The 144,179-nt window shown below is 37.9% G+C and overlaps 1 protein-coding gene across 1 annotated transcript; it reads left to right on the top strand.

Annotated features, from left to right (window-relative positions):
- The first annotated feature begins 1,131 nt into the window (after positions 1–1,131).
- TTC21B (tetratricopeptide repeat domain 21B) lies at positions 1,132–89,906 on the top strand. The gene is made up of 29 exons (XM_081242215.1): positions 1,132–1,215; positions 5,816–5,945; positions 6,034–6,144; positions 8,884–9,050; positions 11,426–11,548; positions 14,798–14,955; positions 25,805–25,889; positions 26,986–27,084; positions 28,698–28,890; positions 29,334–29,431; positions 29,739–29,939; positions 33,857–33,986; positions 38,458–38,615; positions 40,684–40,908; positions 42,740–42,978; positions 44,776–44,848; positions 46,244–46,354; positions 47,094–47,232; positions 52,003–52,109; positions 56,380–56,568; positions 61,291–61,401; positions 62,338–62,419; positions 73,575–73,725; positions 73,923–74,084; positions 76,164–76,359; positions 80,223–80,447; positions 84,142–84,262; positions 88,043–88,110; positions 89,357–89,906. The coding sequence occupies exons 1-29, from the start codon at positions 1,195–1,197 to the stop codon at positions 89,432–89,434; spliced, it is 3,951 nt and encodes a 1,316-aa protein (XP_081098341.1). The 5' UTR covers positions 1,132–1,194; the 3' UTR covers positions 89,435–89,906.
- Positions 89,907–144,179: the final 54,273 nt, after the last annotated feature.

The raw sequence follows: 144,179 nt of genomic DNA on the forward strand, positions 1-144,179 counted from the left end.
ATATGTGCCTCTCTGGGTAGAATGCTCTTTTAAGGGAAACCAGTGAGAAATATTGCCTAGCACTGAAGTCTGTAATCATACCCTTTCCCTCAAGATTGTCATTACCTAACCTACTGGCATGGAAAAAGGTTAATGTTCGTTGACTGCTTAACAAACTTAAAATCTGATTAAGGCAACTATGAATCACATCAACTAAAGTAAGATAATTAGAACTAGGATTGAAATTTGGGATCCATGTAAAAAATTCCACAAAGATTACTTAAACCTCAAATCTTATTTTAAAATTATCTTTAAGCAGAAATAGGAAATCTCTTTGTTCATTCTATTTCAATTCAATTCACTAAATAACTGAAGACATCTACGAGCAACTGAGAGTTGCCTGATCAGTGCAAACATAAACGTTTGCGTAGGGATTAATTTTATTCTCAGTTTAAAATCAGCAGTGTTATATTTTTTTAACTGAAAAAATAGGTTTACTTCATTGGTTCCTCCCATTATAAGGGCTGGTAAAAAAAAAAAAAGACTAATTTAACGTGCTTTCTAACAAAAAACACGGGATTGCAGCACTGCCTGCAAAGATGGGCGCAAGAAGCTCATCCCTTTCTGTTAAGGACTTGTGATTTTTCTGCTCCACCTTGTGGCCATAATGCAACTACTACACGTAAAAGTTAAAGTCTTTTCTCTGAGCTGGTCAGGCCTTCTAAATAGCCGCATTGCGGGAACCCGCCTCTACACAAACGTGTAGAAAATGGTGTCTTGCTTTGTAGCAGGAGATGGGAAACAGACTTGCCCTTTTTCCTACGTCCTCCCCCATTTCCTTCATTCTTTAATTCCTAATCCTCAGGCCCGCCCACTCACGGTGCCCCTAGGGTCGTTGCGCTGTTTGACCTCCGCCTCAACCAGCATCCGGTTGGTCGCGCCCCCTTTCCCGCCCACCGCCCTTCCTCCGGGTCCCCGCCCACCGCCCTTCCTCCGGGTCCCCGCCCGTGCCTCGACCCCCGCAATCCCTGCCGCGAGGGCCCGCCCCCTCCGCCGGCAGCCAATGGCGGCGCGGCCCGCCCCTTCCCGCCCCCTCCCGCCGCGTCCCAAGCTGGTTTGGGCCTGGGCTGCTTGGGCCTGGGCTGTTAGACCCTGAGACGCTTGGCTGTTCTGCTGGGCTTCTGCAAGGAGGCACGCGGCTCGGCCTCGGAAGCCATGGACTCGCAGGAGCTGAAGGTGAGCGGGCAGGAGCTGGCCGTGTGTTGCCGTGGGGGGTGCCGGGGTGGCGAGGGGCCGGGGGGCGTGGGGAGCTCGCGGGCGACCTGGCTAGGCCGTTGTTACCCTGCGGTACCTGCCGCCCCGGCTGGCTAGGTGCTCCCGCCTGGGGTGCGGGCCTGTAACCTACATCACCTGCTCTCCCTCCGCGGGCCCTGCTTTGGAATCTTGAGGTCTGGGCAGCCGTCCCCCGCGCGCTGCTTTCCGAATTGCCGTTAGTGTGCTTTTCCTACCCTGTTGGTCTTGTTTACTTTTACTTTTGTACCCTGTTTGCTCGGAAGGTTTGGTCAACATAGGACACCTAGTGCGTCTCCCGGGTGCAATTTTTAAGAACTTAGAGCAAACTAGTGCCAGCTTCCCCCGTGGGAGGGTAAAAGGAGCACGGAAAGATGATACGATATCAGTTAAAGACATAGGCTTGAAAATGGAGGAGTATTTTAGGGTGATGGTCTTCTCTGTTTATCACGGACGCATCCGTTCAGCAAATATTTAATGACGGTCCATGTAAGAAATAATGATATGAAAACAAAGACATGAGACTTGAAACTAAAAGAAGTTACTTTTTAGGATGATTATCTTCTCCATTCATTAGTTCACTGATTCCCTTGTTCAACACGTATTGATGGAGGGCTCACTGTGTGTCCACTGGAGCTGGAGATAGTGATGAACAGAACGGAACAGTCCCCGCCTTCACAGGGACTGTGAATTTATAATCTAATGTTGGCGAAAACCTTAATTAAATTAATTCAACAAATGTTTATTGAATGCCTCCCATGTGTCTGGCACTATTCTAAGCGTGAAGATAATAAGCCCTGCAGTAATAAAGCTAAGAAAAACCCTCCCAAATCTTTCTACATTTGGGGAGGAGGAGTCAGTCGGTAAACAGGTAAATGCAATGCGTACCATGTTAGCTGGTGGTGAGTGGCTGGAGGACAGTTTGGCAGTGATGGGGGTGCTGGAGTGTCTTTTGCTTTTTTGCCTGAAGTTTTACATTACCTTCCTGTGAATCCTTCCCTCATCCCCTTAAGTATTTTCATCTCCTTAAATTTATCCTTTGTACTGCCACCCAAATGAACTTTTTAATAAAAACACTTTCATGCTAAAAACTGTGATTTAACTCCTCATCACTTAGAGGATCAACTCAATAGGAGGCCCTTCTTGACCCTAACTTTCTTCTAACCTTGTTATCCAGTAATCCCTGTTCTACTTAACGTTCTAGAACAGGAGCCTTAAGTAGAACAGCAAACTCTAAAGGGCCAGGTGGTACATATTCAGGCTTTATGGGCCATAGGGTCTCTGTGGCATCGAATCTGCCATCGTATCATGAAAGCAGCTATAGACAATACTTAAGCATGGCTTTGTTCCAATAAAACTTTACTTGCGGACACTGAAATTTGAATTATTTGAATATAGCTCCCTGTGCTATACGGTAGGAACTTGTTGTTTATCCATTATCTATATAATAGTTTGCATCTGCTAACCCCAAATTCCCAATCCCTCCCTACCCCACCCCCCCTCCCCCTTGGCAACCATCAGTCTCTTCTCTGTGTCTTAGTCTGTTTTTGTGTCATAGATAAGTTCATTTGTGTCATACTTTAGATTCCACGTATAAGTGATATCATACGGTATTTCTCTTTCTTACTTCACTTAGTATGATAATTTCTAGTTGCATCCATATTGATGCAAATGGCATTATTTCGTTCTTTTTTAATGGCCAAATAGTATTCCATTTGTGTGTGTGTGTGTGTGTGTGTGTGTGTGTATGTATACACACACACACACACACCACATCTTCTTTATCCATTCATCTGTGAATAGACATTTAGGTTGTTTACATGTCTTGGCTATTGTAAATAGTGCTGCTGTGAACATTGGGATGCATGTATCTTTTTGAATTTTCTCCGGATATATGCCCGGGAGTGGGATTGCAGGATCATCCGGGATCATACAGGATCATCCAGATATATGCCCAGGAGTGGGATTGCGGGATCATACGGCAACTCTATTTTTAGTTTTTTGAGGAACCTCCATACGGTTTTCCATAATGGCTGCACCAATTTTATTCCCACCGACAGTGTAGGAGGGTTCCCTTTTCTCCACACCCTCTCCAGCATTTGTTATTTGTAGATTTTTTAATGATGGCCATTCTGACCGGTGTGAGGTGATACCTCACTGTAGTTTTGATTTGCGTTTTTCTAATAATTAATGATGTTGAGCATCTTTTCATGTGTCCGTTGGCCCTCTGTATGTCTACTTTGGAGAAGTGTCTATTTAGGTCTTCTGCCCATTTTTTGATTGGGTTTTTGGGCTTTTTTTTTCTTTCTTTCTTTCTTTTTTCCTGAGTTGTTTGAGCTGTTTGTATATTTTGAAAATTAAACCCTTGTCAGTTACATCATTTGCAAATATTTTCTCCCACTCCGTAGGTTTTTTCATTTTGTTTGTGGTTTCCTTTGCTGTACATAAGCTTTTAAGTTTGATTAGGTCCCATTTGTTTATTTTTGCTTTTAATTCTATTACCTTGGGAAACTGATGTAATAAAACATTGGTACGATTTATGTCAGAGAATGTTTTGCCTTATGCTCTCTTCTAGGAGTTTTATGGTGTCATGTCTTAATATTTAAGTCTTTAAGCCATTTTGAGTTTATTTTTGTGTATGGTGTGAGGGTGTGTTCTAACTTCATTGATTTACATGCAGTTGTCCAGCTTTCCCAGCATCACTTGCTGAAGAGACTGTCTTTTCTCTATTATATATTCTACCTCCTTTGTGGAAGATTAATTGACTGTAGGTGTGTGGGTTCAAATAGTCTTTAGATTCTAGTCTCAGTTGAAAATTTTAAGCTTTTCTGGGACAGGAACCATATCTTATTCATCTTCATGTTCACCATACCTAGCCCAGTGCTTGGCACTCGTAGCAGTCAGTAAATGTTTGTTGGATTGAACAACCTAACCTGAACCAAGGCAGTGGAAATAGGTGTGGGGAGTGGGAAGCAGACTAGAACAACAGAAGAAGAACCTACTGACTGGTTAGACTTATGGGGACTGTGCACACAGGAAGAGAGGATTCCTGACACAATGTCTGGCTTGGGTTTTGGGGAAATTGAAATAGGAATCTGGAGCTGCCATGAGAGGTCTTGGCTGGACACGTGTTTTTGTTTTTGTTTTTAATATCAACATTCGGGGTTTGGAGGAACTTTTTTTTTTTTTTTGGAATAGGAGTTTTACAGTATGATATCTCAATTAAAATACAATGACCTATAAATGACTACCAGCATTTTACAAATGAGCAAAACTGAGCGGCTATAAGATGGACTGGAAATTTGAAAACAGGTCTTAAAATCCATGTCCTTTTTATGATACCATGCCACTGCCTTTTAGGAGAGTTATAGGTGCTTAGTGATACTAAACGCTGGACAGAAGTCAAGTAAGATGATATTAAAAGTGTCCTTAGTTGTGGCAAACTAAGAAGTCATTTGCAACCTTAGGGAAAGGGCTCTAAAGGAAAACTGCACTTTCCTGAGGTGTACCGCGGGGGTCTTGGAGTTGGTGTCCAGATCACACTTTGAAGAAACAGTGGCTGAGAAGGGACTGGAGAAGAGTAACCACAGGAGGGAAGCAGAGTAAAAGTTGGAGGATGTTTGCCAGACTGTTCTAGAGAAGCACGTGGACTGTAGCCCTCCAGAAACAATGGACTGTAAAAAAAAAAAAAAAAAAAAAAGCTGTTCAGACACTCATTTTAATCCTGTCAATCAGTGCTTCATCTGTATTTCTTGCTCCTGCTGAACCAGCTGAAGAGTCAGACTAGGGAGGTATGGGATGGCCCGAATTGGTTTGTGGGAGTGAATCAGGTATATCACAGTGATGGTGAATATGGCTTCCCTCTTTGATTAGGTTAGCAACTAAGCCTTAGATGTGATCCTGAGAAAAATGGTGTAAAGCGTAGATCCAATTAATCAGAACTTTGTATCTCCTGATACTAGTTTTCTGCCTCATGTATAAATAATATAATTTTGAAAAAAGCCTAATGATAGTGATTTCCATTAAAAAATAGATCCTTTGTTTTACTGACAGTTATTTGTTGTGGAACTCAGAAAACAAGATAATCTTTGACAATCAATTGCTGAGTTTAATTGGTCATTACTTTGTGATGCTATAAAAACAAAATAGAAGGGTTTTTGTTTTTAAAAGAAATCTGGTCTGGCAGTGGAAGCCTCTTGTCTTTTTTTTTTAATTCCTGCTTTTTGTCTGTTTTCCCATTTTCTAAAACCTTAAGAAAATGTGGGGAAAGGAAAGAGGTGAAAATACCCTGCCTTCAGTATTGTTAGGAAATAGTTTAGGGAAAAAAAGATCGAAATTATTAGAAAACATTGAGTTATTTCAATAATTTTGTGTTCACTGTGTTCTACATTCCTTAAGTGCTAGACTTTAACAGTATTTAAGGAACTTGGAAGAAAAAAATACGTTATCGAAGTTTTAGATTATTCAAGATCTTAGGTTAATATCTGCTTAGAGTATTTCAGAACATCAGAATCTCTTTTAACATTTAGTCTTTATTTCCTCTTAGACTTTGATTAATTACTATTGTCAAGAGAGATATTTCCATCATGTGTTACTTGTTGCCAGTGAGGGAACTAAGAGGTATGGCAGTGATCCCTTCTTCAGGTTTTATTATGCCTATGGTACATTAATGGAAGGTATGTGCTAATTATCCAACATTTCCATAAGTATTAAATTCTTGTTTTGCACAAAGAACAATTTTCACTTTGTAATTTTGATTTTCAGGTAGAACTCAAGAAGCTCTTCGAGAATTTGAGGCTATTAAAAATAAACAAGATGTATCACTTTGTTCTCTAATTGCACTGATATACACTCATAAAATGAGTCCCAGTCCAGGTATAGTATTTAAGTACAATGCTTAGACAGTTTTTTCTACTCAATTCATTTTGATTTTTCTCAATTACCTTAACATTCAGTCTAATCACACTGCATTATGTATTATCTGTAGATACTATTTATGTCATAGTTGTTTTATCTTCCTGACAAGACTAAGTTTATCAAGCATGAGAAATATGGGTCTTCTATCACTTTCATATTCCTTATATCCTATGGCAGAAGTTTCATTAGTATGTAGGGATTGTTTGAATTAATGTAAAGGTGAATAAATATTACTAATGGTTAAACCAAAAAAGGACAGCTCAAAACAGGTATATACATAAATTACTCTGTAGAGGCCAACTTTACAACTTGTTTTGTGCATATATAGCTACGTGCAGTTTCTCTCTTCTATATCTTGAGCTTAAAAACCTTTACATCCCCCAGGGGGACTAGCTCTTTGGAAGATATTCAGTAAATTTTTATCCAGTAGTAGGTTGGGAAATATGATTAGATTATAGAAGGAACTTTATACATAAACCAGCAATTAAAATTGTGTGAACTGTCTTAATACATAGCATATCTTAATGGCTGAGGCAGAACAGTATTGGAATTATAGGTAATAAAAAAGAAATAGTATTGTATTCATCCATATATATCCAGTAACAGCTAATAGCATTGTAAAAATAGATCTTGTTTCAAATAATAAAACAATTACCAAATGCCATAAATTTTTTTAAATATTAGGAAACAGTTTTTTCTTACGCAAAGTATCACTTACATCCTTCACCCACATATACTTGTACAAATAAATAAAAAGTTATTTAAAACACTAATATGTTTAGTTCATAAACAAATCTAACGACTAGATGCTTTCTAAAACTTTTAAGAAAGTGTGGGGAAATGGCATGTACTGTTTATCCATAGGAGTAGGCTGGGAAGACTTTGTGGAAATGGGGACTTGATCTTCTCAGACAGGAGAACTCGATGGGCAGATACGTGAAAATGGTTCAGGATTAGGTTCATCTCTGGATCCCCTTCCTCTATGTTCCAGCAGGAGTGTGTGTAGCTGGAGCAGAGAATTGGTGTAGGAGAGCTGTAGTCAGTAAGCCTTAAAAAAAAAAAAAAAAAGAGAAATTAACAAAATGTTTTCTTCCTAGAATCAAGTTTTTGTTTAATTGGTTACTCCCAAGAGTACTGGTTCTGTTAGAGAATGTGATGTCCAGGATTGTTTAGAGACACCTGAGTAGTCACTCGACTTTCCTCCATAATAATGCTGCTTGCGCTTGAGTTCAGGAGCGGTCCAGATGTCTGTCTGTCTCGCCTAGGAAGAGCCTACATTGTTCTCGTACATTCTTCCTGAATGCTAATGTAAGCCCTGTTTATTAAAGGGCTGTGATGCATTAAGTACTTGAGCTGATATCTGGAAAGAACTAGCTTTATTCAGACTATCACAGCTAGCTGATGCCCCACTAGGGACTTGCCGGAAATCTGGGCAGGAAGGTACAATGCCTGCTCCTGCCCCATAAGTTCTGTTTCTGTATCATGCCTATTTAGTGAGAACTTCTGAAGGTGTTGCAATGGGTGTGCTGTAGGCAGGGCAGAAGGGGTCCCTTGCCAAGCAATCTCTAGCCCTCCAGAGTACAATTTTGTTTCCTCAACTCATAAAGTTGTTCCTTGGTAATTCCACATTTTAATTTAAATTTGTATCGTTAGAGTTAAAAGGAAGAGTACTTACCTTTCCTTGGTAGCCATTTCCAGAAAGGTAGTCTGTTAGAATCTCAGTCCTCAGCTTTGACATTTCTTCTTTCTATTGGCTAGCTGATCCACATTTTGATTCGACCTGGGATTTGGATCTAACTGACATTTGTGTCCCAAGCATTTACATAATAGATTAAATAGAAGTGATTAGAGTTCTAGGCATAGGCCATCTTTTTAAGGGAGCAGTCAAGCAGTCAGTGTTAACTATATAAGTAGTAATTATACCACCTTTCACTGACCTGTGACTTGGCCTGGCTTGGTTATATGTTTTAGAATTGGGTTAGGAAGTAGGGTAATTTGACTCCTAGTTCTGAATTTGCCCCTAATAATTGTCTCATTTTAGAATCATTGCCAACTTTTTCATCTTATTATTAAAAAAATATTTGCATATATAGCCTTTATGTCTTGAGAATGACATGAACTATAGAACTGTAGTGTGGTCACAGTGGTCATTAGCCACAGGTGGCTGTAGAGCACTTGAAATGTATCTCGTTTGAGGACATGAGTTTTAAATTTAATTCTAATTAATTTACTTTAAAATTTAAAACTGATGCTTGACTCAGTTAGAAAAATTATGTTTAGAACAAGTATATGATTCTGCTTTTTCCAAAAGAAATTTTATGAAATCTCACTATAAAGATTTGCTGAAGAAAATTTCACATCTTAATTGAGATGTGCTTTGTGTAAAGAGCATACCAGATTTGAAAGATTTAGTAAGACGAAAAAAAAGAAAAGTATCTCCTTAATAATTTTCAAATCAATTATGTGTTGAAATGATAATTTGGATATATTGGGTTAAATAAAATATATTATTAAAGTGAATTTTACTTGTTTCTACTTCTTTGATGTGGCTACTAGGAAATTTTAAATTACAGTATGTGGCTTGCATTTTATTTTTATTAGTGCTGCTGTAGAGAGAAGAACTATATTCTCTGACCTATTATAAACTCTTAATCTAGAACTTAATTTTCACTTAATGTCTTTTTTTCCTTCTCCCAGATAGAGAAGCTATTCTGGAATCAGATGCCAGAGTGAAGGAGCAGCGTAGAGGAGCTGGACCAAAAGCTTTGTACCATGCAGGCTTATTTTTGTGGCACATTGGTCGTCACGATAAGGCGAGAGAATATGTTGACCGAATGATCAAAATGTCAAATGGTAGTACAGAGGTAGCTGGTTTTCTTATTTTGAAATACTAACATTAAAGGAAGCTTATGTTATTTATATAAAAGCTTTGTTATTACACACTCTATTCTCATTTTATAAATAACAGCCTTATTTTAATATTTTATTATTTTATAAAATTGTGGTTCTCTAAGGTTGTTTTTTTTTAATGTTATTTATTAACTCTTGACAAGAGCCCTCCCTGGTTCCTTCCCTCCCTTCCCTCCTTTTCTTTCTCCTTCCTTCCCTCCCACTCTCCTTATTGAACTGCTCTAGGTACAAGGCACCATTATTTGCACTGTTAACAATAGAAAGATAAAAAATACATAAACTTTACTTTCATGAATGGATCATCTAGCAGTGTTATAGAGCACACACCCAATTAACATTTTGAGAAAATTGACAAATGGAATAAGAGAAGTGTGATTAAAATGTGCAGGAAAATAATAGTTAACATTTATTGCTCATTTACTTTGTGCTAGGCACTATTTTATGTACTCAAGGAGAGATCACATCGATAACTGTTAGGCGAATGAAGAAGAATTTCTTGAAGGAAGTAGCATTTGAGCTAAAACCTGAAAGATAGATACAGTTTCCACAGGCAAAGATTATGGAAAAGGAAAGTAGATACTCCCAAGGTGGGAGATAATAGATAGAAAGGAGAAGAACAAGGAGACGTGTAGGTCTGGGTACAGTGAGAACCTCACACCTGATGGGAATACAGGGTACAGAGAACAAGAGGGTGGAAGAAAAGGTTGGAAAAGTGGGTTGGGACAAATTGAAGGATCTTGATGGCTAGGTACAAATACTTATATCTAATTTGATATGCACTGAGGGTCATTGAAGATTTTTAATCATGTCAGTGATGTTATTAAAGTGCAAATTCAGAAGATGAATTTAGCAAAGGTTTATAGGATGAACTGACTTGGGAAGAAACCAGAATGCAGGCCCCCAAAGATAGTACTTTCTGGCAGAAGGCTTTAAGGGCCTACACTAAAATACTATTCAGTGTATCAAATTCAGGTAGGAATTTGAGAATTATCAAATACCCACAGGAGTTTTCAACCTATTATAAATATTGGGGGGAAAGATATTGAGGTGTCAGGTATCAACGATGTGTCTGAGGTTTTAAGCCTGGACAATTCAGAGACCAGTTAACGTGACTAGAAAATACTTTGGGATGAGAAGGTAATCTTGGAGGGAGGTGATGTGTTTGGTTTTAGACATTCTGTATTTCAGGCTCTGACAGAACAGTGAGATGGAGACAGTAGATGAGCTTCTAGAAAAAGAAGAGAAAAAATTAGAAAAGGTATTGGACTAGAAATAAAGGTTGGGAATCATCCACACAGTTGAAATGATTCAAGAAAGTACAGTGATCTAATGAGTAGAAGTAACATTGTTTAAGTATTCTTACCTGTCTTTTCAGGTGAAATATATGGAAGTAAATATGATCTTAGTTAAAGATTTTTAAGGTTTATTAATTAATCTAGAAATTTTTTGACAGACGAGCAGATTTCATAATTTTTTATTTGGCATTAAAGAGAAAAATAACGTGTGTTCATCTTCCTTCTAATCCTATAAACCTTACAGTCCATTGGCTCACTAACATCTCTGAAGGTAAACATTCATGGCTTCTTCATTTTTTAATTTCTGAGGCCATTTTATCCTTTCATTTGAAGCTCACTGGACTAGTCAAAGAGATTGAGATAGTTGCCAAATTATCTTAATTTTTAATAAATGTGAAGCAAGGCACTTCTTTTTTACCATCTTAGTTCATTTGGTCTGTTTCCCCAAAAAGAGGTAACAAATTCTTATTTATGTATTGAATTACATGTTTAGCAGTTATTAGTAATTTATTAGCAAAGCCCCATGTAAGAATATTGGTTATTTAGTACTAAGGGAATATTTTACAAGCTTCTTAATATTAATATTGACCACAGTAGTAATCTTTTTTTTTTTTTTTGCAGTACACAGGCCTCTCACTGTTGTGGCCTCACCCGTTGCGGAGCACAGGCTCCGGACGCGCAGGCTCAGCGGCCATGGCTCGCGGGCCCAGCCGCTCCGCGGCATGTGGGATCCTCCCGGACCGGGGCACGAACCCATGTCCCCTGCATTGGCAGGCGGACTCCCAACCACTGCACCACCAGGGAAGCCCCACAGTAGTAATCTTAAAGGCTGAAATTCATAATAGTTCCAAAACTGTGGGCTAGAAAGGGTTTGAAAGTGATTTTATTGCAGTTTTATTTTTCATAACATTATTTGATAGACTGATTTTTGTTACTAATTACAAATAAGAATGATGCTTAGTTTAACTTCTTCATCAACATTTCTTTCTTTCATTTCCAAAAAAATGAAAATATTAAAATTATTCATTTTACAGGGACAGGTTTTGAGAGCATGGCTTGATATTACAAGAGGAAAAGAACCTTATACTAAAAAAACACTAAGGTATTTTGAAGAGGGATTACAAGATGGAAATGATATTTTTGCTCTGCTGGGTAAGGTGAGTTGACGTTAGATTAATAAAATGATGTTTTAAAATTTATTTGTAATATATATGAAACCCAACAAAACAAAGTAGCTCAAAAGATAGTTTTTATGTTACTTTTATCAACTCTCAACTTCAGGAGGGACTTGCATTTGTATGGGACGATGAACAGTAAGCTAGAGAAAAGTACTCCCTGCCAAATTCCTGAATCCTGGATCAGTTTTAATTGTTTTTGTTGTTGCTGTTGGTGTTGTGGTGGTTCCTATATTATTATTATTATTATTATTATTTTTTTTTTTTGCGGTACATGGGCCTCTCACTGTTGTGGCCTCTCCTGTTGCGGAGCACAGGCTCCGGACGCGCAGGCTCAGCGGCCATGGCTCACGGGCCCAGCTGCTCCGTGGCATGTGGGATCTTCCCATACTGGGGCACGAACCCGTGTCCCCTGCATCGGCAGGTGGACTCTCAACCACTGCACCACCAGGGAAGCCCTGTTCCTATATTATCTACTCACCAAACATCTATGATGTATCTAATATGTGTGAGGCATCACTCTACATACTAAGGGATACCCTAAGCAAAATAAAACCTCTTGCTTTTACAGAGCTTATGTTCTACTGGTGGAGACAGACAATAAAGAAAGTAAGTGAATTATATGGTATATTAGAAGGTGGTAAGTACAATGGAAAAATAAAGCAAGGAAAGAGGGGGAAGTACAACTGGGGTATGAACTTGCAGTTTTAAATAATGTGGTCAGAGAAAGTGACATTTGAGCAAAGACATTTAGGAGGTGAGGGTTAAAGCCCTGTGGGCACCTGGGGAGAGCATGCATTACAAATAGGGGAGTAGTGAGTTCAAATACCTTAAGCATGTTGAAGGCATTGCTAGGAGGCCTGGAGACTAAAGCAGAATGAGTGAAGGGGAGAAAAGTGAAGGCTAAAGGGAGAGAAGGTGAATGTCAGGGCAGGTGGGCATGGGGGGCAATGAGGAGAGGCTGGCTGATTCTGTAAAGCCTTTGGCTTTTGCTTTGGACCAGATAGATGGGCAGCCAATGAAAAGAGAAATAACATGATCTAACTTACATTGAGAGGGATGACCGAGTGGCAGTGTCATTAGAAATCATTGGTGGGTAGAAATGTTTAATTTGGACTTTTTCTTCAATTCCATGGATGCCGTCTGAATGCCTTAAATTAAAAAAAAGATCATTTTTTATTTCAGCAAAAAGAATTAAATTTATATTAGGAAAACAGTCTATTAAATTAGCAGTAATCTGGTGTGGTGGGATAAAAAAGAAAGAGAGGATTATTGGTGTCTTGGCTATTGCCAATGTCCCTACATTGCTCTTGTCAATTTCCCTGGCTAGTGAGCTTGTTCAGATGTTTGCCACCAGTACAACTAGTATTCATCCTGCTTAGACTCAGGTTTTGCCTAATGGCACTGCTAGAGGTTATGGGAATTTAGCAAATTTTTAAATAAGTTTTTCTTGATCATTTCTGCTCCCCTCTATTACTTAAAGAAAAGCTAGTAGGTAATCTAAGGTAGGGCTATTTCAAGTGTCAATATAAGCAGCTTAGGAAGGATTTACCTTTTTCCTCTAATACTTTAGACTGGTTTAAATTCTTTTTCTGATATAACCCATTCCAATTATGTATTTATTTTTCAGTTCATTCAGCAAGAGGCTTGCATTAGTTGAATTCCAACTAGGAATGATATGAACCAATTATATAGCAAATTTAGTTTCATTTAATATAGTATGTTGCATTCATATGGGAGGTAATGGTCTAAGGAGGTATTAGATGTGGTCTATTTGCATAATTTTGTTATTTTATGTTACCAGCTATTTAAGCAGATTGCAAAGGCATATATATTTTTAAAAATTATCTGCATTAATCTTTTTTGCTATTATTGTCCACTATTGAGAAATTTAAATAATAATTTATTTTGACATAGTGGCACCTTCGGATGGTTCTCATACTTTCCTTTAATTATATGGGAACATAATCTCAAACTGATTTGGGGAATATATTGCAGTTTTACTGTACATCTGTTGAGGCTGGATGTTCATTTTGAACTGAGATATTCTAGGACTAAATTTATTCCTAAAGGAGATTCAGAAACACATTTTAAAAAATCTGACATATGATAAATATGCCTCATCATCTGTTCTTAAAGCACTTACTATATTTATAGATTTATATTTTCTGACTATGAAAGTAATACATGTACATTGTAGAAAAATTTTAGAATACAGTAATATCTGAATTTAAAATAAATATCACCATTGGAGATAACCAGCTAAACTATTATATCGTAAATGACATCTCTTCGTGTCAGTAAATATCGATCTACAAATTAACATAATGAGTTTTAATGGCCACCTAAAATTTTATTAAGTAAATATGCTATCATTTAATCCTAGGTGGCCATTTCCGGTTATTTTAATTTTTTCTATTATAAATAGTTCTGCCATAAATATGCTTCTTTTTGGTCTTATCCATTTATGTCCTTAAGATAATTCATAGAAGTGAAAATATTGAGGTAGTTTTGCACTTTATTTTGCTGATTCTTTAAAATCTTATCTTCTTTAGCCTGAAAGTAATTTTTTTTAAAAGGTACAATATCAAAAAAAAAAAGATACAATATCTATTAGTTTTAAATGCTACTTGCAAATATCCTGGAAATATTTTATTCTAAAAGGTAATTTTTCTGTTATAAGTAGAAACGTTCCTTATGGTGTTTCTAAAAAATTTCAAATTTTTCATCCTGTAGTTATATTTCTCAATTATTTAAAAGTGGATTTTTTTTTTTCTTTTCTTTTGCGGCACGCGGGCCCCTCACTGCTGCAGCCTCTCCCGCTGTGGAGCACAGGCCCCGGATGCACGGGCCCAGCGGCCACGGCCCACGGGCCCAGCCGCTCCGCGGCACGTGGGATCCCCCCGGACCGGGGCACGAACCCGTGTCCCCTGCATCGGCAGGCAGACTCCCAACCACTGCGCCACCAGGGAAGCCCCAAAAGTGGATTTTAAAACAGTCACTTATAATGTAAAATATTTTTATTCTGTGATGTTTTAAAATTTTGTTTGATTAAAACATTTTTTTTTCTGATTATAAAAGTGAAAACTGTTTCTTACAGAAAGGTCAGAAAATACAAATATAAAAAATGTTAAACACTAGAATTCTACCTCTTCCAGGGTAACTGCTGTGAGAAGCTTAGTATATATGATCACAGTTTTGATGTCACTTTTTTCTTTTTTCTCCCTTTAGGCACAGTGCCTTGAGACGTGCCAGAATTATTCAGGTGCTCTGGAGACTGTGAACCAGATAATCATGAACTTTCCAAGTTTCCTTCCTGCTTTTGTAAAGAAAATGAAACTACAACTAGCCTTGCAGGATTGGGACCAGACGGTTGAGACAGCACAGAGGTTAAGTAAAAAAAGATGTCACAAGTATCTTTGGATCTGGTTGTAATTTTGAGAAAAAGGAAAATCTATGTGTATTTTTTTCTATAAGGTTTTTTTAATTTGAATTTTTCAAACAATATAGAATTGAGGAAAACCTTAACGTTGCATTGTTTTTAAAGGCTGAATTTATAGATTTACATAAATATCTGGGTAGCTATTCTAAAGCACTCATATGCAGAAAGACAAATATCCCTGACCTCATGAAGCTTATATAATAAGCAGAACAAGTAAGAAATTATGTAGTATGTTAAAAAGTTATAAGTGCAATGGGGAAAAAATAAAGCCGGAAAGTGAACTAGGGACCTGGGGGAGGGGCTTCAATTTTATGGGTTGGCAGGGAAGGCCTGGGAGAAGATGGCATTTGACAGAGGGAGCCAGCTTGCAGACATCCCAGAGAAGACTGCAGTAAGAAGCAAATGCAAGTGCAGAGACCTTGAGGCAAGAGTACGTGTCATATGGTTAAGGATGGGAAGGAGCAAGATGACTAGGCGGTGACGTCAGAGCACAGGGTCTTGTTGGTCACGGTAAAGATTTTGGGTTTTCTTCTGAAGTGTGAAGGCATTGGAGCGTTCCCTCTCTCCCTTCTTCCCTTCCTGCTTTGTTCCTCTTTCTCCCCAACAACCCCCTCCTCTTTTTGTTCTTGCTAAATAAGTTAAACCAGTATTTTTATCCTACAGGTTTTGAATGATATGAGTTGTATTGATTGTATGCCATATAACTGTGTAGCTTATTGCTTATCCTCAGTATTTCTAATAAATTGGTGATGGATCTAGAGACTTGGTTAGATTCACATTCACTATCTGTTTCTTTGTTTGGCAGTTAATTCATAAGTGCTGATGTGTTCTTCCATCAAAGAGACATAATCTATGCTTGTCTCTCTTTTTTTTGTGGTATTAGCAGCAATTCGAGCTCAATACCTGGGTACTTGGTTTAGGGTTACAGTATGGTTATGTCATTCTTTCTGCATTTCTTAGCTAGAATCCTCCTATAAAGAAAAACTTCCAACCTGCTGATTGGTTATCTAGTGTTATAGATCATGTAAGAAAAGTTGGGGCTTCCCTGGTGGCGCAGTGTTTGAGAGTCTGCCTGCTGATGCAGGGGACACGGGTTTGTGCCGTGGTCTGGGAAGGTCCCACGTGCCACAGAGTGGCTGGGCCCGTGAGCCATGGCCGTTGAGCCTGCACGTCCGGAGCCTGTGCTACGCAACGGGACAGCCCACAACAGTGAGAGGCCCACATACCGCAAAAAAAAAAAAAAAGAAAAAAAAGAAAGAAAAGTTGAATAAATGCTTGAGTCTTTTCCCTTATTTCCAGGTTTCAGAAACAAACAAAAAAGGCCCCTAGCATCCATGCTCCATTGGTGATTGATAGTGGTTTGGGTTTGTTTGTTTATATGACATGGATTAAACTTGAGTGTTTCTAACCCTTTGGGTTATTATAATTGCTCAGATTTAGTTATCTTTGGCCGTTAGTAGCTTCTTCAAGTTAGTTCTTGAGTCTTTTTTGACATGACCCTAGTAGTCTTTGATAGTTTCCTTACTATTTGGTATGGCAAGATATACCAGGGTTATTTTGTGTATTTACTGCCCTGTATAGGTATCAGCCATGGTCCAGGGCAATCTAATTCCTTTTACTGAGAAATAGTATTTGGAGACCACAATTTCGGTATAAGTAACTTTCTGATGTTTATATTTTTCCAGATTTCCTCTCTAGGCACTGCGTGGGGGGGTGTGAGTGGGAGGTATCCACATAATGTATAAATATGTGCATATATCTTGGGGGGCATTTAAAAAATGAAAAATAGACTTGTTATATAGCTTTTAAACTTGATTTTTCTTTAACTTAGTATTTCATGGATATCTTTTTATGTTTATTAACAATGAATAGCATCTATAAAGTGAACATAAATATAGTTTATTTTATCTTTCCCCATTGGTAGGCATGTTTCTAATTTTTTGCTGTTCTAAATATTGCACTGAACACACACACACACACATACACACACACACACACACACACACACACACACCCCTTTATACACATATAGGAGTATTTCTGAAGGATGGTTTCCCAAATGAGGGATTACTAATTTAAAGGGAATTATATTTTTTTAGGGTAAGCTAAGCTCCTATAAAAAGTAGATCCAGGGGGAGCACAGGGAGAAGACCGGGGCTGGCGGCGTGAACACAGCCTGAAGGGGCTAATGCGCCACAGCTAGCCGGGAGGGAGTCCAGGAAAAAGTCTGGATCTGCCGAAGAGGCAAGAGACTTTTTCTTCCCTCTTTGTTTCCTGGTGCCTGAGGAGAGGGGATTAAGAGCACCGCTTAAAGGAGCTCCAGAGACGGGCGCGAGCTGCGGCTGAAAGCGTGGATGCCAGAGAGGGGCGTGGGATGCTGGGGCTGCTGTCACCGCCAAGAGGCCTATGTGCAAGCGCAGGTCACTGTCCACTCCCCCCTTCCGGGGAGCCTGTGCAGCCCGTCACTGCCGGGGTCCCGGGATCCAGGGACGGCTTCCCTGGGAGAATGCACGGCGTGCCTCGGACTGGTGCAACGTCACGCCGGCCTCTGCTGCTGCAGGCTCGCCCCACACTCCGTGCCCCCCCTCTCCCCTGGCCTGAGTGAGCCAGAGTCCCCGAAGTGGCTGCTCCTTTAACCCTGTCCTGTCTGAGCGAAGAACAGACGCCCTCCAGCGACCTACACTGAGGCGGGGCCAAATCCAAAGCTGAGACCCAGGAGCTGTGAGAACAAAGAACAGAAAGGGAAATCTCTCCCAGCAGCCTCAGAAGCAGCGGATTAAAGCTCCACAATCAACTTGATGTACCCTGCATCTGTGGAATACATGAATAGACAACGCATCATCCCAAATTGAGGAGCCAGGAGTCAGTGCTGTGCCTCTGAGGTGGGAGAGCCAACTTCAGGACACTGGTCCACAAGAGACCTCCCAGCTCCACATAATATCAAACGGTGAAAATCTTCCAGAGATCTCCATCTCAACAGCAGCACCCAGCTTCACTCAACGACCAGCAAGCTACAGTGCTGGACACCCTATGCCAAACAACTAGCAAGACAGGAACACAATGCCACCCATTAGCAGAGAGGCTGCCTAAAATCATAAAAAGTCCACAGACACCCCAAAACACACCACCAGACGTGGACCTGCCCACCAGAAAGACAAGATCCAGCCTCATCCACCAGAACACAGGCACTAGTCCCCTCCACCAGGAAGCCTACACAACCCACTGAACCAACCTTAGCCACTGGGGACAGACACCAAACACAACAGGAAGTACGAACCTGCAGCCTACAGAAAGGAGACCCCAAACACAGGAAGATAAGCAAAATGAGAAGACAGAAAAACACACAGCAGGAGAAGGAGCAAGATAAAAACCCACCAGACCTAACAAATGAAGAGGAAATAGGCAATATACCTGAAAAAGAATTCAGAATAATGATAGTAAAGATGATCTAAAATCTTAGAAATAGAATAGACAAAATGCAAGAAACAGTTAACAAGGACCTAGAAGAACTAAAGATGAATCAAGCATCGATTAAAAACACAATAAATGAAATGGAAAATACTCTAGATGGGATCAATAGCAGAATAACTGAGGCAGAAGAACGGTTAAGTGATGTGGAAGATAAAATAGTGGAAATAACTACAGCAGAGCAGAAGAAAGAAAAAAGAATGAAAAGAGCTGTGGAGAGTCTCAGAGACCTCTGGGACAACATTAAACCCACCATCATGCGAATTATAGGGGTTCCAGAAGAAGAAGAGAAAAAGAAAGGGACTGAGAAAATATTTGAAGAGATTATAGTTGAAAAGTTCCCTAATATGGGAAAGGAAATAGTCAGTCAAGTCCAGGAGGCACAGAGAGTCCCATACAGGATAAACCCAAGGAGAAATACGCCAAGACACATATTAATCAAACTGTCAAAAATTAAATACAAAGAAAACATATTAAAAGCAGCAAGGGAAAAACAACAAATAACACACAAGGGAATCCCCATAAGGTTAACAGCTGATCTTTCAGCAGAAATTCTGCAAGCCAGAAGGGACTGGCAGGACATATTTAAATTGATGAAGGAGAAAAATCTGCAACCAAGATTACTCTACCCAGCAAGGATCTCATTCAGATTTGATGGAGAAATTAAAACGTTTACAGATAAGCAAAAGCTGAGAGAGATCAGCACCACCAAACCAGCTTTACAACAAATGCTAAAGGAACTTCGCTAGGCAAGAAACACAACAGAAGGAAAAGACCTACAATAACAAACCCAAAACAATTAAGAAAATAGGAATAGGAACATACATATCGATAATTATCTTAAATGTAAATGGACTAAATGCTCCCACCAAAAGACACAGATTGGCTGAATGGATACAAAAACAAGACCCATATATATGCTGTCTACAAGAGACCCACTTCAGACCTAGAGACACATACAGACTGAAAGTAAGGGGATGGAAAAAGATATTCCATGCAAATGGAAACCAAAAGAAAGCTGGAGTAGCAATTCTCATATCAGACAAAATAGACTTTAAAATAAAGACTACTAGAAGAGACAAAGAAGGACACTACATAATGATCAAGGGATCGATCCAGGAAGAAGATATAACAATTGTAAATATTTATGCACCCAACATAGGAGCACCTCAATACATAAGGCAAATACTAACAGCCATAAAAGGAGAAATCGACAGTAACACAATCATAGTAGGGGACTTTAACACCCCACTTTCACCAATGGACAGATCATCCAAAATGAAAATAAATAAGGAAACACAAGCTTTAAATGATACATTAAACAAGATGGACTTAGTTGATATTTATAGGACATTCCATCCAAAAACAACAGAATACACATTTTTCTCAAGTGCTCATGGAACATTCTCCAGGATAGATCATATCTTGGGTCACAAATCAAGCCTTGGTAAATTTAAGAAAATAGAAATTGTATCAAGTATCTTTTCCGACCACAATGCTATGAGACTAGATATCAATTACAGGAAAGCTGTAAAAAATACAAACACATGGAGGCTATACAATACACTACTTAATAACGAAGTGATCACTGAAGAAATCAAGAGGAAATTAAAAAATACCTAGAAACAAATGACAATGGAAACATGACGACCCAAAACCTATGGGATGCAGCAAAAGCAGTTCTAAGAGGGAAGTTTATAGCAATACAATCCCACCTTAAGAAACAGGAAACATCTCGAATAAACAACCTAACCTTGCACCTAAAGCAATTAGAGAAAGAAGAACAAAAACATCCCAAAGTTAGCAGAAGGAAAGAAATCATAAAAATCAGATCAGAAATAAATGAAAAAGAAATGAAGGAAACGATAGCAAAGATCAACCAAACTAAAAGCTGGTTCTTTGAGAAGATAAACAAAATTGATAAACCATTAGCCAGACTCATCAAGAAAAAAAGGGAGAAGACTCAAATCAATAGAATTAGAAATGAAAAAGGAGAAGTAACAACTGACACTGCAGAAATACAAAAGATCATGAGAGATTACTATAAGCAACTCTATGCCAATAAAATGGACAACCTGGAAGAAATGGACAAATTCTTAGAAATGCACAAGCTGCCAAGACTGAATCAGGAAGAAATAGAAAATATGAACAGACCAATCACAAGCACTGAAATTGAAACTGTGATAAAAAATCTTCCAACAAACAAAAGCCCAGGACCAGATGGCTTCACAGGCGAATTCTATCAAGCATTTAGAGAAGAGCTAACACCTATCCTTCTCAAACTCTTCCAAAATGTAGCAGAGGGAGGAACACTCCCAAACTCATTCTATGAGGCCACCATCACCTTGATACCAAAACCAGACAAGGATGTCACAAAGAAAGAAAACTCCAGGCCAATATCACTGATGAACATGGATGCAAAAATCCTCAACAAAATACTAGGAAACAGAATCCAACAGCACATTAAAAGGATCATACACCATGATCAAGTGGGGTTTATACCAGGAATGCAAGGATTCTTCAATATACACAAATCAATCAACGTGATACACCATATTAACAAATTGAAGGAGAAAAACCATATGATCATCTCAATAGATGCAGAGAAGGCTTTCGACAAAATTCAACACCCATTTATGATAAAAACCCTGCAGAAAGTAGGCATAGAGGGAACTTTCCTCAACATAATAAAGGCCATATATGACAAACCCACAGCCAGCATCGTCCTCAATGGTGAAAAACTGAAACCATTTCCACTAAGATCAGGAACAAGACAAGGTTGCCCACTCTCACCACTCTTATTCAACCTAGTTTTGGAAGTTTTAGCCACAGCAATCAGAGAAGAAAAGGAAATAAAAGGAATCCAAATTGGAAAAGAAGAAGTAAAGCTTTCGCTGTTTGCAGATGACATGATACTATACATAGAGAATCCTAAAGATGCTACCAGAAAACTACTAGAGCTAATCAATGAATTTGGTAAAGTAGCAGGATACAAAATTAATGCACAGAAATCTCTGGCATTCCTATATACTAATGATGAAAAATCTGAAAGTGAAATCAAGAAAACACTCCCATTTACCACTGCAACAAAAAGAATAAAATATCTAGGAATAAACCTACCTAAGGAGACAAAAGACCTGTATGCAGAAAATTATAAGACACTGATGAAAGAAATTAAAGATGATACAAATAGATGGAGAGATATACCACGTTCTTGGATTGGAAGAATCAACATTGTGAAAATGACTCTACTACCCAAAGCAATCTACAGATTCAATGCAATCCCTATCAAACTACCACTGGCATTTTTCACAGAACTAGAACAAAAAATTTCACAGTTTGTATGGAAGCACAAAAGACCCCGAATAGCCAAAGCAATCTTGAGAACGAAAAATGTAGCTGGAGGAATCAGGCTCCCTGACTTCAGACTATACTACAAAGCTACAGTAATCAAGACAGTATGGTACTGGCACAAAAACAGAAAGATAATCAATGGGACAGGATAGAAAGCCCAGAGAAAAACCCATGCACATATGGTCACCTTATCTTTGATAAAGGAGGCAGGAATGTACAGTGGAGAAAGGACAGTCTCTTCAATAAGTGGTGCTGGGAAAACTGGACAGGGACATGTAAAAGTATGAGATTAGATCACTCCCTAACACCATACACAAAAATAAGCTCAAAATGGATTAAAGACCTAAATGTAAGGCCAGACACTATCAAACTCTTAGAGGAAAACATAGGCAGAACACTCTATGACATAAATCACAGCAAGATCCTTTTTGACCCACCTCCTAGAGAAATGGAAATAAAGACAAAAATAAACACATGGGACCTAATGAAACTTAAAAGCTTTTGCACAGCAAAGGAAAACATAACCAAGACCAAAAGACAACCCTCAGATTGGGAGAAAATATTTGCAAATGAAGCAACTGACAAAGGATTAATCTCCAAAATTTATAAGTAGCTCATGCAGCTCAATAACAAAAAAAGAAACAACCCAATCCAAAAATGGGCAGAAGACCTGAATAGACATTTCCCCTAAGAAGATATACAGACTGTCAACAGACACATGAAAGGATGCTCGACATCTTTAATCATTAGAGAAATGCAAATCAAAACTACAATGAGATATCATCTCACACCGGTCAGAATGGCCATCATCAAAAAATCTAGAAACAATAAATGCTGGAGAGGGTGTGGAAAAAAGGGAACACTCTTGCACTGCTGGTGGGAATGTGAATTGGTACAGCCACTATGGAGAACAGTATGGAGGTTCCTTAAAAAACTAAAAATAGAACTACCATATGACCCAGCAATCCCACTACTGGGCATATACCCTGAGAAAACCATAATTCAAAAAGAGTCATGTACCAAAATGTTCATAGCAGCCCTATTTACAATAGCCCGGAGATGGAAACAACCTAAGTGTCCATCATCGGATGAATGGATAAAGAAGATGTGGCACATATATACAATGGAATATTACTCAACCATAAAAAGAAATGAAATTGAGCTATTTGTAATGAGGTGGATGGACCTAGAGTCTGTCATACAGAGTGAAGTAAGTCAGAAAGAGAAAGACAAATACTGTATGCTGACACATATATATGGAATTTAAGAAAAAAAATGTCATGAAGAACCTAGGGTTAAGACAGGAATAGAGACACAGACCTACTGAGCATGGACTTGAGGATATCGGGAGGGGGATGGGTAAGCTGTGACAAAGCGAAAGAGAGGCATGGACATATATACATATATACACTACCAAACGTAAGGTAGATAGCTAGTGGGAAGCAGCCGCATAGCACAGGGAGATCAGCTTGGCGCTTTGTGACTGCCTGGAGGGGTGGGATAGGGAGGGTGGGAGGGAGACGCAAGAGGGTGTGGACATGGAAACATGTATATGTATAACTGATTCATTTTTTTATAAAGCAGAAACTAACACACCATTGTTAAGCAATTATACTCCATTAAAGATGTTAAAAAAAAAAAAGTAGATCCAGGGCTTCCCTGGTGGCGCAGTGATTGAGAGTCCACCTGCTGATGCAGGGGACACGGTTTCGTGCCCCGGTCCAGGAAGATCCCACATGCCATGGAGCAGCTAGGCCCGTGGCTGCTGAGCCTGCGTGTCCAGAGCCTGTGCTCCACAACGGGAGAGGCCACAAGAGTGAGAGTCCCGTGTACAGCAAAAAAAAAAAAAAAAAAATGTTGGAAAAAAAAAGTAGATCCAAACATATGTTTTAACACAGTGAGCTTTTTTTTTTGGTCACATGTAACTGTTTTGAGTGGGTGTAAGATTTGATCAGGCAGCCTTCTCCCACACTGTCTTCAAGGGACCCAAGCTCTCCATTTTGCAACTCTGCCATTTCCCAAAACCTCATGACATCGGTGTCCAGCTGGTAAGAGGGGAAAGAGTGTGAAGCAGTCATTCCACTTTTCTTAAAAGCCCAGGCCCAGAAATGCCATAAACTGCTTCCTCTCACATTGGCCGTGGCTACCTGCGGAGATGGCTGGGAAGTGTTGGCTAGCCCTGGGCCCAAGCAAGTAAGGGGAGAGTGGACTTCAGGAGAGATTGCAGTCTCTGCCTCAGGTATACACATTTGACATTTTGATAAATGTTGCCAAACTGTTCTTGTAAGAAATTATACTAAGATTCTCATTAGTAGTCTATTGCATGCCCAGCCCCCATCCTTACCAATTCTGGCTATTGTCAATGTGGGGTTTTTTATTTGTTTTTTAAACAATCTGGTAGAATAAGAATGGTAACTTATTTTTATTTTCATTTCCTTGACCATGTTGCCATTGAGCATCTTTTTTATGCTAAAAGCTATTTTTTTTTCTGTATATTGACTGGTTCTTCTTTTCTTTTTAACTGGATCTGTTCTTTCCTATATTTCTAATGGATTTTTACATCTTTTAGGGGAAGTTCTCCATCACGTTTCTTTCTTGGTAGCTTTTTTGGCCCTTCTTTTGCAGTTGACTATCAGAATAACTTGTTTAAAAAAATGAAAAACTTTATGATATTGGGTTGAATTGCATTAAGTCTGTAGATTATTTGGGGAGAATTTTTTTAACCCCAAATGAGTATTATCATTAGGCAGCTATTGATCTACAGCAAACGACCACACATCTCAGGGCATGTGATACTGTGCACTCATTTGTACTTTGGTGTGGGTCATCTAGGCTCACTGACCCAGTCCAGATGTGTGGCTGGGACTCTGCTTCAAGTTTCAGATCCAGCTGGGAGGGCGTGGCACCTCACTGCAGTTTGGACTCTGGTCCACTCGAAGGGTGTTCTTCCCTGGGCTCCAGCCAAAGAACACCAGCTACCTAGAGGAAGCCCTTCTTATGGTGATAGCAGAGTTGCAGAGGACAAGCAGAAATATGTGATGCCTCTGAAACAGGTGTGGCACACTGCCATTCCTGTCCACATCCCGTTGGCCAAGAAAAATGTCCAGGTTTGTAGTTGGGGGCAGTGAAGCACAAGCCAGCATTTGTAGGGGGAACTGCTCAGTTACATGGCAGAAAGCATGTAATCAGGGAGAGTGAAAAAGCTGGAGCTAATAATTCAACATAGCATACCGTGCATGGTAAGAAACCTAGTGTGTTACCCCATTTATTCAGTTCCATTTCTGAATACCCTTGATAAAGTTTTATAGGAATTTCTGTAGCTTTTGCTTACTAAACTTGCAAAACTTACTAAGTTTTGTTTTTGTTCCTATTATTAAAAGGATTTTTTAATAATATTTCCTCATTTATTTTTACCACATTGGATTTTTTTTTTTTTTTTTGTGGTACGCGGGCCTCTCACTGTTGTGACCTCTCCTGTTGCGGAGCACAGGCTCCGGATGTGCAGGCTCAGCCATAGCTCACGGGCCCAGCCGCTGCGCGGCATGCAGGATCTTCCCAGACCGGGGCACGAACCCATGTCCCCTGCATCGGCAGGCGGACTCTCAACCACTGCGGCACCAGGGGAGCCCTCACATTGGATCTATCTTAATGTTGTGAATTCCATTAATAGAGTTTTTGATATTCAGCCCATCTTTACATTCCTGGAATTCTTGTAATAAATCTGTGTGGTCAGGGTGAATTATTCTTTTAATATACTGTTGAGTATGGTAGAATATATTCATATCTTTCGTAAACATATCAAAATTAAGATCCAGAGATTCTTTGGGGTTTAAATAATGAGATTGATAATTTTCATAAAGGAGATGTCACTTTACTAATTAAAATTACTTATTTAAACAGTGGAATAATCAGCAAACCAAGTTTTCAAGCCGTCAAATAAAAATACATAACATTAACTGAAATTTTTTTTGCAGGTTAATGCTGCAAGATAATCAAAATGTGGAAGCACTAAGAATGATGGCCCTTTACTATTTGTGTAGGGAGGGGGATATAGAGAAGGTAAGTTGTATGGTACTATTATATTTATGTTTCCTGTACTAAATATGTATTTAGTTACACACACACATGTGCATACAAAAGAGCCTTGAAGTGCTGTTTTAGAATGTATGTCATGGTAGTTTTTAGTTGATTCCTAGAAATACACCTTAACAAAGAGGTGGGTTTGTTAAATCACCTAGTAAAGCAAAAATATCATGTAGTTAAAATTCCTATGAAAACTTCAAAAATTATTAACTACAGCACGTGCTGTTTCTATGTAAAACTCATGTGCAGTAATATATATGATTAATGTAACAAGTGATGCTGGGTATGGAAGAGAACATACACAAAATATAATTCATAGTACTTTTACAATTTTATTGAGTTTGCATAAGTTAAATGGGCTTAGGGTGAAATCCCATTGGACCTTATAAGGCACATGTTTTCTCTGCTAGTGAGCACATTGACTGTATACTAGATTATGGAATGCCAAAATCCAGTCTGAAGTAAATAGTATTATAACAAGTGATAGATTTAGACTGGTATTTAGTCTGGTTAAATTGGATAATGTGATAGTACCTAGTAAATACTTCAGTAAGTACTAGAAGAATCTTAGAGGAGCAACTCTTCAGTAAATTTTCCAGGCATTGAAATTATTTATGTCAAGTATCTGATTTTTCTGTTCTAGAAAACATTTTAAATATAAACCAGGCTATGTAGGTAATCCAAGGACTGATCTCATATTATAGTAATGTTTGTAAATATGTTATCATTCATATCTCGTGTGTTATGAATTAATTATTGGAGAGGGAGCTTGGCATGTATAGTTAATTGAATATTATGGGTATCTTTACCCACCCTTAGGAAACCCAAAGGTTTCCATTCAATAACAATTATTAAGGAAACACATTTTAAAATGCAGTTATTTATTTATAATTATTCAACTTTTTATAAAAGGGCCTTTTATCCTCTTGCAACATATAAGATTTCACTGGAAGAAGGGGACTTTATAAAAGCAAAGATCTTTTTAAATATTAATAATAATATTAGTGTACATGTCATGTATTATGTTCTTTTATTCTTATTTTTAAATAATACTGAATACTTTTTGTTTTAGGCTGCCACCAAGCTGGAAAACTTAGGAAATGCACTAGATGCCATGGAACCACAGAATGCTCAACTTTTTTATAATATCACAATAGCCTTCAGCAGAACTGTAAGAGTGCCAACAGAGCTCTGTTATTTGTAGCTGGAAATATAAAATTAGTCACAAATGTTGAGGCACCAAAAAGCACATGACCTAGAGTGAAAATGTGATGTGTCTATAAATATGTGATACATTCTTAAGGTAGTTCAGAGGAGATAAAGTTTCCAGCTATCAGAAGCCATCATGGAGGTATCATGGAGGAAGTGGCACCCGTGAATCCTTTAAGGATAGGGAAGTGCCTTCCAGACAAAGGAAATGGGAATCAGAGGGTAGGATTTACGACTAGGGATGTTCTTTATGTTTTTTTTTGCGGTACGCAGGCCTCTCACTGTTGTGGCCTCTCCCGTTGCGGAGCACAGGCTCCGGATGCACAGGCTCAGTGGCCATGGCTCACGGGCCCGGCTGCTCCGCGGCATGTGGGATCCTCCCAGACCTGGGCACGAACCTGTGTCCCCTGCATCGGCAGGCGGACTCTCAACCACTGCGCCACCAGGGAAGCCCTGTTTTATGTTTTTAAAACTATTTTTTTAATGTTGTAAAGTGGGTAATAGACTATTTGGGTGGGGGAAGTGGTTGCTATCTTATTTTTTTATAATAATAAAGAAATGATTTTATTACAAGCACCCAGTAAAAAGAAGGTAGTTGGGAGTGGAATAGAAAAATACGGCAGAATTTTAAAATCACTACAAGAAATGAGAGGATTGAAAAATTAACTAAAGTAGAAAAAAATAAATAAGGAAAGGAGACACAGAGTAAGTAAAATAATTATTAAAATAAAGTTGAAAGAAAATAATCAAGGATATTAATTGTTAAATGACATGAATAAACTGAATTCTCTTATTTAAAAACAAAGATTGTCGGATCGTGTGAAATTTAGAGGAACTGTCCCTGCCCCGCCACCCCACTATTATGGAGGTTTGAGTTAATGGGGGGTATTTACCTTTTTAATTTACCTACTGCCAGACACGTGGTTTTTATCACTTTACAACAAATCAAACAATTTAGTAAGTAACAACTCTTCAAACTTGTTATGTTCAAAAAGTATATACTTATTCTGACAGCATTGCCATTTCTTGAAATATTTTTGAAGGCTTTTTTTCAAGAAGATTCTAAGGCGTGGTTCTCACTGGTGGTATACTTGTCTTTAGGGGTAAAGCAGATCCTTGTCCTAGTTTTTGATTCAATAAAAATATATATATTCAATAATATATATATATATATATGTTTCTCTATATTATTCTAGATATACACACACATAAATATATATAAAACCTTAAAGTAATGATTTTCTTTTCTGATTATAGGACAATCATGAGACAGTTTGAAAAAAGAGCTCTGAAAATTTTGCTTGTGCAGCATCATTAGAAGCAGTAAACTTTTCAAGATAGCTGTTTTTTAAAAGCATTACTCATAAGGTTGTTTAAGTTCTGATAGGATATGAACTCTTGCTGCACTGTCTAGATAGTAAATAGAGTAGTTTTATTTTTCTTTATGAAATTATTTTATATTTTTCCTACATTCTGAATCTGTGAAATAAAAATTATTTATTTGTACATTTAGAAAAAATGAATTCTTCTGAGTAGAAGTGTTTTAATCTAACTTAAAATTTTTTTTCTTTTTAGTGTGGACGTAGTCAACTGATTCTTCAAAAAACCCAAACATTACTAGAGAGAGCTTTTAGTTTAACTCCTCAGCAATCAGAATTTGCTACAGAACTTGGATACCAAATGATTTTACAGGGGAAAGTTAAAGAGGCATTGAAGTGGTATAAGACTGCCATGACACTAGATGAAACCAGTGTCTCTGCACTAATTGGTATGACAACCATATCTATGAGTGATCCTCATACAGATGCAAGTAATGATTGCTTTTCATACCTGCCATTAAATAAGAAAAGACATATTTTATGGTTTTCTAAAATTAAACTGTTCTCCACTGTCTACAACAGAAAAAAAATCATGTACCTTTAAGAATAAAATTTTTACTTCTTAAATACTATCTTAAGAGAATAGATTTTTATGAGATAATTCATATAAATTATGAATACCTTAGTAACTGATTTTCTATGGATACAAAGCTACCCATTTTCTTTTCTTTCACTCTTTGTCTTCTTTCTGTCTTTGTTTTTAAATCTAAAACTTTGATGTATTATGGCAAAAAAAAATCTTGTTTAATTAATATTGTTTGTGTTAGCTTGAAGTGTACGTGCGTGAAATGATGTGGATTTTTACCATTTTTGTGTATTTTTTTTTTTTTAGGATTTATCCAATGTCAATTAATAGAAGGGCAACTACAGGACGCAGATCAGCAGTTAGAATTCCTTAGTGAAATTCAGCAGTCTATTGGAAAATCGGCGGTATAGTATTTTATTTTATCAGATGGTAGATCCTAGCTACTATTTATAAAATATGAAATTTTTAATGTCTTAATATTTAGTAATGGTTTTAGAGGACTATTGTACACTAATTTTAATATGTAATTACATTTATTAATTTACCTCTGTGCATAATTAGACTTAGGATTCTAAAAATCTATCCAAGCTAATATTTAAGTTTGAACAAATACTGTACATAAATAGCACTTCATATACTTTTGAAATCTAAGTAGAAATAAATGGCTTTATAACTGCATGGAGTAATTTATGAAAACTACCTATTTTCCAGGAATTAACTTATTTACATGCAGTTCTCGCTATGAAGAAAAATAAACGACAAGAAGAAGTTATTAATTTGTTAAATGATGTCCTAGACACTCATTTTTCACACTTAGAAGATTTACCTCTTGGCATACAGTATTTTGAGAAGTTAAATCCTGATTTCTTGCTAGAAATTATTACAGAATATCTGAATTTCTCTCCATTGCAGGTAAGTAATTCTGGGACTTATTTTCAAGGATGCATTTACATGGTGTTTTATAAAAGATGCTAATAAATTATGTTCTACATGTTAGACTATAATCAGTGTCTTAAAATGGAAGTAGTTGTATCTATATTAGGTGAAATAATTTTTAATGAAACTACTTACAGTAATGACTACTATCAACTAATAAATGTGTTGGTTTACAAACATTCATTTGTAATTCATAAAATCTTAAAATCTTAAATTTAAACAAACTATTAGAAGTCATTTAATTCAGACACCCACCTTGTATTCGAATCTACTCCACAACATCCTCATTAAGTGCCCATCCCATCTCTGGATGCACTCAGAGATGCAGTTCTTATTGTATAACTGTGATTATTAGACTGTATTTCCTATGTTAAGTCAGACTTTGCTTTATATTAAAAAATTCACCTGTTTATCGGTCCTTCTTCTGCTCTGGAGTGACATGGAGCAAGTCCAGTTACTTAGTCTAGGCAAGGACCATTCCTCATTCATAAAACACACCTTCAGATTTTGGAAATTAGTTTTCATGTTCCTCTAAACAATTCCAGGTTTCTAACCATTTCTTTTTTCATGACATAGTTTGAGAATGCTGGTTGTAAGCCTGAGTGTATTTTTCATTTTATCAGTGCCTCATTAAGCTCACTCTTCCAAATATGGATTTGGACTGCAAGACTCAGATTAGATTCTTTGCTCCTTAATTCTGGATGTCCATCTAGCTTCCTTTTTGTGAATCACATTACATTATCGACCCCTATTGAATTAACTGTTAACTAAAGTCCTTAGATTTGTTATTCACTATAACTTTGGACGCAAGTGTAGGACTCGATATTTATCCCTGTGAAATTTTCTCTCTCCAGATTTATCCCATAATTCCAGATTACCTTGTCCTTTTGGATCCTGATTGTCATCTGCCTATCTAGCTCTGAGTAGAACTAAGAATGGAGCCCTCTGTTGTATTGCCAGAGAGTTCATTACAAGTTAACGTGGATCCATTAGTCAACACTCTCATTACAGACAGTAAGCAGATGACTTGACTTTATTATACTCAACTCACAACTCAACACAGGGATATTGTGACGGGCACTAGCAAATATTTCATTCCTAAAAGCATAGTTTTTAGCATTCTCTCTGATTTACAGATTCAGCAACTGTAAATGAACTTCAGTAACTGTTCATGACCTTCCCTTAGGGAACTCATGCTGCCTTTCATTGATCATCATGTCCTTTTCCAGACTGTGATGACCTATTTTTTTCAACTAATCTGCCTGGAATCACACCTGGGATTGATCTCAGTCTCAGTCATGGTCTGTTTCAGTTGCTAATGAGTTGGAAAGCATTTTTCAGTACTCATGCAGTATTTAGATTTCATTCAACAAATGCTTGCCACCAGTGTGTTGCTCAGAGATGGGGAAATAGTTTGTAAAAACAAACTACAACCCTTGCCTTCTTGAAACATGAGTACTAGCAGGAGGAGACATAATAAAGTCAATCATGTAGTGTGTTAGAATATCACAGAAGAAAATAACAGAACAGGGCAGAGGGGGTAGTAATTTTAGATAAGGTGGTCTGGGTAGGCCTCATTCAGATGGGAAAATTTGAACAAAACCTTGAAGGTCTTGGGAATATGGTATAGAATGTTTCAGGCAAAGGGAGCCGTTGTGCAGGTGGCCCAAAGGGACACAGAGATGAGTGTGCCCAGGACAGAGTGAGGAGTTGGGGAGTAGTCACCACGAGGTCTCAGCACAGAGACCAGTATGCTAACTTCTCTGGCTTCAGTTCTGAGTACAGTGGGGAGCCACCAGAAGGCTTCCAGCATGATCCAGTTCAGCATTTTCAAAGGAGTCTTCTGGCAGCTCTGCCGAGAGTAAACTGTACAACGAGCAAGAAATAACGTGTTAAATGGTAGTTGGGTCCCTAGTCCACAGACGTGCTATTTTTCCATAATATAACTTTCACCAGCATGATAGACTCTAATTAGCATTTAAAATGCTGTTTTTATGGGGAAATATCAGAAAGGCAGACTTGTCACTCCAGCTCCATTTCTACTTTGGCCCTTTTATATATATACTTTCTAAAATCAAACATTATCTTAGAGATTGTCCATATAAGTCCTGGTTTTTTCCTATGATTCGCTGTGAAATTACAGTAAAAAACAATGGTTGTTTTCAATGAGTAATTCTTAGCAATTGGCAGAGAACATTATCAGAACTTCACCCTTTTACCTATGCTTTCATTATTTTCAGTTACACTGAAGAAATAAATGTTTTAAGAATATACTCTGTACCCATTACTGTGTGAGTCTGTCATACAGAGTGAAGTAAGTCAGAAAGAGAAAAACAAATACCGTATGCTAACACATATATATGGAATCTAAGAAAAAAAAAAAGGTCATGAAGAACCTAGGGGTAAGACAGGAATAAAGACACAGACCTACTAGAGAATGGACTTGAGGATATGGGGAGGGGGAAGGGTAGGCTGTGACAAAGTGAGAGAGTGACCTGGACATATATACACTACCAAATGTAAAATAGATAGCTAGTGGGAAGCAGCCGCATAGCACAGGAAGATCAGCTCGGTGCTTTGTGACCACCTAGAAGGGTGGGATAGGGAGGGTAGGAGGGAGGGAGACGCAAGAGGGAAGAGATGTGGGGACATATATATATGTATAACTGATTCACTTTGTTATAAAGCAGAAACTAACATACCATTGTAAAGCAACTATACTCCAATAAAGATGTTAAAAAAATAAAATGGATCAAATGTTAAAAAAAAGAGTCTGATCTTTGAGACACATAAAGACCCTTAGCCCTATAAAAGAGGCAAAACTAAATATGAAACTACTATAGAACTGTATAAGACAAAGAATGCTGAATTATTACATAGATTGTAAGTGCTATAGAAATTTCAAGAAGTTGAAGTATTCTAGGCACCAATCGTTTTATACTCTGAAAATCTTTTTGAGCACACATTTTTTTGGTGCCTCAACATAATGAGAAGATACCACACTTTCTTGTTAGTAACCATGGCTCTTCATAGGAGTGACCGTCAGTAAGAGGTGGTGCTCCAGTTAAGAATCTGTGTATGTGGGGTGTAAGATTGGGGGGATGGGAGGATCATCCTTCAGATAAAGGAAGGAACATTAGTAAGGCAAAGCAGGGAGAATGAACATTTGATATTTAAACTCTAATATCACATTTCTAAATTGTGAGTGAATAACCACTGGATAAAGATGGGTTGAATAGACAGCCATTAAAAGAATAAAAAAGTGGTCTAGTACTGCTTTAGTTATTGTATTCACTGTTAATAAAAAGAGAAGAAAAATTTGAGGGCCTACAACATGCCAGGTGGAATAGTGGGGAATATGAAGGTATGAGACATTTGGTGTAGTATACGTGAGTGTTCAACCTTTGGATTTTTACTAGAATGATGAAATCTGAATTCTCTAAAAACTGACCTTATAGTATTCTTGGGGGTGGTGCAAGTTACTCAACTGAGTAAATCACAAGGCAGGTTTAGAGTTAGAACTCACATTGCCTTGACTCTCAATTCCAGCAAGAAACTCTACCTCTCGTTATCATTCCTTTGAACAGATATATTTTCTTGACAGATTTTTTAAACAGATATGCTCATTTCATATGTTATCAAATTAGTAACTATATAATAATTTCACAGTTATTTTGCTGAGCAAAAGCCATCATTTATATAGTCTGTTCATAGGTCCCAGGGAGATAAATTAGTATTAGTCCAGTCATAGTAAAAATATTGAGCAATAAATAGAATAAGACAGATTTTAGAAAAATACGTGATTTTTGCTCTTCACATTACAATTAATATGTGTTTATTTTTAGCTAAATACTATTATAAACCTATAAAAAATGATCTGCTGATTTGTTTAGCCTGCAAGTCCTGGGCAACCTCTTTCTCCACTTCTCAGACGTTGTACCTCAATCCTGGAGACTATAGTAAGAACTGTTCCTGGTCTTCTGCAAGCTGTCTTCCTAATAGCAAAAGTGAAATATTTGTCAGGTAAGATATACATTAAAATCTTAAAATAACCTTTATATTCTGATGTTGGTGAGAACTAGTATAAACAAACTAAGCACTCCTCGTATGAATAGTCACATAAAATAGTCACATAGAATAGTCACATAAAATGCACATTTTACATGTGCACAGATAAGTAATTTTTAACCAAAATAAAACTGCATAAGTTTCTTTACTATTTAATTCTTTAAAAAATTACTATAAACTTCTGTGGTTCAAGTGAATTTCTGGGAAAATACAGTTCTACCACTTAAAAAAAGTTCATCAGATGGTACTAGGTCCTGGCAGTATAATTTATAGTCTTTAATCTCTCATTTGAACAGATTATAATGGTTGACTCATTGGCATGACCAAATGTGCTGTTCACCAGGTTTCAGGCCCTTAAGAAATTCATTGATTAATTCCTATTTAGTTTCTGTGATTGGTTATACATAGCTTTAAAAAAATATCCTCAGTTATAGCCTTAGATTTTTAGGATACAAACATATATATGACAACATATATAAAAATAGACCATAGGGCTTCCCTGGTGGTGCAGTGGTTGGGAATCCGCCTGCCGATGCAGGGGACATGGGTTCGTGCCCCGGTCTGGGAGGATCCCACATGCCGCAGAGCGGCTGGGCCCGTGAGCCATGGCCGCTGAGCCTGCGCGTCCGGAGCCTGTGCTCCGCAACGGGAGAGGCCACAACAGTGAGAAGCCCGCATACCGCAAAAAAAAAAAAAAAATAGACCATCATGTGGTACTTATGTATGTATCTTTGCTGGCTGAATGCTATGCAAAGTAAAGTTAAGTTTGTAAAGTCCTATAGGACAGAAACCAACTTCAAGGTGTTCATTATCGTTAACAGTTACTTCTTGCACATAATGGAACGAGTTAAGAGTTTGACCTTACTAAGTTTTTGGATTTCAGTTTTAACTGTTTTGGGGTTTTTTTAAAAATAAATTTATTTATTTATTTATTTTTGGCTGCGTTGGGTGTTCGCTGCTGTGCACGGGTTTTCTCTAGTTGCAGTGAGCGGGGGCTACTCTTCGTTGTGGTGCACGGGCTTCTCATTGCGGTGGCTTCTCCTGTTGCGGAGCACAGGCTCTAGGCCCGCGGGCTTCAGTAGTTGTGGCACACGTGCTTGGTTGCTCCACGGCATGTGGGATCTTTCCGCACCAGGACTCGAACGCGTGTCCCCTGCATTGGCAGGCAGATTCTTAACCACTGTGCCACCAGGAAAGTCCCTTTAACTGTTTTAAAAAGAGAACCAAATGATCACAAAAGCTTGTTTCACCTATAAAATACCCTAGTTGTAAGAACTGACTCTCTATTACCTTCTTCTGATTGAGTTCTATTGAGCCACATCATATTTCTACTTTCTTCCCAGTTAGAACCGGTATTACCTACTAGGTGATCAAACTGGGACTTTGAGTTCTGTGATTAATTTGTAAACACTCATTATTTATTTTGAATTTTGATATAAATCAATTTCAATATAGTAATAGTTAATTGCCAAAGTCTTAGGAAGGAAACTCTTGTATATTAACCCCATTTTTAAAAAGAACAGCCTGAAATAATGTGAAACAGTGGTGGCACGTGTTTAAATAGCAGTATTCTTGCTAAATTGCCAGAAGTCAACTGCAGTGACTTCTGGCACCAACTACAGTGACTTCTGGCACCAACTACCTGGAGTTGGACTAAACTTCACAGGTTAAGGGCACAATTCTCCATCATACTGCCCTCATTTTAGATAGCAGCCACAAGTTCAGGGGTTCCCAGGGCCTCCTGCACTTCTGACTAACTTGCTACTAATTTAAGGGTTCTTATGATTCCCTTCAGGTTCAATAATTCATTAGAAAGACTCACAGAACTCAGGAAAGAACTATATCTAGGATTAGAGTGTTATGATAGCAAACTGAAATTTGAAAGTCATCTAAACCAGCAAAAGGAAGAGATGCAGAGGGTGAGGTCTGGGAGGGTCCCAGATGTGAAGCTTCCATTGTCCTCTCCCTGTGGAGTCAGGACACATCAACTTTCCGACACATCAATGTATGACGACACCTGTGGAACATTAGCAACCAAGAGAACTCACCCAAGGTTCGGTATCCAGAGTTTTATTAGGGTTTTTTGTGTTTTTTTTTTGTTGTTGTTGTTTTTCTGTTTTTTTGCGGTACACAGGCCTCTCACTGTTCTGGCCTCTCCCGTTGCGGAGCACAGGCTCTGGACGCGCAGGCTCAGCGGCCATGGCTCATGGGCCCAGCTGCTCTGCGGCATGTGAGATCTTCGCGGACCAGGGCACGAACCCGTTTCCCCTGCATCGGCAGGCGGACTCTCAACCACTGCGCCACCAGGGAAGCCCTATTAGGGTTTTATTACATAGACATGGACCGAATCTTTGGCCATGTGATTGAAGTCAGTCTCCAACTCCCCTCTCCCTAGGTTAGGCTGGTTATAGGTGGCTCAAAGCCCTACCCTTCTGTTCACAGGGTTGGTCTTTCTGGCATGGCCAGCCACCATCCTGAGTCACAGCATTAGCATAAGCTCTCAGGGCCCACCGTGAATAACAAAGATTCTCCTATTGCTTGGGAAATTCCAAGACTTAGAGACTGTCTCCTGGGAACTGTCTCCCTGTCTCCCTGGGATAAAGGCCAGCCAAATTCTTTTTTTTTTTTTTTTTTTTTTTGCAGTAGGCGGGCCTCTCACTGTTGTGGCCTCTCCCCTTGCGGAGCACAGGCTCCGGACGCGCAGGCTCAGCCGCCATGGCTCACGGGCCCAGCCGCTCTGCGGCATGTGGGATCTTCCCAGACTGGGGCACGAACCCGTGTCCCCTGCATCGGCAGGCGGACTCTCAACCACTGTGCCACCAGGGAAGCCCAGCCAAATTCTTTATTACATAGGACCTGCCAAAGGCAGAACTGCGGCACAGAAATTTCTTCCATTTTTCTCTCAAGAGAAATTGGGCTGCTCTTAGATAAGAATGTGATATTGATGTGATCTTTGTTTTTATGGCCTGTTTTTTCCCAACAGGGATGACCCGTTTCTCCATTTTGAAATACTTAGTGGCCTCCTGAAGCTAACCGGACATATTCTTCCTCCTTATCTTTAGAAGAAACAAAAAAGATTATGATTTCAGTTATTCATACAGTCCTTATTGTTTTTTCCAGTCTCTTATTTGCAAACCCTAATTCTTTTCTATGTACTCTCTCCACTTAGTAATAAGCTCTTTTTTCAAGTTATCTCCTTAATCCTCCTCCTTCCTAAAAGAATATGGGGGTGGTAATTTGCATGAAAATTTATTATGCTTAATCTTCCCTTCTTTTTTTGTCTGCACAGTTCTGAGTGTTGGATTATATCACAGTGAAAAAGAAGCTAATGTTTATTATGCTTGTTGGTTAACTGACAAATTTAGACACTGTATTTAATAAGTTATTGTGCTACCCCAGCTAAATTATTGTTCATTAATCCTCTGTCTCTAAGAAAGCGTTTTCTGTTTAAATGGATTTCTGTTATAAGAAAGTTGAGCGTTTGGGAACTGAAGGCCTGACTGTTACCCTTACTTTGTCTGTTAAGGTGTTAGGTAAGGTTACAGAGAGTAATTGAACGGATACCTTAGCAGAGTTACATGGGGAGCTGGCCTAGCTACACCTACTTAAGGCCAGTTTATGAGATGGCTAAATGCAAATCAGTGTGGGTGACATCACGAAACTTCTAGCGCCTAGAGTCTGTGCTGTTGTTTCTCTGAAGAGCCTCTTCTACCTTATCTCTCAGCCCAAGGTAGATTCCAATATTCTGTTCACTTTTCATCTTGATCATTTCCTTCTATTTTAAGATTCCCAGATGTACTTACTAACCTATAATGGAATATAATCTGCAAAAATGCTGAATCGTTATGCTGTATACCTGAAACTAACACAGTATTGTAAACCAACTACAATAAAAGAAAAAGTCTTCCAGATGTACAATACCTGTGGTTCCAAAACATTTGATATTTCAGTTAGTATTTAAAGGCATTTTAAATCTGTAACTCACATTTCCAAACTTCTGGAATATAGCCTCATGCCTTTTTTGGTTATTTTTTGTACAGTAGTAAAATTTCTAGCCTAGATATGGCACTGTAACATTCTGTTTAAATTTCTATGTCTTACATAACTTATTTTAATGAAATTGTAAATTAAAAAAATTTTTTTGACAAGGAAAATACAGGTACACTTAAAGGGCTTCAGATTTTTTCACATACTTTTCCTGATTTGCTCCTTATGATCAAGGGATGGCCTGGCTTTAGGTATATTCTTTCATTCATATTAAAAAGAAACTGACTAGTGCAGGTAGAGGTTAAGCTAAGGCCTTACAAACAGAGAACTTTTAAGTTCAAACACCAGAACTATCCATAGACTAAATACTTTTCTCCCTGTTCTCTCAGGTTTTCTCTTGATCATTTTGTATTACAATAGTGCTTTGTTTCCTCATTAGGTGATATTGAAGCAGCTTATAATAATCTGCAGCATTGCCTAGAACACAGTCCTTCCTATGCAGATGCTCATCTCCTGATGGCTCAGGTTTATTTGTCTCAGGAAAAATTCAAATTGTGTTCTCAGTCTCTTGAACTTTGTCTGAGCTATAATTTTAAGGTAAGTGTTCTAGACTCAAGTGGATAAGACATATTGCTCTCCTTGAACCTTTAGCAAATGTTTACATATTCAACTATTTTGTTTCTTAGCCTGTAATATTTTGCTAGCAAATGCATTTTTAATGGAAAATATTTTGAACTCATTAGCAGTAGGAGAAAAAAATGGAGGCAACTGTGGTGTAGTTAAACAACTATATGGACTTGGCAATAAAAGACCTGGAGATAGTGTCTGGTCTTTTCATCTGTCTCTCTCTGAACCTCAGTTTTCTTTTCTAGAACACTTACATAATAATACCCTACAATTATAGGGAACATTAAATGCAATATGAATATGTAGAGATAATTGTAGACTGTAGAGCATTGTGCCAAATATTTTTATGTATAAGGATTTTATTTTATTGCCTGTTTCTTTCTTGGACCTTGGTTTTTAATAACTTCTTTTTAGATACATCATCAGAGAACAGCTAGTCATTTTGAAAGTTGGTACATAGTTTGAGGATATAAACACACTAGATTTCTGTCCAAGATATTCAGTGTGAACATCTCATATCCCTGAGCATTACGGAAAATCCTAGGTTCAGGGGCTTCCTGAGCAACCTGGAGTCAAGGAGGAGCTCCTCAGACTTTTGCTTTGGTTGGCAGTGTCTTGAGCCCTTCGCTGTGAGAACCCTTTAGTGCACTGGAGAATTCAAGTTCCAGGCAAGGTTTGCAGAAGATAACGCCTGCTTCTTAGGACGGTAGTTCTCAAGACTGGTATTGCATTATGACCCCAGTGCCAGTGCTGTATCTCTGAGAGAATAGCGTAAGCATGATTGTTTACACAAGGCCCACAGGTAAACACGATGCCTAGCTATGGCTCAGAACCCAGCATTAGGAGGACTGTAGACATCCTGGAGGTTAGATGGCTGCCACATCATCTCATTCTGGACCATCTTCTTCCCTTTGACTCCTTCCTCATCTTTTGTCATTCTCTTTATTTTTTCTGTATATGCTGTTGATAGCCAAAATAAAGATAGGAGATTCATTACTACGTGTTTCGGAGTAGTATCAAAGGGTAAAACCAATGTTTGATTAACGTTTCCTGAAATTTTTTATCTTAAATTATTTATTTATTTGCTTATTTATTTAGTTAATTTATTTACTTTTGGTTGCGTTGGGTCTTTTTTTTGTTTGTTTTGTTTTGCGGTACGCGGGCCTCTCACTGCTGTGGCATCTCCCGCTGCGGAGCACAGGCTCCGGACGCGCAGGCCCAGCGGCCATGGCCCACGGGCCCAGCTGCTCCGCGGCATGCGGGATCCTCCCGGACCGGGGCACGAACCCGCGTCCCCTGCATTAGCAGGCGGACTCCCAACCACTGCACCACCAGGGAAGCCCGAGCGTTGGGTCTTTGTTGCCGGGCGTGGACTTTCTCTAGTTGCAGCAAGGGGGCTACTCTTTGTTGCGGTGCGCAGGCTTCTCCTTGCAGTGGCTTCTCTTGTTGCAGAGCGCGGCCTTCAGTAGTTGTGGCTCGCGGGCTCTAGAGCGCAGGCTCAGTAGTTGTGGCGCATGGGCTTAGTTGCTCCGCGGCATGTGGGATCTTCCCGGACCAGGGCTCAAACTCGTGTCCCCTGCGTTGGCAGGTGGATTCTTAACCACTGTGCCACCAGGGAAGCCCTGAAATTCTTAATCTTAAAATTAGAAAATTAAGGAAAGACAAGAAACTGTGTAGAAATCTGATAACTTTATTTCAGTACGAGAAGTCTGAGGTAAAGAAATTCATTTCCTGAAAACTAAAATAATTTCTTAGAATATATTTGCTAGCCTTATAAACTTTGTGTGCAATTTCTTTCCTCTCATGGTAGAAGCACTTAACTTGTTTGTTAACCAACGGAACACTAGGTTACCTGAATTCTGGTTTAATATAATAAATGATCAGAACATGAGTAAGAGGACAGAAATAGACCTCAAGCATACAATCACAGAGTAGACTGTCCTCAAAGATCCTATTATTATAACATTTGATGGATTGTAAACTATGTATTGATGTTGTAAACACTCCAGTGAAGTAGTTCTGAATATTATTTTTTCAGGTGAGAGAATATCCTTTGTATCATTTGATAAAAGCTCAGTCACAAAAGAAAATGGGAGAAATAGCAGAAGCAATTAAAACCCTGCATATAGCAATGAGTTTACCAGGAATGAGGAGAACTGGAACTTCCTCAAAGTCAAAATACAGAAAAACTGAAGTCGATGCAAGCCATCGTTTATCAGTCTTTCTTGAGTTGGTAGAGGTTCACCGCTTAAATGGAGAACAGGTAGGTCAAGTGTAATTCAGTGGCTCAGATCTGAATTTTGTTATTCAAGTATATAGAGTCATAGGAAATGAAAAAGCTAAAATTATTCGCTTGACCAAGTGGTAAAGTTTAGAAAATTTATTTCTCATCACTTGGCACCAGATCATGTTACTTTCTTTAGCCCCTGAATTTAGGCATAGTTTGTACTGGGATGACTTTGTGTATCAGTGTACTTACATTGGCTACCATGAGATGTAATACTACATATACACTGTATGTGTAATATAAGTAATAATATAATGTAATATGATGTACTGTAGTATGTATTAATATAATGTGTATAATAATATAATGTATGATTACTTGGGCTATCATGAAATGTAATAGTATAATATAGTTATAATTCTGTGAATTCCTAAAGGGGCTCACACACATACACACACATACACACACACACACACAGATGTACTACTGGAATAAAATCAAAGTACCAATCTGAAATTCTAAAAGTTGAGAAAATAAAAGAACCACTGAAATAATACAGCTTTGGTAAACTAATAGGAAAATCATAAAATCAAATACTTCAAAAAATACAGATAGATCATAAAATCAAATACTTAGGGGGACTTAAAGAATAATATAGATAGGTAGATGGATAGATAGGTAGAAAGAAGGCAAACAAAAATGTAATTCTGAGAAAAGAATTAGAACCTTGTAGAAAATGAGGAACTTAACATCATTTATATTTGTTTTTTAAGTTGCAGCTGTTGCTAATCAGTTATTTCATGTTTCATATTTTAGTGGAAATTAAGAAGGCTGTGTCCAGATACTTGCCAAATCTCAAAGAATTTCCAGTTCACTAATAAATTAATATAAAATGCACTTAATAAGAAGAACCAATTCTACTATAGATAGTTGATTCTGAAATGCACTATTTTTTCCACATTTTAACGTTTCTTAAATCAGAATGTTTTAAAATCTCTAAAGTTAAGATGAATTAAAATCAATGACATTTTAGATTCATTGAGGTACAGATTTGGAAATTAGGAAATATATTCACCTGGGGTATAACAAAAATGACATCCTAGTGTAGGGAATAACGTAATCTGCTATGTAATGTAGAGCCATCGGGTACAGAGGGTGACTGTGGACTGGATCCCATCGAAGATGCAGTGATGAACATGGCTAAGAATTTAGGCTTTGGAGTCACTCTGGTTCTATCATTTGTTAACTTCTTAACTGTCTGAATCTCATTTTACTTACTGCAAAGTGGGGGGTAATTATAGTAACTACCTTAGAGGATTTTTGCGAGAATTAAATGGGTTAATATTTACAATGCTGGGTGCAAAGTAAATGTTTATTAAATTATAGTAGCAACAAGTCTTATGTAGCAACTGCTGTTGTCCTAGTTATGAGAACACTTTTCAGCTAACAAATTTTTTTTTTTTTTTTTTTTGCGGTATGTGGGCCTCTCACTGTTGTGGCCTCTCCCGTTGCGGAGCACAGGCTCCGGACGCACAGGCCCAGCGGCCATGGCTCATGGGCCCAGCCGCTCCGCGGCATGTGGGATCTTCCTAGACCGGGGCACGAACCCGTTTCCCCTGCATCGGCAGGCGGACTCTCAACCACTGCGCCACCAGGGAAGCCCTAGCTAACAAATATTTATAATGTCATCTTAATTTGGTCTCTGAGTTTGGTTTTAAATTTTTGTATTTTTCAAAAAAATCTATCATTATTTCACAAATATCCTAACTGTACTAACATTTATTGTTCATTCTGTATTAGTAGAAAACCTTAGTTTTTAGTGTAATTTGTTGAAATTTTGAATGTTACTTTAATTTCACCTTTACAGCATGAGGCGGCCAAAGTTTTACAAGATGCCATCCATGAATTTTCCGGGACATCTGAAGAGTTGCGTGTCACTATTGCTAACGCAGACCTAGCTCTGGCCCAGGGAGATGTGGAGCGGGCTTTAAGCATGCTTCAGAATGTTACATCTGAGCAGCCTTATTTCATAGAGACCAAAGAAAAAATGGCAGATATATATCTGAAGCACAGAAAAGAGAAGATGTTATATATCACTTGTTACAGGTAAATGATTCTTTCAACCCATTATATTTTGACATTTATCTCCTAAAATTAATCCCCAAATTTCTTTCTTTTAACTGCTTTTCAGATACTTTATAGATCCCTTCCTTAATGTGTTCTTGCTTCCTTCTACTACCACCAAACACAGTAACTCTAAGCAAGTTACTCTCCCTCAAATGTAAATCATGGTAATTATGGTTTATTTCAACCTGTGGCTTACTTCAGTTTCTCAGCCCTCCTCTCTCATCAGATGTTATTTTTGGACTTTGAAAGAGCTACAATTACATGTATTCTAATAGCTTAAAAACATTATGTAATGTAACAATTCAGGGGCTATATAGTCATATTTAACACTCAGTATCATAGTTATAGCAAAAGAAAATTATGGCTTAGTATATACCACACTAAGGTATGGATTACAGAAATGGCAGGGGTTTAAAAAGTGTCATACACTGATGCCCTTAGGAGTTACTGGGATACACAAAACACGCACACACACACACACACACACTCTCACACAAAACATGGGTGCACACATGCACACACAGGTTGCTCTTACACTTCTCCCCAAACAAAAAGATAAAGATACAAGCACACAGTCTATGTGAGAGAAAATTAATGTTTTATCCTTGAGAATAGTAAAATGTTGATGAATTAAGTCATTGGTTCATCTATATTTTGTAAATATCAAAGCCCAGAAAGCTGCTCAGATTCTTTATAGGTACTGAGTGATTCAAAGAAACTGAGCAGCACCCCCTGTATAGATGGATGGACTGGAGTTTCCTAGATTATATTTTCTATGATGTTTCTAAAATACCGGCACTATCATCTCTAATGATATGAAAATTTTTTTTCACTCTTCACACCTTTTATTCTATTATTATTTTTTTAACATCTTTATTGGAGTATAATTGCTTTACATTGTTGTGTTAGTTTCTGCTGTATAACAAAGTAAATCAGCTATATGTATACATATATCCCCATATCTCCTCCCTCTTGCGTCTCCCTCCCACCCTCCCTATCCCACACCTCTAGGTGGTCACAAAGCACCGAGCTGATATCCCTGTGCTATGCAGCTGCTTCCCACTAGCTATCTATTTTACATTTGGTAGTGCATATATTTATGTATATATAAAATAGGGTTGATGTGTTTGGATGCACTATAGTATAGTAGCTAAAATCATAGGTTTTTTTTTCAAGTAGATCTGACACATTAGCTCTAGTAAACTCAGCATTATCTATATAATTGTAATAATTTTCTCAAGAGTTTTTGGGCCAATTAAGTGAGATATTGTACATTAAAGACTTAGCATCACATTATTTGAGCAACCTTGGTATTTTGACCTTTAGCAGTTTACATTTTGAAGGTAGAAAATAAGCACCAAATGTTGAAGTAGAATATTTTATATTTTTTAAGGTAACTCGTTGTATATGACTTATGCCATGAATATCAGAGCTCAAGATGCATAGGAAGATGATAAGTGTTTGTCATATTTTGCAACTTCATTCCCACATCATGTATTTCTGGATAATGAGAGCTTATATGTTTACTATCTATCTGTATACTTTTACCTGCATTTCAGGAAATAGAAAAACTTAATGAAAAAAATTGTTGACTTAGCATAAACAATCTGAGTGTGGGTATGGCTGGGGTTTTTAAACAATATTACACTGTTGGATATGAAAAAGGCACTCTGAAGGCTATTAGTTCATTGAAAAAATAAGCTTATCTTTTATTTAATTGGTTTAGAAGAAGAAATTTGTATTCAATATACTAAGTAGAGTTTGTCTGATTTCCAGAGAAATTGCTGAAGGGATTCCCAGCCCTCGTTCTTTTATTCTCCTTGGTGATGCATACATGAATATTCAAGAGGTAAAGTTTCTGATACCACTGAACTTAGATTTAAAAACAAAACAAAACCCAAAAATTCTTCTTTGTGATTAGTATAACATTCTACTGAAAGGAATTTGAGTTTTTTTCTTCCAGTTTTATTGAGATACAGTTGACATGCAACACTGTGTAAGTTTAAGGTATAGCATAATGATTTAACTTAAATACATCATGCTATGATTATCACAGTAGTTCAGTGAATATCCATCATCTTATATAGCTCAAAATTAAAGAAATAGAAAAAAATATTTTTCCCTTGTAATGAGAACTCTCAGGATTTACTTTCAACAGCTTTCACGTATAATGTACAGCAGTGTCAATTTTCATGTTGTACATTACATCCCTAATACTTACTTATCTTGTAACTGGAAGCTTGTACCTTTTTTTTTTTGCGGTATGCGGGCCACTGTTGCGGCCTCTCCCGCTGCGGAGCACAGGCTCCGGACGCACAGGCTCAGCAGCCATGGCTCACGGGCCCAGGCACCCCGCGGCATGTGGGATCTTTCCAGACCAGGGCACGAACCCGTGTCCCCTGCATCAGCAGGCAGACTCTCAACCACTGCGCCACCAGGGAAGCCCGGAAGCTTGTACCTTTTAACCACCTTCATCCAAATCCCCTCCCCTCATTTTAATTACGTTTACTTAATAGTCAAAGATCAAGTCATCACAATAAAAAGGGAGACAGCCATTACAATTAAAAAGATATAGTTATTTTTCAGGGCTTCTCTGGTGGTGCAGTGGTTGAGAGTCCGCCTGCCAATGCAGGGGACATGGGTTCATGTCCCGGTCCGGGAAGATCCCACATGCCGTGGAGCGGCTGGGCCTGTGAGCCATGGCCGCTGGGCCTCCGCATCTGGAGCCTGTGCTCTGCAATGGGAGGGGCTGCAACAGTGGGAGGCCCGCGTAAAAAAATGTTACAGTTATTTTTCAAATTGAGATCCAGTTATTCAGCACTATCATTTGAAATAGAGATGATACCAGAAGTAAGGTGAGTCACCTTTAAACAAAAGGATGAAAAGAGCACTGGCTAAGGTGGTGTTTTCTTCAAAGGGAAGCAATCCTCTGACCTCTGGTTCTGGCTTTTATAATGATGCCAGGTGAAAAGCTGTCAGGAAGCTGTCTCTTAGTTCTCATATGACTATTTATGAGGACATGGACCTAAGTAACATGGGTGGGATTATACTAGTGAGTTACACCTGCACTAGTGATTGATTATCAGCTCTCTGAAATTATTAAGGTTTCTGGACTTAGTATGTGCTTTTTTATTAGTCTTAGTAAGTATTCCAAATGTAGACCTTAATTATAGAAGTGTTGCCATTTAATGGGAGCCACCTAAGCTGTTATTTTATTGCTTCATTTTTTATCTGCCAACATTAGCCTGAAGAAGCCATAGTAGCATATGAGCAAGCATTAAATCAGAACCCAAAGGATGGAACATTGGCAAGCAAAATTGGGAAAGCTCTTGTCAAAACTCACAACTACTCAAAGGTAAATACTTTATATTTTGCAATGTATCAGTTTTAACAAATCTGCAAACCCTGCTCAGTGAAAGATCTTCAGCAAGCACTGTTTGTACCTTAATGGTTGGAAACTCCAAATTTGTCTTTACAAACTGGAATTTGTGTTAAAGACTTTCTCAGTGTCTCAGATTCTTCTCTGCTGCATTTTGCAAAGACTTTTTGGACCCTAAAGTTTTCTTCAGGTTTCACCTTACAGCAAAATTCTGCCATGAAATAAATTATGATAAACTTGCTGTTGTTACATCTCTTTTATCATATGACAAAGCATAATAGATGTCCTTTCCATTGAACCAGTTTTGGTAAGCCATGTGCTTTGAGGGTTTTTTTTGTTTTTTTGTTTTCATTTTTGTTTGTTTTGTAGTAAGGATAATAGATTTTCCTTTAGTTATATTCTTACCCTATTCCTGGTAACTGTTGAACATATATACAACAGCTAGCAAAGTATTTGCATTCACTAACTTTTGGAATAAAACTGGAAAAAATTTTAACAAAGTACTTTGCTTTAGTTACTTGTAAGAAATGCTAGTTGTCTTGTGTAATATTGGATTCTGTAAGAAAAATGTCACACTTAATCAATAGTGCAAGTCCATGCATAAGCTGCTTTTAGGTTACTTCCAATTGCTTTAAGTCGTAATGTGTGTAGGATCTATGCTTGAATGCCATTCTCATTGCCTTTTTTTCCCCTAACTGAAATGGATTTTGTTTAGGCAATCACTTATTATGAAGCTGCTCTGAAAAATGGACAACAAAATTATCTTTTCTATGACTTGGCTGAGCTGTTATTAAAACTGAAATGGTATGACAAAGCAGAAAAAGTTCTTCAACATGCACTAGCTCATGAACCTGGTATGAAAATCTTTCTTATTTGGAAAAGTATACCTAATATATCTGATTCTTTTATTTTTATATTAGTATGTATTTGTATTGTTAGTGTATGTGAGCTTGGTTCTTTCATTTGTCAGAATGTCATTCTACTAAAATAAGATATTTTAAAAATCTTAAAACAGATTTGTGAAACAGTTTGTGTTATAGAAAACTACTTTCCAAAGTGACATAAAGGAAGTTTCCTTTAGTTTTTTTTTTTTAATTTTTATTTTGTGTTATAGTTGATAATTTACAATGTTATATTAGTTTCAGGTGTACAGCAAAGTGATTCAGTTTTACATATATATATGTATACATTCTTTTCCCATATAGGTTATTACAGATTACTGAGTGGTGTTCCCTGTGCTATACAATAGGTCCTTGTTGATTATGTATTTTATATATAGTAGTGTGTATTTGTTGATCCCAAACTCCTAATTTATCCCTCCCTCCCACCTTTCCCCTTTCATAACCATAAGTTTTTTTTCAAACTCTGAGTCTGTTTCTGTTTTGTAAATAAATTCATTTGTATCATTTTTTTAGATTCCATATATAAGTAATATCATGATATTTGTCTGTCTCTGATTTACTTCACTTTATATGATAATCTCTAGGTCCATTCATGTTGCTGCAAATGGCATTATTTCATTCTTTTCAATGGCTGAGTAATATTCCATTGTATATACGTACCACATCTTTATCCACTCCTCTGTTGATGAACACTTAGGCTGCTTCCATGTCCTGGCTATTGTAAATAGTGCTGCAGTGAACATTGGGGTAGATGTATCTTTTTGAATTATGGTTTCCTCTGGATATATGCTCAGGAGTGGGATTGCTGGATCATATGGTAGCTCTATTTTTAGTTTTTTAAGGGACCTCCATACTGTTCTCCATAGTGACTGTACCAATTCACATTACCACCACCAGTGTAGGAGGGTTCCCTTTTCTCCATGCCCTCTCCAGCATTTATTGTTTGTAGATTTTTAAATGATGGCCATTCTGACCAGTGTGAGGTGATACCTCATTGTAGTTTTGATTTGCATTTCTCTGATTATTAGCGTTGTTGAGCATCTTTTCATGTGCTTTTTTTGGCCATCTGTATGTCTTCTTTGGAGAAATGTCTGTTTAGATCTTCTGCCCATGTTTTGATTGGGTTGTTTATGTTTTTGATATTGAGGTTCATGAGCTATTTGTATATTTTGGTGATGAATCCCTTTTCAGTCACTTCATTTGCAAATATTTTCTCCCATTCTGAAGTGGGTTGTCTTTTCATTTTGTTCATGGTTTCCTTTGCTGTGCAAAAGCTTTTAAGTTTAATTAGGTCCCATTTGTTTATTTTTGTTTTTATTTTCATTACTCTAGGAGGTGGATTGAAAAAATCCAGCAATGGATGTTGCTGCAATTTATGTCATAGAGTGTTCTGCCTATGTTTTCCTCTAAGAGTTTTATAGTATCCGGTCTTAGGTTTAGGTCTTTAATCCATTTTGAGTTTGTTTTTGTATATGGTGTTAGAGAATGTTCTAATTTCATTCTTTTTTATGTAGCTGTCTAGTTTTCCCAGCACCACTTTTTGAAGAGACTGTCTTTTCTCCATTGTATATCCTTGCCTCCTTTGTCATAGATTAATTGACCAGAGGTCCATGGGTTTGTTTCTGGGCTTTCTATCCTGTTCCATTGATCTATATTTCTTTTTTTGTGCCAGTACCATTGTGTTTTGATTACTGTAGCTTTGTTGGAAGTTTCCTATAAATTGCAGCTACAACCTGTGTTTAAACAAGTAAACATTTTTATAATTCTTTTTAAAAGTTGTTTTTTAAAAAAAATCAGCATTATTAAAGAGTATAATGTACAAGTCTCCAGTTTCTCCTGTTAATTCTACTTGCCGTATTCTCAGACCTCCCTAGAGGTAACCATTTTTGTGTTTTGGTGTATATTTTATATATATTTATGTAAATATCTAAGTGTAATATGCATATTGTTCTTTTCAAACTGCATCATTCTTCCTATTCAGCAATTTTTTTTTCACATACAATATGTTGCAGATATAGTTTGATGTCAGTACATCCATATTATTCTATCTAATGGACTCACAATATTTTATAACTCCGTAAGCTATTTAATTTTCCCCCAATTAGTTTGTCTTCCAGTCTTTTGATGTTATAAAGAATATCCTTGTATCTCATTCTTTGGCATACACTTGCTTATATTTCTTAAGAGCAAGACGCTATGTTAAAGGGTATGTGTACTTAAAATTTAATTGGATACTATCAAATTGCCTTCTTACAAGTTCATACAAATTTACTTTTTAAAGATCTGTACTTTTTAATAAAATCTAGTGCTTGTTCATTGAAAAAATTTGAGGATTACAGAAGTGAATGAAAGTTGTGTCCCTCTCCCACTCCAGAGAAAACCACGTCCTGATCAATCTCCCTGCCCCTATCTCTCACGCACTATTACATAACACTTTTTTCTACCAAAAAGGAGTCATATTATACTATCGGTCTGCAGTATGCATTTTTCATTTAATAGCCTCTCTTCATTTTGGCAAATATAGCACTTTTAAATTTTTTAACATAGGTAACGTATTTTACTGTATGTCAATATCATAATTTATTTGATGAGTTCCCTATCAATAGACATTTAGATAGAAGAAAACATTACTGAGATAGAATCCTTGTTTATATAGCACTATGTACTTCCTAGAATTGAATCTTGCTCCATTGTTTTTTCTTAAGGGTAAAAATGTCCCAACATTCTGTAGTATTTATAGAGAAAACAAACTTTTAATTTACATTTCTTTGATGATTGATAAGGTTAAGTATTATAACTATAGATCGTATTTTCACTATTTCATTCATATCCTTTTTCTTAATCCTTTACCTATTATTCATTAATCTCTTACCTATTATATTCATGTTGCAGATATTTTCTCCCAGGCTGTCCTTTCTTTATCAAATTACTTTATCATTTCATTGGTCAAGTAGAATATTTAATTATCATATATAATACCTACCAGTCTTTTCTCTTTTTGACTTTTTAATTTCTTGTCATGCTCAGAAAAAGCTTCCCTAATCCTAACATTAAAAAAAGTTTTCTTATATTTTTCTGGGGTTTTTGTAATTTTAATTTGTATAATGGAGAATTTTAATTTTTATAATGGAGAACTTTAATTCACATACAACTTTTACTATAGATTTTCCCAAATGGATAGCCAATTATATCTCACTGTCATTTATTGAAATGCCACCTTTATCATATTATAAACTTTTTTTTATACATTTCACTCTGATTCTGGGAATTTTTGTTTGGAGTTCCTTCCTTCTCCTCCCCTCCCCATTTTTATTTTTGCCAATACCATGTTTTCTGTGGTTTTAAAATATGTTTGGATACATAGATAAGGCAAGCCAACTCTAAATTTTCTAATATGTCTAAAATGGTCATTTAATTTAGCTTTGAAGTTGATGCTTAAATTCTCCTAATTTGAATGCATTTATTAATTCCGTAAAAATAATTGCATGAGTCTTGTCAGACCTTGCTTGAAACACAACAGATGGCCTAAATGTGGATATGCGTTTTTTAAAAGGTTGTAGAGGAGGAGAGATTCAAGTAGTATGTTTTACTTATATGGGCATAAGTATATTACATTTATGCAGTATAAATACTTTCATTTAATAATTTGCTGAGCACATCCAATGGTGTACTTAGATGCCTTCATGTGCATTTCATTATATGTTATTAATTTTCATATTAGTTTATGAGGCAAATAAAATTATGTACATTTTAAAATTAGCATCTAATACTCAATTTTCTTGAGTTATCCAGGTTCACCTAGCTGATATAGTAGCATCAGGGTTCTAAGAAACATCTTAAACTTAGCATGTTTGAAAGTGAATTCCTTATCTGCCTCCCCCATCTGTGATAAAGCCTAGATTTGAAACCAGACAGGTTGGCATCAAAGTCAGTGTTTATTATGTATATATGTATGTATATATATATGTATACTTTATTAAGTTCTGTTATTTAAAAATAAATAGCAGTTATCTTCTTAATTGCATGTACCAACTACCCTATCTTGTTTTTAAATGACTTCAATAAGCAGAAGTGCTTATACACTTAAGAATGGAAATTGAGGACTTTCCTAGTGGTGCAGTGGTTAAGAATCCACCTGCCAATGCCAGGTACACAGGTTCGATCTCTGATCTGGGAAGATCCCACATGCTGAGGAGCAACTAAGCCCATGCGTCACAACTACTGAGCCCGTGTACCCTACAGCTCGTGCGCTGCAACTACTGAGGCCTGTGCGCTCTAGAGCCCACATGCCTAGAGCCTGTGCTCCTCAACAAGAGAAGCCACTTCAATGAGGAGCCCATGCACCGCAACAAAGAGTAGCCCCTGCTCACCACAACTAGAGAAAGCCCATGCGCAGCAACAAAGACAGATAAACAAACAAAATAATTAATTAATTAAATCTTTAAAAAATAAAAGAATGGAAATTGAAACTCTTCTCTGTGTTGTTATATTGTTATCTCTTGTATGTCTAAGAAAAGCCTCCAGTTCTTTAACTTTTATTCCAGCCAGTTTTTATCCTAAATCTTTTTTTTTCCAATTTGGCCATTCTTCAGTTAATTTACTGGACCTTTTTAAACTTTATTCACTATTTTTCAAAATCAAATATAAAAACTTGTAGAGAAATGTAAAGATTTATTTTAAATGAATTATTATTTTTTCCCATTATATTTTATTCTTTCATAGTAAATGAACTGTCAGCTCTCATGGATGATGGACGTTCTCAAGTTCTCCTAGCAAAAGTTTATAGTAAAGTGGACAGACCTGGTGATGCAGTTACTTCATTACAGCAGGTAAACAAATGCCTTTGTTTGTTAGGGGTTAAGGGTGGGTGATGGTCTCAGAAGGAAATATGCCACACGTAAAAGGAAGACAGTCTTTTGGCCCAGCTGTCATAGAAAATAAGTCAAATAGAAATAATGATTGAATGCCAGTGGATTGTACTGTTTAAATGTATTGTTGCTAATTATTATAACAATTAGGGAAGGTTGATATTTTTAATCCTGTTTTATAGCTGAGGGAGCTTGGTTTAACAACTTGTGTGAAGTCACATGACTAGTGTCATAGGCAGGAGTTGAACTCATTTTTTTCTTCCACTTATTTATATCTACTTTAATTTCCTTTAATGTTTTGTGGTTTTCAATGTAGAGGTTTTGTACACATTTCCTTAGATGTATTCCTAAGTTGTTGATGTGTTTGATGATTTTTCAATTTCTAGTTTGCTAACAATTTTGTCTAATGCACTCTCTGCATCTATCAAAATGGTCATGTGACTTTTCTCCAGTTTTTTTTTTCTGTTTATTAAATTGATCGATTTTTGAATGTTAAACCATCCTTATAGTACTGAAATAAGTGTCAGTGTTGTGATTTTTCAAAAGACATTGCTGGAATTTAAAGATAGTTCCTAATATTTTGTTCAAGGTTTGTGCATATATGTTCATTAGAAAGGTTGGTCTCTAAGACATGCTATTTCTTTAATGTTTGGAACAATTCAGTATTAGCACCTTTGAGACCTTGAAGTTTCTTTGACAGAAGATTTTTATTAATAGATTCAATAGCTCTAGATTTCAACACACAAAAGTGTGTGTGTGTGTTTTTCAGGCAATGTCCAATAATATTTTTTTGTTCAAGTTGTGAGTGAATGGAGCTCACACTGTTAGATTTCTGTGACCCCCATGTAAGCTTATGATTTCATTAAGAAATGTAATCTTCAACAATGTAATACCTTACCCTTAATTATTGGTATGTGTTATCCCTGTTTTCTGAATTATATGATAAAGGAATGGCACCTAACCTGAGGTTAGCTACCATTAGCTAAAAGGAAAGTGTAATTTTCATAAATTTAGACTTTCAAAACATTTTAGAAGTGAATTTGGCATATTTCATTCCATTATGAATATCATTAGTCTCAGTGACTCTGGTTGCATGAGCTTCTGTGTTCTATGAGCAGACACATTGAATAACACTAAAAAAAGGACAAACTGTGGTTAGACAATGCCAACAAACCAAACTCAAATTCATTTTAAGTTTATATGTTATAGCACAGGGATTTTTCACCTTTCATAAAATTTGAAGAGCTATAATGTTCTTTCCAACTATAATATTCTTTGCATTCTGATCTCTGAAAAAGTAAATCTTTTTGAAGTACAATACAAACAATTTGAATTTGAATGCAGAATTACAATACAATTCAAATAGTGTAATCAAAGTGTTTGATATTTTAAATTCATTTATTCAGCAACCATTTATTGAGCTTAATTCTCCACATTATGGAACTTGGGAGTTCCATCATAATATTTTTACATAGTTGCTAAACATGAAATATGAAATATGTTTCGGACTTCCAAAATAACTCCACATTTCTTCATCCCTATCTGTCATCTTTTAGCCTTATCTATGATTATCTTTTAGACCAGACTCCTCCTAACTGATCCCCATCCTCTTATTGAACAATAGAGGTGAAAATCATGGGATCCATCTTCAAATATGTTCACCATGATAGGAGCCCGAAATTTTTGTTGAATGGCTGAAAGGAAATCATAGATTATTTTAATTGTTTAATTGCAGAAACAGTTAAAGGAAAAATCACTTTTAGTATATGCATTATCTTTTCTGTGAAAATAAAATCTAAACTAGAAATAAAAAACCTATGTGCCATAAAACACTAACAATTTTAGGACTATATAACTTTATATAGTTTTAATTAATATGTACAGATTATACTTGTGTTTGCTTCCTTCACTTAACATTCATTGGTATGGATTTTTCCAGTATAGCTCCATCTTCATCATATAAAAAGTAATGTGGGCCTCCCTGGTGGCGCAGTGGTTGAGAGTCCGCCTGCCGATGCAGGGGATACGGGTTCGTGCCCCGGTCTGGGAGGATCCCATATGCCGCGGAGCGGCTGGGCCCGTGAGCCATGGCCGCTGGGCCTGCGCATCCGGAGCCTGTGCTCCGCAACGGGAGAGGCCACAACAGTGAGAGGCCCGCATACCGCAAAAAGAAAAAAAAAAAAAAAAAAAAAAAAAAAGTAATGTGATATTCTGATTTTATTGGCGTATTTTGCTTTGATGTGGTCTTCGGTAAGATATACAATAAGGCTATTGAAATAAAAAGGGAAAATTAAGAATTCTTTGAAATAAGATGTTTATATATATACTTTCTTCTACCCAAGAGTTTAATGGAATTTAGAAGAATATTATAATAAAGGAAGGGGGAGGGAAAAGTAATGGTGTTGACAGATCAGGGTTAATATGCTTATCATAAAAGACCATTAAATTTATTTCTGATAAAACCAAGGAAAAGTATAGGGAATGGTATCCATTCTTCAAGAAAATTTTACTCTATGTGAAAATGTTTTTTAATGATTATTATATATACTTAGAGAAATTGAGCATTGTTTTATGATATCTTTAATAAAAAATGAAAAAAACTTTTGCTCAAGATTCCCCCCCCCAATTATTTACCTTTAAGAAAATTGCAAGGTATCACAAAACCTAACTTATAAAGGTTTTTCTCTAGGAAGTTAAGCTCATGAGGTCCACCTATTTGACATTTAGAGATTTAGTTGATGCAGAGATAAAACTCACACTGTCTAGAGAAAGAAGTGCATATCTTTTAACCTAGTGCAACTGTATAATTTATCATTCAAGCCAGAATACTTTTGAGAAAGAAAGAAGAATTAATAATTAAGCTGGCACAACAGGTATAAAAGGGTACTGCCCCTATTTAGACCAGTTGTTTCAGAGTTCTTTTGTGAGTGTGTGTGTGTGCACATATGCAAAACCGTGCACACTGGTACATGTATAATATAAAACATCAAATACACAAACATGCACATACCTCTACTTATAAACACACATTAATATAACCAAAATTAAAATTTCATGAAACAATGTTAACCTTTACCACATGCTATATATACAGTATTTTTTAATCCTTTCTCTTTCATTTCCAAAAGAATGCTTATCATGATACCCTAAAATATTATGACCGTGGTTCCCCAAAATAATCAGCTTTAGACCATCTTCATCAAATACCAGTTGTCAACCAACGTTTTGACAGGAGTCCCTAGAAGGGCTTGCTGTGTGTAGTGTAATGTATGGCAGATGGTGGGCATTTATTGTTCATTAAATGAATGCATGAATGCATGAGTGAATGATTAGCTCAAAGTTAAAGTTTATTGTAAAGGCCTAACGCCTATGAGTTCTCTGTCACGTGTTAAAGGAAGGTCTCGATGTTTCAGTAACCAGACTTGTGGGTGGGAAGGCTGATACTCTTCCAATTTAGCAAATTACTCTACATTCTTAGTCTGAGGAAGGCCCCTACCTCCTTAGGAGTGTCTATGCATAGTGTGGGACTAGGTATATACACCATCAATTAGTTAGGCATTTCCTTATCATCAGACATTTGGGTTGCTTCCAGATTTGTTTTTGTTTTGTTGTTGTTTTGTTTTTACAACAGGCCATTTTTTTTAATAACAAATAACATGTTTCCTTTTTTCCTTCTAAGTGATGTCCTTAGTACCTTCCCAAGAATGAAACAGCTAAGTTCAATAGCGTGTTAATTTTAGGGAGTTAGTATGTTTTACAAGGGTGCTCCCCAGAAAGACTGGACTGATTTATATGCCATTGACAATATGTGGATGTACTTACTCCCTGAAACATGCCAGTATTTGATTCAATAGCTTTTAGATACTATTTTATTAATTTAATAAACATTTACAATTTTCATTTTTTTAATTACAACATGTAGACATCTTTTCTAAATATTTGTTTCATGGTTGCATTTCCTCTTTAGTGAGTTTCCTGTGCATATTCTTATAACAGTGGGAAAAGATTCAGTACTTTTATAGCATTTTAGTTGCAAAGGTAAGTGCATACTGGCTTATTTGCAAACAAGTACATTTTTAAAACCTCAGTTAAGACATTTTCTTTGGATCAGGCTTTGTTAGATTGAGGGCCATGAATGCTTAAATAAATCTGTAAAATTATGCTACATGTGAATTACTGAGAATTGTTTAATTTCTTTTTAAAATTCCTTCTTATCCTTATATTTTTCTAGGCTCGAGAATTACAAGCTCGGGTACTAAAACGTGTTCAGATGGAACAGCCAGATGCAGTTCCTGCACAGAAACATTTAGCAGCTGAAATTTGTGCAGAGATTGCAAAACATTCTGTTGCTCAGCGAGACTATGAAAAAGCAATTAAATTTTATAGAGAGGCTCTTGTTCATTGTGAAACAGATAATAAGGTCAGTACTTTTATCAAATTTTAAGCACCTTATATTCCAGATGTCATCTAATTTCCCCAAATGTAAACTTCTTAACAGCTTATTTATAAAGATTTGAAAAGAAATGTAATAAAAATGCAAGTTAAAATATTAATATTGGTTTCAGAAATACTTCAAAATACATGATACCTTAAATTAATAATGTTAGTCTAAAATTATTATGAAGTGATATAAAGTAAATCTGTAAGCTCTTTTTACATTCATCTGTGTTTTAATAATTACTTTAAAACAATTCTCAAATTCAAATAAATATCTGAATCTAGAGAATTTGATTCAGTTTACTAAACAGCTATTGTATTTTAATTGCTGTTTGGTGCTGGATATACAAAAGCAACTAGATTGAATCTCTTAACTTCATGGCACAGTGTGAGAATAAATGTAAAGATAATATTAGTGTAGAAAACTTATATACGTGGCCAGTTTAATTTTTTTGAAAATTTTATTTTAATTACACTGGAGCATATAGTTGATTTACAATGTTGTATTAGTTTCAGGTATACAGCAAAGTGATTCAGTTATACATATACATATATTCATTCTTTATCAGATTCTTTTCTCATATAGGTTATCACAGAATGTTGAGTAGAGTTCCATGTGCTATGCAGTAGGTCCTTGTTGGTTACCTGTCTTGTGTATAGTAGTGTGTGTACGTTAATCCCAAACTCCTGATTTATCTGCCCCCCCACACATTTCCCCTTTGGTAACCATAAGTTTGTTTTCAATATCTGTGAGTCTATTTCTGTTTTGTAAATAAGTTCATTTGTTTCATTTAAAAAAAATTAGAGTCCACATGTGAGTGATATCATATGATATTTGTTTTTCTCTTTCTCACTTACTTCACTTAGTATGATAATCTCTAGGTCCATCCATGCTGCTGCAAATGGGATTATTTCATTATTTTAATAGCTGAGTAGTACTCCATTGTGTGTATGTACCACATCTTTATCCATTCCTCCGTCGATGGACATTTAGGTTGCTTCCATGTCTTGGCTATTGTAAACAGTGCTGCAGTGAGCAGTGAGGTGCATGTATCATTTCGAATTACGGTTTTCTCTGGATATACGCCCAGGAATGCGATTGCTGGATCATACAATAGTTCTATTTTTAGATTTTTCTAAGGAAACTCCAAACTGTTCTCCATAGTGGTTGTACCAATTTACATTCCCACAAACAGTGTAGGAGGGTTCCCTTTTCTCCACACCTTTTCCAGCATTTGTTTCTGTTTGTAGACTTTTTGATGATGGCCATTCTGACCAGTTTGAGGTGATAACTCATTGTGGTTTTGATTTGCGTTTCTCTAATGATTAGTGACGTTGAGCATCTTCTCATGTGCTTTTTGGCCATCTGTATGTCTTCTTTGGAGAAATATCTATTTAGTTCTTCTGCCCATTTTTTGGTTCGGTTGTTTGCTTTTTTAACGTTGAGCTGCATGAGCTATTTGTAAATTTTGGAGGTTAATCCCTTGTCATTCGCATTGTTTGCAAATATTTTCTCCCATTCTGTGGGTTGTCTTTTTGTTTATGGTTTCCTTTGCTGTGCAGATGCTTTTAAGTTTAATTCAGTCCCATCTGTTTTGTTTTTGTTTTTTCCATTACTCTAGGAGGTGTATCCAAAAAGATATTGCTGCACTCTATGTCAGAGAATGTTCTGCCTATGTTTTCCTTTTCCTCTAAGAGTTTTATAGTGTCTGGACTTACATATAGGTCTTTGATCCATTTTGAGTTTATTTTTGTGTATGGTGTTAGAGAATGTTGTATTTTCAATCATTTACATGTAGCTGTCCAGTTTTCCCAGCACAATTTATTGAAGAGACTGTCTTTTCTCCATTGCATAGTCTTGACTCCTTTGTTGTAGATTAATTGACCATAGCAGCGTGGGTTTATTTCTGGGCATTCTGTCCTGTTCCATGGATCTATATTTCTGTTTTTGGGCCAGTAACATACTGTTTTGATGACTGTAGCTTTATAGAGTAGTCTGAAGTCAGGGAGCCTGATTCCTCCAGCTCCATTTTTCTTTCTGAAGATTTCTTTGGCTCTTTGGGGTCTTTTGTGTCTCTGTACAAATTTAAAATTTTTTGTTCTAGGTCTGTGAAAAATGCCATTGGTAATCTGCTAGGGATTGCAGTGAGTCTGTCAATTGCCTTGGGGAGTATAGTCATTGTGACAATATTGATTCTTCCAATCCAAGAACATGTTATATCTTTCCATCTGTTTGTGTCATCATTGATTTCTTTCATTGGTGTCTTATAGTTTTCAGAATTACAGGTCTTTTGCCTCCTTATGTAGGTTTATTTCTAGGTATTTTATTCTTTTTTTTTTTTTCTTTTTTTTTTGTGGTACGCGGGCCTCTCACTGCTGTGGCCTCTCCCGTTGCAGAGCACAGGCTCCGGACGCGCAGACTCAGCGGCCATGGCTTACGAGCCCAGCTGCTGCACGGCATGTGGGATCCTCCCAGACTGGGGCACGAACCCGTGTCCCCTGCATCGGCAGGCGGACTCCCAACCACTGCGCCACCAGGGAAGCCCTGGTATTTTATTCTTTTTGATCTGATGGTAAATGAGATTGTTTCCTTAATTCTCTTTCTGATCTTTCATTGTTAGTGTGTAGGAATGAAAGAGATTTCTGTGTATTAAATTTTGTATCCTGCAACTTTACTGATTTCATTGATGGGCTCTAGTAGTTTTCTGGTAGCATCTTAAGGATTTTCTATGTATAGTATCATCATGTCATCTGGAAACAGTGACAGTTTTACTCCTTCTTTGCCAATTTGGATTCCTTTTATTTCTTTTTCTTCTCTGATTTCCATGGCTAGGACTTCCAAAACTATGTTGAATAAGAGTGGCAAGAGGGGACATCCTTGTCTTGTTCCTGATCTTAGATGAAATACTTTCAGCTTTTTACCATTGAGTATGATGTTAGCTGTAGGTTTGTCATATATGGCCTATATTATGTTGAGGTGTGTTCCCTCTATTCCTACTTTCTGTAGAGTTTTTATCATGAATTGGTGTTGAATTTTGTCAAAAGCTTTTTCTGCATCTATTGGGATGATGATATGGTTTTTATTCAGTTTGTTGATATGGTATATCACACGGATTGATTTGCAGATACTGAAGAATCCTTGCATCCCTGGGATATATCCCACTTAATCATGGTGTATGATCCTTTTAATGTATTGTTGGATTTGGTTTGCTAGTATTTTGTTGAGTGTTTTTGCGTCTGTGTTCATCAGTAATATTGGCCTGTAGTTTTCTTTTCTTCTGGTATCTCTGTCTGGTTTTGGTATCAGGATGATGGTGGCCTCATAATATGAGTTTGGGAGTGTTCCTTCCTCTGCAGTATTTTGGAATACTTTCAGAAGGATAGGTATTAACTTTTCTCTAAATGTTTGGGAGGATTTACCTGTGAAGTCACCTGGTGTTGCAGTTTTGTTTGTTGGAAGTTTTTAAATCACAATTTCAGTACTTGTGATTGGTCTGTTCATATTTGCAATTTCTTCCTGATTCAGTATTGGGAGATTGTATCTTTCTAAGAATTTGTCATTTCTTCCAGGTTGTCCATTTTGTTGGCATATAGTTGCTTGTAGTGTCTCTTATGATCCTTTGTATTTCTGTGGTGTCTGTTGTGACTTCTCCTTTTTCATTTCTAATTTATTGATTTTTGCCCTCTCCCTTTTTTTCTTGAAGAGTCTGGCTAAAGGTTTATCAATTTTGTTTATGTTTTCAGAGAACTAGCTTTTAGTTTCATTGATCTTTTCTATTGTTTTTGTAGTCTCTATTTCATTTATTTCTGCTCTGATCTTTATGACTTCTTTCCGTCTACTAACTTTGGGTTTTCTTTGTTTTTATTTCTCTAGTTGCTTTAGGTGTAAGGTTAGGTTGTTGATTTGAGAGTTGTCTTGTTTCCTGAGGTAGGATTGTATTTCTGTAAACTTCTCTTAGAACTGCTTTATCCGCATCCCATATGTTTTGGATCATGATGTTTTCATTGTCATTTGTCTCTAGGTAATTTTTGATTTCCTCTTTGATTTCTTCAGTGATCCACTGGTTGTCATGGCCAGTTTTATAAACTAAAATGTTATTACTCTCAGATCTTAATAGATGATCAACATTTTAAAACAATACTCTAGTAAATGGCTAAATATTTAAATAAGTGAGGTAGAACACAAGACAACCATGTTCTAGAATTTAAAGTTTAAGATTGGACGTTTTGAAATAATACAACTCTTTCAGATGTAAGGCAAAGATAATCTTTATTAAGTCATAACCAAATATGTACCTTGTTCAGTGGTGACGAAAGTAACTGGAATCATAGTTGTAAATCTGGAGCATATCTGCTTCAAGCTTTTTATTTTACAAATGAGGAAACAGGTTTAGAGAGGTAAAGGGCCTCATCATGGAGAAGCTTGGACTAGAATCGTAGCTCCTAATTTAAGACCAGTGTTCTTTTCACAATGCTTTGTGTCTCTCTACTTTTCAAGTGAGGCACAGCCTGTTTTTCCTTTTTTTTTTTTCCAGTCTAAGAGAAATTAGAGATGAGCAAACCTATAGTTTTCCTGCTTATCGTGCTTGGCCTTTTTATTGCAATAACTTTCAGTCAAATAAAGTTTCATCTCTGCCTACACATTTTCCTGTTTCACTTTTTATTCCAAACATTTTCTGACTAATCTTGCCCTTCTTCTCTGTAGATAATGCTGGAGCTGGCACGATTATACCTGGCACAAGATGACCCTGACGCCTGCCTGCGGCACTGTGCTCTGCTTCTCCAGAGCGACCAGGACAATGAAGCTGCCACCATGGTTAGTCCAGGAGACTTCACTGCTGTAAAGGCAGTTGTGTTTTATATTTATCCCATGAGGCAGTTTCAAATTTTAACTGATAAAACTAATAGTAGATGAGATGCCTGGCTCATGTTGGCTTTTGGAAGAAAAAACACTTTTAACATTATTAGTATATTTTACCAATAAACACCAATACTCTCTTTATTTTATAAGAATGGTAAACTTAGGTCAGGCTTTTGCTTGCCCTTTTGGGCCTAGTTAATTCTTCTTTATGCTTGGTCAGGAGGAGTTCATGTGGTAAAGCTCTAATTTGCTAAAGACTAACTGTTATCAGTTTCAGTGGCACTTTCTGAATTACAGAAAAAATTCTTCATGTATCATTTTAAGGTGTGTGTTTATTAAATAGAGTTTTGCTTTTCCTTCTCATTTTTACCTGGGTTGAGGATTTTGGTAGCTTTTCAAACAGCTACATAGATGAAGTTTGTGAGGTTCATTTAATAATTTTACAAATGAGTCACTATAACTGAAAAGAAATATAAGACCTCTCCCTTTTAAAACACTTGTTCATTTTAAATTCCTTTGAAATACTTAAGGTTTCAGAATGTTCTAGGTTTTCTTTTAAAACCTTCTCGTTATTTTAGCCAAGTGAGACACAGAGAGTGTGCAGTTCCCTTCAAGTTTCTGTTTTTAGAATAACTACTTGAAACATATTTTATGCTAAAAATACAGTTTTTGCAAACAGAGAAATGTTTCACATCCTTGATTATCTTCTGTTATACTGATCTCAGTGCTAATCTGCTTAAGGTGTACTTGAATTTTAAATGGCTCCGTTTTATAAAACTTTGCCCTCCTCATGTTTCTCATATGTGTTTTCATAGCAATCAATCCTGATAGGAATACTATGCTTTGTAAAATATATGGCAATATTTTTAGAACCAACGTTTACCTTTATAGATGATGGCAGATCTCATGTTCAGAAAACAGGACTACGAACAAGCCGTGTTTCATTTACAACAGCTTTTAGAACGAAAACCAGGTAAATATCCACTGATTATCCCTTCTAATGCAATCAACTCCCTTTCTCTTCTTTTTGGCTGTTATACTGCTTATTCCACACCTGCCCTTGAGCAGCTGAAATGGTTATAAGAAAAATGACTAGTCATTAAAGTGACTGGTCTCACTTTAAATCATGACCAGAGACCCCAGATGGGCCCTCAGATTCTGCCTGGCAATCCTACTATACTTCTCTAATGAGTTCACTCACTCCATCCCCCTTTTATACTTTCTCCTCTCCTCAAACCTCTGACACCCTTTCCCCTTTTCTTGTCCTCAGCTAGAAACCTTGCCTCCTACCTCACTGAGAAAACGTGAGCACCTGGAAGAGAATGTCTCCCTCTTCCTGTCCCCAGGTTGGCCTGCTCCCCAGCCATTGTCCTCCCCAGGTCTGCCACCCCACCTGCAACAGCTGCTCCCTGTGGGCACTGGACGCCTCCCCTCCCCTCCTGAAGGGCTTTACTTCTGCTGTTCTGTCTTTCCTGTACCATCATTTTCTTCCCAGTCAGCACATAAATATGCTGTGACACCTGCCCGCTTTGAAGACATTAGTAAACAAAACCCAGCTCTTAAGTCTCCATTTACTCTCCCCTTCCAATTACAGCTCCATTTTCCACTGTAGAAAATTTCCTCTGAAGGATTTCTGTCTGCTGTCTTCACTGTCTCCTCCACTCCTACACCCCAGGGAGGCTGCTTCTGCAGGGTGGCCAGTGCCCTCCGTGCTGCCAGACCCAGGTCTGATCCTCAGTTCTCTGCTTTCTGGGCCTGACAATGTACTTAGCACATCTTACCCCCTCCTTCATGAAAGACGTTTTTGACTTGTCTTCCAGGATGCTGGGCTTACCTGGTGTTTTCCCAGCTGACCGTTCTGTTTCACCCTCCTTTGTTAGATCTGTCTTCTCTTTATGACCTTTAAATGTCAGAATGTTCTAGACACCGTTTCTCAAACGTTCTCCCCTTTAATACCTTCACCGCTCTAGGTGACTTCATCCAGGCCCCCGGCTTTACATCCTGTGTCCAGTCCCGACTCATCTACACCACTGCCTATTTGCATTCCCACTCAGCTGCCTAGGAGACTCTCCAGCTTAACCTGTCCAAAACACAACACTGGGTCTTTTCCTTCCCTCCAGATCTACTCCTCCTCTTTTTCTCATTTCAGTAAATGGCATTACCATTTATCCATTTACTCCAGTCCCAAACCTTCTAGTGACCTTTGTCTCATCTTTTTTCTCATATACCACATCCAGTCTGTCAGCAAATCCCTGTTAGCTCTACCTTCAAAATATATCTAGAATCCCATCACTTTTACCACCTCTACTGCTGCCACCCTGGTCATTTCTCACACAGATTACTGCAGTATTCTCACAACTCACCTCTGTTTCTACGCCTTGCCTCCAAATAGTTTAGAAATGCTTTCAGCTGAAAGTGGCGGATACCCTCCCCCCCATACTCTAGTGGCCTAAATAATTATGGTTTTTATTTTTCTCTTATGTTAAAGATATTTAAAAGTAGATTGTGCCGGGAATGGCCCAGAGGTTCCACAGTATCATCAGGAAGTCTGAGTCCTTCTGTCTTTTTCTTCTACCATCATTAGCCAAACTTCCATTTTAAGTATCACGCCCAAGATGACCGCTGCAGCTCTAGGCATTGATGTTCCTGGATGGGGAAGGTGGAGGTGGGCCAAAGGGCATACCTCCTCAGTGAGTCATCTTTTCTTTCTTTTTTTTTTTATTAGTTTCTTCTTTATAACAAAGTGAATACATACCTCCTCAGTGAGTCATCTAAAAAAAAACTTTATAGAAGCACCTCTGTAGCTGCAAAACAGAGTGGGAAATGTCATCTTCTAGCTGAACACAGTGCCACATAGAATAAAATCAGAACTCTGATAGTGAAGAAGGAAGGGATAGTAGATATTAGGTAAGCAACAGCCCAGGCAGGTTAGTTCTTTGAGACTCTCCAGTTGCTGTTCCCTCTTCCTGGAGTATATTCTGCTTTATTCCACTCAGAACTTTGCTCTCATGCTGCCTCTTCCTGAGGGTGCCCTTCCCCAGCCATCGTATGTCAATAACACTTCATTGCCCTCCATCCTCTTATCCTGTTGTTGGTTCTTCGTTTTATATTGCATTTGTAAAACAAAGCAAAACAAACATTGTAAATAATAGATCATAAGCATCACGTGGCCAGGAACTGTGTCTTCACTGCTATGAAGATTTAGAACAGTATCTGGCTGAGTATAAATATTGGATGAATAGAAGAGTGGGAGGAGAAAAGGAAAGAAGGGAGGTGGGGGAAAGGGGGAAGGGAAGGGAATGTATGTTATGTGTCAAAGTACTGGCTGAGAAGAGTTTGCGATCTCAGAGGAAGTCCTCGAGCTATCGTTCAGTTCTTCCAACCCCTATGCCTTGTCTCAGGATGATGCCATGGGCAGTCAGAGCCGCCTGGGTGGGGTGGCATGCACACAGAGGTGGGCATGCCTCAAGGAGGGCAGCTCAGAGAACCAGATACACTCGACTTGTTCCATTTACTAATGCTGTCACTCGCTGAAGTTTTGAATTTATAGAACAATCCCATCTGCTTACAAATAAAACATTCCTAATTCCTAGTTAGGGCTAAGATTAGAAGGGAAAAATCTTGTTCTTATGGCGATGTCAACACTTTTAATTTTTATTATTTTTTTCATCTTTTAAGATTGTCTCCCACCTTTGGACTTCCTCAGGTCATGTCCCTCAGGTCATGTCGTTTCTCACACTGTCTGTCTGACACTGTCTGTCTCACAATGTCTCCAGCTCATATTCAGATGTTATTTGAAAGAGTGCTCTTAATTACTTTAACTTCTTACCTTTTCTGCTTACTCCAAGTCTAAAATATGGGCCATCCTCCCACTTCATTTGCCCAAACCTTACTCATACTTTCTTAAGGCCTACGTTGTCTTCCTGCCATGGCTTCTCTCTTGGCTTCTATACTCTGTTTTGTCTTTTTTTCCTTCTCTGAACTACTGTTTAAGGTAATGCACGTAATATTTTCATTCTGACTATCTCAAGCTGTTCCCATATTGCAGCATTTCCCTCTGAGTCAGTGATCCAACCTGGTTTCTTTAAAAAACAGACCTATTTCCTTGTGAATATGTTTAAGCCATTGGTGACAACAGTGCCCTCACATGTAAGATTTGAAGAAGCCCCTCATCTGTCACGTGAATTTTGTATCACCCAGGTTACTTGGCCCCGGCACTTTTTCCAAATACATAATAGTGGTGCTTTGGACTGTCTACTTAAAAACAAATATAAAGTGAATTATTTATCTATAAATTCAGTAGAATGACCTAGTACTCCAGAAATACCAAACAACATACAACCACCAGCATCAGGTATATTTCCAGGCACATAGATGGTGCAAAGTAATTGTTTACTGGTTGAATGGTTCAATGGATGACTGTGAAATACCAAGTTGTTTAAAAATATAGAGTTTTAAGTAAATTTTTATTGTCTATGTGATATTTTGGTTTTAATCTTGCATTCTATGCTTTATTCCTAGTAGGATTTTGTAAACTTATCCACTAGTCAATTTTTTCAGAATTATTCTAAAATCTGTACATCTATACTTACTTTGTCATGTGTTATAGGCATCCTCAGTAGCACATCTTATACTTTAAGGCTGTGTTTGAGCTTACTTCAGAAATGTACTGTCTAATTTGACTTAACCTAGCTAGTAGAAAATTCTCCATATAGATCTAATTACTGCTCTCTTGACAGATTACAAACCTTTTCTCTCTCAGAATCTCCAAATCATCCTGAGTTCTCCCCTTCCCTCACACTAATTGGTTAGCAAGTCCTATCAGTTCTCTCTGCTGAATAGCTAACTATCACATCCTGTCCATCTTCTCCTAGCCCACCACTCTAATGAAGAACTTTATTACCTCTCACCTGGACTAGTGCAGTTTCCCAGCTGATCTCCAGCCTCTAGTCTCTTGCTGTTCCAGGCCATTGTAGGAACTATCATATTAATTCTAAAAAATCGAAAACTAGCCCTCTGCTTAAAATTTAGGATGACTTTCCAGGGTGAAGTCTAAAATGCAGCATTATTTTGATAATAATACACCCCAGGATTACCTTCTATCCGTATTTCTTATCCCTCTTCCTCTACTTCAGCATCCAGCACTCTCCATGCCCTTCTCAGCCCTGTCTTTGCACATGCCACCTGCCCTTGAAATGCCTTTGTCTGCCTAACAAGACTCAAAAGTCTGATCCTCTGTGAAACCTCTTCTGCCTCCCCCAGGCAAAGTTAGGAATTCTGTGCATTGTAATTCCATAGCACTTCATGCCTAATCACATCACATTATGGTTTTTCTTGATATTTTCTCACTGTTCATTAATAAACATGAACTAACTTTTCAGAATATAATACATTTCAGCTTTCGACAGATTTCTTAAGTGCAGAAATTTGCCTTCTGTCAGATTTCATGGTTAACCAAAAGACAAGTTAATGTAATCTAACCTATCAGTGGTAATTATAACTTCAACTAATAGTGAATGCATTTCAGTAATATTGTAAGGTGATAATTATTCAAGAAACTGGCCTCCCAAGGTTGACTTTAGATAATATCAGTAATATTATATATCACACACATTAGCAAAATCATACAAACAATTGGGGCCAGAAATTTCAACCTTTACTTCCTGTCTAATCCAATTTAGCTTCTAGATTCTGTGGCTTCATTATAGGGTGGTCATCCTAGTTCTTAACAAAATATTTGACATTATAGATATTACTATTGACGTTTATAGTTTTAAAGCTCTTTCATGCTTTTATTTGGTTTCCATGGCACTCTGAAGGTCAATGTTATAATCCTGTTTTAAGAAAGTAAGTGGTTCTAAACTCAGAGAATTTGAATAATGTGCTGGAATTCGCATAAAGGATAAGAGTAATATTCGAATCCTCTTTCTGAAACCATATTCTGATCACACTCCTCTTTTTAGTGATACCAGAAGGCAGAGAGAACAAAATTTTGAAACCCAAGATTATGGGTCAAGAAAGGCAAATGGTGGGGGGGAGCGATTAAGATGGTGGAGTAGTAGGATGTGAAGCTCATCTCATCCCACGAATACATCAAAAATACCTCTATGTGTGGAATGATTCTCACTGAATATCTGCTGCATGCTAGCAGAAGACCTCAGACCTCTGAAAGGGCAAGAAAATCTCCACATAACCGGGTAGGACAAAATTAAAAAGGAGGAAAAAAAAAGAGGAATTGGGGATGGGACCTGCTCCCCTGGGAGGGAGCTATGAAAGAGGAAAGGTTCCTGCACCCAGGGAACTCACCTGATGGGGAGATCAGCTGGGACAGAGGGGGCGCTTCTGAGCCTCAGAGCAGAATGCAGCAACCGGTTTGCAGCAGCTAGAATGGAGAGAGACCTTCACACATGGTCAGTGCCACCACTCTGCACCCCCCAGCCTGAAACACACATCTGCCAGTGCTGGTGGGGGCTGGGTGTGGAACCTCAGGCTTCGGAGATCAGACCCGGGGAGAGGACTGGGGTGGGCTGCATGGAAACACCCTGAAGAGGCTGGAGTCTGGTGCAGCTGCACCCGCGGGTGTATGCACAGGAAGCCTGGGCTGCCTTAGAGGCCAGGTGCCGTTGTGTGGGTGGTGTGCAAGGGGAGGGGTGGGGCCCGCCATTACAGCTTTTCTTCCTGCGTGAGCTCTCAGGTGGCAAGACAAAGCCTTCCTGAGCTCCAAAAGCTCAAGTTGGTCCCCTAGGCTTCAGGACCAACTGTGAGCCACCACCGCCCCTGTACTTTAGGAGTGGTTTCAAGCACCAACTCCACCCTGCTGGACTCCAGGAGCAGTCGTGAGCCACCTCTGCTCCCATTGTGTGCTCCAGGGGTGCCCGTGAGCTGCCACCACTGCTGAAAACCCCACAGGCCAGGCACCAGCTGCTGCATCTGTGCACCCCCTTCAAGGGGATAGCGACCAGCACATATTGAGGAAAGCGGCGACAGGCGTCCATACTAAAAACAGCCCTTGCACCAAAAATATTAAACCCACATGAGCTACACAGGGATGCTCCCACATATAAATAGCCCTCCAAGACCACAATAGACAACTGTTTCTCCTAAACTCACAGAATAAGAGAAATATAAATAAAATGAAGAAGCAGAGGAACCACTCCCAGTTAAAAAACCAAGAGAATTCCCCTGAAAGAACAAACAACGAGACAGATCTCTTCAGTCTAATCGACACCAATTTCAAGAAGGAGATAATGAAAATACTGAAGGAATTAAGAAAGGCTGTCGAAAGAAATGCAGAGTACTGTAAAAAGGAGCTAGAAACTATAAAGAGGAACCAAGAAAAATTAGAAAACTCATTTGTCAAGACAAAGACTGATCTAAAGGCAGTGAATAGCAGAAGAAATAATGCAGAAGAATGAATAAGTGACCTGGAAGATAGTATAATGGAAATCACCCAATCAGGACAGAAGACAGAAAGCCAAATTAAAAAAAATGAAAACAATATAAGAGACCTATGGGATAGTATAAACCACGCAAATTTATGCATAATAGGGATTCCAGGAGGGGAAGAAAGAGAATAGGGGATGGAAAATGCACTTGAAGAAATTATGGCAGAAAACTTACCAAACCTAAAGAAGGAAACAGATACCCCAGTACAGGAAGCACAGAGGTAGAAAATCATCCACACACAAATAAGACATCAAAATCAGCGATCATGAGAAGAGGAGAGTACAAATACAGGATACTGAAAATGCATTTAAAATTAAAAGACTAGCAACTTAAAACAATCTTATTTATACATAGACTGCTATATCAAAACCTCATGATAGGGACTTCCCTGGCGGTACAGTGATTAAGACTTTACCTTCCAATGCAGGAGGTGCAGGTTCGATCCCTGGTTGGGGAGCTGAGATCCCAGATGCCTTGGGGCCAAAATATAAAACAGAAGCAATGTTGTAACAAAATTCAATAAAGACTTTAAAATCGGTCCACATCAAAAAATCTTTAAAGGAAAAAAAAACACTTCATGGTAACCACATACTGAAAATCTACAATAGATACACAGAAAAGAAAAAGGAATCCAAACACAGCACTAAAGTTAGTCATCAAATCACAAGAGAAGAGAACAAAAGAGGAAGGGAAGAAAAACCTACAAAAACAAATCCAAAGCAGTTAACAAAATGGTAACAAGACATATATATCGATAATTACCTTAGATGTAAATGGGTTAAATAGTCCAACCAAATGACATAGACTGGCTGAATGTGTACAAAAACAAGACCTGTATATATATATGCTGTCTACAAGAGACCCACTTCAGATCTAGAGACACATACAGACTGAAAGTGAGGGGATGGAAGAAGGTATTCCATGCAAATGGAAATTTTAAGAAAGCTGGAGTAGCAATACTCATATCAGACAAAATAGACTTTAAAATAAAGACTGTTACAAGAGACAGAGAAGGACATTACATAATGATCAAGGGATCAATCCAAGAAAAAGATGCAACGATTTTAAGTATATATGCACCCAACATGGAAGCACTGCAATATATAAGGCAAATAGTAACAGCCATAAAAGGAGAAATCCACAGTAACACAATAATAGTGGAGGACTTTAACACCCAACTTTCATCAATGGACAGATCATCCAGACAAAAAAATCAATAAGGAAACACAGGCCTTAAATGACACATTAGACCAGGTGAACTTAAATGATATTTATAGAGCATTACATCCAAAAGCAGCAGAATACACATTCTTCTCAAGTGCACATGGAGCACTCTCCAGGACTGATCACATGCTGGGCCTCAAAGCAAGCTGTGGTTAATTTAAGAAAATGGAAATCATATCAAGCATCTTTTCAACCACAATGCTATGAGATTAGAAATCAACTACAAGAAAAAACTGTAAAAAACAAAAACACATGGAGCTTAAACAATATGCTGTTAAAGAAGCAGTGGATCACTGGAGAAATCAAAGAGGAAATCAAGAAATACCTAGAGACAAATGTCGACAAAAGCACAATGATCCAAAACCTATGGGACACAGAAAAAGCAGTTCTAAGAGGGAAGTTATAGCAATGCAAGCTTACCTCAGGAAACAAGAAGAAGCTCAAATAAACAACCTAACCTTACATCTAAAGCAACTAGAGAAAGAAGAGCAAACAAAACCTAAAGTTAGTAGAAGGAAAGAAATTATAAAGATCAGAGCAGAAATAAATGAAGTAGAGTTGAAGAAAACAATAGAAAAGATCAATGAAACTAAAAGATGGTTCTCTGAAAAGATAAACAAAATTGATAAACCTTTAGCCAGACTCATTAAGAAAAAAGGGAGAGGGCGCAAATCAATAAAATTAGAAATGAAAAAGGAGAAATTACAACAGACACCACAGAAATACAAAGGATCTTTAGAGACACTACAAGCAACTGTATGCCAACAAAATGGACAACCTGGAAGAAATGATAAACTCTTAGAAAGATACAATCCCCCAATACTGAATCAGGAAGAAATTGCAAATATGAATAGACCAATCACAAGTACTGAAATTGAAATTGTAATCAAGAAACTTCCAACAAACAAAAGTGCAGGACCAGATGGCTTCACAGGTGAATTCTATCAAACATTTGGAGAAGACTTAACACCTATCCTTCTGAAAGTATTCCAAAATACTGCAGAGGGAGGAACCCTCCCAAACTCATTTTCTGAGGCCAGCATCATCCTGATACCAAAACCAGACAAAGATACCAGAAAAAAAAGAAAACTGCAGGCCAGTATTACTGATGAACACAGATGCAACAACACTCAACAAAATACTAGCAAACCAAATCCAACAGTACATTAAAAGGATCATACACGGGCTTCCCTGGTGGCGCGGTGGTTGAGAGTCCGCCTGCCAATGCAGGGGACACGGGTTCGTGCCCCAGTCCGGGAGGATCTCACATGCCACGGAGCAGCTGGGCCCGGGAGCTGTGGCCGCTGAGCCTGCGCGTCCAGAGCCTGTGCTCCACAACGGGAGAGGCCACCGCAGTGAGAGGCCTGCGTACCGCAAAAAAAAAAAAAAAAGGGTCATACACTATGATCAAGTGGGATTTCTCGCAGGGATGCAAGGATTTTTCAATGTCCACAAATCAGTCAGTGTGATACACCATGTCAACAAACAAGAATAAAAAACCATGTCATCATCTCAATAAATGCAGAAAAAGCTTTTGACAAAATTCAACACCAATTTATGATAAAAACTCTCCAGAAAGTGGGAATAGAGGGAACCTACCTCAACATAATAAAGGCCATATATGACAGACCTACAGCTAACATCATACTCAACGGTGAAATGCTGAAAGCATTTCCTCTAAGATCAGGAACAAGATAAGGATGTCCTCTCTTGCCACTTTTATTCAACATAGTTTTGGAAGTCCTAGCCGTGGCAATCAGAGAAGCAAATTGGAAAAGAAGTAAAACTGTCACTGTTTCCAGATGACATGATGCTCTACATAGAAAATTCTAAAGATGCCACCAGAAAACTACTTTCTGCCTCTATGAATTTGATTCCTCTAGATACCTTATACAAGTGGAATCATACAGTATTGTCCTTTTTTGTCTGGCTTATTTCATTTAATATAATGTCTTCAAGGGTTATCCATGTTGTAGCATGTCAGAATTTCCTTTTCAAGTTGAATAATATGCCATTATATGTATATATCATGTTTTGTTTATCCATGCAGCCATTGGTGGACATTTGGGTTATTTCCACCTTTGGCTGCTGTGAGTAATGCTGCTGTGAACACTGGTATACAAATATCTGATTAGGTGCCTGCTTTCAGTTCTTGGGGGTATATACCCAGAAGTGGAAGTGCTGGATTATATGGTATCTTCTCTTTTCTTGGAAAATAGAATCAGGATAAATTTCTTTTAAAAGTTTTTGTTTGTGTGTATGTTTTAATTCTAGGAATTCACCCTATCAAAGTGAATTGAATAGCTTATATAAATAAAGATTTTTATAAGTTCCCTACTATGAGTCCTGTGCTAATTGAAACTTGTGAGCCCAAATATTAATACATAAAAAACACCACTATAGAGAAATAAAATGTGAGCTGTCAATATAATAGAATATTGTGCAGTCACTAAAGTGTTTTTGAAGTCCACTTAATGACAATTGGGAAATGTTTACTATATATAATGTTGAATCAAAATCAGAACCCCAAGTGTGACTCCAACTTTGTATATATGTAAGCAACATATTTCACTGTTTACATTTAAATATTTATAGATTGATTTTTACTCATAAATATATGACAGAAAAAGTACCAAAATGTGGTAATCTCTAGTTGGTGGGAATATGAGTGATTTTTTTTCTCCTTTATACTTTTCTGTACTTTTCCAAATTTTCTAAAGTGTCCATACGTTATTTTCACTATCTTAAAGTGTATTAACATGATTCTCAAAATTTAGTATCTTAGTGATGAGAAAGAACTGAATAGAATTAGAGGAAGCCATCCTAGAAACCTGCCAGGAAATTATACCTGGGACTAAATAACTAGTTCTTTTTCCTTAGAAGATAAAATAGGATTAAAATACTGGGACTAGTATGTTTAAGGTTATAATATGGTAAGCTGGTATCGAGTGTGTTAGGTACATGTACACCTTAAGGCAAGTCTGGAGTAAAATTATTGCCCACCCTAAACAGTATCATCAACGTGTACTGTTCTCACCCGCTTCCTAGCTGCAGTAAGTAGGAAAGCAGGTCTCAGAGGTAGACTTCTTCTGTGCAATCAAATTGATCCTCCGGCATTTTACATTTAAGAGTTTAGATTATACAGAGGCTATTTCTAGAAGGTTTTGGTCCCAGGAATGACTATTGAAAAGTAAGGCACAACAAATGTACACTTTTATAGATTTGCCTATATTCAACATTCTCTCACTGTGACCAGACCAACCCATCCCTTATCATTTGATAAATCATCCATTGTCTGTACAGACTCTTTAGGGACTTATAACCCCTAAGGCACTAAATTTAAATTTATATTTAAATTGCACTTCATTTGAAGCAAAGTATACTTTAATGAAGTAGGATTTTAACCATCAAAGCAAAAGCTATAAAATGTCCATAACTGAAATGTTCTTTGTTTCTAGATAATTATATGACATTATCTCGTTTAATTGATCTGCTAAGAAGATGTGGAAAACTTGAGGATGTTCCAAGATTTTTCTTAATGGCTGAGAAACGTAACTCCAGAGCAAAACTGGAGCCAGGATTTCAGTACTGTAAAGGATTATATCTTTGGTAAATTTATTGACAAATGAATTCTACGTAATAGGTTGTTTTCCTCATTGTGACTAAAGTAGAATACACTTTGAATTTTAAAAATTCTATATTTTAAAATATAATAGTTTTATTAACAAAATAAAATAAATTATAAACGACTTAAAGTTTGTAGTTAGTGATTGCAGTAAGTAATTTTTTTTTAAACATCTAACAAGGTATTCTGGAGAACCAAATGATGCCCTTCGACATTTTAATAAGGCTCGGAAAGACAGTGACTGGGGCCAAAATGCCCTTTATAATATGATAGAAATCTGTTTGAATCCAGATAATGAAACTGTTGGAGGTGAAGTATTTGAAAATCTGGATGGAGACCTGGGGTGAGTAGTATTTGACAAGTTACGCTTTTTTCCAGAAACACTTGTTGGGGATAATCAAGGATATCTTATAAAAGAGAACTAAATTCCAGGATAGCACTAATGGCGGTTTAGCGAATAAATCATAGCTGGAATAACTGTTCTCTGAAACAAGCATGACATACTTTTAGAAGGTTTTCTAAATCAGAACAGACATACTATTGAAGACACTCCCCTAATTGCTCTGTGGAAAATAGAATGAATCGTAGTGTGTGATTACCTTGGCAAAAATTGTCTGCATAATATTAATAGTAACTTCTTAACAGATGGCTCTCTGCCAGATCTTGGCTGTATACTTTATATGCATTGCCTTATTTATTCCCTTTAACAATGTGTGAAAAAGCTCCAAGTTAACCTAACGTGATGGAGTTAGAAAATGATGGAGGCAATATTTAGACTGAGTCCTCCCTGGCCTCAGAGCGCCAGCTGTTGGCCACTGTGGTGCACTGTGGGTAAGTGGTTATGCTTCTGTCAGCCTGCACTTGTTGCTCGCCCTCTCCTCAGGGTCAGGGAAGGCAGGGTGGGGAGTGTATAAGGGTGTAAGGGGAGTAGGATAGGTCATTTCTGCCCCCAGGAGCATGCATGTAGTTTACCTGGTTGGCAAGACAGTGTCTGAAGCCATTCAATCCGCAACAAAACAGAAGTGAGTTAAATTGATATAAAGTGTTGCAGGAATTCATAGAAATCATAGTGCAGAGCAGTCAGGGGAAGCTGCATAGAGAAGTGGGAGAAATGCGAACCTGACTGCTGAGAGGTTTCAGTGGCACTCCTGAAGGCTTGGATTACAGAGACCATTGAAAGATTTAGAGCAGGGAAGAGGTATTTTTATTTTTGTTTGTTTTAGAAAGGTTAAGGAAACATTCTGTTTTGCAACTATAGGCTGTCCCCATGGAAATCTTCAGCAATAGGTTGAAAACACCAAATTTGGAATATAGAACTCAGAAGGGAGGTCACAGCTTGGGATACAGATTTGGGGGATAGGTGCTCAGAGTGGGTAGTTGGAACCCCATGAATGGCCTCTTTTCGAGTAGAATGTAGTGACGGAAGTCTGAGAACTAAATTTGGGGTGTGCTAACATTTAAGGAGATTGGAGGAAGGGAGGTAAGGAAAGGGCAATGACTGGTGGAAAGAGAAGGAAAACTGTAACCTTACAGAAGAGACAAAAGGAGGGGAGCTTGAAAGAAGATTACCAACAGTGTAAAATGTTTTAGAGAAGGTAAAAGCCTGAGAAAAAGATCAATAGATTTAGTGATTAGGCTTTAAGAATTTAATTTCCTTTCATTAATTGATTTATTTATACATTATATCTGGGTGTGGGTATGTATATAAGAAAATTGCTATTACACATTCAAATTATTGCACTTAAAATTTATAACCTCTTGACAAGTAAAGAATTTCTTTTCTGAGAGCCTAATAGGCAACTGGGTGAGGAACATTAAGTATACTTTATATGTCTGGCAAACTTAGATTCAAATCTATTAGCTATGTGACCTTTGGCAAATTACTTTATCTGTTGGAGCCTTGGTTTTCTCATATATAAAATGGATTCAACATACACTGAATGAAGTAACACAGTGCTTGGCACATAGGAAGTGCTTTAACAAAGTTAGTTACTTTCTGCTCCCTCCTTTTTTTTAATTAATTATTTTTTAATTGAAGTATATAGTTGATTTACAGTATTTTATAGTCTCCCTTCTTTCTTTCATTTTCTGAGTAGGTATGCTACTTGATAATTGTATGATTCTACTTACCCTGAATTCTAGTTTTATATTAGCTAAAATGAACACATTTACCACAGGTGGACAGTATCCAATTTTTGTTTTCAGTCTAAAGTGAATAAATGTTTAATGGTGTTTTGTTGAAGCTATGTTAGTTTTGTTTTTAAAACTAACTGGGCTTTACTTTGTATTAGAAGAGAATGAGTGACATTCTTCAGTAGGATTACTTTTAAATTGGTGAGAAAAATAGAAACCAATGTACCCTAATCTCAATGAATTTTACTTCATGAGTGATAGACATAAATTTCTTTTTTATTGTCTACAGTAATTCAACTGAGAAGCAAGAGTCTGTGCAGTTAGCAGTGAGAACAGCAGAAAAGCTCCTTAAGGAGCTAAAACCTCAGACTGTTCAGGGTCACGTGCAGCTTCGCATAATGGAAAACTGTTGCCTAATGGCTACCAAACAGAAATCTAATGTCGAGCAGGCATTGAATACCTTCACTGAAATAGCAACGTCGGAGGTTAGTAGATTTTCTTTTTCAACTTCATGTTAGCTTTCCTTGGTGGTGTTGAAATATGTACTTTAATTAGTTATTTGTTTTCTGAAGACTGACTTCATTATTTACTATTATTAAAAATTAGATATATAGTTTGGTATGATTTTACATCATGTACCTTTGTTTGCAGAGGAGGCATTGTTACATGTTGATGTGTTATGTTTATCTCTATTAGAACAGTGAGTTCTAGAGAAAGGAAATTCTGCAAGAGGGCATAAATTAATTCTCAAGGGAATGGCTTTATCCTCTGTTGTTAAGTGTAGCCTAGGTTAACTTACTAAGTGAAAACAAACACCTGGCTGCCTTGATATCTCACCTTTTCACTTATGTGAACTTGAAATTTTTCCAACTCTAGAGCCAAGTGAGATCAGTACTGACAACTTATAATTCAGTCATGCAGATAATGATGTTGTTCTTTCGTGACACTGAAATCACCCCCTGTGATAATAATAATAAATATTAAATATTAAGTAATAATAAATTATTTTGTTACTATTAGATCAAAGGCTTTCTCCTCTTTTCAGCCCATTCAGATCCACTGCCCTTCTCACCCTCTGGGCCTTTTATTTTTCCTTCCCTCACACAGTGCTGTATTTCTCCAATTACTTGTCATTAAGGAAGGAATTCTAGGTACCCATCCCATCAACAGTTGCTAGTAGCTAGTTCTAAGCATGCACTTGGGATTTCATGTTCTTCTACTCACTGGTGTTGTAAGCCGTGGGAGACTCATCATGTGGCGCCTCTCACAGGATGTACAGAATTTTGCTGTGTTTTCTTGTGGTTCAGAGGTCACAGCAGCAGCAGTAAATGACCAAAACCTCCTACAGTGACCCCTCCCCCCTGCCTCCCTGGACCCTGGAGGGCTTTGGAAAACCTGCAACTCCTGTTGGTGTTTGGGTACAAGTATCCATGGTGGCACTTGACCACCACTGTAAGCTGCCCTGGGGACAGAACAGCAAGGCAGCAGCCTTGCTTCCATCCTCAAGCAGAGCCCCTCTGCTGACATTGAAGTAGTGCTCAGGGTGCTCAGTTGAGTTGACTGCAGCAGCAGATGGATGACAGCAGCTGACAGAACCAGAAATAGGACCGTCCTGTAAGTCTAAGAAAATCTGTAAAACATGATAAAGCACCATTGCAAGTAAGGTGTCATAGCTCCCTAATGTTGGGAAGTAACATTCTATCATGTAAGGAGAGTTTAAACTGTGAGGTTTGAGAGAGAACACTAAAAGCAGTAAGTGACATCGTAGCTGTTTCCTAGAGAGACTGTGCGAGTTCTTTGTTTTGCTGAGACTACATTATTTTTTTTTATCATTCTTACATATGTGATTAGTAATGTACGGTCCTCAAATCTGTTTACTGGCCATACTGTCCAAAGACTGATGTACGAATTGAAGTTTAGTAAGTGAATTTTATCTTGCATTTTTCCCTTTTAACTCATAGGCTGCATATATTAAATATAATGAATATTCATTAAGTAACCAGTGGGTGCTGAGCATAGTTGGAATCACAAAGATAAACCACATATAGACCCTTTCTTCAAGTTTCTCATAGTCTAGGGAAGATGAGACACGATACTGAGTGTAATGCAAAGCAAAATCTGTTACATTCTGTCCTAAAGTTGCAAATAACAGTGCTGTAGGACTGGGGCTCCCAAGCCCCAGGCTGGGGACCGTCCCGGGCCTGTTAGGAACCGGACCAGCCAGCAGGAGGGGAGCAGCGGGCGAGTGAGCGAAGCTTCATCTGCCGCTCCCCATGGCTCGCGTTACTGCCTGAACCATCCCCCCCGCCTGCCCCCCGCCCGTGGAAAAATTGACTTCCAGGAAACTGGTCCCTGGTGCCAAAAAGGTTGGGGACCACTGCTGTAGGAGATAGTATAAGGAGAGCTGAGAGACCCTTTCCATGGAAGAAGGTATGATTTAAGAAGAACCAGGGTAAATTGCATTTTCACAGGCAGAGTTGGAGGAAGTGCATTCTAAGTTAAGGGAAAAATGTGACAAAGGCAGGGAGGCATCGAAGCATAGGGTAGATTCACAGCACTATGTGGCCTTCAGATTGATTGAGACATGACAGGAAGACATGGGAGGAACCAGTGGAAGAAGCATTAAACCCAAGCTAAAATGTTTCCACTTCCTTTCTTCCCCTCACCTTGAACCATAAAGGTACACTGTTTATAATAGAGCTGTATTGTCTTTTGTGATGTAAAGTTGTTGCAGTTCAGAGTGACAGAGAGAGAAAAGCTGGCTGAACATCTTAGGATGTCTGCACCAGAAAAGGCATCATGGGCCTAGTGCAGGGGTTAGAATGCAAGTCTGCAGTCTTAGAAACCATTCTTCAGTTCACTCAGGAGTGATGTCAAGCTGTGAGGAATTGATTCATTCTAATCAAACTCAAAGTGTGTGATTTTTAAATCAGGGAGTTTATTTTTTAAATGTATAGTGTGAGATATTTTTAGTATGTGAATAGGTCTGGACATTTTTCCAGGACCCTTCTCTTCTTGGGCTGTCCTAGGATCTGGCTGACAAATGCATAGTAGGCCTGTATTTTGTTTCCTCTCTAGCCCTCCTGGGATGGGGGATACCGTTCAATAATTAATAATATCCCACACGTCTTCAAAATCTACTACCAAATTGGTTGTATTTGGCATTCAAATAAAAAACTGTCCGCCATTCCTTAATCAGGAGAACAAATTACATATTAGGAGTTTATTGATAGACATAAAATTAGACCCAAGGAAGTTTTATATTCCTACAAACCGTGTTCATCAAACTCTAGTGAATTGCCCTTCTCTATTCCAGGGTTGTTTCTGACTTCCAACCATGATCAGTGTTGGACATTGAACTTTTTAGCACTCTACTCTCCTTTTGTTCCTTATTAGTTACTGAAACTTGCTATCTTACAGTGCACCTTTATTATAGTCATGATATTATAATTTCTACATCACAGTTTCTCATCTTTTATTTATATTTTAAATGGAAGTCTTTCTCTTTATAAAAGCATCACAGTCCCTCTGCTGAAATTTGAGAAGCACTTTATCTTTTTCAGATACATACACATAACTGCTTAGGTATGTTAGTTTTCTGGATAGATCGCTAATGGTCTCCATTTTATACCAATTCTTAATAGCTTGTTAGTTCCACAGAGTGACATTTTTTGACTCTGAGCTCTGTCTAAAAGAATATCATCTTTTATAGTTACAATCAAGGAGCTGCAGACTCCAAATCTAAAAGCATATTTTAAGGCATGAGTTTATTTCATATAGTTTCCAAATGATTAATTAATTGCATGCCTTATTTATAACATTTCATTGACCAAACTTTATTGGGAGAAGAGGCTTTTGAATAAAATGAAAAGGGAGGAGGAAAGCAATAGAAGTCAGTATAGGTAAGGAATATCATTTGCAGGTAAATCATTCTGTTATTCCTGTTTTATAGGTGAAAGAACTAAGGAGCCAGAATGCTGAATCTGAAACATAAATGTTCAGTTAGGACTACAATGAGATAGAATTTTATGTTTTCTGTTTCTGTACAAAACCAAAACAACCAGTCAGTCTCATTAAAGAACAAGTTTTCCTAATTGTCTGGAATTGCGTGGTTACCGCACCTGCATTCTTACTGAACTACCTGGACCAGATGGTTCCTCCTGGTAGCCTGAGGTTACTGGATGTGTTACATAATGACCATATCACAGTACTTAAGTGAAGCCAGCAATTGAATCCACAGGCCAGTCCTTATATTATGTAGCACTTGCTACTTTCCATGTGTTTTTCTTTTAAACATGGCACATTTATGTTTGTGTATCTGGGGGTCTCAACTCTTGTTTCCTCATAGAAGGATCATATTCCAGCACTTTTGGGAATGGCAACAGCTTATATGATCTTGAAACAAACTCCACGAGCCCGGAACCAGCTGAAAAGGATTGCAAAAATGAACTGGAATCCTATTGATGCTGAGGACTTTGAGAGGAGTTGGCTGCTGCTTGCTGATATTTATATTCAATCAGCAAAGTACGACATGGCAGAAGAGCTGTTAAAAAGGTGCCTGCGTCATAATAGGGTAGGTGACTGAGGAGTGAAAAATAATTGGTAGCCTTTGTTGCATAAGCTTTCTATATAGGTTTTTATAGAGTGTTGGTCCATTTCTAGGGGTTTGTGTGTTTTTAGAGAATTAAATGTTTGTTTTTACCACAATCAGGAAATAAACATAAGTAATAAAAAAGAAGCCATTTGCCCTTGAAAATAAAGAAAGAGAGATTGCAGTTTCAAGTTTCAGCTGTGGTTTGCCCTACTTACAGAAAGTGTTTTGGAATGTCAAGCATTTGCCTGTGATTATCCATCTCATCCCAGAACTAATGAAAGTTGCAGAAGAGCATTAATTGCGGACGCCTGTCCCTCCTGTTAAATACTCCTGATGAACTGACTGCAGCTGCATGTTGTTTTCACATTATTAGAATCCACTCTGCATAATATATTTTGTAGGAAAGAGTGTTTTAAGCATTTAATTTGATTTGTTTAATGAAAAGTCCGTATCTTAGGTATAAAACTGAAAATCTTCAAGGCCTTAGAATTTAAGGCTCTTTACTAACAGTGCATTTTGGTATTTAATTGCCCAGAAAAGCATGTCTTTTTATAACATGTTTTAAGTTAAGAATTTGTTACTATTTATTGAGAAATATTGTGCTCAACTTAGAAACTTGAGGATATTTATCTTTATAGAGTCTTATCAGTTACTTCAAAATCTTAATCACAGCAAATCTATGTTTTATTCCCTTTGAGCCAGTTAGATTACAAAATAGATCATTTGTTTTTCAAAGAGGAGTCATGATCGTCTAATACTATTAAGTTATTTTCTTGGGGACTTTAAAAACCTAAAATATCAAGCCATTTATCAGTTTATGTAATTATACATGTAATTTAAGTTACATTGGCCTTAAAAAACAGAATACTTATTAATAGGCTCTGAAAAATCTAAACTGCCAAATAACTAACCCTTACATGCCTAATCTAGGATTAAGCAAGATTTCATGGGAATTAAGGTTTCAGTGCAGATAGAATTTCAATTTGCCAGAATGCAGACAGCAGTACATTGCATGGTTGAACATGACGGCTGCTTTAGAGGCATCAGCCCTACTGCTTAGGCATGACAATATTGGAAGCATGAATTCAGGAACCAGAGCTTAGAAACTTTGAATTATATAATTAAAAAATGGAGATCATCCAGATCTGAGGCAGGAAATGTGCAAGATGACACTAGACCATCTTGTCATACCAGATGGCAAGGAAGCTATCGGTGATAATTGGAGTCATGTCAGGGACTCAAGAGCCAACTTAAGGACACTCCCACTAGCCAAAGTTGAGACACTTTAGATATCAGTAATAACTGCATTGAGTTGGAACACACCAAATATGTCTAAGTCCATGAGTTTACAAAGATCAAAAAAAAAAAAACCCTAATTGGTCACCACTGAAATATGCTAGTAAACTGACTTATTTCTAAAGCTGGCAAATAAAGGGAAAGAATTAAGCATCTATCCTGCCTTTTCTGTATGAACAATACTGCTGGGAAACAAAATAGTGGAGAAGGAGATGTTTCTCATTATTGATGTTTTCCAGCTAATAAATGAAGAAAGAATGATAGAATGTCACTATTTTCCAACCATGATGAATTAATGAATGGGTATAACATCGCAAGACATTACGTGCCACGTGATGGAAGAACACACCATCTATGAGAGGGTCAGAGTGGGGTGACACAGGTGAAACACTCCAGGTCCGAAATTTAAAGGAGCACTTAAAATCTCAGTAATTATCGGGACTTCCCTGGTGGTCCAATGGCTAAAGCTCCATGCTCCCAGTGCAGGGGGCCTGGGTTCGATCCCTGGTCAGGGAACTAGATCCCACATGCTGCTACTAAGAGTTCGCATGCTGCAACTAAAAAAAAAAGGATCCTGCATGCCACAACTAAAAAGATCCCACATGCCGCAATGAAGATCCCGCACCAGCAACAAAGATCCCACATGCTGCAACTAAGACCCGGTGCAGCCAAATAAATAAATAAATAAATAAATAAATAAATAAATAAAATTTTAAATCTCAGTGATTATCTTAGTTAACTGATGCTGCTATAACAAAGTACCATAGATTGGGTGGCTTATAAACACCAGAAATTTATCAGTATTTCTCACAGTTCTAGACGCTGGAAGTCTAAGATTAGGGTGCCAGCATGGTTGGGTTGTAGTGATAACCCTCTTCCTGGTTGCAGACTAATGAGTTCTCACTGTGTTCTCACATGGCAGAAAAAGAGGGCAAGGGAGTTCTCTGGGGTCCCTTTTATAAGGTCACTAATCCCATTCAGGAGGGCTCCACCCAAATGACCTGTTCACCTCCCCAAAGTGTCACCTCCTAATACCATCACATTGGATGCTAGGATTTCAACATATGAATTTGAGGGAACATAAACACTCAGTCCAATGTAGTAATCAGGATGAATGACATTTAATGCAATATTTTTTTAACAAAGTATCAAAAGGTAAAACAGGTAGGACCTTACAGTGCTGTGCTGAGCTATATTGAAGCCTGAAGCAAAAAGGGAAAATGTGTGCCCTGATCCATGTTTGTGTGTATTTTTTAATGGTTAATAGTTTTCGTGAAAATATTAGTGATGTATCTTCTTGCATTAAAGTAAGGAAAGTAAAGTTATGATAAACAGAAAAAAAATTCAAACTTAAAATAATGCAGTGAATTTTAATATACCTACTTTTCTATTTTTTAAATTAATACTCTGGGAAAAAATAGCAATTAAAAAATACCTAAAAACATGTATACAGCATTGTGCATTTTTGCTTTTTCATAAGGAGCAGTGTGACTCGGTTGAGCACTGATCTATGAAGTGAGTAGTTTCACCTCTTTCCCCTCAAGTCAAAATCGGATACAAACCTCTAGATCTAATACAATTTCCAGGAAATATTAATGACATAGGAATATATTGTATAACTACTATAAGGATGCACTCACCTAAATCTGGGCTGTGAGAAACTCTAGGATGAACATTCTTGTTTCTTCTACATTTAATTGCAAGGAAAGAGACAGAGAGGAGACTTCTAGATCAAAAGGAAGTTTAGGGACATTTCAACCAGTCACAGTGTGTGGCCCTTATTTGAATCCTCATCCTAACATGCAAACAAAAAAGTATGTTAAGACTATTTGAAATTTGAATAGTGACTGGATATTTGGTGATATCAAGGAGTTGTTACATTTTAGGTGTGATAATTTGTGGTTATGTTGAAAGAAAGTCCTTATTTTTAAAGAGGCATACTAAAATATTTATGGATGAAATGATGTAGTATCTGAGAGTTTTTTATCTGGTAATACAGAAGGACAAGTATATGGAGTAGTGAAACAGTATCAGTCAGGAGTTCATTGTTGAAGACATGGGTTCAGGGAGTCCATCATACTGTAATTTCTATATGTGTTAGAATTATTTGTAATAAAACATGTACATGTATATGTATAAAACATCTCCTTCCCTCTCACCCAAAAATCCTGATTCTGTAGGTTTGAGATAGGGGCTTGGCATCAGAATCCTTTTTTAAGTCCCATAGATGTTTGGATTGCATAGCCAAGGTTGAAAACCACTGTTTTATGTGCCATTTAAATGAGTTAATATGGTTGACCTCTATAGTCCTAAGCACTCCATAAAATCTTAGTGATATCAAGTGTAATCTGTTGATACATCTTGCATTTTTCTTCAGTCTTGCTGCAAAGCTTATGAATATATGGGATACATTATGGAAAAAGAGCAAGCATATACAGACGCTGCCTTAAACTATGAGATGGCATGGAAACATGGCAATCAGACAAATCCAGCAGTAGGTGAGTTTAAAATTTAGACACCAGGTTTTCACAGGAAACGTGGGTTTTATATGTAAATCTTCATTTAAACTCATTTGTTTTTTCTCTTTAAGGACAAAATACACATTAAGAGCCAACATCCTTTGTCGGACCTTCTGAAAAATAAATTTTATATTTATAATAGATTATTAGCTACTAAGTTATTAGGTGTAGTTTCCTGAGATTCAAACTCCACCTCAGTCGCCTTAAAGGACATCGATCTAATTCTGTCCCTTCTTTCCCTTCACCCTCTAATTCCAGAAGGGTGATGCTGTGGGGGGAAGGTGTTCCATTGTGAAGGAAGTGGGAAGACATTGCATCAAATCAAGTCCTCCTGGTTTCTTTACTGCAGAACTTCTCAAAGCCTCTAAACCCTAATATATACTGTGATGGCTATCACAGAGGGGACATGTTTCCCACAGTAATTTGACTATGGAACTTTTTTTTTCCCTTGAGCATCTCTAAACGTCATCTGGTTCCAGTGGTAGCCCATTGATTTGAGGAAGGCTAGTCTCCAGGATCCCTAACAGATGGGCAGCATCTAGAATATACTTAGTGACTCCTGTCTCCCACAGTGTGAGGGAGCTCCTCCCCAGGCCTCTCTTTCTTTGTGTTGCGCTGAAATAGGCTTCATCGACACTGCCCTGTCTGTTCTCTGGAGCAACCCACAGAGTCCTTCCGCCCTTATACATAATGGCCTTCTAATTGCAAACTCCGTCATGTCTCTCCTCAGTTTCTCTCCGAAGCATCCTCAGGTGCTTGTCCATTCTTGCTTCCAAGTCTTTCGCCCTCCTTGCTGTCTCCTGGAAACTCTCAAATAGTATTTCCCAAACTTTGCTTTGGAATACTGGGTGAGATATTAATAGTTATTTCTTTAAAAACAGAGAGTTGAGCGTGAGGAGATTAGGTTCCATGGCCAAATAGGTTTCGAAAAGGCAATTTTATTTGTCCATGTCCCTCTTGACCTGTTGTGCCAGAAATGAACAAGTTCTTAAGTATGATTTAAGAACGAATTGTATGTATAATGAAGCTATGTTTTTAAATTAGGCATTTAGTAGTTGGTAGTTCAACCTAAGATGGCATCTGTCTTTTTTAGCAGCCGTGGCACAGTGATGACTCAGATTTAATCTGCAGTCAGATTGGTCATCTTTAGACTTACTGCTGTCAGTCCAGGACTTCCCCTACCTTGTATTTTTCTGAGGTCTGTTATTTTACTAGACTTGTATAGAGCACAGGAACTAACGCTTCCTTCTCAGGTATTGTGCGTCTTACAGAATAAAATCAGCTTGTAAAATGAACATTCCTTAAAATCCTTAAAATATATTTAATTTTGGTGCTTTATTCCCCAGAATGAATACAGTTAGAAGCTCAGTTATTTGAATACTCTGTTCCTTGGAAGACCAGCAAATGAAGAGATTTCAAGTCAGTAGTTCCTTCACTGTGTTATCTTTGTGTTTTATAGGTGATTTTTTCAGCTCCTCTGACTTCTCCTTAGTAGGCATTTCTCTGAGGCTCTAAATTAATTCTCACAGTTTCTTCCTTAAGATTATCATTGCATCCAGTACCCCCAGCCTGCCTGGCCAAGTTAATGATGCACTTATTTCACTTTTTCATTTGTCAGGAAATCCTTAAAATCATGGTTGTTCTTTTCATAGGATTCAGGCATGAGTACTGTAACTGTGAAAGGCACCAGGAACTGAGATCCACTGAGAGGAGAACACAGTCACGTTTCTCCCTTCACCGTCATTCCCAGGTTACGTGACAGTCACTAGGCTGTTCACATTGTTCGTGTTCACGAGCGCACTCTCTCTTTCTCCCCCGTTGTTTTTCCTGATTACAAAGAGTTGAATTCTTAGAAGCCTGACAGGTGTCATGCAGCTGCAGTACACGTATTCTTTGCCATTTCTAGCTCTTCATTTCCTCTCTAAAGTTTTTTGAAGGAAATGATTCTATCAGGTTTCTTTCAATATGAAAACTTCGTGCTTCTAATTTAGTGTTTACACAGAAAAAAAATGCTAATATTTGTATGGTACTCAAATTTTTAAAAGCATTTCACAACAAGTATTTCATTTGATCTTTAAACTTACACCAAGAGCGGAGTTATCCTTCCATTTTTGGATGAGGAAACTTGAAATTGACAGCTTAGATGACTTGTCTAAGGTCTCAAAGCCAGTCAGGAAGGCAGAAACCAAAAGTTAAGTCTAGGTTTTTTTGGCTCTAGTTTCCATGTTTGGCATGACATCTTAAGTTGTTTTCCTTTTTAAATGTCCTTTTAAATGTTCCTTTTTTTTTTTTCAGTGCTTAACAGTGGCTTTATTAGGTGAATGCTTGAAAGTATTCAACATTAAATTCAGTTTACTTCATATGTTTGCAAACACATCATTAGCAATTCTTAACTATTCAAATCAACTAATTTGAAGTACAGAAGGCTTGTTTTCAAATAACTCTTCTGAGGTGACACTAAGACTGAAAGAAACCTATGACTTGAGTCCAGGTCTCTAATAAACTCTATTTATTAATCTGTTTTATAATTATTTTCTAATGATATCAAGTTTACCTCTCTGACACTTATTGTTTTCATCTTGGACATTTCTCATTTGTGTGTGTGTGTGTGTGTGTGTGTGTGTGTGTGTCGAATACAATGAATTTTAGATAATTCCTTTTCCTTTTTGCTACCATATGATTGCATTAGCCAGCAGTTCTTTTAAAACATTGTTTTGAAATTCTAAAAACTTGCTTTGGTACTTTGATTAAAGCCTAAGAGCAGCATTCAGATTTCCCTTTTTCATATTTCTAAATGGTAAAGCAAGATATTTAATTTATTAGTTACATATCTTATTTATTGAGTCCACTTTTTTTGTCTTTTCCTTAGTTTGCTTACTATTATGGCATTGTTACAGAACAACAGTCAGTTAAGAATGTCTTAAAACTTTCTTCTAAATTGTCAGTATTGAAATGTGACATTTCAGTATCAGTAACTGTGGTACTTGTTACTCATCGCTGATGTGGCTTATCTAATGACTCACCCAGTGTCTTCTGAGCCGCTCTCTCCCCTGCTCTGTGCTCCACTCGTGCACTCCAGGTCCATTTGGTTGCTATGTCTCCCTCTACCACTGGCCTTTCCGTGTGCAGTTTTTGCCTAGCAGTGTTCTTGCTTCCCACTCCCTTGGCCTACATTATGCCTCTTCCTTCAGATTTCAGACCTTGCCTGACTCCCACCCCCTCCCCAACCAGGTTTCTTATTACAGTGCTCTTGGCCTGTACCTTTATTTCATAGCATTTATCTCAGTTTTGAAATTATTCATGTACTTACATAATTACTTAAATAAGGTACTTTCTTTCCTAATGGAATGTAAACCTCATGACTGAAGGAACCAGTTTGCCTGACATGTTAAGTAAATCTGTACTGTATAAATGAATAGCTGTGTTATCATTTACTCCCCTATGGTGAGTTTTTACCATAATCTGAAACAAATGGAACTTTTCTAGTAAGTTGCAAAACCACATTTGTGGGATGGCCGGCCATCTTTTAAGCCAACTGTGGTTCTTTGTTACAACTCCATTTTCTTTCCTACTTGTTCTCCATTTATGTCACTCCACCTTCTATTATCTTATCATTTCTACCATAGTACAGTCACCAGCCTCCACTAAGAGTTCTCTAATATTAGAGTAAGCAAACAAAGGAGGAGGCCAAGAAAGGTAATAGTAACAGTATGCTCTATAAATAGTACTATATCATTGTTGGTTTTTTTGTCTTTACAGGATACAAACTGGCATTTAATTACTTAAAAGCAAAAAGATATGTGGATGCAATTGACGTATGTCACCAGGTAAAACTTAAATTTAGATTTCTTAAAATTTTTCAGATGCACTATTTCCTACTTTTAATATCAAGATGTACATGAATAGAGATAGAAGACATCATATTTTGGTTAAATGACTCATCAAATACATCTGGGAGATACTACCACTTTTCAAAGTTTAGAAAATAAAGTTTACTTAAATTGAAAAAACATACGTTTTTAATTGGGCTCAAATAATAAAATGTTTACGTCAATTTAAAGAAAGAGGCTAGAGAAGCATGTTAAATAAAACTTAATCCTTAAGTCAGAAGATATCTCAGGATTATTATAGATTCTCCACGTCACTGTTCTGAATAGAAGTTCTTATGTGTGTGTCTAAGTCTTTGGTTATTAGAGGATTCAGATTTATAAATTAAAGAGGTATTTTTGTCATTTAGAAGTCATTCAATTACTCTTCTGGAATTGATTCCTGACTAAATGATCCCTTGTTAAAATGACAAATATTTAAGTTGCAGTTTTAGAAATTGCAGTTTCTTTATATACATTGCCACATTGATATTCCATGTAAGGTATTTTACTAAACATTGTTGGGAGCTCCAAGCAAAGCTCCTTAGCAGAGAATTATGTAACGTGCTTTATCCCGGATAGCTGTGTGAGCATCATTATAGTAAATACTTGGCCCCAGCGATTGCTATTGATTACCGAGTCTCTGTGTAAGGCAGCATTTCACATTAAGGTTAAGGTTGTACATTAATGTAAGGTTATACGTTAGAATCATTTGTGGAGGGTTTTTTTTTTTTTTTTTTTTAATGAATTTCCCCTACTCCTAGACTCAGTAGACCTGGAAATTTGTATGTTTCAGAATCATTCCAGGTAAATCTGATGTGTGCTCCTGGGTAAAAATAACTAAGGGTTTATTAAATATCATGCATAAATAGCTAATTTTTTAAAGTATCTTAAATCATTGATACATAATTGTTTTCTGTAACTGATCTATTAAGGAAATAATTATATTTGTTGTATTTTCCACGTGTAGTATTATATTCTACCTTTTTCATTTAATTGTTGTTAATAGAAATGAGTCATCATGTCACACGCATCTCAGATATCACCTTTAAAAAGTGTTGTTAAATTTGTAGTATTAATATAATGAAATCTCAACTGTAATGCTGTTTCTAATAAGTTTTGTGACTCCCCAGTTCTTGATAATGAATTACAAGTTCTTATGCTTTTGTTTTATTTTGTTTTCTTGTTTGTGGGTGTGTTTTTGCAGGTTCTCGAAGCACATCCAACTTACCCCAAAATCAGAAAGGATATACTTGATAAGGCTCGTACATCTTTAAGACCTTGAAAATTATTTTAGCTTTTTTAAGAAAGAAATGAAAAGAATCTGAGTTCTTCCAGTTCAAAATAGGTTTAAGCTAATACTTTGTAATAGAAAGCATACTTTTCTTTCTCCAGCAGAGGCTGCTATTGTATATAAAGAGAAACACTATGTTAAATGGATGTCTTCTGACGGAGAAGGTGAATGAGAGCTGGTTTATTTAATTGACTCTCTTGATTAGGTGCAGATTTGGTGACTCTGTGGTAAAGATTATAACCCATTTCTATAAAAAATATTTTGTTAAAATCTTGGTAGTTAAGTATCCTATATCTTTTCTAAGGAACATTAGTTGTTTCTTTCAGGAAATACATTTACAATATTGTTGTTCTCTGGTAAACATTTTTGTGATAGTCTCTGTTATTTCAAAGGTTTGAGTAGATTTCCCTGTAAATATTTATGAAAAAGAAAATATATTTTTAATAAAGATTTTATAAATTTATGATTTGTATTCCTCTTGGAACTCAAAAGACATGGTGAGTTTTGCAAAACCAGGGTAGGCTCCCCATGTTAATGCATGGTATTACAGAAAATGTGGCTTTCCTAGAAAAATCTTTTTGGAAAAGTATAAAGAGTGTGTGTGTTTTCCCTTCTCTGTTGAACTGATTCTTCCTGCTCCCAATGTCTATGTGATCCTTTTAAGAAATAACCAGTACCTGAAATTAGTTTAAATAGGTAAACCTTTAGAGCAATATTTAACCTTAGCCCAAAGACAAGGTCTTTTGGTGTAACTTTAGACACTGTAACATCTGGTGGAGAATATTTCTGGTCAGTAGGGACTCCCAAAGCACACCGTGTGAAAGCAGCTGCAGACCCCGCTCTCCCTAGAATCTCTGCCACCACCCTGGGAGAGCACTCACTCTTTACACTGAATTTAACCTAATCTTCATAAACTCAATTCTTAACATCATTTTTAGTATGTTATCTATACCTTTTTCAGTTGCCTTTAAAAATACAATAAACACAGTCTTCAATTTTAATTGCATTTTCAATAAACAGTGTTTTTCAAAGTCCCTTGCTTTTCCTTAAGTACCTCATGTTTATTTCTTTTGAGCTACATTCTAGTTTCTGATCACTTCTCCAATTTTCCAAAGTCCTTTTAATTCCAATTATATGTTATAAAATTCTAGTCATTCTTTTATGTATGGCATTCCATGAAAATGTTTAATAAGTGGAGCATTTATGAAACATTTCATGCCTGTTAAAACGCTTTCACATGTCTTATTACATTTATCCCCCAGTCCCATAATATAGACATTATTATCCCTGTTTTACAGTTCTGGCACTGTGACAGATTATCTTTCGCTATAACCTTTCAGCCTGAATGGACGTTGTTAAAGACGTGATATAACAGAATACCCTTAGCAGTTCCAGTGAGCCCGCATCATGGAATGCTAGAATCATGGAAATTGGATAGAAAAAGTAGAACATCTCTTCTCCCAGCAAGACGTTTCCAAATCAGCTTTCCTGTCTGTAAAATGAGGAGGTTTTTTTTGTTTCTTAAGCAGCCACTTATTCTGCCATTTGTTAGATACTATTCTAGAAACTTTCTTTAAATTAGGTCTTTTATTTCTCAGCTCTCCAGAGAAATAGTATTTTTTCAGATGATGAGATGAGGCTCCAACTAAGTGATTTGCCCAATGTCAGAGAAAAATTTTCAGAACCTGGATTCCATACCAGCCTTTCCTATATTAAGATGCCTTCCATAACTAAGAGAGACGGTGTCTATAAGAAAAACTCTTTTATCTGCATGTGGCTAGCAGATGAAATTGAGTGTCCTGTCACAGAGGTGGCTAGGTAACAAGGGACAAGAAGAACTGAGTGGAATGAACGTTCTTACAAATGTGGCAGCTGCCACCGAGAAGTGTAAGCGAGACGTGGTGTAGTGTAGCAGTGAAGAACATGGCTCTGAAGTCAGAGCGGCTTAGGTTTAAAGTCTGGCTTTACTACTTTCTCAAGTTACATAGGCTCTCTGAGCCTCGTTTTGCTTTTCTTATCCATAAAGTAATGTATCAGGATAATAACCTTCCTCGGGTTGTTGTAAGAATTAAGTGAAAGAACGTACATAAAACCTAATGAATCTAACTCACTTGGGCTCTTAATAAATAGTAGCTCTACTTACTTATTATAAACCGAACAGGGTCAAGTAGTAGTTGCAGTTGAGAAGAACCTTCACAGAAGAAAAAATACAATGCAGGCAAAGATGAGATGGAGAGGACTAGTCAGTTCCCCTAGAAGCACAGCCGTACAGGAGTCAAGATTCTCATTCATTGTCTCCCTCCCTCCTTCCCTCTCTTGCTCCCCTCCCCCACCAGAAATTATGTTGCACTCTTTACATGCACAAATCTCACTTCATCCATCTCGAACAGACTTTTGACCTTCTCTCTGCTGGAATTCTCTCCCTAATCCCTGCTTACTGTCTCCAAGCTTCCCTCTCTAGGCTTATTCTTTCTTTCATTCAGGTACCAGTTTATTATCACCTCCTCAGAGGCCCTGTCTATGTCCAGGCCAACACTCTAAAGTAGCCATCATGTCAGTCTGTACCCTGTCACCCTTGTTAAACTCTCTATTTAGCACTAACTAATCTCTGACATTTTTCTTGTTCACATGCCCAAGATCGCACATCCCGGAAAGCTGGAACTCAAACTGAACTGCTGCTGAAGGAATCAGTGCCCATGGCATGTTCAGTGATAGTTTGGGGCCCACACGGAGGACGGGGAGGGAGGGACACAACATGAATGAATTTTCTGTGCATTTGGGGTTGAATACCACCACCCTCGTAGTAAGGAAGCATTTTTAAGTTCAATGCCCTTTGACCTTAGGCCAGCTAGTATGATGAACTGGGTCCCCAAAGGAAACAGCTCTCTTTCCCATTAGTCAAGAAGCTAGAGCAATTCTGGAAGGATTTTATGTATGGACAGCTGAGGAAGCTAGATTAACTTTGCACTAGGATAGATAATAGAATCACTATGGAAACCAAAAGACCAGTTAAGACTGACAGGAACTCTCCTAGTTTGGGTCTGGAGATAAGTGAAGAGCCTTATAACAGGATCATATTAACAGTGCTAGTGCTGATAAAGTAGCAAATGCTTTTATGTTTTATTTTGCTTTTTGTTTTTAATGAAACATTGGCAACAGTGCAAGAAAACCACCACATTCATCCTTTCCAAAGGGAATTTGGAAGTATGGATTTAAGATTCTGTTCTTTGACCAAGTAATCCCACTTAGAGAAATTTATCATAAGGGACATTCAGAAATTTCCTCAAAGTTTTTTGGTTTAAAACACCATAGAAGCAAAAAGCTTGGGTTTTTTGGTTATTGCCAAAACATTCAGCATAAATGAAGTGGTCAAATATATTAGTTTACCCAATAATGGAGTACTATGTAGTCATCAAAAACTGTTTCCAAAGGTTTTTTCTTTTTTTACTATTTTTTAAAGAATTTTTAAAGATTTTTAACTGCTAAGATTCTCACAAAATAAGTGAAAATGCAAGAAACATAACTTCGTATAACGTTAATTTGCAAAAGAATATAAATAGATGTATATGTAAGATACACACACACACACACACACAACTAAATGAAACTAACCCAATTTTTAGCAGTAGTTATATCTGAGTGATGAAAAATTTGCTATTTTTCAAGTTAACTGCAAAGAACACACACTAAAAGATTTTCCCGTTTTTTTTTTTTTAAAAATAGCTTTCTGAAAGATGAATAGAAAAACTCTTAACACCCACACTTTAATGGTTTGTACAAAATGTAATCTGGTGTATTTCAATTGTCAGAGAAAAAGATTCAGGAAGTAGAAGATTGAAAAAGACTGCCAGAAAATGGCAATAGGAGAGTGGCGATAGCAACAGTAATAGGAGAGCACAGGAGTTACTGAGGGAGAGAGGAGTACCTCTTGTCAAGATGAGTGAAGAATACAGTCCTGTAACTGCAGAAAAAAAACCAGTTCTCTGCACTTTGCATGATTCTAGTAACAGAGTTTTAATGATGATCCTACCAAATGTAACTAATAAGAAGCCGGAGGAAATAACCGAAATCACACAGGGCCACAATGTGTAGTTGTGTCGTGTGAGCCCTGGACAGATTGACCCACCCGAGGGGGTAGCAGAGGAGCAGAAGCTAGCACTCTGGGTCTCACAACTGCACCTGCACCCCCTTGGAGGAAGAGGATCCCTTACTAATTGGAACAAAGTTTGAAAGGTGAGGAACTAGAGACAGAAGAGAAAAATGTTTGGCTATAGGGCTGAGGGTAAGGGAGCAATAGAGTGATGGCTACGGAGGTTTATGAAAGGGGTTTTGTTTTCTGTTTTTCAAGACAGGAGCTACTTGAGCATCTTGGAATATTTATGGGGAAAAGTCAGTAGATATTGAAGCTATAAGAAAGAGAAAAGGGGCTTCCCTGGTGGCGCAGTGGTTGGGAGTCCGCCTGCCGATGCAGGGGACGCGGGTTTGTGCCCCGGTCTGGGAGGATCCCACATGCTGCGGAGCAGCTGGGCCCGTGAGCCGTGGCCGCTGGGCCTGCGCTTCCGGAGCCTGTGCTCCGCGATGGGAGAGGCCATAGCAGTGAGACGTCCGCGTACCGAAAAAAAAAAAAAAAAAAGAGAAAAGGGGGAAGCCTGAGGAGGAAAAGGGATCCAGCAGATGGTTTAGAAGAATTAGAGTTCAGAGGGATGTGTGATATTTGTAAAGGGAATAAAGGAACAAAATAACTGTAGAAAGAGGTATTACATATAAAGGTGGGCTTAGGAGCCCTTATGCTAATTTGCTCCATCAGTTTTATAATGAAGTGGACTTTGACCTAAAGGCAGTACCACTCCTTCATACGCATGGAATTTGGGGGCCTCTGTTTTCCTTAAGCTCTGAAGTATTTTTACTTACTTCCTGGTTCCTGGTTGTGGTTGCTGGAAGTCTGCCTGCCAGATTAGAGGGGGGTTACTGTAACATCATAAATCATAGTTACAAGCAAAAAAGTGTTACCCACCTTTTAATACTCTTCTTAAGAACCAGATGTTTTCTAGAGAAATGCCTGACTCTACAATTTGCCTTACAGTGCACGTAAATGAATCTGGCACGCTGCCCATAAAACAATTTGATCCCATAAATGAGGAAAGCTGAGTAATGAGCAGGTTCTAAATGTCTTCCTTCCGAGTGGTATAACCTTAGAATCTATGGCAACCTTTAAACGAGGCTGTTTTCAAATAGTGTGTATGTTATTTTTATCTTTCTTCAAACAAATTCTTTTGGCAATGTAACAGAAACTCTGTTTTAAAAAAACAAGTGTATTTTAAGAAAGTAATTACTATTTCAGTTTCCGCCAGAGGCAGGCTAGTTTTATTTTTAATGGGTAAATGATGTAAGAACCTTAAAAAAAACAAAACAAAAAACTTGAAACACTAAGAACAGGGCTGTGAAGTATTCAGTAGTATTCTCACTTATAATGAGTAATAGATCCTGTTTCACAGGTAGAGATTAAACTTTTTTTGGAAAACACACTAAGCTTAAAGAACACTGGAGGAAAAAGTGTGCTAAAATGCTAAGCAGTTACATAAATGCTCTTTTCAAACAGTTTAAGTTAAATACTTGAAGTTGCTCTAGTCAATGAATGAAAACTCCCTGACATATACTTTCTTGACAAGTTTCCAGCCAATTTTTCACATTAAGTCACAAATTGCAGAGGATAATTTGAGGGGGATACGGGGATTGGGGAAAGTTTAGGATATTGAGAACACCCAAGAACAAAGTTAAAATGATGGAGCACAGACCACACAGATTTCAGGGGAAGAAATGTGACCAATGAGATGTGTCTGGGTCCTGATGTCAGTTCTCTGTGCTGAACAAGTAACTCTACTGTCTTTTATGAAGTGTAATATCTTTTTTGTGTGAGTTAGCTTACTGCTGTTTCCACAGATTTCTTAAAGTGTAAATATTCATTACTTTAGTTCCAATAAAAATTGGGGTTTTTTCCACACACACAAAATTTTTGGTTGATTTTTCATTTGGAAATCATTTCAAACTTAAAGAAGTTTCGTGAATAAGAAAAGTACAAAGAGCACCCACATGCCATTTACCCAGATACATACTAAAATATTATTAGTATTTTAGCTCATTTGCATCTTCTCTGTGTATATACAAATTTTATATATACATTTATACACACACACATATACACACCTATACATAAAATGTTTTTTCTGAACCTTTTGAGAGTAAGTTGCATACATCATACATGCCTCAGTACTCCAAAGTACTTCATTGTGTATTTCATGAGAATAGGGATGTTCTCCAGTTTAATGACAGTACAGTTATGAATGTCAGTTAATTCAACATAGATACAAAACTTTTAATCTGCCACTATTTACCACCAACTGATCCAATAATATCCTCTACAGCATCTTTTCCCTCCAGTTGGTTCCATTCTAGGATTGGGTATTGCATTTACTTGTCATGTCTTTAGTCTTGTTTAACCCGGAGCATTTCCACAGCCTTCCTCTGTCTTTTATAAAATTTTATAAAATAGCTATTTTGAAAATACAGTCCTCTGCCCCCCCCTTTTTTAATTTGAGTGTTCCTTTGTTTTGGGTTTGCCTGATATTTCCTTAAGATTCAATCTGAGTTGGGTGTTTCTGGCCATGATACTATATAAGTGATGTGGTGTCCTCATAGTATCACGTCTGGAAACACACAATGTCCACCTGCCCTCACTGGAGACAGTAATTTTGATTACACATGTCAAACTTTTCTACCATATAATTGTTATTTTTTTCCCTTGCAACTAATAACCAATCTGTGAGGAGACACTTTAAGATCTTACAAATATTCTCCTTCAAAAATTTCCCCTAGATTAGCCTGATTCCTGCCTGATCTAATATTCACCATGATGATTATAAATGATGATATTCTAACGTCACCACTTTCTCCACATGTTCCAACCAGTCAGCCCTTAGCATTTTGCTATAAGCAAGAGCCCCTCCTTTGCTTATTTATTATTATTTTTACTTTTTTACATATTTATTATTTAATATCATATGTGTTCATGAATTCCTATTTTTTCGTTGGTTCATAATTCATTAATGCCTTTAATTATTTTGGTGCTCAAATGGTTTCAGATTTGGCCAGCAGGACCACTTCAAGTCGGCTCCTTTGGTGTCCTTGTGACTACCCCTATCTTTTTCTTTCTTTCTTTTCCTTTTTTTTTTTTTTTTTTTTTTTTAGCATGTTCCTACTTTCTAGCATAGCAAAATATCCCAGGTTCAACTTCTAATTACCCTGTCCCAGCCCTGGAATCAGCCATTTCTCTGAGGAGCCCTGGTTCCCTTTAGTGGGGCAATGGTATTAGAGATCAAGAACTTAGTGTAAAGTGTGCTCACTGCCACTAGGGTGAATTGTTTCTAAACCCTTTCAGCAAATACAAAACATATGCATGTATATATGCACTCACATGCATACATACACATATATATGTGCACACATATACATGCATACACAGGTGTAAATACACACATACTGAAACATGTTTCAGAAATCACAAAATTACACCAATTCCTCCAAATCCAGTTTATCACTATAGGGTTCTTTCTTGTGTTCCCCCAGTTTTCATTTGTATGTCCCTTCTTCCACAATGAGACCCTGAGTCCCAACAACTTCATCATATTTGTTCATTTCTTCAGTCTTATAATCCATCTAAAATAGTTTCAAAATTGCTTCACCCAAATGCTCACAACAAAAAAAAACCTACCAAAAAGAACTCAGGATTTGTCTCCCACTTTTCCCAGTACCACCAATTTTGATTGATTTTGATGTTTACAAATTTAACAGCATATTTTAAAGTGTTACCATAACCCTTTCCCAGTGGTATGAGATATTTTAAAAATCAAACTAAATAATTTATTGTTGACAGGAGGGTGTGTCTGCTCCATAGACCAGCTTTGCAGTTTCCTTCCAAATATTCATCTACTTGCAAAATAAATACCATCCCTTCCCACACCAACCAGTATCATATTAACGATGCAGTAGCAAGAAAAATAGTAGGAGACTCTGGAGCTTAAGGGAAACATCATGTGCTGAGGATTGAGAGTTAAGATTTTTTTAAAAATATGTAGTAGATATATATGATCATAAATGGATTTATTTTTGTTTGCCCTTACGTATTTTCAGACCCTTTGCTGTGATAGTTTACATGGCAGTTATAAACATCTCTAAAAACATAGGGAAATTTTCTTCTTAGATTATTCAAAATACTTGTTTCTGGTTTATAGCAACTAACACCATTTTACCCTCAACCTGCTTTTTCAAACTGCTGCCTTTTTTCATTGAGTGAATCCTGGTCGTTGAAAAATTCAGATTTATTTCCCCTATTCTTTATTTTTGTACTTACATCTTATATCTATTTTCTTGAGTCCTATGGCCTCACAAAATGCTTTTGAATAGCAGAGCTGCAAAGATGATGGGGAGGTCAGCTATGTTAATTTCAAAGTGCCCGAGTCTTCAGTGTGAGGTTGCTTAGCAACCCATCACTCAGGCCTCCTTTGTGGATGCGAGAAGAGGAAGCAATTCTCCCATACACTCTCAAGCCGAGATGGTTTTATAAAGTGAAAAACCTTTTGCAAAGGCTTCAGCACAACCCCTGTCTCTCCGTTTCTGCCCACTTTGTGCACTTCACACATGATGAGAGAAATGGTCCACCTTATGAAGCCTTAGATCTGATACAGATATAAAATGGAGCTATACACGCTACGGTCAAACAGTGGAAGTGACCTGTATCCCTATGTTAAGCTGAAACACATTAATTAAATCTCTCGTCATCCCTTTTCTTACATGAAAGCATACTTTCCCCTCAAGTTCTAAAAGCCAGTTATGTTAAATGAAACTGCAACTGCCTGCTGCGCATCAGTTACCATAGCGACGTGAGGCAGGAGTATTTTTCTCCTTAGGCACAGGATGGCTGAAGTGTGTTCAATCAGGGACTCAAGCAGCATGCTGACTAGAAATCAGGCATCTGGGAAGAATCTGCTCTATTCCCTTTTCTCCACACTAACTTGAAAAAATAAATAACACCTCTGCTATTCCCCCAAAGCTATTAGCTTTTTAGAAGTGAACTTCAGTGGGTGGCAGAAGTGCCCTACCTTAGGGCATATAGGAAAAGGGAGAAAAATGACACATGCTAGTAAAGTCCGTGTGAACAGCTGAGCCACGTAGAGATGAGTGCTATAGAAGATAAGCTGCCCTTTCAGACATTCTGAAAATACACAGCAAAAATAACAGCTAGAAATCCATGTATTTCCACATTGTAAAAACACTGATGTACAATTTTTGAACCGTCTATGATCCCCTGAACTTATTTGCTAGGCAGGAGCACATTATGATTCAGATTCATATTGGTCTGTGAAGAGTCTATAATTGATAGTTAAATCAGGTATAAGGCAAAACGCTTTGTGCCATTCTCACTTGCCTCCAAATATGGTTGAGAAGAGAGAGGCAGTATAGCATAGTGAGCTTTGGAGTCAGACAAGCTGGCTTAGCATTCTCTGCCACTTATCAGCAGTGTGATTTGGGGAAAGTTCCTTTCATTCTCTAAGTCCCGATTTCCTTACATTTAAAATGGGAATAAAAAGAGGATTGTTGACAGTGTGAAATAGGAAAATACATGTATAAAAAGATATGTAAAACAGTTGGCATTAATAAGGATTCAAACACTGATGACAGCTGGTGTTATGAACTTGGCTTATCAATCACAGTGTTCAGTCATTACTGAACACCTGGGCCACACCCAGCATTGTGCTTTACGTGTGAGGGATATTGAGGTCCCATCAAAAAGAGGGCAGCCAAGTTTGGGGATGCCTGCTGCTGGTTTTTCACCCTGTGGACACTTCAATTCGGTACATCATTCCCACCAATATTCTGTCCATACTGACGTGGCACACTCCTCATAGTTTTCCTCCAGGGCCAATTCACAGGGAAAAGTCTCACTGCTACTTTACAGCTAAATGTTGCTATTTTACCCAAACTGGTGTTACCAGCACCCTTAGTCACCATAGACTGGTGATCACCTTCCAAGGGCAGAGTTAAAATAACAGGCAACCACCAGAGAATGCACTTCCCAAAGATCTGCCAAACTGTTTTCAGCTATGAAACAACATGGAAAGTATGTGAACTCCCAAAGTGCCTATCTTGGACTCTCTTTTCTGGCAACAGTATATCTTCTGGTGATTTACTAACAAATCATTGACATAATTCCTAAAAGTATAACCTCTTAATTCAGATCATTAGTCAAACCCCTTTATTTTAGACATAAGGAATGGAGCTCAGGGACATTGATTGATTTATCCAGTTCATATGGATATATGTGTATATATACATATACATACACACCTGACACTACACAGACGTGCATACACACTCATAAATATACACTCATATATATAAAGACAGAATAAGTTCTATAGATTTTTTTTCATGTTTATCTCAAAGTCAATTCCAAGCTCCTCATTTTTTTTTTTTTTTTTTTTCCGGTACGCGGGCCTCTCACTGTTGTGGCCCCTCCCGTTGCGGAGCACAGGCTCTGGACGCGCAGGCTCAACGGCCATGGCTCACGGGCCCAGCCGCTCTGCAACATGTGGGATCCTCCCGGACGGGGGCACGAACCCGTGTCCCCTGCATCGGCAGGCAGACTCTCAACCACTGCGCCACCAGGGAAGCCCCAAGCTCCTCATTATTGATAGTGACTACAATTTGCAAGTAACAGAAACCAACATAAGATGGCCTGAGTTATGTGTAAAATGTAAAAACCCAAGGATCATGGAGGCTTACTAAGGTCTGCATGGAAGCTAAGAGGCAGGAAGCAACTGGAACCAGGGACTGGTATGTCTGCTGCTTTGGGCATTTCTGTATTCATCTGTTCGCCCATTTACTAAGTCAGTTCATTCAACAAATACTCACTGAAGACCGATTCTGTGCTGGACGTTGAACCCTCACTGAGCAGACATGTTCTTCAGCTCTCACAGATATTTCACTGCTCCCATCTGTGTTACAAATTTAGCCATATGCAGTGACTCAAGTATACAGTCCCTTAGCCCGGACCCCACCTCACTCTGGTGAGGAGGGTGGGCACCCAGTGAAACAAGTCGCTCAGATCTACCTCTATGGATCAGAAGGTTGCTGGGCAGACAATCCCACAGGCTCCTCTACAAGCATGTCATCTGATCCCTTTACACCTCTCCCTCCAAAGTACTTAAGCCAGTATTTAAAAAAAAAAAAAAAAGTACCCAGGCACTAGCATAGCTGACCAACTACACAAAAAAAGCACAAATTTCAGTTAAAAAATGGAGAAAATAAATTTCATTAATGAAATAATTTTCAATGTGGTAAATTATTCATTCAAACTCATTCTTCCACCTGTTTTCTTTCTACCAGATGTCTAAAAAACCCAAACCCGGACGTGTAAAGGGCTGTACTACTTCAGTTTAACCAGGAGATTAGTGTAGTCTGTATTGTCGAGAGTCTCAACAACTTGGTAACTCCTTAGGCCAGTACTTTTCCAAATCAGGGAGAAAGCCTCCATAAAGACCCGTGCTTCTCCAAATTGATTAGTAAGCTATTTCAAAAAGTATGTTGATAATATAATAAGACTTTTGACCTTTATATTCCTTCCTCTGTGCAAGTTGACTCTTAAATCTACACATTATTATCAGGTAAAAGGAAGCCATTAACCATTATCCCAGCTCATTGAAAGAGAGGGAGATGCTGGGAGGGGAATAAATCAGGCTAGATCCATAAAGTGCTGAAGGATTCCTTGTTATGCCACCCCATTAAGTGTCTAGGACTCCCCCTTCTCTCCCCCTACCTGCCTTCTTTCTCTTTCTTTTTTTTTTTTAAGAATGTCCAACTTGGGTAGTACTAACTGTATACTATTCTAAGAGATTTACATGTATTAACTACTTTAATCCTCAAAACAACCCTGTGAGGAAGGTGCTATGATCTCTATTTTGAAGTTGAGGAAACTGAGTCAGGAGAGGGCAAGTAACTCAGCCAAGGCCACAGAGATAGGAATGGATGGAACTGGGGTTAAGACCAAGGCAGCCTGGCTCCATAGCCTGTGCTCTTAACCCCAACTCCAAATCACCTCCCTTGCATACAGTTTATCCAAAACAAACATATAGCTGCAGCCAACTCAAAATGTGCCATGCCACTGGTAGACAGGGAAAGCCCAGACACATTTCTAACAAGAACAATCCAAAGACTTCATCATTACCTGCCTTCCTTTTCTTGAGCTTACATGTGTCCTGGGGCATTGTGAGGTGAGGGTAAGTTAGAAACCAAGCAAAATTTAAGGAAATGGATAGGAATCATTTTTTCGGGGAGGACCCAAACAAGATGTTAGCTGATGGAGTGAAATCTTCAGGAGAAGCAGAAGGCAAGTACAGCTAACTGAGACCCAGGAGCAGGGGATGCTCTTTTGGATAAAACTTAAGGCTTGTCTGCTCAGTGAGCAGAGACAGTGATATCTCTGCTCCTATGAGTAGGACCATATCTTGCCAGCACACACTTGGGCAAGAATATTGCAAGGTTGCCCAAGGTCCCATCTGCATAGTTATAGCCACCACCCATTGCCCCTTCTCCCTCACCCCCCTACTCATTTATACATGATGTTTTCCTCTCTCTTCTTCTTGTCTGTCCCCATCCTAGAACCCCTTCCTTGCCTGGAGCAAAGCCCTGTGTTTTTTTCTGTTTCTGTTCAAGATATTTTCTTGATGCCCCAAATTCTCTTGTTCTGGCTTCTAGCCAAAGTATTTTGTCCTCTTTTATATAACTAATCTAAAAAAGAAAATCTCTTCAATATTCAGATTTTTTAATAATAAACCTTGATGGCACGTCAGACCCCAAATCTAATCAATGATGTGGACAACAACAAAATGTCTACTTTTGCTCAAGTAGCAGGAGGAGCTTAAAATCCCAACTCACTGAGTGAAGTTAGGAAAGAAGAACAGAACAGTTGGTTCTGAATTAAAATTGTAACAGGAATGGAATATCTACAATTCAAAAGATATTACTAAAGAGTCAGAAAAGTAAAAAGTGTGCTTTGAAGAGTTCCTGGGTCATGTTGGCCTTACATCAATCATTTCCCTCCTTCTTTCATGTAGATAGATGCATGTTGCCTGTCCTGGACTTCTTTCTGTCATCAGCAGAACAGGACCATCTGGAGTCAGAACAGATCATCAATCCTTCCACACATCCAAGTTACTTCTTTTTAATTTAAAAAATATAATACAACTGAGAAGACATTGTCAAATTCCTCTGGTGGTTCTGTCTGATTTCTGTTAGGGATCCATGACAACTCAGAGTGATGTGAGTGATGCCATGATGTCAGGGCAAAAGCCCTGCCTTAGCAGTCTGTATTAGTTTCCTATTGCTGTAGTAACAAATCATCACAAACTGAGTGGCTTGAAACAACACAAATTTATTTTCTTAGACTTCTGGCTTCCAGAAGTCCAAAATGGGTCTTATATAAGGGGAGAAAATCAAGGTGGCAGTAGAGCAGTGCTTCTTCTGGAGGCTCTAGGGGAGAATTTGTTCCTCGATGCTCCCAGCTTCTAGAGGCTGTATGCATTCTTTGGCCCATGGTCACATGACTGACCTCTGCTTCCATCATCACATCTCCTCTGACTTTCCTGTCTCCCTCTTTCCCTAATAAGGACCCTTATGATTATATTGGGTCCACCTGGAAATGCAATATAATCTCTGCATCTCAAGGTCCTTAATTTGATCATGTCTGCAAAGTCCCTTCTACCATGTAAGTTAACACATTCATAGGTTCTGAGGATTAGGATACTGATATCTTGGCAGGGTGGGGGTTGGATTTCTCTGTCAGCTACATGGTCTGACATAATCGGAGGCTTTACCTCCTGGAAATCAGAAAGACTGATTTCTAGTCCATGATTAGGAATTTCAGTCAGAGGAGTGCATGGGGATTGTTGGTGTCTGGGTTTGACCTTGGCTTACTTGACTATAGTCCCAAATCCTGGCCCTGGACTATAGGGTTTTACAATGAGGAGCACTGGCTTTCAGTTAGACTAACCTGGGTTTTCATCTCCGCCACCTAGGAATTCTGAGAACTTGGGCAAACCCCTTGGCCTCTCTGAGCTTCAATTGTCACCTCTCTTTTATGGGATGTTTTAGGAGAAACAGACTCAGACAGAGACCTGCCCATATGTGTGCTCTTGGGAGTAACACTGGTAAGGGAGTGAGGGAAGCAGGATTGGACTGGGATGAAGTCATAAGACAGGCTCCAGCTGGTCCCACAGGAACTCTGTTGCTGGGATGACCCTTCAGCATTGTCTCCCTGTAGGGCAAACGAGCCAGGCATTGTTACCACCTTCCATGGCTGGGACAAGGGTGAGGAGAGGGAGGCACTCACCTCAAGGACAAAATTTAGGGGTGCGAAAAACTCAGTAACCAAGATAAATGATATTTTATTGCACTATTTTTAAAAATCTAAGTTAATGCAAAATTCCACAATGAACAAAATACTGAACATATTGAGTAAAGACAGAATAAGTAAGAGTGCTGTGTAGGGTCACAAATGATCCTCAAGCAAAAGGATGAATCGGTCATTACTGATACTGTTTTTATTTTAAATTGTGATATTTTGAGCATTATGGACTGTTTGCATTTTTGATTTTTAAAAATAGTGCATTAAAATATTATTTATCTTGGGCTTCCCTGGTGGCGCAGTGGTTGAGAGTCCGCCTGCCGATGCAGGGGACACGGGTTCGTGCCCCGGTCTGGGAAGATCCCACATGCCGCAGAGCGGCTAGGCCCGTGAGCCATGGCCGCTGAGCCTGTGCGTCCGGAGCCTGTGCTCCGCAAGGGGAGAGGCCACAACAGTGAGAGGCCCGCCTACCGCAAAAAAAAAAAAAAAAAAAAAAAAATATTATTTATCTTGATTTGAGTTTTTTGACACTCCCTTAAATCTAGCACTGAGGCCTATTCCTCACTTGCCTCACTCTCCTACTGGCCATGTGTTGTGTGCAGGCTGCCCCTCCCCTCCCTCCAGGAGGGGAGACGATCTTAGGCCAAGGATCATTCCTGGGGCTTAGCTGTAAGCCATCTGCAGCCAATACTACTGGCACCTGGGGAAAGTAATACCTTGATCCTGAATAGGGAGATGGGACCTACCACAGCATCCACTGGCAGGATGATGATGCCTACCTATAAGGAGGTTGCTTTGTCATATAGTTTTTCCCTCATTGGGATAGAAAGATAGCCATGCAGCACTTGTGTGGCTACTAAAGCTAACTGTTTCAGATGCTAGTGAATGTGGTCACAGCCAAACCTTTGCCTGACCTCTTCCTTCCACCTTCCTGACAGCCAAACATGTGAGTGAAAGGTCCAGATTATTTGCTTGGACCTGAGTCTGCCATTAATACTACTGTCAACACATGGCTTTGATTTCTGGTTTATTAGCTTTGGTTAGAATTGCTGAGCAAATATACTAAAGTGAAACTTTTCTATCCTATGACCTGACTAGACCCTTATTCCCAGACAGCTTCCTAATGCTAGTGATCACAACCAAGTGGTGGATAGGCATAACTACTTCACTGCTACAAGAAAATAATATATAGATATCGATGATATAGATATAGGTATCAGTCAAAGTGCAAGCCCTACCAAATGTGGGATTATGAATGCCCTTGGTGAATCTAGCCTATACACACCATGTTCTAGAAGCTTGTTAGCCTGGCATGAAATAAAAATATAAATTCTTTTTCTTTGTTCAAAGATTACTGATTTTCAAAATGGGAAGGGGTTTATAACCCCTGGGGGTTGTGTCAGAATCCCCTGAGGAATGTGTTAAACTCCACCATCCCTTCTCAACTTCCCAATGAACTAACAGCCATAAAAGGAGAAATCAACAGCAACACAATAATAGTGAGGGGCTGTAAGACCCCACTTTCATCAATGGACAGATCATCCAGGCAGAAAATAGATAGAGAAACACAGGCCTTAAATGACACATTAGACCAGATGGACTTAACTGATATTTATAGAGCATTCCACCCAAAAGCAGCAGAATACACATTCTTTTCAAGTGCAAATGGAACATTCTCAAGGATTGATCACATGCTAGGCCACAAAGCGAGCCTTGGTAAATTTAAGAAAATGGAAATCATATCAAGGATCTTTTCCAACCACAGCACTATGAGATTAGAAATTAACTACAAGAAAAAAAACTGTAAAAAACACAAATATGTGGAGGCTAAGCAATATGCTACTAAACAACCAATGGGTCACTAAAGAAATCAAAGAGGAGGTCAAAAATACCTAGAGACAAATGAAAACTAATGCACAATGATCCAAAACCTATGGGACATAGCAAAAGCAGTTCTAAGAGGGAAGTGTATAGCAATATATTCTTACCACAGGAAACAAGAAAAAGCTCAAATAAACAACTTAACCTACACCTAAAGCAACTAGAGAAGGAAGAACAAACAAAACCTAAAGTTAGTAGAAGGAAAGAAATCATAAAGATCAGAGCAGAAATAAATGAAATAGAGTTGAAGAAAACAATACAAAAGATTAATGAAACTAAAAGATGCTTCCCTGAAAAGATAAACAAAATTGAAAAACCTTTAGCCAGACTCATCAAGAAAAAAAAAGAGAGGGCTCAAATCAACAAAATTAGAAATAAAAAAGGAGAAGTTACAACAAACACCACAGAAATAAAAGGATCATATGGAACTACTACAAGCAACTATATACCAATAAAATGGACAACCTAGAAGAAATGAACAAATTCTTAGAAAGATACAATCTCCCAATACTGAAATAGGGAGAAATAGAAAATATGAAAAGACCAATCACAAGTATTGAAATACAAACTGTGATTTTAAAACTCCCAACAAACAAAAGTCCAGGACCAGATGGCTTCACAGGCAAATTCTATCAAACGTTTAGAGAAGACTTAACACCTATCCTTCTGAAACTATTCCCAAAAATTGCAGAGGAAGGAACATTCTTAAACTCATTCTAAGGGCCACCATCACCATGACACCAAAACCAGACAAAGATACCACCAAAAAAAGGAAATTACAGACCAGTATCACTGATGAACATCAGTGCAAAAATACTCAACAAAACACTGCAAAGCTATATCCAACAATACATTAAAAGGATCATACACCAAAATCAAGTGGGATTTATCCCAAGGATGCAAGGATTCTTCAATATCTGCAAATCAATCAGCATGGTGCACAAAAAATTGAAGAATAAAAACCACTTGATCATCTCAATAGATGCAGAAAAAGCTTTTGACAAAATTCAACACCTATTTATGATAAAAACTCTCCAGAAAGTGGGCATAGAGGGAAGCTACCTCAACATAGTATAGGCCATATATGACAAACCTACAGCTAACATCATACTCAATGGTGAAAAGCTGAAAGCATTTCCTCTAAGATCAGGAGCAAGACAAGGATGTCCACTCTCACCACTTTTATTCAACATAGTTTTGGAATCCTAGCCACAGCAATTAGAGAAGAAAAAGAAATAAAAGGAATCTAAATTGGAAAAGAAGAAGTAAACCCGTTACTCTTTGCTGATGACATTATAGTATACATAGAAAATCCTTAAGATGCTACCAGAAAACTACTAGAGATCATCAATGAAGTTGGTAAAGTTGCAGGAGACAAAATTAATGCACAGAAATCTCTTGCATTTCTATACACTAACAATGAAAGATCAGAAAGAGAAATTAAAGAAACAATCCCATTTACTATCACATCAAAAATAATAAAATACCTAGGAATAAACCTACCTAAGGAGGCAAAAATCCTGTAACTCTGAAAATTATAAGATGCTGATGAAAGAAATTGAAGATGACCCAAACAGGTGGAAAGATATACCATGTTCTTGAATTGGTATAATCAATATTGTCACAATGACTATCTGCACAAGGCAATCTACAGATTCAATGCAATCCCTATTGAATTACCAATGACATTTTTCACAGAACTAGAACAAACTATTTAAAAATTTTTATGGACACAGAAAATACACCGAATAGCCAAAGCAATCTTCAGAAAGAAAAATGGAGCTGGAGGAATCAGGCTCCCTGACTTCAGACAATACAACAAAGCTACAGTCATCAAAACAGTATGGTACTGGCACAAAAACAGAGATATAGATCAATGGAACAGGATAGAAAGCCCAGAACTACAACCATGCCCCTATGGTCAATTAATCTATGACAAAGGAGACAAGACTATACAGTGGAGAAAAGACAGTCTCTTCAGTAAATGGTGCTGGAAAAACTGTACAGCTATCTGTAAAAGAATGAAATTAGAACATTCTCTAACACCATATACAAAAATAAACTCAAATGGATTAAATATCTAAGTGTAAGACTGGACACTGTAAAACTCTTAGAGGAAAACATAGGCAGAATACTATGACATAATTCACAGCAATATCTTTTTGGATCCATGTCCTAGAGTAATGGAAATAAAAACAAAAATAAACAAAAGGGACCTAATTAAACTCAAAAGCTTTTGCACAATAAAGGAAACCATAAACAAAACAAAAAGACAGCCCACAAAATGGGAGAAAATATTTGCAAACGATGCTACTGACAAGGGGTTACTCTCCAAAATCTACAAACAGCTCATGCAGCTCAGTATCAGAAAAACAAATAATTCAATCAAAAAATGGGCAGAAGACCTAAATAGATATTTCTCCAAAGAAGACATACAGATGGCCAAGAGGCACATGAAAAGGTGCTCAACATTGCTAATTATTGGAGAAATGCAAATCAAAACTACAATGAGATATCATCTCACACCAGTCAGAATGGCTGTCATCAAAAAGTCTACAAACAGTAAATGCTGGAGAGGGTGTGAAGAAAAGGGAACCCTCTTGCACTGTTGGTGGGAATGTAAATTGATACAGCTACTATAGAACAGTATGGAGGTTCCTTAAAAAATTAAAAATAGAGTTACCATATGATCCAGCAATACCATTCCTGGGCATATATCTAGAGAAAACCATGGTTCACAAGGATACATGCATCCCAATGTTCATTGCAGTGCTGTTTACAATAGCCAAGACATGGAAGCACCTAAATGTCCATCAACAGAAGAATGGATAAAGAAGATGTGGTACATATATAATATACAATGGAATATTACTCAGCCATTAAAAAGAACAAAACAATGCCATTTGCAGCAACATGAATGGACCTAGAAATTATCATACTAAGTGAAGTAAGTCAGACAGAGAGAGTCAAATATCATTCATCTGTGGAATTTAATTTTGAAAAGTGATACAAATGAACTTATTTACAAAATAGAAACAGACCTACAGATATTGAAAACAAACTTATGGTTACCAAACGGGAAACGTGGGGGGAGGGATAAATCAGGTGTTTAGGATTAACATACACACACTAATATATATAAGATAGGTAACCAACAAGGACCTACTGTATAGCACAGGGAACTCTACTCAATATTCTGTGGTAACCTATATGAGAAAAGAATCTGAAAAAGAATGAATATATGTATATGTATAACTGAATCACTTTGCTGTATAGCTGAAACTAACACAACATTGTTAATCAACTATACTGAAATATAAAATAAAAATTTTTTTTAAAAAACTTCCCACTGGAGAGAGATTCTAACACTTAACATTGTCTCCTACAAAAGATTTCATGATTGCTTAATGAGTCACTGTCACTGATGGGAAAATAATATTTACATCAGGTGTACTGAAGCATAAAAGTAAAGAACCAGTGTTACAAACTGCTGACACAAGTGCACATGAAACAAAACAGTGGCAAAACATTGCATAATTAACTTACATGCATAGAGGCATATGAAAAATATAACTGCAGCTTTTTCACGAGCCAAATTTCAACAACAACTATTGAATGGTATTGAGAAAGCACATCATTTGTAGAAACAACCTGTTTTTCAAGCATACTGAGGTTTTTAATTTTTGTATATTAGCTGAAGGATAAAATGGTACTTTATTATATTTTAACAATTCCCCATCACATTGGGAAATGAACATTGTTAACACTGCCTTTTGCTTCTTGACTTGGTACTAGTTCTGTAGCTTTTTTTTTTTTTTTTGCCTTCTCCTTCTTTAAATAACTTTGCATCCTTACTAATGCAAACCTCACATTGATTGTGATGAAAGCAGCAACAGAATTTCTGGACTCTGTGTCCTCTTCAGATAATGTACCTCTACAGTGAATCAGTTTTTCTAATTTTGTGGATCATTTAGCAAAGTGTACATCCTAAAATGTACCCTGTAAATGATTTTTCATCTGTGAGCTTATTTTATTTCCTTTGGACAGTTTTCTTTGTGGTTTTAACATCTTCTGGGGTAGGGTGGTGATTCTTTATATTTAGTTTAAAAAATTCTCCCTGATTGCCTTTTAAATAGAGCAGTCACTTCTCTTTCCTCATGATAATCATTTCTTTTTTTTTTTTAAAGGGCTCTTTATTTTTTTTAGTAATTTATTTATTTATTTTTGCTGTGTTGGGTCTTCGTTTCTGTGCGAGGGCTTTCTCTAGTTGTGGCAAGCGGGGGCCACTCTTCATCGCGGTGCGCGGGCCTTTCACTATCGCGGCCTCTCTTGTTGCGGAGCACAGGCTCCAGACGCGCAGGCTCAGTAGCTGTGGCTCACGGGCCTAGTTGCTCCGTGGCATGTGGGATCCTCCCAGACCAGGGCTCGAACCCGTGTCCCCTGCATTAGCAGGCAGACTCTCAACCACTGCGCCACCAGGGAAGCCCAGATAATCATTTCTTTTATGAGCTGAAAGCACTTTTTTTTTTTTGGTGGTGGTGTTTTGCTGTATTCCTAGTTGATTATACAGTATCTTCACTGTTGCTCAGTGCATAAGTCTTTGAGGTTTCAACTATAGTGTCCAAATCATGAACTTCCGTCACTGCCATTGATGAAAACTCCAGCTTTTCAGCTGGTCTTTGGAAAAACATTATTTACTGCCTTTATTATAATGTTGTCAGACAGTTGTGTATCTAGATGATCTGATGGAGGTTACACTTCAGAATCATCCCTGGAATTCCAAAGATTTATTTTCCTCTTGTTCATTAGAAAGGAAAAAAGAAAATACACCATGAACTAAAGAGTCTGCATGATAGTTATCTTTTTGTATTTTTCCCTCCGTACCCTTCTAATTTAAACTAAGAGAGTGTATAACTAAATGCCCACTCACATTTCACATGTTTTTTTTTTTAAAGCAACTCCTTCTATACATCAAGGGGGAGAAAATATCAATATTTTCAGAAACCTGGGAATAAGTTTGAGACCTAAAATATTAAAGGGAAGTTTCAGACAAGTTAATCTTGAAAGTATTAAATAGAACTAAATTACAAAATAAATTATGGTAACATAGATGAGTTGTTGACCTTTAATGTGGAAAATGTAAGGATGATGTTTTGAATTTAATGGACTGTAGATATTTTCATTACTGTCATATTATGCTTTAATAGTGGCTTTCTACTGGACATTCTTAAATCAAGTTTTTAAATTTACATTACATTTTTAATTGCCATTATAGTCCTTCTAATTTCTATGTATATGTATACCAGAAGAAAAAAAATAGATATACATTTATTTTTGCATGTACCATTATTGAAAAGTTTTTATGGTACTACGAAATGAATCAAGTATGGATTACTTAATTTCTGTCACAAATAGTAAACTGATTCGATTATGTTTGATAATTTTCTTCCTTGAAAGTTATCACCTATCACTTGGTAATCTTATCTGAATGTACCTCAGAAATATGCCTAAATGCTTTGTCACTTTTAAAGGAATGGGGCTCTTTTGGGGGTGGGGGGAACTATGTATTACATGTAAATTTGTGATACAATATTTGTGGCTTGTGAGTATAATGAATATGTTAGATTTACACAAAAATATTGTCTTAGTATGACATCAGAGTTGACTGTACATTATTATTTAATAACATTAAAGAAATGAAGGTAGGAATTAGAAGATAATCTTGCAGCATTTTTCATTCCTTTCAGAAAAATAACCTGTGACCCCTTGAAAAAGGATCTTCCATTAATACTGGTTTAGGACATTACTGGATTAGAAGAGAGTGATTGTAGCAGCCCAGCATATTGCGGTTTATGTTTTTTAGACTTTGTGTCACTCTCCTGTTTCCCCTCTGACTGTGCTTACACATGAGAACCACTTGCAGAGGCATTCAGTGGTCCTCGTGCTGTTCAGATCGTCATTTGAACGGGCAGCGCATGATGTGGTGCAGAGCCCAGACCAGTCAACCCTTCCTCAACTCTAATAGTTGCACTTCTGCAAAGAGGGATGGTGTCTGATGCTTAAGGGAGACTAAGTTGGGAGCATTCAGACCAATGCAGAAATGGTTTCACCACTGAGCTTCTGTAACCAGCCTGGGTATTCAGTTCTATCTTCTTTCATAGTGACTAACTGAGGCCAAATGGTAATTACTATTATTTTTCTTTCATTCTTAAAAATGAGATTAAAATGTTTACTAGTTAAGGCTTTTTGGGGGAGATTAAGGGAAGGGATATTGTGCTCTACAATTTATAGAATATCTACCAGGAAGAGGGCACTGTATTTGGTATATGAAAAGCTTCTGTTTGCAGGTTGACTTCGAGATACTGTCAGCCATGCTAATAGTGCAACTTCAGAGGACCTCCAAAGAAAGTCGGTCACTGTAATTTTAATACAATTCTGCTGAGTCTGTGGACATAGTCTCATTCATGACACTTACTCTATATCTGGAGAGTAGCATTCTAATGAGAAAAATGCCTGGGAAGTTCTACTGTTATCTCTTCAGATTAAGCAATGTTTGTAATTTCCAATGCTAAATTTGGCTGCTGTAACTAGGAGCAAATAAAATTCAGATTTTTTTAGTCTCTGAAAATTTTGGTAGTAGCAGAAGAGAGAAAAGAAAATATTTACTTTGAACTCATTAGTAAAATACAGGAACTGAACAATAAAATAGGTACTACTAAAATTCTATCCAGTGCTTTTGGTTGATCACCTTGTAGAATGAAATGAACTACGAACTCCAAATAGGATATATATATATATATATATATATATATATATATATATATATATATATATATATATATATATATATATATATATTAGTAGATAGAAAAATCCTAATAAAAATCATGACAGTTTGATTTAAATAATTTTGAACAGAAAGGATACCACTAAGCTATTAGAGTTTCCCTTGGGTATGTGGGTATGTGCACACAAACACACAGACACACCCCCATACCTGGAAGTAAGGAGAAAATAACTTCTCTCCATGGTTGTCATGAAACCCATGGATTTTTTTCCCATAGGAGAGGATGTGTCTTCAGCAGGCATGGGGATGGCCAAGGAAGGGTGGAACAGCTAAAAAAAAATCATAGCAGAAAGAAGTAACAGAAGGCAGAGAGAGAAGATACCAATAAAAGGCGCATTGGGTTTATAAACATGTAGAAGTTTAGGGCTATCATCATTTCCTAAAGGAATAGATAAATGAAGTAATTTCTTATTCACTTCATTTTTTCTTTTTCCTCCATCTATCTGCTACTTATCAAAAGAGGCAAAAAATATTCTGAGCCAAATGATAACATTTATTGTGGGGCATACTTCCTCAAATTGTAGCCAAGTGTGATAATTATATTTAAGGCAAGGACACGTATCCTATTTTTTCTGTTTTGTTTGTTTGGTTTGCTTTCATTTGTTTATTCATTCATTTATCATTTCCAATTCATGTAGAAATTCATTTATAATTTCAGTCTAGTGTTTCTAAAACACTAGACTGAAATCATAGTCTGAGCCTGATGTCTAAATAATGTCAAATGTGTATGATTGTTTGGAAAGAAATATATCAACAATTCGTAGTAATTTATTCCTTGCGGAATCAGACTGACCAGTATAAAACAAAACAAAACAATTCCATCGGTTTGCCCTGACTTGTTGAGCTGGGTATCCACACAGACCTGAGTACACAGTCCCATAGCCTTTGGTTGGAGAATATGAGTGGGATGCACCATAAAATCCAGGTTGAAGGGCTCTTTTGGCTGTTTATACAGAGTAATGATCTACCACAAGATTGCTCTGCTCAAATGGAAATTTTTTGTCAAACAGATTCCCTTCCATTAAGACAAGACTAATGCACAAGTTCTAATACCTTGCCAAACATTAGTCATTGTGTTTTCTCCAAATACAAATCTAAGAAATTACCCTTTTTTTTTTTTTTTTTTTTTCTTTTTGCGGTATGCGGGCCTCTCACTGTTGTGGCCTCTCCCGTTGCGGAGCACAGGCTCCGGATGCGCAGGCCCAGCGGCCATGGCTCACGGGCCCAGCCGCTCCGCGGCATATGGGATCCTCCCAGACCGGGGCACGAACCCGTATCCCCTGCATCGGCAGGCGGACTCTCAACCACTGCGCCACCAGGGAGGCCCACCCATTTTGTTTTTAGAAACAATTTAGCTCCAGTCCCCTCAGCTTTTGAGAGTGCATTATCCTGATGTGGCTCCTCTCCCAATAAAAAGTTGGGTACCCTTATTTATTAATTGAAGTATCTCAGGTCAGCATAAGGTCTTTAGCCAATAATAATAGAGCTTCATTCCACAACAATTTTAGTTGTCTTTTGGGGGACCTCAAGGGCTGAGAGGTGAGTTAAACATACCCTTTAGTTCATAATGAACAATCATCAGTCTGGTCGAGGCCCCTTGCTTGTTTTCCTTTACATGTTTTTTCAGTTCGTTCCTGATTACCCACCCCCTACCTCCCCTCATCCATTTTTCCCCTCCCTACAGATGGCCATTTTAATGAGTTTGATATATGTTATTAAATATGTAAATATCTTTGAAAAATACATAAACTTGTTATGTGTATGCATGTTTTAATCTACATAAGTGGTACTGTAACAACAGACCTCATTCTCTGCCAATTTATTCACTCAATGCTGTTTTTTTATTCACTCAATGCTATGTATTTTAAGATGGTGCTATATGTACCAATTCATTGCTTCCAATCACTGCGTATTATTCCACAGTATGTACCCAACACATTTTATTACCCATTCCCCTAACAATAGATCTAGATTGACACCTAGCTCCCAGCTCTTACAGACTATGTAGTAGAATCTGGTGCTGGGTCTTGGGTATACAAGTGCTAAATTTCTCCAAATATTGCAGACTGATCTCATCAATTCGAAACAGTTACTGACCTTATATAAAGTTTCCCACTTCTACCTAGCACTTGGTATTTTTTTTTTTATTTTTATTATTTTTTTATTTTTTATTTTTTGCTTTATAACAAAAGCAAAAGTATTTTTGAAGGTTCTAATTTTTACAAATTGGATGAGTATAAAGGGATATCTCATTTTGAGATAGTGAGGATGACCATTCTACTGCATACTTATTAACCATTTGGAGTTCTCATTTGTGAATTGCCTTTTCACATCTTTTCCCAATATTTAAATTTGTTTTACACCATAGCATATTCAGTGTTTTTGCTAATACAAAATGATAGGAGTGAATCTGGATAGTTTCCTGTATATCCTTGGGCTTAAAATATTGCATGAAAGTTGGAAATCAGATTGTTTGGGAGAATTTCCAGGTAGTGCAAACTGTTAAATATGGGTCTGAATCACAATTTCACGACTTAATTGCTAGCTGACTTGGAGAACGTTACTGTATTTCTGTATGTCTCTGGTTTCAAGTGTACGGGGGTGTGTGTGTGTGTCTGTGTATGTGTGTGTGTGTAAAATAGGAGAAATAATACTTGTGGCCTATTATGAAAGGCTTATTGTTCTTAATTTAAGATTTATATAAAGTTTTTGGTACTGTACATGGACTATTGTAGGTGCTCCATAAAGTCAGTTTCTTCCTATTCTGTCTGACATATATGAGGAACTCAGTAAATGGAAGCTCACTTATTGAGTTTATTATTGAGAATATTATTTATTTCATTCATTTTTTTATTTATTGAGAAAATTTCTCATATATTTCATTATAAATTCTCATTTATTGAGAATTTTATTGACATAGTATTCATGTCATCACCATCATCATTGTATATTGGGAGAGTTTAGGAAAAGCCTTATCTAAAGATAAATATAGATCACCTGTCTTTTTTTTAAACATCTTTATTGGAGTATAATTGCTTTACAATATTGTGTTAGTTTCTGCTGTATAACAAAGTGAATCAGCTATATGTATACATATATCCCCATATACCCTCCCTCTTGCCTCTCCCTCCCACCCTCCTTATCCCTCCCCTCCAGGTGGTCACAAAGCTCAGAGCTGATCTCCCTGTGCTATACAGCTGCTTCCCACTAGCTATCTATTTTACATTTGGTAGTGTATATATGTCAATGCCACTCTCTCACTTCGTCCCAGCTTACCCTTCCCCCCTCCCTGTGTCCTCAAGTCCATTTTCTACTTCTGCATCTTTATTCCTGTTCCTAGGTTCTTCAGAACCAATTTTTTTTTTTAGATTCCATATATATGTGTTAGCATACAGTATTTGTTTTTCTCTTTCTGACTAGATCACCTGTCTTCTTAAGCTCTTTTCCAGTCCTATGTGTTTATAGAATTCACACATATAAATTTGCTTAAACCTTAGTGACAATGAGTTGTCAGATTTCTTACATTCCCTCTCAGGTCAGATAAATGTTTGATGTTTGCTATTTAAAAAAAAATCTACAAGATGATTTCTTCGGATGTTTTCTACACAGATTTTAAAATCACCAAATTAAGTCAAAAAATAAAATCCAGAAGCTTTAACTAAGACTCTATTCCTTCCCTCCCTCCTCCCACCCTCCCAGTGGGGGATTAATTATTTTTATAGCTTCTTTATAACCTGACAAACATATTATATTAGTTATTTCTTGCTGTGTCATGAATCATCATAAACTTAGTGTCTTAATAAAACAGCACACATTTATTATCTCACAGCTTCTGTGAGTCCGGAGTCTGGGCGTGGCTTAGTTGGGTCCTTTGCTTAGGGTCTCACAAGCCTGCAAGCAAGGTGTCAGCTGGGCTGAATTCTTAGCTGGAAGCTAAACTAGGAAAGAATCTGCTAAGTTCATTCAAGTTGTTGGCAGAATCCATTTCCTTGCAGTTGTAGGACTGAGGGCCCTGGCTCCTTGTTGAGTGTCGGCTGGGGGTTGCCCTCAACTCCTAGCAGCCACCCCTATTCCTAGAGGCCACCTGCAACTCCTTGTCATATGGGCTTGCCCTTGGCTTATTTCAATAAGCCAGCAAATTAGGAAACTATTTTTTTCTTTACATTTATTTTTACCTCTAACTCTTATTCCTAAACATACTTTTTATAAATTCCATTTTTTCATCCCAATTTCTACGTGAGTTCCTCTGTCTGTTTCTGCTTCCTTTCTTCTTTCATTCTGCAGATGTTTATTTAGCCCTCTTTATAGTTCCAAACACTATTTTAAATACTGGGGATACAATGATGTAAAGAAATACCCAATAAGTCATCTTCACAGAGCTTACAGATTATAGGGAACCAAAATTATAAATGACAAATATAATATAGTGTCACATATGTTATCAGCCAGAAAGCCCAAGGTGATGGGCAGGCATGTAGGAGGAATACCCAAACTATTCTGGAGGGGAAAGGAAAAACTTCTTAGAGGAAGTGACCACATTTTAGTTAAAAACCTGGAATAGTAGTAAAATAGCAGAATGTAAAACTCTATACTAAGGACCAAACATTTTTTGTGACTTAAACAGCAAGCAGAATTGCCTGTATTTTCACCTGTCTGCTTGAAATTATAGCTTAAACCTCAATCAATTAAGTACATAAGAAAAAACTAAAAATAGAACTACCATATGATTCAGCAATCCCATTCCTGGGCATATATCAGGAGAAAACCATAATTCAAAAAGATACATGCACCCCAATGTTCATTGCAGCACTATTTACATTAGCCAAGACATGGAAGCAACCTAAATATTCCTCGACAGAGGAATGATAAAGAAGATGTAGTACATGTATACAGTGGAATATTATTCAGCCCTAAAAAAGAACAAAATAATGCCATTTGCAACAACATGGATGGGCCTAGAGATTATCATACTAAGTAAGGCAGAAAGAGAAAGACAAATATCATATGATATCACTCCTATGTGGAATCTAATTTTTAAAAAATGATACAAAGGAACTTATTTACAAAACAGAAACAGACTCACAGATATCAAAAACAAACTCATGGTTACCAAAAAGGAAATGTGGGGTGGGGAGGGATAAATCAAGAGCTTGGGATTAACATACACACACTACAATATATAAGGTAGATAACCAACAAGGACCTTCTCTATAGTACAGGGAAATCTACTTAATATTCTGTGATAACCTATATGAGCAAAGAAGCTGAAAAAGAAAAAAAAATATATATATATATAAAACTGAATCACTTTGTGGTACACATGAAACTAACACAACATTGTAAATCAACTATACTCCAATAAAATTTTGTGTGTGTGTGTGTTACGCGGGCCTCTCACTGTGTGGCCTCTCTTGTTGTGGAGCACAGGCTCTGGATGCGCAGGCTCAGCAGCCATGGTTCTTGGGCCCAGCCGCTCCGCGGCATGTGGGATCTTCCCGGACCGGGGCACGAACCCGTGTCCCCTGAATCGGCAGGCAGACTCTCAACCACTGTGCCACCAGGGAAGCCCCAATAAAATTTTTTAAAAATTAAGTACCTAAGTTTTAGCAATGCATCAGTAAAAATGAGTTTATGAACAAACTCATAAAAGGTTATAATGTTGTTGAATAAAAATTATTATTAGCTATCTAAACTTAGAACTCTTTACTTCTCTATGGCTCATTTCTCTCATTTATAAAATGAGTTGGAGTTTATCATTTCTAAGATATTTAACTGTTTCTAAATTCCATGATTCTATGATTGAGAATGGCATTACATAAACAGAAATGATGGTGCTGTAGGACACTTTAGCTGAGATCCAAGCCCAGGTCAGCCAGCCAATCGAGGTAAGACCTCCACTAGCAAAATCTCTGTGTGAATTATTAAAAGGCTCCCCCTTCTGGTGGATGCTTTATAGAAAGGTGTCGTTTCTTCAAGGCACAAGTGCTTTTCAAGAGCAGTGAGGGTTGGATTCAGGGCCTCAGATGCCCTTGGACAGAGAGGAAAAAGTATACGAGGGTACTGAGTCTGGTGTTATTTCTGATCCAGTTAGGACCATTCAAAGCTTCAGCTTCACAAGATATCAGAAATGTGGTGGAAGAGGATTAGGCGGTGATTTGTTTGCTGTCACAACCCAATTCAGATCCATGTAAATTCCTGAACGCTCCAGTATAGGAAGTAAGGTGCTCTTGGATTTATTTTATTTTAATTTACCTGGGCACCTAACATTTTTGAAAGTAGGATTATATATTTGTATATTTTAAAATATTTCTATTTCATTTTTTCCCTTACCTAGTCTTTTTTCAAGATCTGGTATAATTACACTTAAAACATTTGGGGACTGGCAAAATTATCAGATTTACAAGGAGAAACCTACCATCTATTGAAGTAAATTTATCATTTTCCTCTTCTGATTGATAGCTCCTGTCACAGCCCTTCCTCTGCCCCAGAGCCCTCCATCAGCAGTCAATCCCCTTCTTGAAAGCCCAGATACCCCTGTGATTTATCTCCCCAGGTCAGGCTGTGTCACTGGTTGCCTGGTAGCTATCCAGGAGTAATTTGGCTCATTGAAATCCCCACTGGTCTCAAAGGCCCAGTGAGCCCCACCCAGCAGGCGTCCCTCCTTCCTACAAGCATTCAAGTTCCCAAATGCCCTAGAAGCTAAATGCCTTCTTTGCTGCCTCACCAGCTGGCAGATGGATGGACTGTGGTTTTTGTTCAGTTTTGGCACTGAACTGGGTAGTCACGGCTGGGCCGATCCTGACAAACCTTCCAGAACATGACGCCCACTTCCTCCATAAAACGGAGCCCAGATGGGGTCTTTAAAATGAAAGTATAAGATGAAGAATATTATATATAGTGAGTAATATTTTATAGTAATATTATATATAGTGAGTAATATATATATATATAAAACATATATATATATATATAAAACCACTTTTCTGGCAATAGCAATTTATTGAGACTGAGGTCCAAAAGATGGTCAACTTTAATTATATTATTATCAATTCTTAACAGCTAATATTTATATCTATTGATCACTCACTGTGTGCCAGACTTATTGCTAAGCACTTTCCTGAATTATCTAATGAAATCCTCACAATGCCAAGAAGTTGCTTCTACTATTATTTTAATGACAATCTCCTTTGTTTTACAAATAATTTTACAATAATTAATTAGTAAAAATGTTTAAATGACTTCCTAGAAGGTGTTTAAAAATGAGATAGATGGATATGTATTGCCATGGAAAGATGTTCAAGAGATATGTTAAATTGGGGCTTCCCTGGTGGCGCAGTGGTTGAGAGTCCGCCTGCCGATGCAGGGGACACGGGTTCGTGCCCCGGTCCGGGAAGATCCCACATGCCGCAGAGCAGCTGGGCCCGTGAGCCATGGCCGCTGAGCCTGAGCGTCCGGAGCCTGTGCTCCGCAACGGGAGAGGCCACAGCAGTGAGAGGCCCGCATACAGCAAAAAAAAAAAAAAAAAAAAAGAGTCATGTACCACAATGTTCATTGCAGCACTAGTTACAATAGCCAGTACATGAAAGCACCTAAGTGTCTATCGACAGATGAATGGATAAAGAAGATGTGGCACATATATACAATGGAATATTAGCCATAAAAAGAAACGAAATTGAATTTTTTGTAGTGAGGTGGATGGACCTAGAGTCAGTTATACAGAGTGAATTAAGTCAGAAAGAGTAAAATAAATACCATATGCTAATGCATATATATAAAGAATCTAAAAAAAAAAAGGTTCTGATGAACCTAGGGACAGGACAGGAATAAAGACGTAGAGAATGGACTTGAGGACACAGGGAGGGGGAAGGGTAAGCTGGGACGAAGTGAGAGAGTAGCATTGACATATAGACACTACCAAATGTAAAATAGATAGCTAGTGGGAAGCACCTGCATGGCATGGGGAGACCAGCTCAGTGCTTTGTGACCACCTAGAGGGGTGGGATAGGGAGTGTGGGAGGGAGAGGCAAGAGGTAGGGCATATAGGGATATATGTATACATATAGCTGATTCACTTTGTTATACAGCAGAAACCAACACAACACTGTAAAGCAATTATACTCCAATAAACATGTTTAAAAAATTCCCAAAATATAATCTCATTAATCTTGTCTCCGGTTTTTGCTGGCATTTACTTATTTATTCATTTACTGAGCACCTGTGATGCACCAGGCACAACACAGTTCTTGCTATCATGGAGCTTGCTGTCTTTCTTCTCATTAGATACAATAGACAAATGCATACAAATCATTTCCTCAATTTTGTCAAAATGGCGGGGCTGTTCAATATGCTTAAAGCTAAACATGACCTAAGCACACCCCTGAAAATTTACATCTTTGAGAACCAGCAGTCAAATTAGGTGGAAGAGCCAGACTGGTCAGTCCAAGTCATTCCTGGCAGGAAACTTGTATCAACAGGTTTTCCCATTCTTCAGTGATTTAGATCCCTCAATGACTAATGCTTGTGGAACTATATGGTGATTTTTGCCAAATGTCTTTATCAAAAGAGGAGAGTAAGGCTTTAATTCTCCATGAACTTGTTTTTCTTTCTCACCAGCAAAAACACTAAGGGGGATCTCTAGGGCTTGACTCTAAGAAGGCTAGGCTGAGCCACCTGATTTTACTGTTGTAACATCATTTCTCAAAACACCTCCAATAGGCCCTGAGTGGTGGGGAGCTCCAGGGAGAAACAAATCATCTCACTCTATGAATTGGTGAGGCATTTTGCTAGACACTATCATATGACACTTTTTATCCCTTATAAACTGAACTAGACAGTACTTGGTTCAAGTTTCTGACCTAGTGATTTTGGATGTATTATCTCACATGTGACAATCAGGTTCTTGGTGGAAGGTATCTACAACTCTTTGTGAAATGAAGTCGGTTTTGTTTTGTTGTGATGCCCATTTGAAACCTGAGGAACTTGAAGCTCAGGAAGTAAATGGTTCCCTAACCTCCCCACTCAAAGCTTTTTACTACAAGCATGTGGGAACCACGGTGACCCATGGCCCTGATCATTTCTTCTAAAGGTCTAAGGACCCAGGAATTCCCTAGTCATTGCACAATGAAACTTCTATAACTTCATCAGGAAATTCAGCTGGGAGGAGGGACAGGGACTTCTAAAAACATTAGGAGGAAACAAAAACCAAATCCCATCTCTGTTTCGATTTTCCAATTTCTTGGTGTCAGGCATTGGATTGTCAGAGTTAGTCTCCCACTCACTTTCTGAGCTAACATGCAACAAAAGGACATGGAAGTGCTGTGCCACCTCCAAGTTCATCGGTAAATATTTGTTGAAATAATTAATGAATTATGTTGAATAAAGGAATGAATGAGCCCAGATTTTTCTCATCCTGGAGACCAAATGAAGTTCTGTCTTCAAAGATTAATTTAATTTCAGGCCAATCCCAGAAAGAATAACCAGCTGGTGCTAAGAAGTTTTCACATATTTGGTTTCATTCTAAAGCCCTTAATAGGTTTCATTCCTTTTACCATTCCTCCATAGCAGATCATTTTATCCCAAGACTAGGAGAAAACAAAATATCTTTAGTGCTCCTGGATTTTCCAACTTCTTTTGATTAGGAAGTAAGAGAGAAAACCAAGTGTAGGGAGAATGACTGGCCTACTCTTAGCTAGCTCTCTTCAGGTTGGAAAGGAAGATGTTTCTTTTCATTTAGAGCAGCTCCTTGGGCTCTGTGCAGGTAAAGCAAAATATAGAGGCATTTTTCTTGGCATTCTAAGTGGAATTGGCCCCTGAAGCTGCTGAATCTCAAGTGGCATACTCGAGGGCTTCAACCACTCAACTGAATGTGGTTGTGCTATGGGAAGTGACTCAGCTTAAGACCCTTCATCAATAGTGGGAGTTCTCCTGCTATGTCATGAAGCCACCCCACTCCATTTCCCAGCACTCCAGGCCCTTTGCCTTGACAGATAGTAATATCTTACCTAGTGAGACAGATAACTGTCCCCATGGATGCTTGATATTTTTAGTGGCAAATTTATAACACACACATACATATGTGTAGGTAGATACATAGATAAAGGTTAAGATTCATACATTTCTATTTTCTCATTTACAATAATCCACACTCATTAACAATTTTTCCACAAAACTTGAACCACAGGTAGAGTCATTAACTACAAATAAAGTGGGAGGCCTTTGGCAAGAGAGGATTGATTTCCTTTCAATCAAACTACTCTCAACCTCAACATCCTGCCAACCTATCCCTATCTCCCTTCTCTGCTTTAAAAGGGAGAAAAACACAAAAGCTCTCCTAAGGATACTTGTCAATGATTAAAATTCCACCACTGGAAGCATATATTCCCTTGATATAATGTGTTACCACTTAATGATACATAGATTACTCTGGAGAGAAGGTGTAGGTTTGGGGCTTCCCTGGTGGCACAGTGGTTGAGAGTCCGCCTGCCGATGCAGGGGACACGGGTTCGTGTCCTGGTCCGGGAAGATCCCACATGCCGCAGAGCGGGTGGGCCTGTGAGCCATGGCCGCTGAGCCTGCGAGTCCGGAGCCTGTGCTCAGCAACGGGAGAGGCCACAACAGTGAGAGGCCCACGTACCGCAAAAAAAGTTGCGGGTTTGACGTCATCATCTTTACCTTTTAATATTGATAGTGGAAGGATTTGGCTCCAAAAACCAGCCCTGAAATTGGCCAAGGTAGCAGAGTAGGGAGAACCTGAGCTCACTTCTTCTCACGAGCACACCAAAATCACAACTATTTGCAGAAGAACCATCGATGAAAAAGACCAGAACCTACCAGAAGAGATCTTCTACGACTAACGACATAAAGAAGAAGCTACAATGAGATGGGGAGGAAGGGCAGACTGGCAATATAGTCAAGCCCCATACCCCTAGGTGGGTGATTCATAAACTGGAGAATAATTATATTGCAGAGGCTCTCTCAAAGGAGTGAGAGTTCTGAGCCCCACGTTGGGCTCCCCAGCCCAAGGGTCTTGCACAGCGAAGATGAGCCCCCAGAGTATTTGACTTTGAAGGCCAGTGGGGTTTAATTTCAGGAGTCCCACGGTACTGGGGGAAATTGAGATTTCACTCTTAAAAGGCCCACACAAAATCCCACATGCTTTTGGACCCAAGGCAAAAGCAATAATTTGACAGAAGCTTGGGCCAGTCCTGCTTGCTGGTCTTGGAGAGCCCCCTGGAGATGTGGGGTCAGCTGTGGCTCACACTGGGGACGTAGACACTGGCAGCAGCCATTCTCGGGAGCTCATCCTAGTGTGGACGCTGGAGCTGTGGATGCTGGGGCTGGTGGATGCCATTTTGAAATCTTCCCTCTATTGTTAACACCTGGCCCCACCCAACAGCCTGTAGGCACCAGTGCTGGGACACCTCAGGTCAAGCAATTAATAGGGCAGGGATACAGCTCCTCCCATCAACAGACAGGCTGCCTAAAGACCTCCTGAACCCACAGCCATTTCTGGACATGGCCCTACCCCCAGAGTGCCCAGGACCCAGCTCTACCCACCAGTGGGCCGGCACCAGCCACAGAATCCCCTGGGCCCTAACCCTGTCCTCAAGAAGGCTGTTCTAGCCACTGGATCAGCCTCACCCACCAAAGGGCAGACACCAGATATAAGAAAACCACAAGCCAGACCCTGCCCACTAGCAGGACAACATGAGCTTCAGGACACTTCAGACCCTGATCCACTATGTCAGGAACTGCCCCTTCCCACCCCTCAACCAGCCATCTGACACCAGCTCTGGGATCCATGGACTCTGCATCCAGAATCCAGGACCCAGCTCCCCCTGCCACTAGTCTGGCACTAACACCAGAATTTGGCTTCACCCACCAGTAAGTGGGCAACAACCCTGGAGCCTTCTGGACCCTGAGTCTGCCCACCAGTGAGTCAGCACTAGCCCCAGGGAGCCACTGGGGTCCTGCAGCAAGCCGCCTCTGGATGCAGTCCCACCAACCAGTAGCTGGAAGCCTCTGCACAAGGCAGGGCTTGGCAACCAACAGACTGGGGGCCAACCAAGCCTACTAGACCCCCCACATAGTCAGCCTGCCACAACACATGGACCCACACAGCTTTCATAGAGAGAACCTAAGAGAGCTCTCACAGGGGGAAGCTATATGAGTATATAGTTCAGGTGACAAGGGGGAGTGCACTGCTGGGATGCATAGGATGTCTCCTACAGGAGGGCACTTCTCCAAAGTTGGGAAATGGAACCTACCTGGTACATAAAAATACAAACAGCAACTTAGGCAAAATGAGGTGGCAGAGGCATATGTTCCAGATGAAGGAACAAGATAAAATCCCATAAGAAGAACTAAGTGGAGAAGGGTAATCTCCCCCTGAGAAAGAGTTCAGAGTGGTGATCTTAAAGATGATCAAAGCACTATGGAGAAGAATGGATACACAGGGAGAGAAGTTAGAAGTTTTTAACAAAGAGTTATATTGATAGAGAAGAATGCAAAGACCATGAAGATTCTAAATAAATGTTCACAGTGGTATTGGTGGTAGATAAGTCTATAATAGGCAGTTTGGAGTATCAAAGAAAACCTGTGGCTAACGAACATTGTGGGCAGTGTTGGTACTAAGATTATTTTTTACCTCTTGCATGTGGCGAGTGAGGAATGTAAAAGTGTCATATAATAATGAAAAGCACTTACAATAACATCTGTAACTATCAAACTTTGTTGAATTTTTTATTGATTTATGTGAACTAAACTCTAATTGTTAAAACATTCATTACCAGAATGTATTTCACAGTAAGGTTTTGGAGTCAGAAACACCAGGGCTCTTATACCAGGTTAGCCATTTGTTAGCTGTATAAATTTCACTCTCTGAGCCTTATTTTCAGTTAAGATGAATTTAAGTATACCTATCTTACAGTGTTTCCTAATAAGTAATATAATACATGTTAATTATTTAGTGCAATGCAGATTCATTTAAATAATATAGTGATGATGACAACTAGAACAATGGTGATAATATTTGCTATTTGAGGAGCACTAGTCAAGATTTTGCCCTTTCCAGTTACTCTATTTGTATTAAAAGAAAACTCCTTAGAACCTTCAGTAAAGATATCTATGATAACATATTCATGACATTTTTGAACTTTAATTTCTTCTGATAAGTTCAAATCTACATATATTCCCAAGGCCCAACCTGGATCTAGTATTACTGATGGCATTCATATATGCTTTGAGCTCCTTTCAATATAAGGAAGTCAAAGGTTATATATTGTCTTATCTATTTCCTCAGCAATCTGGGAGCCCCTTGAGTTCCACCCTGGGTACTTGCCTAGTCTGTGCTTTCCTCTTGACATTGATTATTTCCATAGAATCAACTAAAACTGGGTCTATATACTCAACCAACTACTGATTTTCTCTGTCTGAATGCCCCTCTCCACTGCACCTCCTCTGAGCCTTTATAATTCAGTTCAGTATCAGCCCTTATTGGAACTCTCCCTTTCACATCTGGTTTAAGAGCTACTCTTCTGAGCACTTACCCTGGTAAATCATATACTTTGTGTAATGTGACTATTTGGTGCCTCATACAACTCAGATATATTTAGTGTGTGGTGTATAGCTAATGTCACTTTGTCCTTCCATTCCTTTCTATCTATATTCAATGCACATGCTCTACTTACCCTATTTGTATTTAACATATCTCACAGGTTACTATTTACTTAATCTATGCTTAATCATCTTCTGAGTTTTATCCATCCCATTTGTCTTCTTGTCTTCTATAGCCTAATTAAGTATTCTGAAACAAGGTAATAAGCACACGTTATAGATTATGTATTTCTTCATTCAGTACCACCAATTTGAAATATTCTCTCTTCTCAAAAGAGACCTATGATCTTATATTCTTGACAGTTCACCCTTTGAACCTAGACCAGGTATTAAGAATATTTAATTTAGAGGATAAACAATCTATTCCTATTCCTTTTACTTCCAAGGTAATTTACAGAAGCCAAGTTAAATGGCACCTCAGTCAAGCAATTTGCCCTCTCCAGGTTTGTTTCCTCTATAATACAATTAAGGTATTATACAAGATAAATGTGAATTCTGCCCTTTAAGCCTCATGGTGGCATAGAAGCATGTTCAAATTTTGATGGTTTCACAGATCATACAAGAATGAGATCGGTGGCAATCTAAGTTGAAACTCAAAAAACTACCCTAGTAACAAAGCAATACTTGCTACCATGGAGTGTTCTCAAATTTTCAGTGTGGTAGGCCTAGCCATGTCTTTTCCTAACCACTTAGTTACTTGTAGTTCACCTGATGTGTAGGGCAGCCAATTATCCTAGTTTGCTGGGGATTCTCCTGGTATTAGAAGTGAAAGTCACAACTCGGGAAACCTCTCAGTCCTAGGCACACCAGGATGGTTGTTCATCCTACCTCTTAGCCTCTTTAAGCATCAGTATCCTCATATGTAGGGGTTGGTGGGGCAGGATAGACACATGCATCAGAATAGTGCTATAAGGTCTAAAGAAGGTAACATAAGTAGAGTGCTTAACAATGGTGCCTTCACTATGAAGGTGATTATAGCATGTTTCTAGGCCACCAATCTTGTTTTTGGTTTTATTATCTCCACTGAGCTTGTATTCACTTTCATTTTATTTGACTTTGTCTTATTTTTTGTGGGAACACATGTAAACTATCAGAGATTGTAAGTGGTTCCTCCTGAAATAGCAGGTTTTGCTCTTTGTGTGTGTGTATTTGATAACACACAAACACAAAATTTAAATGATGATGATTTTGATTGCTCTGTTTCAGTGGTTCTCAGAGTGTGGTCCCTGGACTGGCAGCATCAACATCACATGGGAACTTGTTTGAAGTGTAAATTCTCAAGCTCCGCTCCAGACTCACTGAATTGAAAGCTGTGGAAATGAGGCTCAGAAATCTGTGGCTCATCCAGCCATCCAGGTAATTCTAATGCATGTTCAAGTTTGAAACCATGGTCTACAACGGCTAGACCACAACCCATGGCCCAGGCCCACTTCACAACAAGGTGATCTATTAAAACAGTGGCTGAATTATTTTGGGGGCAGTGTAAGATTTTGAAAGGTATAAATCTTTTCTTTGAATATAAAGCACTTAAAGAATAGATTTTCATCCTCTGCGTGTTCTTACACACAGTACTTAACTGCTGAGGGTTAAAGTTTATCCAGTGAATGGTGATGACAGTATTTTTCAGTAAATATCTTCTGGGCAACTTACAATAGATCCCCATAGTCCACTGTAATTGATAAAATTTTCCCTGCTAACCTAATATGATATTTATCTTAAACTCAGAGTTTTGAAACATTTCAAATAAACACAGAGTAAAATTTTCAATAAGTATAGCTGAATTTGACAGTTACATTCTGAATGGCTGATTTCATGGTTTACAGCTGTTTAAATTTAAGCGTTTCAATTTGGATACTTAGTTACCTTCTTCCCTCTGAGATCTCCTTGACTACTCTGATTTAACTCATCCTTGTAGCAATGGCTTCTTTAGGGGAAGCCTAATCTCATTCTCAGTGTGGGAATAAAATGAGCAGTGAAATGTAAACAATGTCTATTGACTTGAAAGAAATATGTTTTAGACAAAAGGTCTCTGTCAAGATGTTCGAAGTCCAAACATAGCATAATAGTTGCACCATGGTTTAAACAAATACACTCTTAGCAATTATGTTGCACATCGCTTAGTGCTGAATTATCTGAATCTAATAGTCAAGCCTTATTTTTGTGGGCATCTCTTTTCAAAGGATTGTTTTACCTTCTGAGAGGATTTCTCTGGCATTCTCATTTCACTTTCCTTTCCCTTAATTTTAAGTACTGTTTTGAGTTTGCAAAGAAATCTCTTTCCTGAAATCCTGTTTCTGGCACAAGAATGAATTTAGATGAATTTAGATGAGTGAGAGAACCGATGAGATGAAAAGAGAAAAAGAGTGCTGTTAATCTAGGTAAAAATTACACTGTTTGCTGTAGGTGGTTTGTTATTATGCATTATCTCAATACTTAGAAAACAAGTAATTACTATGCCTTAGAGGGGCATCTCCCCTTATACCCCCCAGTCATGATCCTATGACTATTTTGAACTGAATAGAGAGATAAACAGTTTTAATGTCTAGAGGTCAAACAAGGATGTTGTCTAGTAGACTTTCAAAGAATAGAGATTAGGAAGCTGTTTCTGAACAACTAATAGAAATTTACAAGTCACAGGATTGGATACAAGGTGGGGCCTTTACTTATTCCAGAGCCTATTCTCCTATATATTATTTCTAGATTGTATAACTTAAGTTATGCATAGGTTATTGCATAAGTTAGTGGCATAAGTCAACAGCACTCATTTATTATTTTTATGACTTCTCATCATTTTGGAGGTTGACTGGACCCAGCAAGGTGCTTGTCACTTGGGGTGTCTCATGTGGCTGCATGTGGTGATCCTGATGGTTGGCACTCCTAGGGCATCTCTCTCTATCATTATGTGGTCTCTCTAGCACAACAGCTTCAGGGAATCAGATTTCCAACATGGCAATTCAGGGGCCCAAAGGCACACACAAAGAGTTTCCAATCAGCTTTTAAGTTCCTCATTCTTAAATAGGAACACACAGCTAAGGATTACCAGGTATTAGAGGAAAGTGTGTAATGCAAAAGATAAAGACTAAAACAAAACAGAAAAAAAAAAAAAGATGGGGGACTCAGAAGTGAATATAATAATATAGTATATAGGCTCACTGTTTTCTAGGTACTATTCTAAGTGCTTAGTACATATTAATCTCCTTTGTACCTCCCCAAAACTCTATGCATTGAGTACTCTTATTACTTTTATTTTTACTGATAAAACTGATAAACAGGGGTCAGGTAACTTGCCTAAGGTCACTGGTCATACATAGTCAGTGGCAGTACTGGCATTTGAATTGGTTGCAGACTCTAAGCTCATAACCATTACATCATATACTAGAAACCATTCATGGAGCAGCAGGAAAAGTCTCTATACATAGTATCTTCAGAGACAAAAGTAGGTTTTGCACTTATGAAACAAGAAAAGAATGTTATGTATAAGGAACATTAAGAGTTTTTTTTTAATTAAAAAGAATGTAATGGTACAAATAAAAACAGAGGGCTTATAACACAAATTTTGAGAAAATCTTTCAGAAACTCGAATAAAAAGCAAAGAGATGGAAAAATAAGATAGAAGAGACAAGAAAATGAGAGGCTGCATAGCCAATTAATAGGACTTCTACAGAGAAGAGATAAAACACAGGTGACAACATTATCAAAGAAGTAAAAGAATAAAAATGTTTGGAGCTGAAGGACACATTTTCAGATTAAAGGGACCTATCGAGGGTCTAGCACAATGAATGAAAAAAGATCTATATCAAGGCTCACTGTCAAAAAGCCAGAGATAAAGAAAAGACTTTAATAGTTTTCCAGAGAGAGAAATAAGCTCTCATGACAAGGATTTAGAATGAGGATCAGATTCCACTGAACTTGTCAACAGCAACATGGGCCATGTTCCAGTTGGAGCACTGCCTTCAACATTTTGAGGGAAAATGACTTCCAACATTGAATGCTGTGCCAAACCACAACCAGACCTGAGGACACAATAAAGGTACTTTCTGACATGCAATCCCTCGACACATTTAGCTCTCAAGTCCCCATTCTCAACAGACCGCTTTGCTTCTTCAAAATGAGGGAGTAAATAAAAAAGAGGAAGACATGAAATCCGAACTCTGAGGGGTAGACTGCAAATGAGAATGGATGGGAATGCTCAGGGTAAGAACAGAGGAAATTTCCAGGACTGCAGCAGTGCCGCAGGCCTGCAGCACAGAAGGACAGACAGCGCCAGAAAGACTATTTCCATGAAAAAAGTAGTACTGATAAGTCACCCAATGCGTCTGATTTTACTAGGAGTTTAACAGCAGTGTCAGAAAATTTGAGGATGTGTGGATAATAGGTTCATAGGAGACTAAGGAAACAAAATAGTGCAGGGCTCTGTTAAAGTCCAGGGAAAACAAAAATTAATACAAGAAAAGAAATGTAAGTTGCAAAAATGATGTAGTTCAGCTATTAGTGATATGTGCAATTAGCAATATAAATAGTAAACACTGAATTTCCCTGAAAGTGTGCTATAAATACAGTGGGAAGACGGAAAGAGTGACCTGTGTTTGTGGTGTGTGGTAGGAGAGATGAGTCAGACCCCTTGATCATCATTCTAAATGCAGGGAAATCAATCAGTAATGGTATCTCAAATTGAAAAGTCAATACTGTGAACAGTAGTTGAAAAATTGGGGGATACCCATTATTGTGGACAAAGAATGTCACCTGCCATTTCAGTAAACAGAGAATGTTGCCTGCCATCAAGCCTTCTGCCATTGCAGTCACCCCCTGCGCTCTGAAGGGGAACTCAGGATTGAGAAAAAAAGGATACTGGCCCTAGATAGTTAAGATGCGTATCTAAGGAATAATTTCAATGAGCGCAGACGCTTGCATCTTCCCATACCTCTCTACCAGCAGCTATAATTGTGAATAGAAACCAGGAGCTGTTGTCTCACGTGGCAACACTTTGATGTTTACTTGAAAACATCCTGTTGCAGGAAGCCTGAATTCCCTTTTATGTAATGGATTTTCTTTCCATCGAGGTATGAAGGGTCACTTTTAAATTGCTCTTGTTATCTGGGGTAGTAACAGGGCTGAACTATAATCAGTCGTTAATTGTGAAAGGGGTTCATCAGATAAGTGAGCACCATTTAGGAGTGCCCTGAGGAAACAAAGTTAAAAACTGAAGCATTCAGTAGGTGTAAAGACAGGTAAATATGATCCCCACCTGAACGTCCTGTCTTGAAGGGACCAAGCTGGACTGGGGGAGGAGAGGTCTGCAGGGGCAAAGTAGTGTCATTTAGTGAGTTTGGCCATCTGAAAAAGAGTAGGAAGATTGTAAAACAGTATCCAGGAGGATACAACTTTCTATTTCATGGATTTGCTGAGAGCTTGTTTTGCAAAACCAGTAACCTCTGTAGGTTTATCCATTTAAGAAACACATCTGGATTTAAACATTTGTAGAAGTGTAAGAAGTATCTTAATTCACTTTGGAAAATTTTCAAAATAAGAAATTCTATTTCTAGATGTATCTTCTCCTGGAGGACATTTGTTAATTAGATCTAACCCAGAACCTTCTGGTCCAAACTGAAGATGTGTGAGGGAAAAAGAAGACAATGCATTTTTAAAGTGTAATAGGAAAATGAAGGCTTGTTTTTATGGCTCACTGAAAAATTGGGAATGTTATATTTGAAAATAGATTTAGGCAAGATCTCTTGTTATCTTTTCCAATCACAGAGCAAAACAGTAACATTCCAGCTCATTCAAGCTAAACTATTGGGGTTTCTCGCCTTTGAGTAGCTTGTTGGCACATAAGAGCGTTCTCTCAGCAACTTCTTTGAATTTGGTGCCTGACTTCATGTAACACATACATTTTTCATTACTTTAAAAAAAAATCTCCAAACTATATTCATTTTTCTATCTTCTCACAGACAATTTTTCTTCTTTAAGAAATATATCTAGTATTGTCTTCATCTCTTAGTGCTGTTTCCCTCCTCACCGCCTGTCACCCAAAGGCTCCTTCCGGATAACTTTCCTATGAAGTAGAAACTACCCTTTAAGGATATTAAAGCCACACTATGGGTTTTAACATATTTGGAGGGTAAGCTGAGAATACATTTCAAACATTTTAAACTTTCATAGTCAAAAATCTTCTGGAATAAAATCTAAAGAGATATCAAACACACATGGATATTTGCGTATTCAAAATTGAACTGAAATTACTTAAATATTCGTTAATACTGGATTGGTGAAATAAGTACAATAGTACTGTGAAGAATTATAAATAGTGAGGTGGAGATGGTCTATCTATCTATATACCTATCTAATCATCTACCTTTATATATTTTAAATAGCTCAGGATATATTGTAATCGAAAGTGTATGGTATGATCTCATCTTTGTCTTTAAAAATGTGTGTGTGTGTGTGTGTGTGTGTGTATCTAATGTCTATCCATATAAATGTCTGGATGGATGTACATGAAAACGTTCATAGGGGCTTCCCTGGTGGCACAGTGGTTGGGAGTCCGCCTGCCGATGCGGGGGACGCGGGTTCATTTCCCGGTCCGGGAGGATCCCGCATGCCGTGGAGTGGCTGGGCCCGTGAGCCATGGCCGCTGAGCATGCACGTCTGGAGCCTGTGCTCCGCAACGGGAAAGGACACAACAGTGAGAGGCCCGCGTACCGAAAAAAAAAACAAAAAACAAAAAACAACGTTCATAGTGGTTTTCTTTGGGTGCTTAGGAATATTTCTTTTTTTCTTCTTACATTTTAATGAAGTGTCTGTTTTGTTTTACAACAGATAGGTATTACTTTTTAATTACAGAAAGAATAAATCATTTTCATTTAAAAATACATACTGTGGGAAATCATGATTTAAGTTCTTTACAAATCCTCTTGGTAAGAGTTTATTCCATTCTTAATATATCCAAATTAACTATTGAGGAAAACAGATAAACAACTTTCAAATCATAAAACAACAGTCCTGGAAGCAGGACTAAGAAATTGTCCCTATCTTTGAGCAAGATAACACTTTTATCTATTTTATTGGGAAGATATTTAGGGGCAATGTTGGGAGTATAATTAAAAGGCCAGCCATGAATCTTGCCTGGGGACAGCTATACCTTTTGGACAGAAGCAGTAACTGCTTTCATAAACTGAAGGTCACTGATAAAATTATTTATTATATGTGCATAATGGAAGTCAGAACCTCACTGCTCCATTAATGAATTGGGAAATAAAGCATACCGACTTGTCAGGAACCCTGGAAATGCAATTGTGAGTTTTACGAGTTTCCAGAGTAAAACAGAGGTCTGTACAAAAGTTCTGAGGATACCACACAAATATTCTCTGCTCATCAGCATAAGGCAGAATAACCTAATTAGGGTAATTGACCACAAGGAAACTGGAGCCTCTAGAACAGAAAGAAAGGTTCTGTTGACCTGCAAGCCTCAAACCCATTAAAATGAAAATGAATACATCTTCTCAGAACTTTCAGAGCCCCCAGTGTCATTTCGTAGTTTTAGCCAAATATCCTTTCCTGGTAGTTAATATGTATTACCTTTGTAATTTTTTTTTTTTTACTTTTATACTGGGGTTCACCACTATTGCTCTTATTACTAATGAGGACAGGGAGCTTGGTTTAGGTCCAGTTTAAGGTCTGTGGAAATTAGTTTGGTTTCCTTCCAGACCAAGCCAATGAAAATAACTGGTTCCATTCATTTATTAGTCCAGATAAACAAAGCCAGTCTTATTCTGGGCATAATGCTTATCTGTGTGAGTGACCTGCACTGAAGCCCAGGGGAGGACAGAAACCATGAAAAGCAGAAACTGAAAAGTTGGCCTCTTTCCCCAGGAGCTAACTGTTCCAGAGCGAGGAGAAATAGTACTCAAATGAGCTGAAGTGAAGAGCAATAGGCTCTCTGGGGTTTTTGACCTTTGAATATAGGAAAATTAAAGCAATTTTACTGCGTGGTTTGGAAGAACAATTTTTCTTAGTTTGTACTCAGTTTAACAATACACAGAAATGCAAATGGATTGTTCTTTAGGGCACTGCTCTTTTTTGGAAAACAATACCTCCCTCTCTTTCCCAAAGTAAAATTTGTTTCCTTTTAAAACAAAAGTAAAGTACTATTTATTTTTATTTTGATATCTTTAAAATAATACATATATATACTTGAGCTATTTGGAAATGTCCTTGTAATAAAGCCAGGGCTGGAAAATATTAGTATATAAATATGGACATTCATATCAAGATTGTATGTTACTTAGTCTCCAGCAAGCTGCCATAGAATTGACCAAAAATGGCTCTTTCCATTAGTTTTCTTTCTTCAATTACTTAATTTTTAATGAAAAATACATTGGAATTGCAAAAATGCAGAATACAAAGGATATGCAATGAAAAGTATACCTGCTGCGTAGTCCAGATTCCCATCCAGAAGTAATCACTATTTGTACTTTCTTGCTTATCTTTTTAGAAATTTTCTGTGCACACACAGCATGTGCATGTAATAAATTAATATATAAAACATACACAGAGATATTTGTGTGTCTCACAAATGGGAATTTTCTTCCTTTTACCTAGTTTTATTTTTTCTTTCTTTATTTCTTTTATATTTTTTAAAAAATTTAAACATATATCCTAGAGATCATCCAAATAAGCTTACATAGGTCTACATTATTCTTTCTAATGACTACAAAATATAATACAATATTTAATTATATGGCTATACCATAATTTATTTAATCAGTTATCTGTTGCAGGACAGAAAGCTCTTACTTGCTTCTTTCTTTTTTCCTACAAACAACGCTTCAATAAACTTTCAGATGTATACGTCTTTGCATGTATGTGTTAAGTATGTGTAGGTAAGTTCTAGAAGTAGAATTGCTAGGTCAAAGTCTGTAGCTCATTTTAAATTCCCCCTGTTTAGTAGATTTGACAAAATTTTGTCTTTTCACTTGAATCATTTCACAGTGAAAATGTGAAAAACCAAGGAATTTACTATATAAAATAGAAACAGTGATGGTTGTTGATTTAAGGTCAATAAAACACTCAGTTTTGAATGTTCAATGCCCCCCAAAAATCAGCATGTAGATGCTACTAAACCAGAGAGAAAGAATCTCTACAAGCTTACATTTCCTTAAAAAAAAAAAGCCAACTTTCAGCTCCTGAAAGAATTTGCCACCAAGTTGTGAAGAGGATAACTTCTAGAGCATTTAAGGTCTCAAAGCAATTTAATTCAATGCTGCAAGTTATTTATTGCCTGCCTACTCCTTATAAAGCCCAATGGACTGTAAAAAGAGTTGTATACTGTCCCTGCTGGCCAGGGCCAGGGACATGAGAGTGAGAGAAGATAACTGCACAAGCAAGGTATTTAGTGAAAGAGACTCATCTGGGGGGAAGGAGGGCTCACTGTAACTTGGAAAAATCTTCATCATGTCACTTCTCACATGCCAAAGCTATGTCAAGTAAGCAGTGATATAAGGAAAGACACATTTCTCTAGCATATTACAGGTATTAATAAGTGTTATTTCAAAGGAAGAAAGAATGGAGGAAGGATAGAAGAAAGGCAAGGAAGAAGGAACATGAAAAACAATCTCCAGCTTGCATCATCCAAAAAGACTTCTTACATGTCTTATTCATCTTTGTATCTCCATCAGTCAAGTGATGGCCCCAAGTTCACACCTTATGACCCATCTTCCAAGAATGATTCACTTTTCTCTGTAACACACACAACCCTCTCCTGTTTCAATGTCTTTGAACGTCTTCCTTATATTAGTCCACCCAGCAATAGCCTATTTATCCTTGCATTGCTGACTCACGGATCATTATTTTTTCTTTCCACCCAGGAAAATACATCCTTTCCTTCCCCTATGCTCCCATGCTTCTAGGGAATATCTCCATCATAGTTTATATACATAATACATACACACATATATATAAGTATATATATATATATATAATTTAAATATATATATATATATATATTTTATTTTAATTTTTTTGGCCACACCACGCACCTTGTGGGATCTTAGTTCCCCAACCAGGGATCAAACCCAGGTCCATGGTAATGAAAGCGCCAGGTCTTAACCACAAGACTGCCAGGGAATTCCTTCATTTGTATTGTTTTCTTCCTGACCTCCTGTATTTCTGAACTATGTGTTCTTTCTTGCAATATTATCACATGCTGTTTTTGCCATGGTTACTTATGAATATTATTTACAACTAGGCTATCATTTCTTTCTTTGTCTTCTCTAAAAATACAAGTTTATATCTCTCACAACGTTTAGCACAGTGCTCTATATTTCATTTTAAAAAAGATTACTGGGTGTCTGCTATCCGGGCAGGATGCTAATTTAATGGCTCATATTGCATCATTAAACACTTGTTAATAGCAAATGATCACAAGGCTTACCATGTGTAGGCACTCTTTTAAACACTTTACATAATTAACTTATTTAATTCTCACAGCAACCATGGGAGGTAGGCTTGCTAGTATTAGCATTCCCATTGTCAGATGTGGAAACTGAGGCACTGACAGGTTCAGTATCTTGCCCAAGTTCATTGCTAAGTGTTGGCAAACACACCAAACAATCTGGGTCGTTATTTGAGACTGACTAGAGGCTTGAGCAGATGTTTACATTAACACTTAGAGCTAGGCATCAAAATTCCTGTTTTGGAGATGAGGCTCAGAGAGGCAAAATAGTATGTTCAAGGTCACACAGCTTGTTGGCAAAAACAAGATCAAAATTATGTTTAATTCCCAAGTCCATATATTTTCTACTGCCTGTGTTTCAACGTGAATAAAAGTCCTAGCTTTCCCTAGGGTAACGTCTCAGATTGTATCTTTCAGCAGTAGTTTTTGCCTGCCCAGCACCCATTTCCCTTTTTTCTAGTAGCACCATGTTCTTCCTTCAAGGATCTACCCTCTCTCACCCTCAGCACATGGAGGCAACACATGAATAGCATTCCTGTTATGATCACATGTCTTCTTCTCAGGAAGGTTTGAAGTTCCTTGAAAGAAGGAATGGTTTCTTCTTCTTCCTTTTCCTCCTCCCTCTTCTTCTTTATCTCTTTCTCCTCTTTTTCTTGTAAGTACATCTCACATGCACGATACCTAGTAGAGGCTGAAAATATTTGCTGAATGAATACCTTGCACATGATACTTGCTTACTCACTATTTGTGAAATTGGACTGTTCGACAAGAGAGCAAATAAAATGGGCCTCACCAAAGTGTTAGAATCCCAGTAGGCAGAGAAAGGTCAAGGATGTGCCCCAGGTATATTCTACTTCCTGGTACCATTAAAAGACAGAGCATTTGAGTCACTGGAGGTTTCCAAGGTGGTTTTCATGGGAGAGCCCATGTAGAATTCTTGAGCATAATCTAACCTGTTAGACATGAAGGAGCAATGAAGCTGACAAATTCCATGTCTTAGAAGAAAAAAATCAGCATTCTCCAGATAGAGGAGTAAAGGGATCATGATACCTATATCTCAATGGCAAAAGGCAAGTAATCTCTTTGCAGCATTAATCTAAATTTGATTAAGACCTTTAGAGTTTCTAAACAAACAAAGATTATGATATCCACCTATCCTCTACCTTTCTAAAACTATAGTTCAAAACAAAACTATAAACTATAAGCCAAAAATAAACATAACAAAGTCTCATAGAATTCTAATTTTTCCCACTGATGATCATTTTTAGGCTTTCCAAAAAGGATCAGATATCAAATTCTTTCAAAAAAGTTTTTGGAGGAGTCTGCTCTGCTGTGCCTCAAGCATGTTGTTTGTTTTTCTTTGGAATAGTTGTGTGCTGCCTCTAAAGATGAAGGCAACAGTAATACAAGTGCTGATCCAGTCATGAAAAGAGAACTTCTTTGAGTTGTACGGTGACCCTAACTTGAGACCTACTGGTCTAGGTAGCCTCTCTTTTCCTTGTTCAATAGTTTGATGTGCATTATTCTTGTATAAAACCCACCATTTATTTCCCATTACCCACAGCAGCATTGCCTGAGTATTTTCTGAAGAAAATAGTTTTAATAGAGGCAATGCCAAAAACTACTTTGAGGTCACCCATGTATGGGGCATTCTATTTCATCCATTGGGGATATCAAGATATCACATTGCCTATTAACATAAAAAGATCCTAATGGGAAAAAAAGATGAACATAGTAACAATATTGTGTCTCCAAACAACTGGCCCTGGATACTGTAATTACTGTGGAACAAAAGAAAAGTGAAGGACGCTAGTATAAATGCAAAATTAGACAAGATGCAAATAATTAAAATTAATCTTCTTGGTACTACACTCTAGTTCCTGCTCTTGACTAAAGACCCTAATATTTCAACCAGTTATTCTCTGAATTGTCAAGTCTAGTTTCTAAAAGCTATATTTTTAACTGTACATAAAAATAAAATTGTTGGAGTTCAGGTAGGGGGTTAGTATGAAAGAGGAAGTATTTGCTAAGAGAAAATGTAGCATTCATCATCATTACCTCCTTGCACAGCTATCGATACTTCTCTTTGTGCCAATTTTAATCTAAATCTCCCATTTTCTGTCTCTATTTACTGAAACACAACACTGAAAAGAGCTGGGTCTGGAAAGGAAGTAGCCCAAAGTATAGTTTTAATAATGGCTAATATTTCCTAAGTATTGACAACATGTAGTCACCATGCTAAGACTTGGATCATCCCATTAAATCAACCCCGATGTAGGTACTATTGTTAACCTAGATTTACAGATGAGGAAATGGAGGCTTAGAGAAGTTAAAATAAACAAACTTGTCCAAGATCCCACAGCTATGCTTTAATCACTGTCCTAAAATGACCAATGAATGAAAAGGGTCTTGTTATAGGAATTAAAAGCCCCAGACTGTTGTCCTAGCTTTTCTTAAACTTTCTGAGCCTCAGTGCTTTATCTACTTAGGTTATGGCGTTATTGTGAAAATCAACCAAGATAATGTTTACTTTAAGGACTTTGTAAATACAAACCATACAAACACAATGCATTACTATATTGCACATAAAAGAGAATGGATTGTGAGTTAGGAAGTTCTCATCAGAGGACTGAAATTGAGAGAGACCGTACTGAAATATTAGGAGAAAATTGGCTATGTGGTGAAATATTCTGATATTTGGGAAGTTGGGGCAGACAGAGGAAGATGCACCCTAGATGCCTACTGGGAGAGTGAAAGAGGAAGTGCCCAATGGAAGATGAGTATGGGGATCTTAGAGCAAAAAAAGACAAAAGAAACCCCGAAAACACAACCAAAAAAAAACAAAAAACAAAAGAGAGAGAGAGAGGAGATAGTTAAAGCCCAGCCCAAAGCTACATACAGAATAGTATGAGAGAAATAAAGATATGGAGTCTTCTCTGGCTGCTGGATTGTCTACTTTTGCTTATTGTGGCTGCTGGAACAGAAGGCAACATATTCTGAAGGAGAAAAAACTGTACCTTTGCTCTTCTGCATATTTGTTTTGGGGACTTGTGAGATACCTAGATTATTTCTGTGGGCTTGTGTTTTTCTTTTTTTTTTTTTCCCTCAAGGGGGAACTTACAAAGTTGAATTTGACATTTTTGCCAAATCTCTTAAACCACTGGTCCTCAAATTTAGTAAACATCAGAATCCCTGGGATAGGTCTGCCAGATTTAGCAATTAAAAATACAGAACATGGGGCTTCCCTGGTGGCGCAGTGGTTGAGAGGCCGCCTGCCGATGCAGGGGACACGGGTTTGTGCCCTGGTCCGGGAGGATCCCACATGCCGCGGCGCAGCTGGGCCCGCTGAGCCTGCGCGTCCGGAGCCTGTGCTCTGCAACGGGAGAGGCCACAGTGGTGAGAGGCCCACGTACCACAAAAAAAAAAAAAAAAAAAAAAATACAGAACATGCAATCAATTTTAAATTTCAGTAAAATAACAAATAATTTTGCTATAAACATGTCCAAAATATTGCATGGGACATGCTTATACTAAAAAAATTTACTCATTGTTTATCTGAACTTCAAAGTTAATTGAAAATTCTATATTTTATCTGGTAGCACTACCTGGAGCTTGCTAAAATGTAGACTCACCAATTCCATATTCTAATTTTGTCAGTAAAATCTGAAATAGGGCCAAGCGATCCTCCAGATGATTCCAGTGCAGCTTATTCCTAGCCAACACTTTGAGAGATACAGGTTAAGCTTGGATAATGCCAACTCAGGAATGAGAGGTTGCATAGGCCAGGAGGACATCTTGGGGGGAGGAGAAAGGTATGTGTAGTGTGCTTAGGGGATGCTGGAGGACCTGGTCCTTGAGTGACAGCAGAGATAAGTCTGAGCACTGGGACCACAGTGTAGTAACAAGAGAAGATATTTACTGAGCTCCGCTGTTGTGTCATGAAGTCCTCTCAACAGCCACAAGAAGAAGATAACTATTATTATCTCTATCTCTTTAGATGAGGAAATAAAAGCTCAGGGTTAAGTAACTTGCCCAAGCTCACATAGATAGTATATAGTGGCATCAGGTTTGATCTAAGATCAATTGTTTCCACAGCCCACATCTTGAACCAGTCCTATGCAATGATAGGAATTTTGGACAACTTTGCCAGTGCAACTATTTTTTTCCTCCCAGTTGCAGCTTTCTTCAAATTGCTAAGTTAACCAAAATATAGTCAGGAATGTGACATCTGCTCTCTAGAAGTACACAAAGATCTCCACCTTCTGATGTATAGTAGCAAAAAGACTTGGAAGTTTGTGAAAAGCTTAAGGGTCTGAGCCGATGAAAAAACTGGAGAGCCATTAGATAAGGTATTGTTTAAGACATTTTTATTTTTCTTGGCCTGGAACGCTCAGCACTAGCCAAAACCCATCATCCTAAAGGGCAGTGTGTCAGGGGATGCTCTCCTTTGGAGCATAAATCAATAATTTTCTCACCAGGGGACCTAAGATGGTTGAATAGCCTCTGAAGATGACTTTAGGGGGGGCCACTAAATATAGGGAGTAGGTTGATGAAGGAATTGGAGCTGATTAGACTAGAAAGGAGACAACTCAAAGAAACCCTGGCTGCAGTTTTCTAACATTTGTAGAACTGGTAGGAGGGAAAGGCAATAAGCAAGGACCATAGGTTAGATGTTAGTAGGAAAAGGATTTTGACTCAATCTATGTGGTAGAGTGCATTATTATTCAAAATATTTGCTGCTTTTCTCTGGGGTGTCTCTCTTCCTGTCTTGTCCCTCTCTAGGGGAGCATTCCATATGATTTGTGTTGGCTAACAAAATGTGAAAACTTTAAGGTCCAGCATGGATTCCCCACTATCTCTTTTCCTCTGCCATGAGATCTGCAATGTCCCAGAGAGGGGTTTCTCCATCAGCCCAGACCCCAGTTGGAAACTGATGAGGGGCAGAGCCATCTGACTGTGTTAGGTACACAGTGTAAGCAAGAAGTAAGCCTGGGCTTCCCTGGTGGTTCAGTGGTTAAGAGTCCGCCTGCCAATGCAGGGGACACGGGATCGTGCCCTGGTCCGGGAGGATCCCACATGCCGCAGAGTGGCTGGGCCCGTGAGCCATGGCCGCTGAGCCTGCGTGTCTGGAGCCTGTGCTCTGCAACGGGAGGGGCCACAACAGTGGGAGGCCTGCGTACCGCAAAAAAAAAAAAAAAAAAAAAAAAAAAGAAGTAAGCCTGTGTTGTAAAAAAAAAAAAAAAGTCACTGACATTTTTGGGCCTTTTATTACTGTGGAATACCTCACTTATGCTGACAGGCAAAATAAGAAAGCACTCTCTAGATGTCAGAGTCGTCCAAAGATGGAAAGGACTACCTGGAAAAGTGGTGAGGTTCCTGGACTAGAAGTATTCAAATATAGCTAAAGACAACTTTGAAGGATGTTTATAAAAGGGGGGGTTGGTGGAGGCAGGGAGAGGTGGATTGAAGTATTGGCTGAGTGGTAAAGACCTTAAGCTCCTTATCACATCTGAGAGTCTGTGCTACAAGAATCGTAAGGTAAAAGCAGCCACGAAATGGGCAAGGCCTTTTGCATAGCCATGTTTTAAATACACTTGAAGAGGAGGAACACATTGACATTCGGGCAGATGAATATCAGTTCGTGGTTACTGAAATTTAGAGTATTAACTTGCGCTTGTTTGAGAACAGGCTTCTGGAATGTAGTTAAAAGAAGAGTTAACTATTTATGTGGTTTGAAATTAACCATAAAAGACCTTCAGGGGAGGCTGAGAACACAAGAATAGCTCCGGAAAGTGTAATTCAGTCACTAACATGGGCCTCTCCCAGAACCCTGCTAACTGTTAGATGCATGACGCCAAGCCACACGCTTGGCCCGTGATCAGAGAAAACAGGGACATGGCGTGGGATACTGCCGTTCCATCAGTCCGCAGCCCAGAGAAATGCCAGTTGGTATTAACTCCCTTCCCTCTCCCCTTTCCTGTTTGGTCCCTTCATAATCCCAAGTTTTTCTCTTGGCTCTTCTTCTACCCTTTGATTCCCCCTCACTCTTAACATTGTCTCTCTTAATAATCTGACCTGTCAATATTTTATCATCTCTCTATAATCTGCTCTTGTTTCCACCTATAATTTATTTACCTAAGTCCCCAGTGAGATAGCTAGAAATGAAAAAGGGTAAAACAAAGCAACATTATAAAATGAGGAAAGCTTTCATTCATTCAATGAATTAAGCAGCATGTGGAGGTGTGTGTACTATATGCAAGCATGGCTTTGGGGAGAAAAGACATCTATTCCAAATTTCAGATCCATTGCTTATGACATGGGGGACGTTGAACAAGTTACTTAAACTCTCAATGTTCTCAGTTCCTAATCCTTAAAATGAGGTCAATAACCACCTAGCAGGGTTGTTGGGAAGACTAAAAGTAAAATAGGTTACATAATACATATGTTGCAAATACATAATAGACACCAGGTAAAAGGCTGATATAAATTACATGACATTTTAGTTCAGCTTGGATCTGAGTTTATAATTACACATCTATATATAACCCTCTAGTTTTGTATAGTACCTCTGCTATTTGTACAACTGAGTGAGATTTGGAGATATTGCCTTAGTATATAGAATATAGTATATATATCATATCTACATCTATATCTAATACAGGATTTAGGTTCAGCTATTTTTGTTATGATCTAAGTCCCATACAGAAGGAAGAGAATAGACATAATCCCAGTCTTTAAGAACTTTACATTATTCCAAATGACCTAGGGCATTTAGACAGACCCTTTTTACTCCCTACCAAATATCCATTCACCCATCTTCTTTGCTGACGGAAGTAATGATTTTCTTTAAAATGTCAGTGTATCCATCCCTGCAACGGTCTAAGTCAATCATGAGAATCTTGTTTCCTGCTTTCCCGGCCCCCTTTGAAACTTGTAGTGGCCTTGAGATGTAAGGAGAAGTCACTAAGGGGGCTTCTGGGGAAGCTTTTGCTTTTTTGACAGAAAGAGACAAGTTGCTGGGAGCCCCTCTCTTCATCCTGTCCTGGCTTAAGCATGTACATATTGCTGGCCGGCAGTGACCATTTTGTGACCCTGATATTACAACCAGGGGAAGAAAAATCAACATGCCAAAGACAGTGGTGCAAAAAAATAGAATGAAGTTTCTGATTATATTGCTGAGTAACTAATCCAAAGGCAGGAACCATCTACTTCTAGACTTGTTACATGAGAAAATAAACCTCTATTTGTTAAGTCACTATTAGTCAGATATTTTTGGTAAATTGCAACCAAAGATATTCTTAATTGATACCAGATAAAAGTATAATGTATAGTAGAATTTCTGCTGCTGTGAAATTTCAGGACAAGTAAACAGTGGAATGAAATATCATTGGCATGGAAACAATGAAAAAAGGAAGGTTTTTCTGAGGAGCTCTTTCTCTCATGAGGATACGATTTATTTGCATAAACAAAGTCTTCAATACTTAAT

This window comes from Mesoplodon bidens (genome assembly GCF_964165515.1).
Source record: "Mesoplodon bidens genome assembly, chromosome: 8".
In the NCBI taxonomy this organism is placed as follows: Eukaryota; Metazoa; Chordata; class Mammalia; order Artiodactyla; family Ziphiidae; genus Mesoplodon; species Mesoplodon bidens.

Coding starts and splice junctions, on each gene's coding strand:
- TTC21B (XM_081242215.1), top strand. CDS start 1,195: ATGGACTCGCAGGAGCTGAAG. Junction 33,987..38,457: donor AAAAGTGAAATATTTGTCAG/GTAAGATATACA, acceptor TTTCCTCATTAG/GTGATATTGAAGCAGCTTAT. Junction 47,233..52,002: donor TGCACTAGCTCATGAACCTG/GTATGAAAATCT, acceptor ATTCTTTCATAG/TAAATGAACTGTCAGCTCTC.